The sequence below is a fragment of the Rhamphochromis longiceps genome, linkage group LG15 (genome assembly GCF_057381845.1).
Source record: "Rhamphochromis longiceps isolate RC_006_pf linkage group LG15, R_longiceps_female_GT1.1, whole genome shotgun sequence".
Lineage (NCBI taxonomy): Eukaryota > Metazoa > Chordata > Actinopteri > Cichliformes > Cichlidae > Rhamphochromis > Rhamphochromis longiceps.
The window spans coordinates 15145360-15285422 of record NC_140571.1 but is presented as its reverse complement, the minus strand read 5'-3'; the positions used below and the strand labels follow the sequence as shown (position 1 = coordinate 15285422).

Sequence of the window (140063 nt, the reverse complement as noted above, 5' to 3'; positions counted from 1 at the left end):
CAGAATTGCTATTCCAGTCATGACAGGAGTGGTTTGAAGATAAAGAGGCTGGGTGTGATGATCTGTTTTGCCTCACGCACACAGCACATTGTCTTCCCTTCCCTTTCTTGTGTACAGTAAATCAGTGTGCGCACCCATCCGCCGGGCCAGCTCCCGAAGCGCTTATCAGTGCATTAAAGTTTGAGCTGCAGCATGTCTAAACTAAGTGGCTGTTCTGTGTGACACTCACTTTGACCACTGGGTAAACTAATCTCTCGGCAGCCCTTGATGCTGGCTGAGCAGTGCAGCGCACTGCGGGAAGGAAGCCAGGATCTGGGCAGCCAGAAAAAGAAACTCCAGCAGCTTACAGCAGCGTGGGCCGCGGCGCCGCACCACTAAGGGGGGGGGAGGGAAAGTGCGTCACCTTGTTAGTGAGAGCTTTGATTAGTGTAACGGATGAACTAAGCTCCAAACAAGAGAAGAAGGGGAAGAAACAGGCTGGAAATCGACCAGAATTTTGACATGCTGCCGTTCAGATCGGGGATTTTCCAGTCCCCAGTGCTTGTTAAATTTGGTGAAACACAAAGTTCGCACATTATAAACACAGGATGAAACTTGCATTTAACAAGACTGTATGTAGAGCAGTTTTCTGCACGGAATTCGAACTCCTGCTGTGAGTTACATGAGCGGTTCCAAATTAACTCTGTGTGAGGGACCTATGTTTGTGTGCACTTTGAAAGATATACTTTTTTCCCCCCAAATGTTTGGAAATTCTTGTGTTATACATAGATCACTTCAAAAATGTTATTTGTCTTGCAGTTTTCTTGGAAAACGTTTCTTCCATGCCACAGGCTTGTTACCAGAATGTGCCACTAGCATGGTTTTTATGGTGTACGTGGGTTTAGGATGGGAACAGTTTAGCATCTAAACTTCATATAGATATTTACAGTATGTACGTTTTGGTACCCAGACAGCAAAACAAGTGAGGGTCACAAGATGAAAGAGCTACATTTGTAAAATATGATACAACAGGGCAGATTCAGAAAATAATGTCCATGACAATGGTGATAAAGTCATTAGTTGAAACCTTTCATGCACATTTTACTTATATATTATTCATCATAGCGTTCTACTCCTATGCATAAAAAGTTAGACCCCTTAGCTGTACAGTAAGGAGAAGACCATGGAACTATCAAGTGTTTGCTTTCAGATGTTAAAGTGTGAAAGAAGAACTAACCTTGTAAAGTTAGTAAATAGGATACATAATTATCCTTGAGGTCTACATTTGATATCTGTTAATTTGATAAAGGGGGATTTAACTTTCTAATTTTACTTGGATTCTTGTGACTTATTAGATGACTTAAAAGTCATGTTATAAAAGATTAAGAGGTTGATTGTCCCTATTGTGTTAAACGTTTTTAATTAGCCGTTGACAGTTTGTTCTGACTTGATGCACTGTTTATAGCTCTTGACAGAATTATTTTACTGTGGTGTGTCTCTGTTTCTCTTCAGGTACAGAAGATTCTCCAGTCCAGCCAACATAAGGAGGGTTTAGAGCTCAGAGCTCTGCTCACCAATCCTCATCTCCAGGTCAGAGATCAGCCTCCCAGCCATGACCTCTCCTTACCCGCAATTTTATTATAAGGCAGCACCATTGAGGCCGAGAAAGCTTGCAGAACCTTTTGGGCCAACTCATTTATTTAGTTAATATTCTGATAATTGCACAACTGGAAATATAATTAATGTTTTACTGGACTCTTTCCAAAAGGCTAATTGTTTTTCTTGCACCTTCCACTAGGATGTCAGAGGTCCTAGTGGAAGTATAGAATATGCCAATAAACCATAAGACTTGGCTGCCTACCAGCTCAGAGACAGTTGGACAGTTTTACATCTCTGTTGCTGTCATGTGCACTTTATTAGAAGGTGAAATAGGGCCCTTTCTCTTGAATGAAAGATATAGAGGTCAGGCTCTCCATCATTACAGCCACAGGGTTATGAAATGGATGGAATTTACTGTTTTGATCAAGGACACTTGGCCAGGGCGGATGGTTATTAAAGACCTTAAATCCTCTATGACATATTAATTCTAAAACTCTTATTTTTAGGTGTTATTCAGGTTGTGTGTGTGTCAGGCTTTTTTTCAAGATCAACTTGTTCCTCAAGCAGTTTAAATTAGCCATTTGGTGTGTTGTTCATCCACCTCCTTTAAATTAATTTTTTTAATGAAATTATTTTTTTAATAAAGGTTGTGAAAAATTAGGTTTGTTATGCTAGTTTATCTTTTACACATTTTTACTGAGCACAACCATAAGTTTTAATATAGATGTGTAGTGTTGTTGAAGCAGTAGTGTTTTGGTGAGCTTTCCTGCAAGGAGTACAAACACTGAGCTCAAGCTTTAGCACTTTATGCTCATGTGTCCAAACACTCCCTCCTCCGGTCTGTTCAAGTTGCAGAATATACCATCACTTTCTTTGACATGTCAGTCCTGCCCATCTCCACTCCCACCTGTTTTGAGCCATTCACCAACCCAGTATCCATATGTAGTCTCCAGCGGGGTATTTACTCATCAATCATATTTGCAGGGAGGGATGAGCTCAGAAATTAGATGCCAGCCTCTAACTATGTTTTGCCGCTGTAATAAATCATTTTAAACTGGAGTTGTCTCACTGAAATTAGCACTAATGATGTCAGACAAATTGAATTTGTTTAAAAAAAAAAAAAAGGACCATTCTGGCCCATGCCTACTTGTTATGGAGGGACACTTAAAATTTAAACTTAAATGTGGCAATATGACTTTAGGTATATGTAATTTGTAAATTGGTGAAATGTTATATCTGTCCTTAAATTACGCATATGTAATTTTGAGCAACCTTCTTGTCGGACTGCTTAAAGAGCTTTTTTGTCCACTGTTTGTGACATGGCTACAGTTCAACATAACGAGGTCCAACTTGTCCGTAACCCGTGTAGTAATGACCTGACAGTACACTGCCAAAGGCTGCTGCTGGCCTAGCTGACCAACTGGACAATTAAGATGCTCCTCTCTCATGTGCTGCTTTTTGCATCTTTACAGAAACATTAGCATTGCAGTAGACAAAGGCCACTCCCACAGCTCTGTTTTAAAAGAAAAACAAAATAAAAAAACATTACACGCTTCATTTTGGGTAACCCCTGCAGCATTACATTGGGAGTTTTTGTTTTAAAAAAAATTGGTGTGTCAACGTGAAAAGAACAACAGAAAATGCATTTATTTGATGTTGCGTGACACTCTGCCTTTGTCAGTTTAGACTAAAGTGACTCCTCTGTAGGAAAAAATGAAGTCACATTATCAGGCTGTCATCGTCTATTAGCGAGGCACTAAGGTGAGAAAAGACCCCAGGTGCGTTACTCTGCTATGATTTTTATGGTTGAGGGTCTTGACAGGGGAGCGCCACGGGGTCTGATGTTTGACCCAGATGACCATGTGAAGCATCGCAATCTCCCACCCCCGATGTCGGTTAACCCCTCCACTGAGTTGGAACCGTGTAGCCGGCAGGGGCAGAGTGATGAGATGTGAGTCTGCCTTGTGGCACAGAAATTGGAACAGATTATGTTTGTTTCTCTGCAGGGAGCAGAGGCTCACATGAGTCACCCTGTAGTACAGGTAAACGGCTTCATGTGAAAAACTAATAGAGACATGTGAGAGACGAGCAGGGCCCCCTCAAGTCCCCTTGTCTCCCTCTCATTGTTTTCTGGGACACCGTTTCCTCGGGAGCAGTCCAGCCAAAGGTGTTTGATGATTGATGGCCGTGCATTTTGACTCCTAAATGCAGGGGAGAGTAAGACGGATTGCGTGTATGCCAAAGCTTAGCCCGGCCTCTGCTCTCTCAGGTCCCCTCTGCTGCAGGATAGAGAAACTAATTTGGTCCGACGGTTATTAATCGTGGGGTACCGAGCGCTTGTCACATTAAATGAAGTGAAGGAGCAATATCTGTATTATTTCTGGCTTAGAGGTGGGTTTGCAGACTGGTCTTGTTAAAAAAGATTGGGTGGCAGGATGCTTCTGCTTGCAGGTGCATGTCAAAGGGGTCTGGAAACTTGTTTGGTATCACTTCGTCTTTCATCATTTTACATTAAAAAATCACAGCCGTGAAGAATTTGATTAAAACCGTATAAGATTTATGATCATTTTATTTCCCATGTCAACTGCTATAGAACGCAGCATCCTTTGTTTCTCCTCAAGTCCTCATTTATTCCTTTCACACTTTATTTTTGTTCATTACATGTTTGTATATTTCTGCATGATCATACTCTTTCTCTACAATATATGTGTGTGTTTGCATTGCAGGCACTGATGCAGGCCCATGACAGCGTGGCAGTGCAGGAAATGGCAGAGGAAAGTGTGACCCAGTACCTCGGAGAGACGGTTAAATTAGTGCGGCTGGAGAAGGCCAGAGACACTCCACTGGTGAGATGTCATCAATTTTTTTTGGTTGTATCTGCAAAGAAAGAATAAGAAACATGGTAACAAGGATAGTCAATCATAATTTATTGCAACACAACCCATAAAAATTAGCTATGTCATAAAAATGCCTCACCTGATTTCATTTTTGCTAGTGTTCCTTCAAGATTATCTCGTCGTATGTCTCTGCGCTGCTTCTTACTTTGAGTTCACTGTCTGAAAGTCTCATTCTGACCAGTTGCACATGTGCATCTGTGATTTCATCATGGATTGTAAACTGCTTACTTTCAGTAGCGTACATCAGCTTCTCTGTCAACCTGACCCTACTTCATCAGTAGAGAAGAGAACAGATACCAGACGGTAGTTTTCAGTTGAGCCTACAATACCACTCCCAAAGGTGGCTCATCATGTTAGGAATGCAAGCAAGGTATACTAATCCTTTTAATATTAAATGTAGAGTTGTACTATAACATCCTTTGGCCTCCGAGGGAGAATAGTTAGCAGAAATTACTTAAGTCATGTCTTCATGCACCAGTACATAGTCATCATTAACTACCTGCCCTAGCGCCCACATATGTTTCTCCTTTGACTCTGGTTTCCTGTGAAATGAGGATGGAATTGGAAGGGTTGTTGCATTCAAACTGTGGAGGAGAATGAATCCCTGTCAGCCTGAGTGTCCCATATCCAATGGGAATGAATTGGAAATGAAAGTGGTGGTCGCATTTCTTTGTATTCACACCCGTTCCTCTCCTTGTGTCTTCAGACTTGTGTCTTTGCTCAATGTAAGGTCTTTTTCTTGTTATGCCATCTGTACAAACTTTGTAAGTGTGTGTCTGTGCGTGGTCATCAGGGTGCAACAGTACGTAATGACATGGACAGTGTGGTGGTGAGCCGTGTTGTAAAGGGCGGAGCAGCAGAGCGGAGTGGCCTCCTCAGTGAAGGAGATGAGATCCTGGAGATCAACGGGATTTCTATCCGTGGGAAACACGTCAATGAAGTCCACGACTTGCTGGTAATTTCAAGTGCTCTTTTATTTTTCATAGCAGTTTGTTTTGTTTTAATAATGGCACAAAGTATTTCAATACGGTGACATGAAAAACTATTTGTCCCATTTCTGATTTCTTTTTTTAAATATTTGTCCCCCATAAATGTTAAATTAATCTTAAACGTCAGCTCATCAAACAGATTTTAAGATCAAAAGTTAATCCAAGTAAGGATTACTAAGTGTGGCTGAATTAAAATAATTCTGCAAAGAAGAAAAGGCAGAAATTCCTCCACAGCAATGTGACTTATTGCCAGTTATTGATTACAGTTCTTGCTGCCAAGGGTGCCGCAACCAGTTAATAAGTGGGCAGATTTTATTTCCCTTAATAAATTAAATAATCAAAAATAAAAACTGCAGTTTGTATTTCTTCAGGTTATCTTTGACTACTATTAACCCTTTAAAGCCAAGCGGATCATATTTGATACATGTGTTTTTGTGAGTTTTTGAGACTTCTACATCATCAGTGTGACTTTTTTTTACCCCAAAAGATGATAGAAATTGCATGACACACTTTTAATTACTAAATTGCGAAAATATTATTTATGTAGCAAATGTTCTTCAAATTAAAACTCACATATGCAGATTTGATATATTTTTATATATTTTGTCTAAAGATTCAACAAACACTCCATTATCAAAAAATTAAAGATTTCTGACAGGTCTCTCATGATTCAGGTTTTAAGGGGTTAAATTTGTTTGATGATCTGAAACATGTAAGTGTGACAAATATGCAAAACAAACCCTAAGAAATCAAGAAGGGGACAAATACTTTTTCATGTTGTAATGAACATTCAGATTGCTGCTGCCTGGACACTTTGTTTGTAACTTTAATGTCACAAAGGGCATCGGGATATATATATAAAACAGGTATCTTACTTGAGATGCTGGTTGCAGTAGGTTTCACTCACAGAGAATATAACTTTAAAAAATGATTATTTCTAAATTGAAATAATAAATGAATATTTCTAAAAGAGTTTTAACATATAATTCTTATTAATAGATAAAATAATGTTACTGCTAAAAAAAATGTTGTTTAGGCAAATTGAATTTCAAGCTGTCATTTAAAAAAGATATGCAAATAATAGTTGTTTGAACTAAGTGTGCTCTCAGAATATAAAATCCATCTCCTAAATTACAAGTAAATGAATAATGACTCTTCATATTCCTGTTGTGTTCAATTTTTTTGCAATTCATGTTTTCCACAGCAACAAATGCATGGCACTCTGACCTTCCTCCTCATCCCCAGCTCTCAGATTAAACCTGCCCTGCACAGACAGACTGTGGTAAGTATCTTACAGTATGTGGCCGTATGTGCGTGAGATGGCCTGTCTGCATGCGTGCAAGAGTCCTTCACAATGTAAAACCCTGCCCTCAGATGCACGTACGAGCGTACTTTGACTACGACCCGTCTGATGACCCCTTCGTGCCGTGTCGAGAGCTGGGCCTGTCCTTCCAGAAGGGAGATATACTCCATGTCATCAGCCAGGATGACTCCAACTGGTGGCAAGCCTACAGGGATGGAGATGAGGAAAACCAGCCCCTGGCTGGACTCATTCCAGGTAGAAGTCAGACCGGAGCTGAATTTCATTATGAAGTTTATTGCTTAACAAGGACAAATAATAACAGCAAGGACATAATGCTGCATAATATTTACAAATACATATAGTTGTGATGTCATACACACAGCATGGAGTAATAAAAGACATATAACTATATTAAAAAACCCCACATCGTATTATATTTTAAAATATACATGCTGTTTTTTAATACCTTTTGCAATGTACAAGGCTCAAAGGTGTAAGAGGAGGAGCAGTAAAATGTTATTTAATGTTAAGCTCCTGTTTTGGTATGAGTAGCTCTTTTTATTTATTCTTTTCTCTTTCCCCTCACACCCCAACCATCCGTGGCAGATGGCTGCCCCTCCCTGAGCCTGGTCCTGTTGGGGGTTTCTTCCTGTTAAGAGGGGGGTTTTTCCTTTCCACCATCGCAAAGTGCTTACTCATAGAGAACGTTTAATTGTTGGGGTTTTCTCCAGAATACTGTAGGGTCTTTGTCTTACAGTATAAAGCACACCGAAGCTTTGTTGTTGTTGTACTTTGGCGCTATATAAATAAAACTTAATTGAATTGTATTTATTTCTGTGGTCAGGTTAAACCGTCGGTCAGTAAGCACAAACAAAATGCTACGTGGAAATGTGTACATTAAGATATGAAATTATATAACTTGGGTAGATTTGTTGATTATTAATCATTACTAGATGTACTGAGTATCATCTATAATGGAAAAGCAACACAAAAAACTGGAGCCCGTATATGGATATATGCAAAGCGAATACTATTTGTGGGGTTACACACTTAAAATTGCCAGAAAGAATAACTGTGACACTGCCTGTAGCGTACACACATAATTAATTCACATCGTGGTAACAACTTTCCAAAATGGCATATTTCTGAGAGATGATACATGAAATAAAATCTTTAATAATTAATGCATGGGCTACATAGGAGAGCTTCTTATAAAATAATGATAAGCCAGTAATGTGCTCGACCCCTTCTAGTAACTGGAAACCCAGTCTCAGAAGAGTACTTGAAAGTGACTAATAGCTAATCTGGCACTACTACCCTGGCAGGAATCAGCATCCATCTGGCACGTCAAGCAGATTAAAGCAAACACCTGAGAATTATTTGTGATTACTTTCTGACCTAGGCCTTGTTGTGGTGGGACGAAAGAGAGGGTTAAGCACTGGAAATGGAAAGCGGGCCATCTTTTTGTCTCCCCCTCTTTAAGTAGAGAAAGAAAAACAATAGTAGGCTTGCAAAAGCTTAGGATTTGTAATATTGGTGGTTTCTGGCCACGTAGTAATCGTCCAGTCTAGGCACAAATAATGTTCCAGTATAATAGAATTTATATAAATTACTAATAACTGTCTGTACGTTCTCTTTTTTTTTAGGTAAGAGCTTCCAGCAACAGAGAGAGACATTAAAGAAAACTCTAACAGACAGAAGTCGAGAGCAGCAAGGTAAGACGAAGTTAACGTGCTCAGCGTGTTTTAACAGTCTTGTGATAATTTGCCTTTTAAAGCAAATTTCTTTGTAATAACAGGGAAGAATTGGTACCCAAAGAAGAGTAAGAAACAGAGGAAGAAGAGCACGTCACAGTCCAGCAAAAGTACAGGTAAGGCTTTCTTCTCTTGTGTCGCTCTTCAGTGGTTTGAGCAATAATCCCATTTAAAAGTGGGCTCTGGTTACAGTCTTAACCCAGTGTCGCTCTGTCTTTGTCACACGTGAAAGACCACTTCCACACCAGAGCTGACACGTCTCGTCTTTCTCACTTCAGCTTGATCAGACTTGGTGTGTCTCCGGTCAGATTAGTCCTACCCTCACAGACAGGATCAGAGGGCGCACGAACAGGTGACCAGCAGGTGCCTAAATGGCTTGGAGGAACCTGTGCTGTGATTGGCTCACACATAGAAACACAAATATTCACTAAGTAGCACACATACTGTTCTAATGAACCTGATCCACGGCTAAAAGTGGCAGACTGTGAGCCATGAGGGTCAGATATGAAGCACTATGGAAAAAAAACTTTACTCAAACACAGTAAATTTATTGAACTCTTAATCCCATGCATCTTTCTATCCTCCACAGAGAGGTCACAGGTCAGCCCAAGAGCTCAAAGTAATTTGGTATGTAGGTCAGGGATGTTTCAATAACCCCTCCCACGCTGTCTCCTCAGACTACGATGACATCCTGACCTATGAGGAGATGTCGCTCTATCACCAGCCTGCCAACCGCAAACGCCCCATAGCTCTGATCGGCCCAACAAACAGCGGTCACGATGAGCTGCGCCGGAGGCTTCTTTCCATCGAACCTGAGAAGTTTGCTGTCGCTGTTCCACGTAAGTCTCCGCTTGGTCAAAGCAACAGAGCCCAGAGCGAGGCGACGTGAAATGTTAAACACAGACCTCAGATGATGAGCGGAACGTGTTTCTGGTGTTCAGTAAAGAAGTGAAACCATTTAACTTATCACATAATGCACAACTGTTTGTCACACAGATAAATTTTAAAAAAAAATAGTAATAAAAAAAAATATATATATATATATATATATATATATATATATATATATATATATATATATATAGACAACTTAAAGCTCAGAAAATGTAAAACAGTTATATCTGTCCTTCTTAACGGCTCAGATACAACCAGGAGCCCGAGGATACATGAGCGGAATGGGCGCGAGTACCATTTTGTAACCCGTTCTGCATTTGAAGCCGACTTGGCAACGGGAAAGTTCATTGAATCGGGGGAGTACGAGAAGAACTTGTATGGCACCAGCACAGACTCCGTCCGACACGTCATCAACTCTGGACGCATCTGTCTGCTCTGCCTACACACAAGGGTAAGAGACCTCGTTACTGTCCAGACACTAACATGTTAATTACAAAGCCCGTTAGATCCTTCCTCATCTGTGATCTTAACCACTGTGGCCCTGCCAGAACATAATGACCCCCTTTCATTTCCTCAACATAAGTCTTAATCCTGTCTAAGCCTGATCAAAGCTGAAATAACACATTTGAAGACACCATATTTAATCTGTTTTTTTCCCCTTGTGTTGCTCTTTCCATTCATTTTGTTTCTTTGTGCCTTGATTTTTTTCTTCTGTCAGTCACTGCGAGTCCTGAGATCCTCCAACCTTAAGCCATATGTGATCTTCATAGCTCCTCCTTCTCAGGAGCGACTACGCACCCTGCTGGCCACAGAGGGGAAAACACCAAAGGTAAACGCTGACCAGCTCAGAAAAGAAAACATAGTTCAGGCAGAGCAGGGAATGACCATTATTTACTCACATATATTGCATAAAAACTGGTCTCTAACTCACAGAATCGCCATGAGATAGTAAAACTAGAGGCAAGATGCACACAAACCAAACAAAAGTGAAATTGTGTGTAAACACAAAGGCAGAAAGGGGCATTGTTTCATCAGTCATGGAGAGCAGTACATAGTCCTGTTTATAAATTGCATACACTGTTAGCTCAATTCCCAATCCCAGCTTTAGTCATGAATTAATCTGGGTAATTTTGCTTGTGAAAAAAGACTCTTTAGACCATAAACTCTTAGACAAAACTGTGACTGAAGAAGTAGAGAGAAGGAAAGGTGTTTGGTTTAATGGTCTCAGAAACAACCAAGCCCACACAAACACTTTGCGACTGTTTGTCTGTGAAAAGCGCTTAATTAATAAATAAATTTTACTCACTTTACTGAATAAAATGACATCATCACATCATCGGCTTTTCAAAAGTCTGTCAGCACAGCACCGGTCTTTGAAGTAGTGCTGGCCAAGATGATGATATAAAAATAAAAATAAAAAATGGATCAAAAAACAAAAACAAGATCTCATCCTTTTCATTTATGCGTTAACTTATAGAGAGAAAAGAATTTATAGCATCACCCGAAGAGAAAGGCAAATCAGTTTTATTATTTTATGAAGAACAAAAGGTGATTCCATAATAAAAAAAAATGCCTTTTTTAATTATTTTAAATTTTATCACACTATTTTTGACTTGAACTTCATAACAGACTTACTCTTAAAAAAAAATGTGTGTACACATGGTGTGAAGTACACATGACACATTCTTATAGATCGCAGTTAATATGTGGGGAAAAGTCCCAGGCACGTTTTTTATGTGTGTACACCGTTGTTTAAATGTATTGGATCCCAATTTAGATATAAAAATCAGTAAATAAACATTGCCTCTGTTCATGAAGACTGCTCTTGAGAATGAAGACACGTGATAATAAGAGTCACTACTGCAGTTTCTTGAACTGATGTCCATGTCCTGTGCACAGCCGGACATGCTGAAGGAGGTCATTGAAAAGGCCCGCGAGATGGAGCAAAATTTCAGCCACTACTTTGATGCAACCATCTTGAACGTGGATCCAGACCAGGCTTTCCACGAGCTGCGCAGGATGATAGATAAACTGGACACTGAGCCGCAGTGGGTGCCCACGTCCTGGCTGTGTTAGAGGTCACTGTGTCCCAGCACCATGAGTCGAAGGACGTAAACAGAAGACTGGAGAGTGAAAAACGAACCAGGGACGGTTGGTAAACTGTCACTGGAATTTGACTTGCACATTTTCCTCGATTGTAGAGGAGGTGATCGTTACAGGGATGGACTCAATTTTAATCTTTGATTTTGTTGTTGGTGTGCGTGTGTCTGTTGGTGATTTTTGTTTCTCTGTTGATCTCAGTTTTATGCAAAGTCATTTATCAACAAAATAGAACCATTTCTATTCTATGCTTAATAGTTATTTATAACTGTACATACATATTTTCTAGACCAAAGGATCAAGTGTTTTACTGTTACAGTTTGTGTGTGGGAGTCTTTATGTGTTGGTTTTTAATTGACTCCCTAATGAAGCAGCAGATCAGAAACTCTTTAGGTACCAAACAGAAGAGAAGCATCAGTGCTTTTTGCAGGGCACCGTCTTCCACTCAGAAGTGCAGGAGAGAGATCTGCTGTAATCTGCACAGTTTGGAGTTACTTCCATTGTCAGTATTTGATTTTGTGTCTCATTTTATGATTTTACGCTGTGATAACAAACCACTGTAGCTGGTTGTCGTTACAAACAGTAATGCTGCTAAGTACGGCCGAGTTTCTGGTTTTGTTTTTTTTTTTTGTTTTTCTATCAGTATTGATAAGAGCAGTTAGTGTGATTCCAACAAATACTGTATTGATTCTTTGCAGTTCATTTGCAAATTCATAAGCACAATTTTGTGCTCATGAATTGTTAATAAAATAAAACACATGTGAACAAGTCACATATTTTGTCTGGCTTTTATATCAAAGAGAAGGTTTTCTTTTTATCTTTTCTGTAGTTCTGAGTTTCCATTTCAGTTCAGATTCCAGGTTTGGTGGTTTGAGTTTAGCTTTTAATGTTTGAGAATTTTTAGGTTTTGTTTTCAGTGTTAGTTTTATTTTTTTATATGGTTATATTTGGGTATTTGTCAGGACAAGTTAACAATAAAAACCCTGAAAACCATCAATTTCACACCCGAGCCTCAACTCTCGCCGCCTGATACCTGTTACTAGTCTGTGGCCCTGGGGTTGGGGACTGCTGGTCTAAACCACTAGCTACTTGTCAGAGCCAAGGTATGCAGAAGAGCATCTCCGAATGCACAATTGAACCTTGAAGCAGATGGGTGACAGCAGTAGACTATCAAACCGGCTGCAGCTAAGAACAGGAAGCAATAACCATGTCCATCAAGGCCATCAGGCACGTTTACAAAACAAATTTGACCAAACTGGCAAAAGACTTATCAGCATGCTAGAGTTTTTTTTCTTTCATAAGTTTAGATTGCAGTTAAAAACATTTTTCAACACAGTGTTAATGTGTCTAAATCTACTGTGGTGCCACTCTTGCCAGAGCCACTGGGTAACTAACATAAGTTCCTTATTCAGTTTCTCCTCTCACTTAAATGGGATGTATCCAATAGTGAGAACACCTCTGAAATGGATCTCCTTTGAAAAAAGATAACATTTAATTTTGCTTAAACACAGTATAATTTGCACTTGATTAAAGGTTTTGAAGCAGTCTCTTAGCAGTCTTCACATATGGAACTTAAAATGTTTTCCCTTCAGTGGGGAAAAAAGAAATTCAATCAGTGGTTGAATATTTAGAACATCTTTATTTGGATGAAGTGTTGGGCTGTTTTGACTTGCACATCACATTTTACAACAGGGTCACATTGGGGCTTCTGGTGAAATGGTAAACAGCCTGCAGTGAGGTAACAGGAACCGCACGATATGAAGTGAGCAGCAGGACGGGTCTCCACGGCGCACACTCGCACCCTCTGAAATCCACAACCACTTTAAGCTGTACAGCATGCAATGCCTCTATATATGATAAAACTTGAATATCTACAAGGTGATCGGTCACCCGGGACGCTTCTTTATCATCACTTGCACACCATGTGTAAACATATTCATTGTAATATTTGCTTAATTTGTTAGAGACTGCTTTGGTCTCACTTGTGTATTATACCGAACAGCACTTTGATCCCTGTACACATCTGGAAACACTCAGAACTAATCATCACGACGTGGACACAAAAAAAGAAACAAACAACTTTCATCGCTGACGTAAAGACACGCAGACGTGGCCAGAGAGGCACAGAATAAATAAAAGGATTAGTGAAGTCGGTGGCCTGTAATGTTCCTCACTCAAACAGCAGATCTTCATCCGCCTCCTCTGTCAGCATGTTGGCGGGCTCAGCGATGGGTCCCAGAGCAGCTAAACGGGCGGCTATTTCCAACTCCGTCCTTTCCCTTAGCTGCTTCTTCTTCTCTTGGATCTTCTTCAGTCTGGCAAAGCAGAGAACATTCTGTGTTATAACCAAAAGTTGAGGATTGGGCAGTCTGGTTTTGGACTTAAGTTGCTGGGGTAGTGACAGAATGAATTCGGAGCTGTGGACAGCCAGTTGGAACAAGAATATCTAATAAACATGCAAAAGATGCCTCCTGATAAGTTTTTTTTTAGGTTTATGCACTAAAACCTTCACGAGGCAGACAGAAAACATCATCACCTGTAAAACTCCTCTCGCTCCCTCTCATCCAGCTCTGTGATGATGTAGGTGAGGGTGCGATCAATCCTGGGAATAATCACTGCAAAGCGGATTCAAAATTATTTTACCTGCACCAACCCTTTTTTTTTTTTTATTTAAAAAATTAATTAATAAATAAATGTATTAATAAAAGGTTGCAGTTGAATGTTAAGTGTGTTTACCGTGCTCGATGGCGTTCACACGGCGGTTGGTGATCTTTATGGCTTCATCCAGAGTGACAAAAGATGTCTGCAAACCAAAATTGAGCAATTTTTTCCACTTAAACTTCAGCTTTTCTAGAGTATAGATTACATTTTATCTGCATCTTTAATCCACACAGGCTCAGTGTACGAATGTATCCTTTGTGGTAATGTTGTAGTGATATGCCACACAGCAGGAATACACAAACTATAGCGGGAGACGCTACCCCTTTGTTTTCACGAGTTGTTTTGGTCATTTAGGATGTGAGCCTTTGATTATACACTCACATTGTGCACAGTTACATTTGAGATCATCAATACAATTTTAGTTTCAATGAGGGACGTTACATTGTGCTTTTTTCAATGATAATACCACTGGGGGGAAAAAACCCTAACTATAAAGCATGCTTTTAATATGTAACAGCGCCTCCTACCTGTAAGGAGGCCAACTCCACAAGCAGCTCCACAGCTCTGGCATAGTTCCTCTTCAACCTCGAGAGCTGCTCTCCTCCTCTCGCCAAACCGGTGAGCTCATAACCTGACAGACACAAACACATCGTGGGGTGAGCGCTCTCTGCGATTCCCTTCAAACCCGATGTAGAGTTACACCAAACTCAGACGTGTGACTGGACTTACTGTCTCCGCCTTCTTGGTAGTGTTCGAATACTGGAAGGGTGACACCTAAAAGAAGAAAAGCAGCAGATATTTTAAACAAAACAAAACAAAAAAATGATTAAAAATGAGAAAATTTTTTTGATGCTAACCTGCCACATTATCTTTCTTGGCTCTGACCTTCACCTGGGCTTTGTTAACATTCTGGATTACAGTTGTGCTGTAGGCCAAAAACAACAGATGGAAGTTGCTTGTGTATCTGCACCAGAACACAACATCACGTCGCTGACACGTTATTCTCATTCTTACCTGAAGTCTCCTGCAGCAAATTTAGCTTCAGCCAAAGAGAAGGCAGCCTCCCTCATCACCTCTCCCATCTTGGTTTTAGTCTAAAAGTATAAATAAACACACTTTTGGGAAACATGTAGCTGAAAGCCTTCAGGAAGATTTTATTTCATGAGGTTTTGATTCAGACTGGCTGTAATTTGTTAGTTTATAACAATGAAGGTACCCAATTAATTACTATAGAAACACCTCTTAGTATCAGATTAATTGAGCATTATCATGAGCTACAGCCTCCAACCAAAGATCATGATGTATGAATAAAGTATTTGTTGCATCATCGGTTCTTTTGACCACATTAGGACCAAAAACGAAGGCTCATTTTAAACTGACTTCAATAATTTTGCGAAGGATCTGACGGAAGCGCATGGAGAGGGCATCGGACTTCTTTTTGAGCAGGTTGCGGCCGGTCTGTGCTCCCTTCAGCCGAGCCTTCATGATGGTCTGAGCCCTGCAAATCCAGAGAAAACCCACATATTTTTAACACTATTTGAATCAGATGGTTAAATTAGGGGTAAAATGACACAACCAAGTTTCATTCATTTCATCTCCTTGTCATGTTTTCACTCAGACCTTAGGCCATCCCAAGGTCTCTGTCTCTCTTCTCTGGTAGTTGATACCCTCACCCCAGTTTTTTTTTTTTTTTTTTTTTTTTAAACCGGCAGATTTTCCTCTTTTCTCTCTCGACCTCTATGCTTGTTAAAGCTCTTTTTTTAAAAATGGATTTGCTTCTTATTTTCCCCATTTCATATACTGGTTCAATGGGTCATCTCTGAAGGACAGGAACAGCCTTAATAGCATTATTAAAGTCTTATACTCCAAGAGTACCAAGTCCAAAGAAACGTGTAGTTCAGAAAGAAAAGGGTCTTATTAATCAAGGTGGCCACATTCTCTCTAGTGAGTTTATTTCAATGCCCTCAGGTCAGGACTATCCTGCGCCCATGAAGCAGAAAAAAACCCACTACTGAAACTCCTCTGTTCCCTCTTCTACCAGGCTACTAAATGCTAATTGTCAAGAGTAGTAGTTTGTTCTGGAGCACCAGTGTGGTTCACTGGTTTTAGCAGGAAAACCTGTATATTATAGGGCTATAGTGTGGAGGCCTGGGTTGTAATTCATCCAGCCATTTGCTAGCTTACCTTAAAAATGAATAAGTAGTAGTATCTGTTCGTCTCTTTCATCTAGCTAATATATAAGTCCATGTGTTGTAGTTCTGGTGGGAGACCTTACAATGAGCTGCTGACAAGTTGAATTTTATCTGCTAAATGGCTAAGTAGTTGTAACTCACTTGTCATTGACTCTTCATTGACTTTTCATTTAAATTATCATGACTGATAACTTTCAATTTAAATAAAGGCTGAATAAGATTTTCCAAATCAGAATCTTTCCCCAGCTCTTTCCAGACTTGAGCAGGTGACTCATATGCTGCCTTAGGCCTGTGTTGGAATTTAACATGGCTCCATAGTGTAAAGGTTAGAGATCCCTGGAGTAAGACCAGTTAAATATGGGGATCCATCTTCTGTGGATCCCTCTTTGTGAATAAGGGAGCAGCCGAAAATATACAGCCATCAACATTCAAGCCCACTTTTGTGTCACATTACTCACAGATTGTTACATGTTAGATTGTTAACGATGTCATCCTGATCGTCTATAATATAAATTTACTTTTGTTGCTCTATGCTGTACAACATCTGCTGAATCCCTTCCCATCATGGAAGAGAGATCCCATTAATTTTCCTGAGATTTCTTCTGTTTTTCACCATTTCAGAATTTTAGAAATTTTCAAAAATTTCAGATTTTTTTTCAGGAGATCTTATCTGATCCAAGAGTCTACGGACAGAAGGTGTCACATGCTGTGATTTGTGTAATAGCGTTATTTTTAAAACAAGGTAAGGAACAACACAATCTGCACCACTCCTCTACATACATAGCTCACTGATATTTGCACCCAGGACCTGATAAAAGGGTCAAACCTCGGTGTTTTACAGTTTCAGTAGTCCTAAATGTAATATAACTGGAAGCAGGTGAAATTAGATTAAAATGAAGTCTCTCCGACTGACAGCTCACACTTGGATAATGTTAGAAATATCACATGACAGCAGCAGGATTCTTCCTCTTTTAAACGGTAACCTTGGCACAAAACAAAACGGCGATCCCTGCTTTTCAAATGCATGCAGAAAATTATCCACAACTTTCATATATAAAAGCAAATATGTCAACAAAACAGTGGTATATGAGCTTTAACGAAGCTACATTGCTTTAGCAACTAGCCATCGCACAAGCTGCTTACATTCTGGAGGGGAATATGTCGATCCTGTCTTTTCCAGACATCTTTCCGTTTTTTGTCGATTACTGAGATTTTCACTTCACTCCCGCTTCCCTAAATCAACACTACAACTTTAGCTCGAATCCTGAATTATTAATCTAGACATATAACAGCTAAAATCTTGCTCTTCGTGTAGGATTAGAAGAGCAGATCGAGTTGACGGTCGTGATCTTGTCGGCGATGATCAGCTGGCCCTCCGCGTCATGTGACCAAAGAACCAAACTCGTTCTGCACATGCGCCAGTGTGGAAGGTCCCTACGATCTTTTCCGGGTCGACAAATTAGCACACCCATGAATGTGAGCTAGCGGGCCCGAGTTACTCATTAAAAAAAAAACACCAGAAAGAAAACCGAATCTGACATTTAAACAAAGTCAGCACGGAACATTCAGGCGCGTCGTTCTGTAACCTTATGACACAGGTGAGTTTGTTTTATGAAGATGTCGTTTGGCGGGGACTGGGGAACGATCGGAACTGGCAGATAGCCGGCTAACAGCTTAGCCTGCGTGTGCCGCATGTGAGCTGGGCACCGGGTTATTAGCTGGGAAGCTAACTGATGTTGAAAGAAAGCGTTTCTGCGCTTGAATGAACATTCTTCTCGTGGTTTTAAATGTGATAACTAGGAAGTCATACAGTCGCTGGTAACACGTACTAAATATTTGGTAAGCAGCTTTTTGTGTCCATATTTTGTCGCCGATTCTGTCTTTTAAACAGTAAGTGATTTTTCTGCGATGATGATGCGTTACATCAGTCCATTCACAGCAACAGGAGAAAACGACAAATGGCAGAAGTTTGTTTCATTTCGCTGCTTTTATTTTATGTCCTGGATATTTTTACAAGCTAAACCTGGGCATTGGATTTTGTTCGGTGGGAAAACAGAGAAACACACATAAGTGGCTCCATTCAAACATCCTGAGACTTTTCGTTTAATATTGAAGGTATCTCTCTATTTTGTCCACACCTTTCTTGATAGTAGACTAAGGATTAGAGAGAAAACATCTGTATGGCCAAAGTCTTCTTATAGGTTAAAGCCTCTAAAAATGACCACAGCTAATATTTTAAAATCTGAGTAAAATAGAAAAAGTGATATTTTTCATTACAGTGTTCTTCCATAAAGGAATGTCTTTACTGGTAGCTGAGTTTACAGGCACTGCAGTGTATAGTTGAAATACTCTGATGTAGAAAGGGGTTGATGTTAATTGGCTGACTGCAGCATTTTACACCCAACAGATTGTTATTCAAACTCAGAGTACTTGTGGTTGCTGACATTGTGTCCCAATTGCCTGTCTGTGGCCTGCATAACCATGATATCACATCAAGGTGGTTATCATCTTGATGTGATATCAACTCTCAAAGAAATGGACTAGCCATATACTAGCCCAGATAGTGGGTCCTGGAAGATGAGCCAACTCTGACCCACCAAAGAGGCATGGTATTTGTAAATGGGCTGTATTTGTATAGCGCTTTACTAGTCCCTAAGGACCCCAAAGCGCTTTACACATTCAGTCATCCACCCATTCACACACATTCACACACTGGACTATCACTAGGAGATGATTTATATGTAAATGTTAAACAGAAGCAGAAGATACTAGAGTTTAAAGACAACAATCAGGAGTGATGAGATCAAAGAATGGGAAAACAACGGTGATAGGATCTAAGGGTCAAACACTCCAGGGGGTAGGCTGCTGTCCTCAGGTTACAGGGACTACAGGATGTTAAAAGCAAAAGATTTGGGGAATAGCAAGGCTGTCCCCTTATTTGTCATCTCAGTCTAGCTACAAGTGCAGTTACATGAGAGAGTTGGCATTAGCAGCATCCAATCGGTCATAAACCTGGATAAGCCTACTGCCAGCAGGGACGTTGATTTTAAAGAGGAGACAACTGTGATATTAGAAGAATATAAAGTGGTCATACACATAATACAGGCCGACAGCAGCACGGCTGCTGCAGACCAGTCAGCGGTATGAGTGTTTGTAACAGAAAAATGTTCAGGAGATCTTGAATGGAATGATGACGCTGTTTCAAGGAGAGTTTGTTTGGTCATTAGGCAGTGATTTCATACAAGCTAATCTAGAAGTTAACACGGTGATGTGCCCTGGTAACAAGGGATTTGTGCTTCTGTGTTGAAAGCCTATGTTGTAACCTGACATGTAATTAGACATCGTGTGGACGCAGCCCACAACTATTACGATTGTTCTGTATTTTTGAGTCCTCTTGTGCATTTCTGTCTACTTTTTCACAGCATAGTTTGTATTTTATTAGTGAGAGAATAATAATCATTGGCTCTATAATTTGTGGCTGACCCCACATATAAAACACTGATTCACAACCATTAAGTAATTAACACGTAATAGACCATACACAAGCATGAATGGGTCATAGGTTCTTTACTTAGGTTACGTTGTAGGTGCTGTAGGTGACTGCTCCCTTTAGGGGTCACCACACCAGATCCTCTCATTCTGTCTCTAGCATCTGCTCTGACACGTGCTCTGCATGTCTCTTTCACTACATCTAAAAGGAGGATTGTCAGAGGGATGGTGTGACAGATTATTCACAAATCACTATGATTGAGATTAAAAAAGACAAAGAAAACCAGAATGAAATAATTTATACATGGTTCTCTGCTAATTTAATGTTGAGCTTTGATTGTGTTTAGTTGTGGGACTTGTTTTTAAACAACCTTTGGTGAAAACTGAAGCAGTGGAGGCAGAGATGCTAGTTACAAGTTATTGACTATTTTTTTTATTAACTAGAATAAAAACTGTATTTATTAGTACCGAAACACCAAGTTACAGGCCGAGCAGCACTTTTCACAGTGTTTAAAACTGCAAAGTGAAGATTTGTGCCATGACTTGCAGACGTTAAGCTCCCCCTGTCTTCTTAACTGTTTCTGACCTCACAGCAATGCCGGGGCTCAGCTGTCGATTTTACCAGCACCGGTTCCCAGAGGTGGAGGATGTCGTGATGGTGAACGTGAGGTCCATCGCTGAGATGGGTGCCTACGTCAGCCTTTTGGAGTACAACAACATCGAGGGCATGATCCTCTTGAGCGAGCTGTCGCGTCGACGTATCCGCTCCATCAACAAGCTCATCCGCATAGGCCGCAACGAGTGCGTGGTCGTCATCCGAGTAGACAAAGAGAAGGGTGAGTGTAGATTAGTATAGTTGAAACTGGCGGTGTGTCGGATCTGCAGGGCAGTGGTGGAATAAAAACCATATGAAATGAGATCTTTTTGTGTGGTCCACATTTCCTTTTTTGAATTGAAGCTAGAGGTGTTATTCTGTGACATCAGGTGGACTGAGACAGGCTGTGGTTGGTAATATGATCAATAACTTGCATTATGTTATAGCATTCACCAGTTTAATGTCAGGACAGTCTCACATGACACACAGAATATCTCATTTGGAATAATTAAAGGGGACCTGATGAGGTCACCATATGTATGAGTAATTCCTGAAGCTCAGGCTTCAGGCTGCTTTTTAATGCACCGTTTCAGACCCTTCTTGTGCTTTCGGCTCTGTATGATGTCACTAGAAGGTGATATCTTTATCTGTTCAAAAGTTCTGTGGGAACTGCAGCTCCACCCACCAGCAGCAGCCCAATCAGATGCAAGTTTGCCTTAAACAGCTTGTCTGAGAGAGTGGGTGAACTGAGGCTCGTTATAAGATGAATGAAGATGATGATTTTTGAGTTTATAACACATCGGCATATTTCATACATTCAAAAAAAAAAAAAAAAAGGAAAAACAAAACTGACATGAATTAAGCATGAGCACTTTGAACTGAGTTACTGAACTGGACATTTTCTGCTAATCGCAAAATATGCAGCTCATCTGACTCGTATTACGTGGCTATTTTCTTTATATAGATAGTTGTGCAGATTTGACCTGTGATCCATGTACCGACACTCGAGTAGAGACACAGGATGGAAATGCAAAGGTGGTAATGAGGAAATAAAGACGAGCACATTTTGAAACTTAGACCAGCAAGTGGCCATCGAATCCCTGTTAGTTAATCGTATCATTCCTAATCGTAAGAAACTACTTGCTGCACTAAAACAGCTTTTTTTACATTCCTTCTGTTTTCTTCTCAGGATACATTGATTTATCAAAAAGAAGAGTTTCGCCAGAGGAGGCCATCAAGTGTGAGGATAAATTCACCAAATCTAAAACTGTAAGTTGGTCAGGTGCTTTTTATCTGTCTCGGTCATTTTGGTGCAAGTTGCCCAGCCTGGAGAGGACTTCCTTGTCTTGTGTAAAGTTAAGGTAGATGGAACTTGCCTTTGAGCCTTGTTGTGGTCAAAGTAGTGGTCATTTGGTTCAGGCGTTCATTATAATATTGTGAGACAAGTGAGACGTGTATTTGTAAGAAATTGTAAACGTCTATCTTGTTTGTTTGCGCTGAGCTGATTTTGAAAGTGCTTGCAGGTTTACAGCATCCTGCGACACGTGGCAGAGGTGTTGGAGTACAGTAAGGACGAGCAGCTAGAGAGCTTGTACCAGCGCACCGCATGGGTCTTCGACGAGAAATACAAGCGGCCAGGATACGGCGCTTATGATGTCTTCAAACAGGCTGTATCGTAAGTTCTCATTTCAGCACCTCTTATTAAAATGAAACACAGGTTGTTCAGTGTGTGCACACATTTACATGTTGATGGCTTTCTGCAGAGATCCTGCTATTCTGGATGGCCTGGATTTAACAGAGGAGGAGAGGAATGTGTTGATTGATAACATCAACAGGCGACTCACTCCACAGGCTGTCAAAATCAGAGCAGGTGACTGTTTACTCACAGTGTTTCTCAGTTGGACTTAGGAATAAATTAGAAATGTGAAGATAACCTCCTCTACCTCGTGCAGACATTGAAGTGGCGTGCTATGGTTACGAGGGGATCGACGCCGTGAAAGAAGCTCTGAGGGCTGGGCTGGGCTGCTCCACAGAGGCCATGCCCATCAAGGTAATCCTTCTCTCTTCCATCAAGAAGTAAAAAGTCTCTAGCTGTAGGCTCTACTTGGATCTGTCTCTCATGGTGTTTACCTTCTACAGATCAACCTGATCGCTCCCCCTCGCTATGTGATGACGACGACCACCCTGGAGCGCACAGAGGGCCTCTCTGTCCTCAACCAGGCCATGGCTGCTATCAAGGAGAAGATTGAAGAGAAGAGGGGCGTGTTTAATATCCAGATGGAGGTGAATGATTTCTTTCTTTCTTCTTTTTTTTTTTCATGATCATGTTTGTCTTGGCATGATCATGCAGCACGGTGGCAAGCACTGTTGCCGCACAGCAAGAAGGTCCTGAGTTCAATTCCAACATCAGGCCGGGGTCTTTCTGTGTGGAGTTTGCATGTTCTCCCCGTGTTTGCGTGGGTTCCCTCCGGGTACTCTGGCTTCCTCCCACCGTCCAAAGACATGCAGCTTGTGGGGATAGGTTAATTGGATAATCCAAATTGCCACTAGGTGTGAATGTGTGAATGAATGTGAGTGCGAATGGTTGTCTGTCCCTGTGTGTTGGCCCTGCGACAGACTGGCGACCTGTCCAGGGTGTACCCCGCCTCTCGCCCTATGACAGCTGGGATAGGCTCCAGCGCCCCCCGCGACCCTGAAAAGGAGAAGCGGAAGCGAATGGATGGATGGACATGTTTGTCTTTAGCTCATCTGCCTATACTGTAAACTTTGTCCTGCAGCCTAAGGTGGTGACGGACACGGATGAGACAGAGCTCGCCCGGCAGCTGGAGAGGTTAGAGCGCGAGAACGCCGAGGTGGATGGAGACGACGACGCTGAGGAGATGGAGGCCAAAGCAGAGGATTAAGAGTCGGTCCTCTTTGGAAAGCTGGTGGGGAGAAAAGCATCAAAGGAGGAAAGAAGAAAAATAAACGTGGACAGACCTGGCCTCAGTCACCCAGTCCAACAGATGTTAACTTTCATATTGCAACCATTAACTGGTGTTACTATTTTTATTGGCAACATCCCAGTTTGTTCAAGAGAGGTTTGTCTCAGAAGAAGGTAACTGAAACGCGGTCTTTTTAACCAGACACGGACACAAGGATGGTTAAATTACAAGTTAAACATCACTTATAGTTTTTATTTTAATAAAGTACCCCATTTGATTAAATAACTCTAAGACAAGAAAAGCTGTTTTCAAGCTGTGGCCTTTCATTTTACCTCTTGCTTTAAGAGCCCGGTGTCTTCAGTATCCATGCCGCTTTATCTCCGGCTGCTCGCTGGATGTGACTGACTGAAGGGGAAACGCATATGCTTCGTCTGTCTCTACACCGGCCAGCGGTGACTTTATGTGCTGATTCTCTTCCAGTTAAAGGGTTTTTACTGGCTCTTGTTTAGCTCCCATCGTATCAATAAAGATCTGGAAGTTTTGATCTCAATGCCTTTTTGTCAGTTTAATTAAATTGTTCCACCAACAAGAAATAACATTTATTCTCCCAAAAAGCAGCAATTATTATTGGATGAATTAAAGGTAAATCCTGTCCGTTACTCTCGCCTTTTAGTTTTGTTTTTTTCAAATAGAGAGATTGTAATGAAGCCAACTGGAGATAGGTTTGACTGTATATCAGCGTATGAATGCCAAAACCCCTCAACATTGATTTAATATTCAGAAAACTTAGATCTCAAGTCAAATGATTATAAAAATTATTTATTCAAATGTTCACCAATACAAAAACAAATGGAGAGCATCTTCACAATTTCAATTGTTTTCGTTCTTAGCTCATTTTCCTATAGTGGTTATGACGTGTGCTTTTACAGCATTGAGGATGACACAGTGCCTATGGGTCTTGTCAGTAGACACATTTTAAATGACAACTAGATGTTTTAGAGATGGTCTGAAAACAACATGCCTGTTCGTCAGGAATGTGACAAGAAATTGAGGGAGAGGGGAAGAATTTGTGTGTACTGATTACAGAAATAAAATTCAGTTGCATCCAAAAACCCTTAATAAATACCCCTGTAATTATTTTAAAAACATAGCTGTAGTCATTCATACGCTTTAGTTTGTGCCTACTTAACCAACCCACATTCAACTGTAAGCCCAATTTCACAACTCAAAAGAATAGTTTGAGAAATGGTGAACTGTTTGTAGCAAACCTGCAAACTGTTCTCACTCGGTGTGTGTTGGCATGTATATATATATAAAAAAAAAAAAAAAAAGTATGCGACTAAAGGGTCTCATCTCCAACACAGTGACCCTGGGTGGCCAGAGCTGTAGCTTCTTCATAACCAAATAATGACAAACTGTATATACACAAAAGCACATAGACACAATCAGCACCTGCAGAGTGGAGGAGGTGGATGCAGCCTGAGTATGTTTAAACAGAAGAAGGAGGGGAAAAAAAAAAAAAGACCTAACAACTGGTGCAAATGTGAGAATGAGCAGAATCTGCAGTTACAGTCTGTACTGGTATGGTCAGTCACGTCTTCTGGGGTGACATAAATTCGCTACAGTATTATACACAATGAAGGTAAAGGAGAAGAGGAATTCATCTTCAGTCAGCCAACGATTATTTTACCAGCCCAATCTTCTTTGCTTCAGTTTCATAAATGAGCAACCGCCACATCTTCACTATGAAGACCTCAGCTTCTTCATCAAGAACCTGACCCGGAACAAACGGAAAGTTAGATATCGAAAGAAACTTAGAGGACTAACCAAAACTCATGACGTGTATGTGGAAAAGGTGAATATGTTAAAATACTGACCATGAACTGCTAATTAAAATACATCTCATTTGACATGGCTCTACTTGTGCCATCGAATGAGAGACATTAAAACATTTCAAGGCCAGTTTCTTTAAAGATCTTGAACTCTTAGTCAAATGTTACAACTTCAGTTGCCTTAAAGGGTTACATTTTTATCTGGCACTCACCTTGATCGATAAGAGGTGCGCCTGAAATCTCCCCTCATAAATCTCCCCCCACACATCTTAAATCAGATGGAACTAACATACTCTTCAGTTCATTAGGTACACCGTGCTAATACCTGTTGCACTCTTTTGCCTCCAGAATTGCCTTAATTCTTGATGTCCCTGATTTACTAAAGGCGCTAGAACCACTGCGCTGAGATTTTTGCTGATATGATGTGAATCTTGCACTTTTTCACATCTCAAAAGGTGCTTTCTTAGTTTGATATCAGGTGACTGGAGGCCCATTTGTGTACAGTGAACTCACTATTATGTTCAAAAAGCCAGTTTAAAATGATACGAGCTTTGTGACACATCCTCCTGGAATCAGAAGGCGAGTACACTGTACACGGATGTTCAGCAGAAATGCACAGGTAGGCTGCATAGTTTAGGTGATGCTCAGTTGGTACTAAGGGATCTAAAACGGGTTTAGAAAATATCCCCATACACTATAACGCAACCACCATCAAGCTAAACTGTTGATATAAGGTAGGATTCTGATCCTACCATATGACTGCTGCAGCAGAACTCAAGATTCAGTAGATCACTCAATACTTTTCAATCTTCTGTTGTCTGATTTTAATGAGACGGTGTGTGATCCAAGCCTCTGTTTCCTGTTCTCAGCTGACAGGAGTGGTCTTCTGCTGCTTTTGCCCATTCAGGTTCACGGTCTGACACGGTGTAGTCATAGATACTCTTCTGCATACTTTATTTGTAACAAGTGGGAAACTTGAATTACTGTGGCCTTCATATCAGCTCGAGCAGCCTGGCAACGCTTTTGAACCCAGAGAACTGTCACTCACTGAATATTTTCTCTTTTTCAAACATTAGAGGTGGTTATATGGGAAAATCCCAGCAGATCAGCAGTTTCTGAAATATTTAGACCATGCTTGTGGCACCAAAAACTATGCTACGTCCAAAGCCATTTAAATCACCTTCCTTCCCCGTTTTGATGCTCAGTATAAATTTCAGAAGAAATACAATCACAGAGAAACCACATAAACAAGCATCTATAAACTGTGTCTTTGCTCACCATGGCAACATCGTCCAAGATAGTCTGCGGTGTACTGTGGGCCATCACCTGAAAGTACACAGAGGAAAATATCAGAAAGTTTACATTTTAATCGTTCCACTTTCTCTAAGACAGATGTCAACTAGTGACATGTCTATTACCTTGGAGCAGACAAAGTCCACTAACGTTGGCTCTTCCTCTCCGATGTACTCAATGATCTTTTTATTGATCCAGGGACGAACACGCCGTTCCATTAACGTCTGTAGGAAAAGGGATGACAAAGAGAAATATTCACCGTTTCTATATTATTTTTTAGCAATAAGCAGAAAATAAGGTTGTGAATTGACCCTCCTTGATCATTTAAATCCTGCGAGTAAAATATTCTTAGCACAGGTTTTCTTTTCTAACTTGCTTAATTATAAATGGATTAAAAATAAGACACACTCAGTGAGATGCCACAAATTGTCCCTCTTCTCCTCACCGTGTCAACCATGGACCAGTCCAGTGGGTACGAGAAGAGCTCGGGCTTTGCGGTGGGAATCTTTTCAATCAGGCTCTTGATGTGTTTGCGTTTCTCCTCAGCATTGGCTCCCTTTATGCTGGAAAGTCCAGCACCGTCCACCCCGAGGCTCTTGTCATCATCATAATCCAGGGGCACCAGCTTCCTCTTGCGCGGCTGCTCATCGGCCTCTTCGTCATCAAATTTGTCAAACACGCTGTCCACCGGAAGCTTCTTCCTCTTGCCGGCGTTGGGTTGACTGGGGCTTCCCGTGGCACCTGGCAAGGACACAGAGTTTAACTACTGTTCTGTCTGTAGTTAAGGAGCAAGAATTCTGTCTCTGCAACCCCAGAGTTATTTAAACGCCCTTAACAGCATCTGAAAATGTTGAAACAATTGAAACACCTGCCTGACATTCATATAGTTCATATCAAAGCTCATATTCAGGCACATTACCTTGCAAAAATGTACCTGATTAAAAACACTAAAAACACTGTCATAACTTCCATTTTGTTACTGTCGGATTAAAATTTCGATTCAAGAAAACATCAGATGTAAAACTGGAATTCTGCCAGATTTCATCTATTAAAGGAAAATTAGGTTTGATAAATGATGCCTGAGCAGATGACACCGATTAAAATAAGTCCCCCTCTGTTTTTCAGACGAATTTCATGATTCATATTCATATTCCTCAGTCCACTAGATGAAAATTGAGGCTCTGCTCTTTAATTATCTGTTGCCATGGTGAATATTGGTATTTGAGCTCCATTGATGATGGCTTTCTTTAAATACCCACAAACACTCAAAGTGAAGACACTGAGGTGACAGAAACAATGAAGTGGACGGGAGTCAGAGTTTGTTAAACATGCTTTCTGGAACACGGCCTGATCCATGTAGGAATCTGTGTATTATAGATTTGCTCCTATGAAGTTATTTAGCTTCAAAATAAATTAAAATATAGAAATATCCTTTCCTTCAGTCCAATTCACACTAACCAAACAGTGTAGCAGGTGCCAAATTACCTTGACTACATTCAGACAAGATCAAAACCTGAAGAAAAGCAACACATCACCTATTATTCTTTTTTTTTTTACCCTAAAACCAGTTTTAAACAATTATTTGTCTATAGAATGCAACTTAAAAAAAATGCAAAAAACTTATTTCCTTGTTATGAATTTTTTTTTATCACTTATTGAACATTTTGCTACTTTTTGCCCATCAACTAATCGATTATTGAATTCATATTTACATGGGTATGCTGTGTGTCTGTTCATTCTGTAATGAGGTAAAAGATCTTTTAGACTCACCCAGTTTCAGGCTGAGGCCAATCTTTGGCCGGTGTTCCTCTTGCGGAAGAGCCTCAGGTGGGGAGTTTTCATGGGGGATGATGATGCCACAGGGTGACTCTTCCCCGGGCGTGTTGGGAGACACATTCCCACTGGCTGATGACACAGAAGGCGCTGCTGTGATTGGTCGCATTGTGGGCTTTAGGCGTGGTTTCACGTCTGGGTTGTCTTCATCGTTGTCATAATCTTCCTCCTCACCCTCTTCCACCTCGTTGTCGGACTGGGGGGGTCGTGAGCGTGAATCTGCCCTCTCCGGCTCCTGTCGGCGCTCCCGGTGATCTCGTGAACCCCTGTGGCGCTCACGTTCCTCCTCAGGTTCTGGCTCTTGGACGATGGGAGGTTGTCTCAGACGCTCCTCCTCTTCCTCCTCCATCTGGACCAATAACAGGCAGATATGCAGAAAATAATCATCCAATCACAGCATTTTACAGAAAAGAAGGTCAACAGATAATGACAGCTAGACGTACATAATGTGCAGAGCGACTCAGACGATAAAGTGACCTTCACACAGACAACAGACAGCATGCCCCACTCAGCTCAGACAGATACAGGCAAACACACACATTTATATTACATTACAGACAAGCATACCCTGCGTAGCTCTGCGTCTGGGTCTGGATGTCCCTCGTCTAACAGCCTCTGTCTGATCTCTTCCAGCTCCTCCTTCTCCCTCTTCCTGTCACGCTCATCCGCCTCCATCTCCTTCTCTCGGTCTCTGAGACGCTTCTGCAGTGCACTGCCCCTAGGGGTCATACGGAAAATAACAGCTTTCAGAACAATGGCTGCAGTACTGCATGCGCTGCCATGAGCCACATGTGGGTCACACAGGATCTGCTGATAGTGAGGAGGCCCTATTGTGTATGCTCTGTTTTGTTTTGTGTTTTTTTATTTCTTACCCCCCAAAAAAAGGAAAAAAAAAGAAAAAAGAAAAAGAATAATAAGAAAAGAAATTGGCTTATTTAAAGTCCTACACATGCTCTAATTCTAATTAAATTTTGCACGTGTCAGGTCTACTGATAATATACACATGTTATGGGCATGTGCATGGGTGGAGCAAAATGACTCTATAGCACCGTTCTGCAAAACAGGAGCCCCGCTGCTGTGTTGTGTGTATATGTATAACATTTAATAAACATACGTAACACAGCACGGTACACACACAAAAATAAATAAATAAATAATAAAATTAAATAAATAAAAACTCTTGTAGGTAAATTGCAAAGGATTTAAGTTTTCACTGAAGAGCGCCCCTATGTTGCCATAGAAAATTTCAATCATTCCCCATGAAATTTTAATTTCCTGTAATTCACTCATTAACCAAACTTCTCATGTTTGATAAGGGTCTGCCTCTGAACATGGGCGTGGCAGTATTTAACTATAATCATAGATTAGCGGCTATGAATATGGTTACATATTGCCATCTGGAAATGTCATGTAAAACTCTTGCAGCCACTACCATAAAATTTTGAGATATGCCATCCCAACAACAGACTGTTCTCTCTGTTGAGGTCAGGAAAGCGATTCCGCTCCCTGAAGACCAACACAGAGAGACTGAGGAGGAGCTTCTTCCCGCAGGCGATACGGTCTCTCAATCACACCACCACACAGTACTGACCCACACATATAGTTCTTACACACACACTGGACATTCTGGACATTGTTTTCACTTCATCACTTAAATCACTTTAAGCATATTTGCACTGCACAAGACATAATGTGGATTGCACAACACTGGACATTATATTCTTCATTTCCAGTTAATACTTGTACAGCTGCTGTTATTGTGTATATATTTATATTTCTTCATACATTCTTATATAGTTCTATATTGTGTATTTTGTTGTACAGTTATTTTATTTTCAACTTTAATTTATATATTTTATCTTATTCTTTCCCAGTTAAATTTACCCTTCATTCTAATTTGTGTTGTACAGTTATTTCCTTTTTAACCTTAATTTATATTTTATTCCTTCCTAGTTAAATTTACCCTTTTTAATTTTTCATATTTATTTCCTATCTTATTCATAGCCTTTCCTTTTTTGTTTTCTTTAGGTCACGAGCAGTTGTCCAAGCATTTCACTACATATCGTACTGTGTACGTGACAAATAAAATTTGAATTTGAATTTTGAATTTGAATTCCTTCACTGTATGTGTCAATATTAGGTCACATTCATAGTGCTGCCTGGTGGCAACAGGAAATCGGCAGTGTATGGCAAACAACATTATATGTATAGGAAATTTGTTAGAGTGGATTTATAGTGACCTATAATTAGCCAATTAGGATCCTGCATAAGTGCATTTGTTTTTGATGACCTGGGTTAACACTCACCTGTAATACTTGGGGTCATCTCTGTCATCATCATAGTCTTCAAGAAACTCTTTTAACCGTTTGCCTTCTTTAATCTAATGAAAACAAAGGACAAAAATGAACTTCTCCACAAAAATTACTTCTAACAAATTCTACCTGTCTGAATTAGTAAACTAAATCATATGAACACAGCATGGACAACACAAGATATGAAGTGGAATTCTTTTTAACTGACAAAAATAGCAGACTTCAAACTCGTTAAATGCATCCCACAAAGACAACATTTCAACGTTTTAGCTTAAAACTGAAAAACAGACGTGTTTAGGTAGTTTTGCGGGAAAAACTGACTGCTCTGCTATAAAATATAATCAACATACCCAGGATATGACTTCCTTATCTGGCTTTAATCACACCAAGATAAAAAAAAATTAGGCTAAGCATTTACACAAAGGTGGTTATCAATTCGATAAGGCAGCCTTGGGTCTAACTATAAGTGCATTCAGATGAACAGGGTGTGTTAGTGGGTCTGTTAGTAAAGAATTCAAACTAGTAAGCAGGTTTAGCCTTCTTGCAAATCTTAAATTAAATTTGGCGAGTACAAGGCTTAGGGTGCAGACCATCTCAAAAACATACAAAGCCTCCAACTACCTGCACCCTGAGGTCCAAAGGTTTCTCCAAACAAGGCAATACCATTTCCAGAAAACTGATTAGTTTGAAGGCTGTGGCTCTGTGTGTTCATCTCTTATCTCTATTCTAACCTTTACCAGAGCAGGTTAAGTCTGCAGCGCAACATATCAATGTAGTCTGGTAATAAATAAACCACTTTAACTCTGTAACCCCAGAGTTAACCCCAAAGTTACTTTGCTATACAAATCCCAAGTTAAATAAATACAGTATGAACTTAACTTGTATAATAGTACAGAACCAGTGATCATTCAGAACCCGCTTACCATTTCTCGTCGGCGTTCATCTTCTCTCTCAGCTTCCTTAGCATAATCCCGTGCCTTCTTCCTCTCCCTCAGCTCCCAGTTTTTCAGCCGCTACAACAAATATATTGTCAGGCAAGCTGCAAACATCACACAAGAACTACCCCTAGCTAAGGTAAACGAGTAATACAAGGGCTGTTACTCTGCTAAAAATAGAAATGATGCTGAAGATTTATTGGATTTTTTTTGACGTATAAAGAATCATTTTAATTGAATTTTACTGCTTGTATTGACTTTCTCAGACAAACAGTTTGTATAGTAGGAAATAGAAGCTGTGACCTCACTGCTAGTAGGATAGCTTCAGCGCATGGCTTTTATCATTTTTAGCACAGCCAGTCCCACCTCTTGATAGGCTGCTTCCTTGTCTCGAAGTTTCCTCTCCAGTTTCCTGCGTTCATATGCTTCTTCTTCATCCTCTTGGTCTCTCTTCTTTTCTCTGTCTCTGTCTCGGCTGACCTCCCTGCAACAATGAAATCATAGATACATTTTCTTTTATTTGTGACCATATAGAAACACATGGCAAATCCAAGTACTAAGGTGTTGATCAAGCATGGTACATAGTCTTAAGGAGTTTCATCAAAATGAGATGATATGAATTTTAACATTTCAATTTAAAATTCAAGCGGTTTCAATTAAATCCTGAGAAAATCAGCTTGCAGAAACTTGTCAGAATTCAGTCACCAGCAAAGTACCTGCAAACATTTGCATGTGTTTAATTGCAACATGTGTCTTTATACATTATTCTGGGTTTTTTTTGCTTCACCTGGATCGGCTGCGGTCGGCACTCCTGTCACGGCTTCTGTCTCTCTCCCGTTCTCGCTCTCGTTCCCTTTCCCTGGTCCTGCGGTCACGGTCTTTGTCTCTGTCTCGATCTCTGTCTCTCTCACGTTCTCGTTCCCTCTCCCGTTCCCGCTCTCGCTCCTTTTCCCTCTCGCGGTCCCGCCGCTCTCTTTCCCGCTCTCGCTCTTTTTCCCGTTCCCTCCTTTCACGTTCAAACTCCAGCCGCTCCTTCTCTCGTTTATCCTTCTCTTCCTCAAGTTTCTGCAGAGTAAAATACAGACAGGTTCAGCTTATGCCACACAAGATGCAGGGAGCCCCTGCAACCAATTCACAGCTGTGCACAGATCAAGTGGTTTCCAGGTTTTGGTTTCATAGATGAACATGCTCTTTGCTAATCAGCGCAAAGCTTGTATAAGAAGCCAGAATCCTAAATGGAAAACCAGGAACAATCAAAAAGCTCTCCCCCCACAGAGAGACAGCTTCAACATTAATCTAAAACTATAGGACAAAGTTTATTGCTTGAAGCCTGCAGCATAAACTACAGCTTAGCAAGAATAGAACTGGAAACCACTTTAATGGCCTTAAAGACCCGTGGAACATATCCAACTTGAGGCATTCATAACAAAAAAAACAAAAACAAAAGAAAACGCGGGAAATGACAATGCTTTTTGTCTCCTTAAGAGTCCTCCTCTCAGAACAAGGAAAACAAAAACAGAAAACAGGCATCAGTCTTTTTTTTTTGAACTAGTTATTTGTGACTTACAGGTGTTGAACTATGGACTCAGCCCTTCGCTGCCCTTACAAGCCTTTTAAGTTAGGCCTGGGAGGAAAGCAGGTCACACGGTATACAAGGGAAAAATGTTATGGGATTCTGTCTTGCTTAAGCATCATCATTATCATCGTCATCAAACAACAACAGCCTTTCCTTCAATGAGTAACATGGCATTTGGTATTTTTGCTAAAATCAAAAAAATAAACATTATGAACATCAGTTATATTTCTGAACAGATAAATGAAATTGTAGAAACGGTCTTACCCCTGCAGAAGTCTTCAGGAGCTCTTCAGGACTGATTATTCACACACACACACACACATACACACCAAACTCTGGTTTTATGGACATCACACACAAGGCTTTAACCAGAATTCCTTTGCAGTTATACTGGCATCTGATGCAAAATAAGACTTTTAAAAACAATGATTGAATATACTGAGCCTTAATATAATACTATGTTCATCATTTTGCATTCCTCTTACATTGGCACTGTTGTATTTGAGGTTAGATGGAAAATAACTTTACAAAGTTTTCTTGTACAAGTCATATGCAGTCAGTTGGTCTTTACAATAACTAACTAATTAAAAGCCTTGGGTGTTATGCATCTCAAGAGAAAGAAACATGTGACATGACAGAGATAACATAGATGTTAATTATTTTAAAAATCTATAACGCTCCAGTTAAATTGTCTTTATATTATTTAATACCCTAGCTCTAATTAAAATCTATGATTTCACGTTAGGTGTTTTTTTCCTTTCTTTTAATTTTTTTTTTTTTTTTTACTTACCTCTGCATTGTCTGCCAAGGCTAAATAAACATGCGACCATGTAAAAAATAAATTTAATTCTATTTATTTATAGTAAGCATGTATGGGTGTATATAAGCAGTAATATTTAGGCAAACTTATAATTATAAAGAAAAATCTGGTATTATTAAAACATTTTGCAAAAATACTTTCAGCATTTAAGTGCTTCTTTTAATTTTCTTTCCCCATAAAAAGCCTGAATTCACTCCCTGCAAAGTCACTCACTAAAAACTGATTAACCACATTAAATAATCATAATGATATTGAATTAAGTATGACTTCTTTTTTTCCTCTGGGGCTAAAAATCAATCAGCCCAAATATGGTAGGTCACAACAGGCAGCAGAAATTTCTCCCTTTGTTTAAACGCTGTTTTGGCAAGATCACGATTACAGCTGGAGGACACTTCAAGCAAACCACAGTTATGCATCCAAAACCCAACTAGATTGCTACCGTCCCTGTTGTTTTAATAAAAATTAGAATTTAAACAGTTGATTGAATAAACTCACTAACTAATCGTTCATAAAAAAATAAAAACTAATGCAGAGAGAGTAAGATATTTATCAAATGGAAGAGAGAGAAGAAAGAAATTCCACAACAAAACATACAGAGAGCACGTACCTTGTTAGTCTTCAGATCATCTTACTGCTGTGGAGAGGGCGCCCCCACCCCACACTAGAATAATAAGGCTACAGCCAAAGTCACTGCAGTAGTTACTGAGTCCTTGTGCTTCAACATGAACACCATTATGACAGACCATAATTTACAGAGGACTCGCACAGGTTCACTGACTCATCAGCTTTCGAGTGAAGCACCAATGCTGTCATAAATTCAGGATGATCTAGGGAAACTGTCTTTGCGTGGTGGAAAGGTTGGCTAAATCAAGGCCAACACACACACACACAACTGAGCAGCACAGTTGCCCCAATGCAAGTCCTCAAGAGGGGGACGCCCAGTATATGTATATAGTAAATGAAGGCTGATACTTACATCCTATCCTGGCAACTTTTTCCAAAGCTCTGAGATTCATCTTGCTTTAGTCACCATATGATCACTATCATAATGGTGGGGTTTAATGAATAGATTAGCTTTTAAGTAACTTTACATCGTCTCCATGCATTTTTGTGTGATGAATGAAGATATGGATCTATAATGGTCACACCTAGATAGTTTGGCAATAGTGGCAGGTGTCAAATCACGCCTGAGAAAGGTGACAAGAATACACTAGCTGTCTGCCCACTTGTAGTGTTCAAACATTGAAAATAAAACATTTCATATAGTTTAGGGCAGAATAATATGTTTGGTGGTGTTGTTTTAGGGACCGCCAATCTATAGTAGAGTATGCATGTTACTGAGTTAGGGCAAAAAAAAAAAAAAAAAAAAAAAACTGTGTCAACTAAATGTGCAAGCTCTAGGAGTGAACTGCTGTCCAAAACCTGAAATGTCAACTACAAGATCAAAGAAGCCACTTTACCTTGTGAGTGTCACGAAATTTACTAATCTCTCTGGAAATCAGGTCCCTCTTGTCCTCCTCCATGTCAATAGTGTTTATGTCATCCTGAGGAAAAACAACGCATTGACAGGTTGAAATAACAATGCTCACTTTCAAGCTAAGGAGTAAACAAAACAGTAGCACAAGTTAACAATTAATCAAGGTTAGCACCTCTTCTTTTTTCTCCTTTTTTCTCTTTCGTCGCTGGGACTCATCATCCTGTGAAGGTGCATTAAGTTCCGCAGCATATTCCCGCATCAGTCCATCGATGGCGCCCTTGATAATCTGATCTTTCTTCTTTGTCTCCTCATCTAACACTTCTTCCTCATCCTCTCCTGCATCTTCACTCTTTTTATCCTGTCAATAAAATGAGTCAAGTTTAGCAATTTTTCACCTTCTCTAGCTGTTGCAAACATTTATTTGAATTGCTGTTACAAAATTCATACCCCATTTGCAGTCTTCTTCTTGGCCTTCCACTCATCCAGCTGTGCTTTTGTCTTGGCATCAACTTTCACAAGTAGGTTTTTATCTCCAATCTGGAGGTCGTGAAGCAGTCGTAAGGCTCGCAGTGTGGACTCTGGCTCCTTGTACTCACAGAAACCAAAAGCTGGAACAAATATTGACATATAAATAGACATAAGGGCATGATCAAATGTTTATTTATAGACTGAATTGACGGTTTGCCATGTATCTAGATATTCTTCATCTTTTAATAATAAAAATTACCTTGAAGCTTGCCAGAGGCTCCTTGTACTCTCTTCCAGCTCAAAACAATTCCACATTTCTATATAATTACAAAGAAAAAATAAAGTTGTCAACTTAAGAGGGTGTCTGCCTTTGCTGGTGTAGTTCTACAAATAGAATGGGTGTTCCCCATCTTACCGCCAGCAGCTGTCTGATCAACATGTCTGAAGCCTTTTCTGATATGTTCCCCACAAACACTGTTGTAGTGGGGCCACTGTTCTCATCACTGTCTTTGGCAATCACAGCAATGGTTTCCCTCTTAGGGACTGCAGGCTTGCTGAGCACTGGTACTGAAGAAACCATTACTGGTGTGGGGGCCATGATACCCATGTGAACTGGGATCATAGGGGCTCCTGAAACAGCCAAAGAAAACATGCAACAAGCAATTACACCATTTTCACTTAAGATCTATGACTGCAGATTAGTAAAACGATTCTCAAATATTTTCAGTAATGTAGCGAATCTCAACTACCGTGTTGTGAATATGCCTCTTAATAATGACATTGTGGTAAACCTGAAACAAAACAGATGAACGCCAAACAGAAGGGTGCTTACCTGGGGGGAAGCCTGTGTACTGAGGAGGGATGCCTGGAGGTGGCAACAGCGGCCGATTTAAATGAGGGGGGAAGGACATTGTGGAAGTGAACTGGACCAACCTGAAGAAAGAACCAAGATACCCGTTATCAGCAGCACCAGATGTGTAATTAAATCAAGTCCTCTAAACAATGTAAATTAGAACAAAGAGCCAAACTTGTAAAAAGATTAGTTTAACCCAACAACACTATAAGTGAGAAAGCACAGCGATGTTCATTGGTATCTAGTCATATGAATTTGAAGTACCCGTCGGTGACTTCTGCTGCCCAGCAGCAACAATACTTAAACTTAGCTTAGCTCAATGGGATGGCGTTTGTAGGGTGACTATTATAAAGTCCCAGGAGCCACGTATTGTTATTGTGTTACAACGAGTTAATTTGTTCACTGTTTATGCGGCCAAAAAACTAGCAGCTTAGTTAGCTAAAGCTAGCACCGAGCACGCTCCAGTGTCCCCGGCATAGACTTAGGCTAAGCTAATATTAGCGCAACCTGGCGTTACTTAACAAACAACACTCAACTATTAGCGGGCAAAGTTAAAGTTCAAGATAAATCTACACATGCCCAGGTATACATACCTTTAATCAGGCGGTGTTTAAAAGAATAAAAATATTCTCAGAAGGTTAGTAATTGTGAAAATTCCTCTAACGTTCCAAATGTTGGATTAGCACGTTGGCTAGTCGGGCCTTCAAAAAAAAAACATTTGACGCAAGCGCTTTACGAGCAACACTACATGAGCGCTTGCTTTGTACACCAAGACTTGACCACTGGACGGAGTTTACTAACGATACTAGTATCTACTGCGGCAATAACTGTACTACTATTATTACTAGCATTAGAGTATAGTTTTATACTAGTATTATAATATTAACATCCATAAGAAAAATCACTACTCTTATTATTATTAATATTTAGATAGCATTCCTAAAGGTCGTCTAGAAGGTTAATGAAACATAACGTTAGGGAGCGTTTGTCGATGTTGAAGGTTTGCTGGGTTAAAAATAGATTTCAATACTATAAGATAACTCCTGCACTTGTATGTACTACTTTGTGGAAATTTTAAGACACCGTCAATTTAGATTTTTATTTAATTACATTAATATGTAATCCAAAGACGTAGTCTATTATTTGTGCATAGGAGATCCTCCATAATGTCTTTTACGAATAAAATAATAATTTTGACATCCGACAGAATAAATATCTGAAGATTAATTATTTATTTATTGCATAAGCAGCGTTTTGGTTTTGTTTATTTGTTTTGTTTCTATGTTCGTTTTGTTTTTTGTCGGTGCCTCTCCGAGACAGCGGCTGTTATGTGAAGACTGCGACTGACATCGCGTGACGTCACTTTAGGCGGGATTTTCATGGAAAGTGCTAGAAGAAACGAAGCACACCCTGCATGTTTTTGAATATTCCTCCATCAGATTAAAAAGATCCAAAGTATTTGTTGGTCTCTCGGGAAATTAACAGTATACTTGTGAGTTTTATTGACTTTATTTGTTAGACTGATTTAAATTCTACATTGATAGCATATCGCGGCAGCTCTGGAAACTGGTATAAAATAGATCGGTTCTTACAATACTTTCGTTTTTGGTTTTAACGGCCACAAGATGGCAGCAATGATGCGCTTGTCTCAGAAATAAAACTGTAATACTGTGTTTTCCAGGAGATTAGTATAGTGTTTTTGGATTCACTTTACTAATTAATCTTGAAAAAGTCCCCTTGTGTTTGTATACCTAATATAATGGCTTTAAATCTCCAGAGATTTGTTTTCTTTAGTACACATTGCACTTCAATCCACTGAATTAATACCTGCTAAAATGTCTTAATAATATCATATTTATTTATTTAGCTATCGTATTTCCTCAAGTCTTCATTCAAACTCATCACATGGTGAATGTAGCCTTAAAACATTAACTGTAATTCACTTGATGCACTTCTCCTTACTAGATGGCGCACCGCGGATGGATACGACTGCACCGTGAAGCACGTGTATAAAGATACCGGTCTATTAAAAGGAGGCCCCTTTCCATTTCTCTGCGTCAGACAGCATAAGGGATAGCGATTTGGTTGCATTTTATTCAAGAAAAGTCAACGAAATTAACAAGGTATGTAGACGAGCGTTTTCTTGTCGGTTGCTACGTGCTTTAACCTTTGATATTTGACCTTTTATTAAACAGTCATTGAAGTATACAGCTCCTATTCTCACGAGTTACGGTTGTAACCTTAAGTAACTCTGGTCAGGGACAGCTAACATATCACAGTTATCACTGTAGTAGTCAGAATTTTGGATTTTAATTACTGTGGAGTAAGAAATGTTTACACTTGTCATGTAGACGTCGAGCAGTGTAAATGCTGCACTCTGCCGCACTGCCCCAGCCGTGTGTAGTACCAAGGCAGGTGTGGTGTGGCGAACATGACAGCGCTGTATCTGTTCATATATTGTACGACTGGTCCACATTAACAGAATAAATCCTCTTAAATGTTTATAAGAATAAAGTGAACTGGCTTGAGTCGATTTCGCTTAGTCCCCGTTGTTCACGTTGCTCTCGCGTTTCTATAAAACGCACGAGTTAGTCTCAAGTTGCCAATGCTTTCAGATTTATGCTAGTCTTAAGTGACTGGTGTTTTTAGCTGTTATTTATTCGAATTGGTGGCAGAGCAGTTTTATATGACAGTCACGTTTGCCGTCGTTAATACATGGCTTTAAGTTGCTCTTCTGGGGGAACCTATTTTGCCGCATTGCATAAGCTTTTTTTTTCGTTATTTTCATCAGTAGCTTTTCCTTAGCACGTGTTTGCGGGGTCCATTGTCTGCCGCTCGACGCCATGTTGGTTAACGGCCACTTCCGCAACATGACGGCAGTTATCCATATTATGTAACCGACTTCTGACAGGATCAAACGACGATACAATTTGCGAAACTGAAAGTAGTTGAATGTATGTAGTTTAACCGGATCTGTCTCCCCGTAATTAGCTTTATCATCCTGTTTCCATCGAAATCCACCCATTTTATTAAAGCATACACAAACTGTTTTAATGCAGATGCCTGAAGAAATGCACCAAGATGAGGAGGCTGAGACCTTTGCCTTCCAGGCTGAGATCGCTCAGCTGATGTCGCTGATCATCAACACCTTTTATTCCAACAAAGAGATCTTTCTCAGGGAGTTGATTTCCAATGCTTCTGATGTAAGTTAGCAGGCGCAGAGCTTTTCATTCAGTACTAATGCATTTATTTTTAGCCTTTTTTTGTGTTTCTGAATGCTTTAAAGAATGTTAGTTTTAATCCTGTTGTTTAAACATTTGCAGGCTCTGGACAAAATCCGCTATGAAAGCCTGACTGATCCCTCCAAGCTCGACAGTGGCAAGGATCTGAAAATTGACATCGTTCCCAATAAGGCTGAACGCACCCTGACCTTGGTCGATACTGGAATCGGTATGACCAAAGCCGACCTCATTAACAACCTGGGTACCATCGCAAAGTCTGGTACCAAGGCCTTCATGGAGGCCCTGCAGGTATGAAGGGAATGCATCATGGAACTGTAGGGACGCTTTATAAGAGGACAGCATTTTCCATGTTCGCAATTGAGCTGAAATCTAACATTAGAACTGACTGTGTTCCTCTAGGCTGGTGCTGACATCTCCATGATTGGTCAGTTTGGTGTGGGTTTTTACTCTGCCTACCTTGTTGCTGAGAAAGTGGTTGTCATCACAAAGCACAATGATGATGAGCAGTATGCCTGGGAGTCCTCTGCTGGAGGTTCCTTCACAGTCAAGGTTGACAACAGTAAGTGTCTTGATGTTACAATATCAGAACTAAACCTGTTTTTAAATATTGTGGGTACATCTAAGGATGTCCCTGATTGCGCATTAATTGGAAGCAGTTCTTACTATTAATGGTCTTGATGTTGTTAATTGTGTATTGTTTTTCATGTGTCTGAGGTTACGATGTAGCTTTAAAATATTACGAGGGTGGTTTTCATTCTTGGCGTTAAAGTTGGCATCGTCCTTTAGAGGCTTAAATATGGAGTTGAAGTATCTAAAAAATCGAATCTTGAATCCATGGACACTGTTTAGTACAAAATGTATTAAAAGCATCACAACTGTTCACAGGTGAGCCCATCGGCCGTGGAACAAAGATCATCCTGTACCTGAAGGATGATCAGACAGAGTACATCGAGGAGAAGAGGGTCAAGGAGATCGTGAAGAAGCACTCTCAATTCATTGGCTACCCAATCACCCTCTTTGTAAGTGACTTTTAGAGAGGACGTTGTTAGAATACCGTTGAAGAACAGCAAAGTAAAAATTAAAGTAATGTGACTCTGCAGGTGGAGAAGGAGCGTGACAAGGAGGTCAGTGACGACGAGGCAGAGGAAGAAAAGGCAGAAAAGGAGGAGAAAGAGGAAGGTGAGGACAAGCCAAAGATTGAGGATGTTGGCTCAGATGATGAGGAGGACTCTAAAGACAAGGACAAGAAGAAGAAAAAGAAGATCAAGGAGAAGTACATCGACCAGGAGGAGCTGAACAAGACCAAGCCCATCTGGACCAGGAATCCTGACGACATCACAAACGAAGAATACGGCGAGTTCTACAAGAGTCTGACCAATGACTGGGAGGATCACCTCGCTGTTAAGGTAAGCAGGTTAACCTGAACAGCTCTTCCATGTTTTAATTGGCCTACTGGGCTTTTAATCTAGTCATAAACTACAAATAAAGCTAAACTGAGTCATTTTCCTCTACAGCACTTCTCAGTGGAAGGCCAGCTGGAGTTCCGTGCCTTGCTCTTTATCCCCCGCCGTGCGCCTTTTGACCTCTTTGAGAACAAGAAAAAGAAGAATAACATCAAGCTCTACGTCAGGAGAGTCTTCATCATGGACAACTGTGAAGAGCTCATCCCTGAGTATCTGAGTAAGATGACTTGCTTTTTACCTTTAGTCTGAAAGTACTTTAATTTACAGCTTAGCACACAGTAAAGAATTGCTTAAAGGCAAAGGTTTAGTGTAGCATTTGTATGCTATTCCAGACTTTATCCGTGGTGTTGTGGACTCCGAGGACCTGCCCCTGAACATCTCCAGAGAAATGCTGCAGCAGAGCAAGATCCTGAAAGTCATTCGTAAAAACATCGTCAAGAAATGTCTTGAGCTTTTTGCTGAACTGGGTGAGGATAAAGAAAACTACAAGAAGTTCTACGAAGCCTTCTCAAAGAACCTCAAGGTATTTATAATATTCTAGATACTTTTCTTTTTTTCTTTGACTTTAGGAAAGTTGGCTCTTAAAATTCTCTTCGTTTCATGTCCGTGCATCTTCATGGACCTCAAAGGTTTACCTCTTTATTCTTTAATCTGGTTTGTAAAGCCCTCTTGTTCAAAGTAGTGTAGATGTTTTTGTAGTAAACAGATATTTAAAACCCAGTAGAATAGCTGTTTTGGCATTTATGTAATTCCATGCAGTCAAATCTGCATTAGGAATAGGAACTTCCTACATTTATGCTGCAGCCTGAAAACATGAATTTAATTAAAAGCCTAAAGTGACAAACTATTCATGCAGTGTGCAATGTCAGTGTGACTAGAATTCTGACATTGCTGGCAGTCCATCTCACCTGACCATACACAGGTGGGATTGACGTTTTACTTGAATCCATTAACCTACTGGTGTATGAGGTTGTTTTTGGATAAGATGATAAATCTTATTTGTTCACTTGTAGCTGGGTGTGCACGAGGACTCGCAAAACCGCAAGAAGCTGTCTGAGCTGCTGCGTTACCACAGCTCCCAGTCCGGTGACGAGACTACCTCCCTCTCGGAGTACGTGACCCGCATGAAGGAAAACCAGAAATCCATCTACTACATTACTGGTGAGTAAAATAAACCTTAAGTAGCTTCTGAAATGGTAGGAGAGAACTGCATTTACACAAGTTTTAAAAATGCAGTTTTATTCAAACTTTATCGCTTTTTGTCATTTGTAGGTGAGAGTAAGGATCAGGTGGCCAACTCTGCCTTTGTTGAACGTGTCCGTAAGCGTGGTTTTGAGGTCTTGTACATGACGGAGCCCATTGATGAGTACTGTGTCCAGCAGTTGAAGGAGTTTGATGGCAAGACCCTGGTCTCTGTCACCAAAGAGGGTCTGGAGCTGCCAGAGGATGAGGAGGAGAAGAAAAAGATGGAGGATGACAAGGCTAAATTTGAGAACCTCTGCAAGCTCATGAAGGAGATCCTTGACAAGAAAGTGGAGAAGGTCAGTAATCCTAATGAGAGCCCAACTAAGATTAACCCAAACTTCCATTCGTGCTCTAACATTTAGGGTCTCAAAGTTCACAGCTGTAGATGACAGGATTTTGTTTGGTAACAGGTAGTCTAATTGGTCCCAACTTCTACTGTGGTGAGTTCCTGCAGTCTTGGTGTGATGCGAATGATTTGTATTCTTTGCCAGATGTGGCACTGTACATGTTTGAAATCTGAACCCTAAAGTGAATGCAGTCAAACTCGTGCTTGTTGCAGTAATGTGCATCTAGTACTTACGTTTTTGCAAGGATTTGGGGAAGTAAACTAACTAGACTAGATTTAAAGTTGTAATGTGCTGGTATTATTTCTAACATGCTTGACTAACTTGACTTTGTCTCCTTAAATTATCAGATGTGTCACCTGAGCCTCTTTAAATCTTAATGTCTTCTTTCTCCTTCAGGTAACTGTGTCAAACAGACTGGTGTCATCCCCCTGCTGCATTGTGACAAGTACTTATGGCTGGACCGCCAACATGGAGAGGATCATGAAGGCCCAGGCACTCAGGGACAACTCCACCATGGGCTACATGATGGCCAAGAAGCACCTGGAGATCAACCCTGACCACCCCATCATGGAGACTCTCAGGCAGAAGGCTGAGGCTGACAAGAACGACAAGGCTGTGAAGGACCTAGTCATCCTGCTGTTCGAAACCGCACTGCTGTCGTCAGGCTTCTCCCTGGACGACCCACAGACTCACTCAAACCGCATCTACAGAATGATCAAACTTGGTCTTGGTAAGAAAACTGTGCAGATCCAGACCCTCTTTACTTTCTAGAAGTGGGTATCGATCTAGGTGAACAACTCCTTTCTTTTTTTTTGCTCTCAGGTATTGACGATGACGACATTCCCGCAGAGGAGACCACCACTACAGCAGTCCCAGATGAGATGCCTCCCCTAGAAGGCGAAGCTGAGGACGATGCTTCACGCATGGAAGAAGTGGATTAAACAAGATGGCACCCCAAATTTCAACACATAATCCTCCCTTTCCAACTGTTCATCCTTAAACTGTAAAAAAAATAGCTATTAATGTTGTGTGGTGGACCAATATTGGTGCTCTTGAGTGTGGCACCTCACACTGAAGAGCTCTTTAAGAGGCTGTCTTGATTTTTCCTGTAGAAGTACATGGTGACGCCACATTTGTTTTAATGAGAACCCTGTTGCACTGAGTTTTAAATGTCAGAGCGGTAAATGTGTGAACACAAGTACATTCCACAGTCGCATCTGGAGGGTTTGGGGAGTGCTGTTCACGTGCAACACTGCATGGAGAGAGGACTGTATGATTCCTTTGCCTGAGTTCAGGCTCGTCTGTAATTCCAAGTCTTGTTTTGCAAAAAAATTAAAGATGTGAGACCTTGTCTTGTAGTATTTTTATGCCTTAGTTTAAATTCCCTAAGTGTTTGCACACATACTTGGACCTGGCACACTTCTTCAAAATTCTTACTGGGGCAGTTGGTCAATGTATCCACTAGGTGGGGACATGCTACAGTGTGAGAGCCATTTCCAAACATCAGCATGCAAGTGGTTTAGAACCAGAAGAATGAGTTTTGTAAGTGTTACTATTGTAAATAGTAGACCCACCCTGCGCCTTGCTTAAAGCTGCATCAAAATGCCAACTACATTACATATTAACTCATTCACTGCCATTGACGTCTATAGCCGTCAATGGCAGTGAATGAGTCAATGGGTTTAACTCATTCACTGCCAATGGCTGGCAGTGAATGAGTTAATGTATGATCTGGTCAGTTTAATGTAAATCTACTTTGCCTTCTCACTAAAATCTGTAATTTCTCTTTAAGACCTCTCATACAGCTGCATAAATTCCAGTGCAGGTGTGCCTGAGAAGGGAGTAAAAAGAAACTAAGTAATCCTGTTAATCTGACAAAGAACGGCACTGAGAAATGCAGATCGTTGCATTAAAGGACAGCCATGTGCTGGAGGCACGTGTTTCTTCAAAGCGTGAGGCGGTATCAGCTGAACATTTGGGGGAAATGTAGAGCGTGTAGCTTTCCTGGAAGTCGTGTTTTGTACAAGCTTGAGTAGGTGGCAGCAGTTTTTCTACTCTTGTCAGTAAAACAGTGACGTGTGGGTGTCTGTCCCCTCACACACTAACTCACTCACACTCGCTCCAGTCAAAGTGATAGTGAGGAAACTTGAGCTCTGTCATTCAGAAACTGACTCCGCTGCTTCTTTGCCACCTCTTATCTCTATGACTTGACCACCTTCTTAAGACTTGCGCTGTGTGCGCAAATACTGACAACGTTATGTAAATGTAAAAATACGGCACAAAGTGACAGCGGGACTAACGGCATCAACCAGGCACGGTTAGTAAAGGTCATGTTAAACTTGCCATGACAGTAAGGGAAAGCTGACTGTGCAAAGTATATTACAATAAATATGTGGACACTGAACATGAAAATTAAGTTGCTACTACAGCAGTGAGCCCCTTTAATCAGGGGTGTAGCCATATAGTGAAGCTTGGGCTGACCGTGTCCCTCAGTGCCATTCTCTACCCTGTGTTGTCCTATCAGTAACACCATAATGAACCAGTCCATTTCTGTAAAAGTAAATGAGTTGGTTTTTTAAGGATATCAGTGTAAATATCACCGTATAATCAACACATCTACGTTTCTCAGCCACTTAAGAGCATTGTGTGCATTTGGAGCCTATCCCAGCCTATCCCCCACTCAAACCCCTAACAGTAGTTAATGATACAGTAGTATGTTTTTAAAATCTAAATATCTTTAAGGATTGGATAAGACCATCCCCATGACACAGTTAGGGAACTGTGTGTTCCCTTGATGTGTCTTTGAAAACCCTACTCACCTTGCAGCAGCAGTGCAAGTCTTTTTCTCTCCATGTGGTATGGTGTAGATAAAGACATGCCTGAGGTTGGTTTGGAAGGTACACCACTCGTTGCTATACCTTGTCATGTTTTCCTGGCTGATGTTTGTAGCTTTGGTTATTTGGCAGCTTAAAAACCACAATTCTAAAAACTCAGTCTCATTTTAAGCTGGGGCATATGAGCCAGTTTCCTAAATATTAGGGTCCTATTCATCATTTCTAGATACTCTTTCTGCTCTCCCAGAAGCACGTGTATATAAATATGTTGTGGAAACTCATCAAAGGATAAGGGTTAGATGAGGTAAATCAAATAACACTATAAATGTTAGTTTTTGTTATGTGTTTATATAGCTGATCTTAAAGGTTTGATCAAATGTGTGGAATATTTTAACTTGGAACTTGCCTGGACCACTGAAACTGTACTTTCTGCCAGTGTACAGAAGTTTAACTACACATTTAATCCCTGAGATATTTTATATAAAAAAATGAAGTGCTATTTTAACAGGAAGAAATCTCTCAGCACAACTCCTTGGGCTTAAATTTTAAGAAGCAAATGAGTAAAATTACAGAAATCTATAACTTAATTACTTTGGTGTAGCATGAAGGGCCAAGGAGAAGAGGAAAAGCTGTAAAACTTATGAAAGTACAATTAAAAGTCCAAAATATATGTTCTCTTCCAACCTTTTCTGCAGAGAAATCCAGTGGGCCCCACTGGAGTCTTTGCTGGGCCGATTCTGGCCCCCAGTCCTTATGTTTAACACCCCCTGGTCTAGACAGCCCTGAGAATCTCATCTTGTTTATCTGGCAAGGACATCGATATCCCCACATGTCATCATCGCCCTTGCCTTCTGAGCGTACTCCCTTTTCAAACTATTGAAGCACAACCATACATGAAATTTAAGCATGTGAGCAAATGTAAATTAATATTCTTTCACTCGTTTATTAAGAAAGATTCCACTACATCAGCAGGCTAATGCATCAAACACTGACGCTGAGCATAATCAAAACCTTTATTGCTGCGGCATGGATGCACACCAGGAGTCTGAACTTGCTTCCCAAAGGGTTCAGTGCGGCCTAGCATGGTTATGTAAAGTGTGAAAATTGCAGAGGAGGAAGAGCAGAAGGAGGAGGAGGAGAACCCATTTCTGGACTTTTCACTGCATTTTGCACCAGTAAGCACGGTGACACGAGTCTTTCAGAATGGATCACAGCACGAGAGTGGCTGAACTATTAATTTCATCTGAGCCAGAAGTCTGAATCATCACACCTTTATAGCAAACAATAAACATGACCACTGTGGATCAGTAAGCTGACTAAATGTGAAAATGCTGAGGCACATTATTCAAATTGGACCCTTTTTTAAAAAAATGTTCTTTCCCAGCTTATCATTAAAATACTAGTTTTTCAGATTGCACTTGTACTTTGCGCTAAAAAGAGACCGTTTTCAGGCACTCAGGTGTTCCAAAAAAAGGTTTACTGGTCTGGGTTTGGCCCCCATAATGCAAAATATTATCATGAATGAACTTTGGTGCCAACAAGAAAAGTATTGTGAAACAGACTTGCCTACATGCATGCACTTTATAGTATTCTTGCTATTATTACTGATTATTGGTCTGTCTATGCAGGTGTACCTAATAAAGTGGATATTTACTTATATGTATCAAATTCCTTTACTCATTCTCAGTCCTCTGTGTGATGAACTGTTGGTAGTCCACATGCTTTTAGCTGGACAACATGAAGTTTAATTCTTGCCTGTGCTGAAGAATTAGCTTTTTTTTACATGCACAAAAAAACATTTTGAACTCAAACACTAAAAAACGATGGTTGTTCTCCATTTAGAGGAAAGGCAGATTTAATTAGAAGGAAAAAGGGGAAACAGGGATAGATGCATAACTGTTTTTCCCAATAAACTGAATCTAGACTGACAAATAGGTAACCTCAAAGGGATGTTCTAATATACGGTGACATCTGTTTCCGACAGCACTAATGGAAATTTCCTTGTGAGGTTAATCAAGAGTCAGAATAGGTTTCCCTTGTAAAGTTGAAAGGTGCTTCTGATCTGACTTGTCTTTTTTCTTTTTTCAACAAAAGACATCCTGTGGAAACATAACTCCTTTCTGCAAGTCTGTTCTCAGCCCACAAATGCTGAGCGCAATAATGGAGGGGTTCCTGCTGTTTGGCAGCAGCGTCACAGTTGTGAATGCATCTTGCGACCTTTGCAGACTGCAGTCTGTCTTGCTCTGGTGCGCGATACCAGCGCAGAAATGCCAAGAAACTGGTTTAAAATGCGTCAGACTACACGGCTTTTGCTCTTGCAAAGGAGTGCTCCTGATAATTTTGGAGGACCCTGAGAAGAAATCGAAATGCTCCTCTCTCTGTGTGGCTCTGCCTATGTCATGATGACCTAAACGAGAGAGTTTGTGTGTTTGTGGCCCACTGATAACAGACCACCACGGACGTGTAGTTTTAGTATGAGTAAACAATACCTATCATATACACCGCAAATCTAACTTGACATTACAATGCTTACTGCGACCACATCACCTTGGTGTCATGTGTTAAGCGTGGCGTATTTTCGTTTCCTTGACATTTGAAATACTAAATGTCAGAAAAATCATAACTTCTACTCATGATCTGAAACATTTTTATTACACCCATAAGGCAGGGTGTTATAATTGTCATATTGACAGCAGTTAGTAAATACTATACAGGAACAGGATAAACACCCACACTAAGTAGGAAGGAAGCAAGATGAGCAGATAACAGTTTATCATGAAGAATAAAACACAAACATCGGTTTAAATGTTAACCTTTATGACTAGCTGTAAGAGGGTGGCACACGAGCTCTTTGTGTTGCTCTACAGCCCAGGGAAAACTTCTGAGAGAGTGTTTAAAGTAAAATCTGGTTTAAATTGTTACTGAGTTTTTAGGGGGAACGCTGTGGCGCCAGAGAAATGCAAATCAAGTGAGGTGCACATGTGCACACAGTTTTCAGTGGTATAAAATGAATAAAAAAGCCATTCAGTGTTTTACATTTTACACCTGTGTACACTGTTTAAATGAGGGTTAATTTTTAATTGTAATATCAGCCTTCTTATCTGTTTATGATTGCTTCATATGATAATATTGTCACTGGTTTTTTTTAATCTAACAGTTTAAAAAATGAATTTGAAATAGTATACTAGAAAACATAGCAGAGTTATTACCACCCCACCTCAACCTCAGCCTGCCAGGCCACGTGAAGCTCTTGTGACCACATGGAGAAAAGCCAGTCCCTCTTTATATTTTGCTAGTAAAATGGGAAATATATGCAGCGATTTATTGAAAGATGTGCAAGCATTTGTGGAAATTCAGGCCTTTATTCTCCAACACAGCCTGAACTCTCTTCACTAAACTTTCTTATAAATTCTTTACATAGTCGTCAGAATTGGTTCAGGCTTCTTGATGGACACTCTAATATCTTTGGATATTGGGGTCCTTTTGCTCTGTCTGTGTCGAGAGAATCCCGCACTGCTTTAATGCTTTAATTACATGAAAGTTTGTGCTACGTCTATGGGGAGGCCAATCCATGACGGATGCTGTTCCATTGTGTGTTTATCTATCCAGATATGAGTTTACTGCATTGGTACTGTGTTTGGGATCATTGTCCAACTGAAAAATAAAGCCACTGCCAATCAGATGCTTGGCAGGACTGTACTTCTCTGCGTTGTTGGTTCTATCAGTTTTAAGAAGATGTCCAACACCACTGGCTGAAATGCAGCTCCAAACCATGACAGAGCCTCCAGCGTGTTTTACAGATGACTGTAGACACTCACTGTTGTACCTCTCTTCTGATCTCCTGCATTCATATCAATCCATAAAATCTTTTTGCTACTGATTCTTGTGTAAATAACATACCCCAGCCTTTTCTCCCTGTTTTCTTTCCCTTAAGAATGGCTTCTTGACAATTGCCTGACCCATTTCAGACAAAGCTTTGGTGAACAGTCACTAGATTAACTGAAGGGCCAGATCTCAGGTCTTGGCGAGTCCACGAGTGAATGTCATAAAAATAAAACTCCCAAACTTTAAAATACCTTCAGAAACCCTGGAGTGCTATTTCTTAAGACCACTTTAAAAAGCACAAGAAAGTCTGGCTCCTTGGAAGCAAAAAGAGTAAGGAAATAAGGGTGGTTCAAGACTTTTGCATAGTACTGTATGTTGGTTTCATCATAGCTACATGTACCAAGAGAGGAAATCCAGGTTAAGGTTAAGTGAATTTCATTGGTGAAAGTTCCATGAGTCACAGAACTTTCAGCAGCATACTATGAAAATGAAAAATATTACTTGTGGTAATATATAGATTTCCTATCTAGATTTTATCTGGATTTCCGAGTACTAAGATTCAAACATAACGTCAGAGCAGAGGTCAAAAGGCAAGTAGAGAAAGTTTAGTATTTGAAACTGGACACGGCATTTCAGACTTGGTGGAAATCCAACTCAAAAAAAGCTCAGTTCCTACAAAATAAAAGAATACTTGACTCAATTGACTCACATCTAGGCCTTTGTTTGTCAAAACCCATTGGTCAAAATGTGTTTTACTCCTTTCTGGTTTCAGTTAAGAAGTTTTGGTCCAAGAACTGACCTCTCAGCATATCATGAAAACTAGAGACAGCTAATCATTTTAAGCATCTGTTTCAGATTCAGTGACCCAGAGTTAGTAAAATCTTACTGTAATTATTTCTGAAGCATTCTGGCTGCAGGTCAGTTTCTCTGGCTAATCTGGAAATCTAAACACATTCCATCTTTATGTAATTCCCCCCTAAAAATAAGATTCCAAAGAGAAATCCAGATGCTCTGATTCTTGGAATTGTAATTATATTTCGAGATCTTTGTCTTTTGGAAAATACTGCTATTAAACATGAAGTTGGAGTTTGGAGAATTACAAAAACAAGCCATGACTTCAAACCTTCATGACTTTGACCTAAAAAAATGGTGTCCCTAGTCTGTCTATGAAAGTTCCTAAATCCTTTACACTCACAAAGCAAACTACCTTTAGTCATTATCATTATATCAAGTCTTATTGAAGTCTGGTAACATCTGCATTGTTTTAAACTCTGCAAAATTCCCTCTTGATTCCTTCACAATTGTCAAACCAGTGAAGACAAATTCTTCTGTATTGTCTTTTCAGGGTAAAAATGATTTATAATTTTTATTTAATTCGACTGATTCAAATGTTTATATTACAGTACTGTGCAAATTCCTAAGCTGCCCCCCATTTCTTTAAAATTTCCTTCTATATTTAGATTTTCATTATTTGACCTTTTGAACTGTACTCTGATTCAACGAGGAAATCTATTAAAAAACTAAAAGACAAAGGTTTTTTTTGTTTTGTTTTTTTAAAAAAAAGCATATTAATATATACCGCACGTAATATTTTTCATTTTCATAATATGCTGTTGAAATGACCTATGAATCATCCAAGCATAAAAAAGACATAAGGGAATGAATCAGTGATGCATCTACACACGACAAATGGCTTCTTTTTTCTTTTTTTTTACTAGTTCTTTATCTGAATCTATGAAAAATGTCAAACATAACACAGTGTTGGTTCAACAGTATAGTATTTTTGCAGCAACAAGGTGATTCCCAAAGAGTTATTAGCCTGAGAACTTGAGAGTATCTCGCCGTTGTGTGCACTGTGTCCTTACAAAATTTGAGGAAGCTGAATTAATGGAGGGCAGAAGAGGTTACAGGCCTAAAAAACTAAGTACATCAGATGAACAGTATCTGAAAGTAAGTTGGGCCTACATTTCACATACATCACATACAAAATTGATGAAAGTATGAACACGGAAAACTACTGTCAGATTTCGATCCACCATTTATATGGAAATTATCTGATCGGCAGCTGCTTCTGCTTTATTTTTCAGCAGGACAATGACCTCAGACACACTGCCAATTCAGTAAAATTGACCTGAACTATCAGTCATGGACTGGCCTCCCCAGAGCTCGGACATCAACATTATTGAGCCAGTGTGGGATTATTTTGACAAAGAAAATAATAAAAGGCTGCCAGGATCCAAGGAAGAGCTTTGAATGTTCTCCAAGAAGCCTGGAGAACTGTTCCGGATGACTACTTAAAGAAATCAGAAGACAATTTACCTAAGAGAGTTCAGGCTATGTTGGGATTAAAGGTGATCATACCAAGTATTGACTTTCAAGCTTATATGCTGTATGGTTGCGGATGCTTCAGTAAATTGCAACACCCATTTCCCATTTTCTAAGCACTATATTTAAAACAAAACTGAAGTGGTGGCTCAAGACCTTTTGCACATTACTGCATCTGTGTCACAATATTCAAGGTTATTAATGAGCTGACATTTATCCATGTGACAACATCCCCACAGAATCTTCCCTTGGCCTCGCAAGCTGGGCTCTAAATAAAAGCAGTAAATATATTTTCTTTAGGTGTATATTACCATATGATTGTATTATCAATATCATATTATCATTTCATGTATCAAAATCCAGAAGAAATAGCACATTTTATCTCTGAAACTGCAGATTTCTGAGGCATGCTTTGTAACTGATCTTTATTCATTTCACATTTCTCTGGTGCTGCAGTGTTACCGCTAAAAAAGAAACAGCGTTTTCTATCCTATATATTGTATTCATATGTAAGCTTGCATGTTTCATTGTCCATATTCAAAATAGAAAGAAATTAGGGTGGTTTAAGACTTTTGCACAGTAGTGCAGCTTCTGTGGAAGGAAAATATTGTTTCGGGAAGCTCCCAAGTAATGGAAACAGTCAAATGTTCTTTTAATAAAGGAATAAAAAACACTCGGAATGTGTCATCCCTGCAGTCAGAGCGAGAGCTCACAGTGACTGGTCCAGTGGGGGCTGAAACCAAAGGTCAATCTGTCTGCAGCTCTTATTATACCCCACCTCTCGTTTGTTTGTTTCTTTTTAAATCTCTCTCACTGAAAAGAAGAGTGCTAAGACTGACGCAGTGACGCACTTCTACAACCCAGATGGGGTGTAGGACTTGTGAAAACGAGAGGTGTAGGGAAATTCCCCAATTGAGCCGCTTTGAGATCGATAAACCAGGGGGAAATGTTTTCTGGCACTTCACAGTCAAACCCGGTCTTCGTTTTGATGTTCAGTGAATCATAATAGTGGACTGATTAATGAATCAGTGACAAGCGCAAAGAGTACCTCAAACGTATTTCGAAAATTATATTTGCTGTCTTGTCGCTCGATGAGACAGGAGAGGGTGGAAGGGGCACGGGAGCCGTGGCATTTCGGAAAGAGAATCAAATGATTTGAACTGAACAACTTGCAGTTATGGTAAAAACTCAGGCCCCTAAAGCTTTGAAGCACAGCAGCCTCAGCACTGTGCTGCTGCTGCTATCGCTGCCAATACAGAAATATACATTCGCTTCATGAAAATCGATTGTCAGCTTTTTTTTGCAGATGACACCCACCTTTACACAGATGTAAATCCTATTCACCAAAGCCAAATTTACTCCTTTGAAATCTGTATCTCTGACATGAACAGATGGCCCAAAGTAACCTCCAAGGGACAAAAGACAAAACCGAGATTCTAGTTATTGGTTGTGAAAGAGCAGAGAGTAAAACTGTACTTTGATTTTACCATCTCGGGACCTCACACCTCCTGAAAGTGTGTTGTATGTGACTCAGACTGAACTTAGTAGCAACATAAGATTACTGAAATAATATCACCAGATTCAGACCTGCCAAGTGTGCTTTATAACCACATTGAACTTTTCATACATGTTCAGAAAAAGTCGGTAAATCAAATACCACTCATACAAAATGTGACACCAATTTTATCATAGACTAACCTTAAGACAGTCTGCTTAATATTTACACCAGTCAATCACCAGTGGGCCATTGGGCCACTGGTGATTGACTCATTATGAGCAAGATTACAGGAAAAGTAGAGTAAAGTTTCTTCCTGCTTGTGATCCTGTAACAAATCTCAGTATACTACAATGAAGGAGGTCTTCATTCCTGAAATGCAACTACAAGCAAGAAGCAATTTGCTAAATTAACTATAATCAAGGATGCACAGGTGTATTCATGCAGAAATGCATAAAACAGGCTTGATTCATGGGGCACACTGTTGGAATTTACAAATCACATCACAGAAGGAGGACCATAAGGCGCACTTAAAATCCTTTAGTTTTCTCAAAAATCGACAGTGCGCCTTATGTATGAATTCTGGTTGTGCTTACTGACCTCGAACCGATTTTATGTGGTACACAGCGCTCACAAATGTGTCAAAAAATGTTTTTGTACCACTTTGGTAAAGTACAAAGCCGCACCGATCATTAGTCAGGAGCCTCGCAGAGTGATCTGGGTCCAAAACTATGCCTGCTTCAGGTCCCAAAGTCAAATGAACACTGCAGTAGGGCTGGGCCATATCATACCGTTCACGGTAATACCGGTATAATGTCAGGCAATAATAAGAAAATGAAATATCGTGATAGAATATGGGTAAAACGTGCATGCGCAGTGGCCTTGTTTTTATACGCACATGGCGGAAAAAGCAGGGCGGCGACGGAAAATGAGAAGGGCGAAAGCGGATTGTTTAAAGCTGAACTAGAATTGGTTTGTAAAAATGGTGCAACTTCAGTGGTGTGGAACTGGTTTGGCTTTCTTCCGTCAGATACACACCAAAGCACATTTTTGGTAGAGCATGCAAGCGGGCCGTCGTTATTACCGAACTGATTTTATGTGGTACACGGTGTTCTGACAAACCATCCTACTTTGGCAAAACGTCCTACCGTCAGTAGTTTATGCACATTGCTGCTTTCACAGAGTAATTCCAGCACAAATGTAAGTTAGGTATGACCGTTTGCCACTTAACTTCGATACTGTGTAGTATCGTGATATTTTGTTTGCTAATAATGTATCGATACAGGGACAGCAGAAATCGATATTTTGTTACAAAAAAAGTTTTTGTGGACTGGAACATGCTCTGACTTCAGAGCATGTTGATCCTTTTTCTGAGCAAGAATCCTGACATTCCTTCACTGTCCAAATGTGTTTAACTATTTTTTTGCAGCAACAAACATGACAGTTTACTTATTTTAATTTAAGACATGTTTTATTTTAATTAAGTTTAAAACTTTTTTATTTAATGTAAAATTATATTTTGTTTTAATTTACTTTCAAATTCTTCAGTTGCTGAATGGGCTGCATAGTTTTCATAAATTGCATAGTTCAGAATAGCTATAATTGTACCAGACGGTTGCATTCAGTTAAGTTGGACTAGACTGTAATACAAACCGTTCAGTTTGTCAACAATAAAACTGACTGAAATGAGAGAAAGACTGAGTGTGAGACTTTGATATTAGATAAAATGAATATTGATAAAGTTTACCTTTATGTACAGAATCTGAATATCGCAAAATATTTTAAAAAATTGCAATAATATCGTATCGTGCGTTAAGTATTGTGATAATATCGTATCCTGGGATGTATGGTGATTCCCACCTCTAGTGTGTATAACCTCTTTTTAAGTTTTGTGGAAATTATACATGGTTATGCTCAGGATATGTTGGCCAATTTCCACTGGAAATGCCTTTTGGTTAAACTGTGAGCAAGGAATTTGCATTTGCACTGTTAAATTTTTATATAGCTTCAATGCACATAAAAAACAGCTGCTTGTTTAAGTGAAAATACATCAATGGGGTTTTTTTTTTTTGCACTAATAAAGTTGTGGAGATGTAAAGTATTTTGTCTCATGTCAATTATATCGTCAGTTATATTGTTATCGCAAATTTTCAAATATATATATCGTGATGAATATTTTTGGCCATATTGCCCCGCCCTACACTGCTGGATCACTGAGAGTTAAAAACGGTCTAAATTCTTTCATCTTTAATGAAGTGATCAGCGTTGCTGCTTTACCAGGTGTAACAGTTAAGTTTAACATCCAAGCATCCATGAAAACAGGATTTATTAAATTTAAATAAGTTAGAAGTTAGCAGGAAGTTAGCTCGCTAGTTACCTAAGCATGATATAGCATGTTCTGACTGAGAGATTTCTGAAAAAAATTAAAACGTACAGCTCTGCTATCACTTCCAACATAAATGAAGACAGAAAACTAAACAGCAGTGACTGTTGTAGGGTTACTGAAGTTGGACTAGCTGGTATATAATGATTTGCTATGACATCACTAGCGACACAGCTATGTTAGCATAAACACAGTGAAGCCGGAGGATGAACGCTTACTTTTTCCACTCGAAAAAAGTTAACGTGAGGGTTTCTGATGGTTAGGGATAAATGCAATCGCAACGCAGGGTGCTGTAAATGGATCAAACTTGAGTCATGAGAACAAATGAATTAATCAATCCACAATACGAGATTAGTCATTAATATACTGCAACAACATAGGAACAGAGCAGCTGCAAGAGAATTCAACATTAATGAATCAATGGTACGGAAGTGGAGAAAGCAAGAAAAATGAGTTGAGTAAAGTTTGACTTATCTGACTGTTTCATTTCGCTTAATGCGCCTTATGTATGAAAACAGTCCCATCCATCGACAGTGCACCTTATAATCTGGTGCACCTCATGGTCCGAATAATACAATGCCATTGTATTTGATTGAAAAAGGTATAACTCCATCTAGTTTCTTTTTGTATTTTTCACCTGGTTTTACCCATCCATCCATTCATCCATCCATTCGCTTCCGCTTCTCCTTTTCAGGGTCGCGGGGGGCGCTGGAGCCTATCCCAGCTGTCATAGGGCGAAAGGCGGGGTACACCCTGGACAGGTCGCCAGTCTGTCGCAGGGCTAACACATAGGGACAGACAACCACTCACACTCACACTCACTCGCACATTCACACCTAGTGACAATTTAGATTAATCAATTAACCTATCCCCACAAGCTGCATGTCTTTGGACGGTGGGAGGAAGCCGGAGTACCCGGAGAGAACCCACGCAAACACGGGGAGAACATGCAAACTCCACACAGAAAGACCCCGGCCTGATGGAGGAATTGAACTCAGGACCTTCTTGCTGTGCGGCAACAGTGCTAACCACCGTGCCACCGTGCTGGTTTTACCCAATTTGATAAAAAATGATAGCTTCAAAGAAATTGCTCATTTACACAAAAAATGGAGTGTATTAGATAAAAATGATTCAAACCATTGCAATGAACTCCCTGTAAATACCAGGTTCTAAGATTGTGGTCAATGCCATTGAATGTCGGGCTGAGGCCAAACAGGAAAAATGATAGGTGACGTCCAATAACTCTTTGGCGACATGGCTGGTTCAATTTCTCCAGATGTTACTACCGTCTTTTCAGTCTCCTCTGGTTAAATAAAAACAATGTAAACATCACTGCAAAACACTTGATAGTATTAAGTTATTTTAATATTAATCCAGTTACCAGAGGAAATAGTAGAATGATAAAAACAAGGTACCAGTTACATTGCATTTCCCTTGTATGCACTCCATTCTGCAAACTGACCCCTGGGTCTACAGTATCTTCACATCATTTGTGACAGCAATGAGGCATCAGAATCATCCATTCAGTGTTCCCCAAACATTCACATCAAAGCAGTCCTTTTACAAAAGTACACAACTGCAAGTTGGCTTGAAAAAACGGATTTAAGATATATATATATATATATATATATATATATATATATATATATATATATATATACACACACATTTTTTTTGCCCAAAGTTCAAAACATTAAGTAAAACATAGTGTGGAGAAAAAATTCTAAAACAACCCACAGCAGCATCTGATTCTTTCATTATGACCCAGAATTTTGTCTACCTGAACCCTAACTGATGCTAGCCTATGTGACATGTTAATATATTTTAAATTAAACTAAAATGTATGCAACATGTTTTGACACCATCTTAAGCCACATAAAGACCCCTGCTCTCCAACACAATAGGTTGATAGATAAACATCTGGCTGCTGCGACTGAAGGATAACCCAACAAATGGTGCCATTAGCCTGGATAAAGTTAAATAAGGGACAATATCAGTAACGCTTGGGAAATAATGCCTAGCTATTAAACTCGTACATTTTCCATGGTCATAGAAACCCTAAACTGGATGCATGGGCAACGTATGGAGGTTTAAGGAAAAAAAAAAGATAACAAAGAGCTGAAGAGGCAGTTTGCAGGCACTCAAAACTTCTCTGACCTAACGAATCACATGAACCCCTTGGGGGTACCTTGGTGTAAGAGTAAAAACTGCAGAATCCCTTTCTGTACCATTGCTAATAAAAATAAAATTAAAAAGAACTGAACGGTAAAAAAAAAAATTAATAAAAGAAAGAAAGATGCACACAAATAGACAAATAGCACCACAGAAAACGTGGTCTTAGTTCCCAGTTTGGAGCGCTACACCTTCTGTGCAAGCGGCTGCGCTCCCCGCCGACCTGACTTCATACGGCTACGTGCATACACCCGTAGGAAAAGTGCCAGGAACACTACAACGACACCAAAGCCACCTACTAAGGTAACAGTGTGACCGTAAAGGAAACACGAGAGAAGAATGGCGAAAGCTTGCCGTAAGGTCATAATGATGGTGAAGACGGCAGCACCAAACTGGCTGATAGTGTAAAAGATGAAGAGCTGACCGCATGCCGAGCACACGGACAGCAGCACGGCATGAAAGGCAAACTCGGAGTGGCGGGTCATGAAACCCAACGACTCAAAGAAGGCACCCTGCTCCAGCAGCGACCCGACGGTGAAGAGGCAGGAGAACAGGTTGACTCCAAACATCATCTGCACTGATGACATTTTGTACTTGAACAGGTTGTCCTGCCAGTTGGAGGTAAAGCTGTCGAAGACGATGTAGCCGATGAGGATGATGACCCCGCTGAAAGTGGTGACGGTGGATGGATGTTTGTCGGTTGTGCTTGAGAGCAAAAACATGCTGACGCCAACCGAGATCAGCACAGCAGTGAAGTACTCCCAGTATTCGTAGCTTTTATGGGACACGATCTTGCCCATGAGCATGACAGGAATGACTTTGGAGGCCTTGGCCAGGACTTGAGTGGGGAAACTGATGAACTTGAGGGCCTCGTACTGGCACCAACTGCTCAGGATGTTGGAGAGCGAGGCGAAGGAGTACTTGTACATGGGTGCTCCATGGCGAGGCTGCTTGAACATGACGCACCAGATGCCTGACACAGTCAGAGCAAGGATACGGTTCATGAAGACCAAGAACTGCGAGTCCTTAAATTTCTCTCCCTCCTGATCTGTAGTTGCGGCTCCGTAAGAACGAGTCATCACCCTCTCCTGGAGGACTCCCCATGTCAAATATGAAACCTAAGATAAGAAAAGAAGTTTATTCTTAACACTGAGTTAAATCACTTTATCAAATAAGAGCGTTAAAAGAGTTATTTCAGGTGGTGTGAATTCTGACCCCAGTTTCTGCCACTGTAGTATTAAAAGCAGGAATCACACTACTACTACTCAAACCCTTTACTCTTTTTACATTTAACCGTGTTACTGTCAACGGCTGAATTAAATCCATCATTTCCCCTATTATAAACTCACTGCCTGTATATTGAAAGGAAAGCAGAAGTATTCAGGCCCTTTACTGAGTACTTAGCTGAAGCTTTGAAGTTTTGTACACCTCGTTTTTGGAAATGTTTTGCCATTCTTGACTGCAGAGTATCTAAAGCGCTATCACAATGGAAGATGAGTGTCAGAAATTTGAGATCTCACCAGCGATGTATGTTTCTGTTTGAGAAGGGGGTTCAACTGTGCCGCTCAAGAGTTATCCCAAAGCCACTCCAGTGTTGTTTTAAAGTCACTCAGACAACACTGGAGTGGGCTTACGGTCACTCTGTTTTTAAACAAAGAGGAGAGCCTATCTGAGCTATCACTGGGTGAGAGGCGAGCACACCCTAAGCAGCCATCCCCGGTCGCCAGTCTAATTCAACACAAGTGAAATTTATGGTCGAGCAGGTGTGGCGTGTTTGCGATCTGCTTTAATCTGAGGATGTCCGGTCTGCCTGTAGTGAGCTCTGTTATCAATGAAGGCAGAGAACAAAGTATCCAGTACGACTGGTCTGTGACGACATTACCATCATGCCGCCTTTAAAAAAAAAAGAAAAAAAAAAAAAGAATTATACAACCTTCACTCCTTGAACAAATCTTGTAAATAACTAATTTGTCTGCATGGATCAGTACCTTTATTGCTGTACTGCACTGTGCTGGATGTTGCTCTAAATACAGTATCGACAAACAGTGGCATACTTCAACCTCCAAACATTGGGTCCTCAGAAATAGGACATAATGTGGTAGGATTAGCATATGCAATTAATGACTGAAGGTTTTGGGGGAGGATACCTGAAGTCCGGCAGCGCAAAAGATTAACTTTAACGCCTGTTTGAGTGTTGAACCTGAATCAGCCTCATTCCTGCTTGCTGCAGACGTGTCATCCAACAAGCTGGTCTTGGCCTCGTTTCCAAACACGCAGGTCTTTATGAGAGGAAAGCAAAACCCACTCCCTAAATAAACGTGAGAAAGACAAAAGCCCAAGGAGTTTTAGATCAGCAGCTTTCGTGCATTTAAAAATAAGACAGTAAAATTCTCTCAAAACCCGAACCTGTTTCTGCATAATTGGTGCGCTTGAAATAGCTAATGAGGAGGTAGCCAGGGATGATAATGGTTGAGTATCCCAGCATGTTGACGAGAAAGCGGAAGAGCCAGACATCGTGCCAGCCATCCAGCAGCGAAGGCTCTTCTGCAGTCACAGCGGAAGGGAACAGGAGCAACACAAGTGCAGGCCAAATCCTACAGGGTGACACAAAACTACCAATCAGGCTACATAACAGAAACAATATCAATGAGAGTCTGCTGGTGATTACAGCTTATACACATAAACAAGACAGCTTACATTACTTTCTATTTTAACAAGGCTGATGATAAATATTAAATGAACAATACACAAATGTTGTTTATGTCTGCTCATTTAAGCATCTAAAATTAAAGCTAATTTGTGAGCATTGCAATGATTATTCAATTTTCACGCACTTTCATTAAAATCTAATCAATCCTCTACACGGAGTAGCGATTCTTAGCAAAAATGAAAACATGCCCGTAAAATGACATATGTGACCTTGTCCCCAATCACAGTTTGGGTGAAGGTTTGATTAAACTGACGAATACTGCAGAAGAAAACACCATCACATTATGCATCTTCACAATATCTTTAATTAATTATCTTTCCCTGATCTGTCTGTCTGTAGGTGGATCTGTCTATTTACAGATCCACCTATATGACGGAACCACTACACCCTTATTCTCCAAACTGGGTTATCAAGTCCTCAAATATCTCCCTTTCTCTGAAACTAAGGGGGATTCTGCCTTCCTTCCAGACCTGAGCTCCAAAACTATGGGGCAACTTACCACTCTCTGTGCATTTAACTCTGTAGCATCCTGTAAAAAAGCAGCTTTCTCTTGAAAATAGTTATAAACTTAACTTGCTATCTTTTAAATGCAGTTTGTAGCATGTTAAAACATTTTAAAAAAAATAAATAGGGCAGTTTTTTCAGAAAACCTCCTCCAGAGCCATAAATCCCACCTTAAAACTTTTTTCCAAGCTAATAACATAATAATAAAGCATCAAGCATAGTGTAGTCTGGTTGTGGCTACAGCATGAGAGCACTGGATGATGAAATGAGCTGATGGAATCAGTTAAAACAACCAACTTGCTAACTGAGCCGTGAAGACATCAGATGTTCTTCATCACCCATTCCCACAAACAGCTTAAGTGTTACTAATGACTAAAGGACACCTGTGGTGAAACTCAGGCTTCCTGTGAAAAGGTGTGTTCCTTGCCGACAACAGCACTGAGATGTATCCCATTTGGAGTGAGGCAGGGCCTCCTCCTGTGGGGGCCTGTGAGCCCGGCTAACACAGAGCCTCTTTGTGTTGGGACTCTGCAGCGCCCTGGTCAGCCAATAGCCTACTGCAGGGAGACCTGGGCCCTGAACAAGAAGCTTATTACATGAAGGAATGCACTGCACCAGACAAGCCATCCTACATGCTGCTACGCCATAGACACACAAACAGAGAAAATGAGCACTTGTTTAGATTGACGTGTGCACATATATGTACCACTAAAACTGGAGCAACAGGTCTTCATTACAATAACGGAACTGTTTCTCCCAAGTTGCTAAAAAAAAAAAAAAAAAAAAAGGCTGGTGGGGTAGATGTAGAAAGTGTAGAGTGGAAAAACACCAATACTTGTACCAGTATTAGGTATTTTTCAATAGGTGTTGGAACCATTTATTAAACCTTTAACGAATGCACACATAACTCTTGGGCTAGTTGCAGTAAACTGACTTAGATATGAAACATATTTCAACATATTTGCCTGCAGACAGACACGCCCACTATCAAACGGCCGTAGACTGTACAGAAAAAGCGGACTCTCTCTCTCTCGCTCGCTATAAAACTAAATTAACCCATTTATGGTAAAGGCTGGCAAACGAAAGGGTGTTTAGGTCGGACCGTTAGTTGCTAAATTAGTGTAAGCTAATACCAGTTCCGTAGGCTGCTTACAGCTTCAAAAATCTGCCCCCGTAAGGCTGCATCACAGAAAGGTTCACCGTGAGCTGAATGAGCCCATACCTCAAACTCATCTTCAGCGTGACACATTTTCCCAGTTAGCTACACTTCTGTCTGAAAAATATTACCTCCGTGAGAAAGAAGGCATTTTCCCTGCACTCCGTGGCCGACACCCGGCGTAGCACACACGCCGACAGACTCAAGCGTCCCCGCTGTGACACACCATGAAGCCCCGTGGGTCAGCCAGGTGAAAAATGACTAAATAATGAGATGCTGTTTTCTTTCAGGCTAGTCGCCTTTAGATCAGAGGTCTTCGACTTTTCCTCAATAGCCGATGTGTTCACTTTAGCAGGAAAGGCCACCTCCTCTTTACTCAGCAGCATCACCACAGGATGCTGGCGAGAGATAACGGCGCCCTCCCGGCGGCCCTGACCCCTGTCGGTGTGGAGGAGGAACTGCAGAGCTGTTGGGCTATGACGTGCACAGACAGCAGGGCACTGAGTGGGCCCACCATAGCCCTGTGATCAACTATTGTGATTGGAATGCCATGAATTTTCACCATGGTGATCTTTTGTCCAGTATATCCACCATCTCTCCTGCGCACATGTCCAAACCACCTGAGCCTCGCCTCTCTTTGTCTCCAAAAGGCCCAACCTAAGCTGTCAGTCTGATCTACTCATTTCTAATCCTGTCCATCCTGGTTACGCCCATCTTCAGCTCTGCCACTTCCAGCTCAGCCTTCTTTTTATCAGTGCTGCTGTCTACATCATCGTCTTGTAAACTTTCATACTATTGCTGCTGACACTTATCCTGAGCCAATCCTCAGCCCTGACACTCATTTACACTCACTCCACCTTGCTTGCACTCTCTCCTGCACTTCTCTTGTGCATTGTCCTTTGCTTTGGATGGTTAACTCCAGAAGTAATTAAACTCACTTCCACACTCTTGCCTTTCTTTCCCCCTCTCCTCTTTGGCCAACAGTAGCACAAGTTTCTCAACCAATCTAATATTGAAATCAGAATCAGAATCAGAATACTTTATTGATCCCTGGGGGAAATCATCTTTGGGCCAAGATTTTACACCAGATGGTGGAAGCTATAGTTTGGAAGTATTCTACTCTATACTCCGTGTTATTCATTTTAAAGCTTGACATACATACTATTTGTCACATTTTAAAGTATAAATATACCATATCTATAAGATGGCACATGAGCCTGAAATAATTATCTGCTCTAGTTAAAGAAATACCTAAATTTGGACCAAAACATATCATATTTGTGGTGTAAATGTAAATGCATAACATAAGAAAATTAACAATTCAAAGATTCAGATCTTTGAAAATGAATCAAACAAACAAACAGGGGGAAAAAAGATTAAAATGTAAAGATACAGGTCTTTACTTTGATGCCAGTGCTTCCCACTGCTCAGTGTCTGAAAATCTTCATAGTCTAAACTTTTAAGCTGTTGTTGTGTTTCTTAATTTGGCTTTTCCCCCCCTGCTCATAGAGATGACTGTCTGGATGACATTCCTTATTTTTATTGATATGTAAGTAAATACAAATAAATGCAAAAGCAGCAAACAGATCTTCTCTTCTTTACATGTAATGACTCATTTCTGCCGTTTCTTGGAAACATGAAGCATCGCATATAAGACGTGACATACCGTTTTTATATGTATATATAAGAAAAAATGATTAAAATGTAAAGATATATATAGTTTTTGAAGAGTTCCAGTATAAAAGACAGTAAACAAGGCCCAGACAACCAAGACATCCACTCTATGCATCTCTGAAGAAGGTTAAGCTGTGCTGGAAAGCCTTATGCATGAGGCATTTCAAATGAATCCTACTTCATAAACACGTGCACAGTAAAGCACTTCCTTCATGCCAGTGAGTGAGCATCGAAATAGGCTGCTGTCATTGTTGCTGATAAACACATCTGAGCTGCTTCTTCAACGACGCCACAGTGCCTGCCGTACCCCTGACTCACTTCTAAAACAGGTCACCAGTAAGGAATTCCTTTTATTTTCACGCAGGGGAATGTGTGCCCTCGTTCCACTACACCTCAGTAGTAATTCCTCCAACGTGTGTCTCGTCTTTGTTTCCTTCTGACTGCAAAAGTGAAGAGAGACATTCCGTCATAAAAACAAATTCAATACAGCAGCTAATCATTAACTAAACCAAGATATTACAGCGAAACCGTATTTCAAGATATCACATAATAGCAGCTGATATATTTATCTGAATAATATCCCACGTAGGCTATGTCCACGTAGGTGGATGTCTGCAAGAATGGAAATTCCGGCATTCCATTAGAAAGAAATGTTATTTCCAGGAGTATTAGTCAGACCTGATGAGATAATTGACCTGCTGAGTGTATTACGCATACTATCATCATAGATGTTGATTGAGAAGGATCGCACAGAGCGGAATACATGACTTGAACACACCATTTTTAAAACCTTTTGCAGCACTAGCATGGTCTTTACTGTACATAACACAACAGTATCAGTTTTCCAGATTAAACTTGAATGGAGAAGTAGACTGGTATAGTTTCATAACTCTGTTCTAGCTACTGACCACAGAGGTTTGTCGGTTTGGTAGCTGTTGCCATAAGTTTTGTTTGTGCACATGTGATAATGAAAGATGAGAAAATCCCATAAAATTAACTGTTATATTCAATATAAAACTTGAGTTGTGCTTTGCAACCATACAGCTAATTTGACCAGGAAATAGATAAAGACAAATCTGCAGCTACTGCTTCTGCTGTCATGTTTACCTGGTCAAAGGAAAGTAATTTTGTAATTGCCAGGTAGTTAGTCAGGTCAATATACCTGTATGAACATGAAGTGAACCTGTTCTGCGGTGGGTAATGTGTTTATAATAGAAATCCAACCAACTGGAATTTCCACAGTTCCACCGGTCATTGTACTGTAAGACCCACAAGGAAGAAGCCACTTACAGGAAAACAAAAATAAACCATGTTTCCAGTCAGCTGATTTTTTGCTGTTAGGAGCATTCCTGTACAACATAACATTTAATCATCTCATCTTTACTTTCATTTAAGTGGAAGCTAAAATATATCTGCATCACCTGTCTCTGTGCGTATTTGAAACACCTTCTTTTGAGGCTTTCAACAACTTGGAATTGCACATGTAAGACCGTTGGTAAACCGTGTCAGGCTTGTGCACGTGCACACATTAGATAGAGATGCATGCTTGAGTAAGATAGGACACCCTCTTTCAATTCTACGGTTTTACATATGAGGAGATTAAAAAAAATCCAGTTTTTAATCAGGTTTTAAATTAGGTAAACAGCCTCAGATGAACAGCAACACGTGGCATACTGGCAGCATGTGAGAAATTCAGTATTCCCCATGATTCCATAACTTGTAGAAGCATTTTTGTTTCTATTTCACTATCACCCGCTCACATCGTTACGGAGGAATTTTGCCTCTCCCTTTTTACAACGTTGCCTCAGGAGGTCTGTGGGGATTCGTTTAGGCCCCGCCTAGGCATTTGGCAGGTTCAGGTCTGGACTTTGACTCAGCCATTGCACTCCCTTGATTCTTTTCTGTTGTAGATTTGCTGCTGCGCTTGAGATCATTGTCCTGAATAAGCTTTAAACGCTGAAAAGATGGTGTCATGTTCGGCTCTAGAATACTTTGGTAAACAGAGGATTTTACAAGTGACTCAGTGAGTGCAAAACAAACTCAAATCATGACTCCTCCACCACTGTGCTTGACAGCTGGTCTGCACAGTTGTGAAGAAATGGCTGTATAATCCTTCCCAGATTTGTCCTCCTCTGTCATCATGTTAACACACACCCTAAGGTTTCAGAGCAGCAAATTACCAAAGCTTCTATTTTCATAGAGGTGCTTACACTTGCCCGTGCTACTTGATTGGCTGCTGTTTATCTATTTAGTTCCTAAAGACGTCAGACTGTACTTAGTTTTTCCACACATAAATAATGAAACCGTGCCACATTTTGTAGTTTATCTGAAGCTGTATTCAGCTAATTTTAAGATCTGATTATTTTTTTTATTAAGTGCTGATATGTAAAACCTTCAAAATTAAACACGTACTTTACCATGACTGTTTTTGCAATTAAAAAAGACAACATTCATGAATTTCCTGTCTTTTTATTACAAAATAAATGAACTCTTAACTAGACAGGCCAGTGTAATTACACAAAGAACAGTTTCTGCTTATGAAAGCTAGGTTGAGATAAATAGTTTCACTATTCCAAGCAAAAAACAAAAACTACAAATCAAAAAGATCAAGCTGCATTTCCTGTTATATACATTACATTTTTAACCACTTGTCACTTTTTTTTTTTAGCAAAAGCAGAGATGAGAATAGTTTGTTTTTTGCAGGATTTACATTTTTTTAAATATCTGTTCACACCTCTGATTGCATTCTTCCAAAAATCTCTTTTATGCACTACAGTGAAAGGCCACATTTTCAGAGTTAAAAACAAAATTTAAAAAATGAAAACTTACTTCAATTTCAATGCAAAGTCACTGATAAAGTTTGAGAAACCGAAACTATGCATTTTGCATACTCTATTTGTAGCCACTGAAACCAGGTCAAAATGATAAAGAGGTAGATTTTTTTTGTGGGCACTGAACAGGTTTAGAGACAGTCTGGTACTCACAGTGAGGTGGGGTTTTACAGCTGAGTACAACCATCTCCAGAGGCATGCAGAAAGAAGCAAAATAACCAAGCTTGTAAAATCTTTCAATTAAGCGGTACTACTCTGTTTAATCAGAGCGAAGTGAGATTTATACTGTGCACATACTTGTCTAAGCATATGTATACTAATCAACAATGTTAGCTCAAAATATAGGTTTTTAAAATTTTTATTTATATGAGCTGCAGTGAGGCTCCAGACAATTAGAGGACTGTTGTTCAGCCCGTGACTCAGCTCAAAACTTCACGCCAACCAACGACCTTCCAGAGATCTGGATGTCATCAAAAGGAAATAGAGCCAGAATCTGAAAGACAAGAACAAGAAGCAGGTCAAACTTTACTGATCCTTAAATAATGATTAGAAAAAATACCAGAGAACAGCATTTATACAAGCGCTGCCGTACAGATGACTTATCCCTTATCTAAATGTCTTTCTAGGAAACCCAGAACTAAGCAGAGCATTTAGAGCACAAGAGGTCAAAATTGAAACCATGAATAGTGTTTGTCTGTGAGCTTCATACAAACTGGAGTAAAATAAATGAAAACAAATGAACCAAATCCACTTCTGCTGTGACTACTCTGCTTTTTAAAAGAGTACCAGGTCCCCTGCTTGTATGCTTTGGTAGGTTATTCTGAACTGGTAGGTTAGTGATGTTAAACCACTTAAAGAGTAAACGAAGAATGAGTTCAGTCAGGCAGTAGGAGGAGGCTTGACAGATTAGGTTTGTGCGTTGAGTTAGTGCACAGTTACCACTGAAAGTCTGCAAAACATACATATTGCTGGTTTTGTTTTGTGGGTTTTTTTTTTTAAAACAGGATTTAAGTCTTATTATTTAAACTATGTACAACAGTGCATTTCAACCCTTAATATTTGCTTACATCATCATTGCCGTCAGCCAAATCCAACGCCGTCTCGTCCTCCATGTTTCGCAGCATTTTGTCGGCGCCATTCTGACAGAGGATGGTGGCGATGGTGGCGTCCTGTCTCCCCACCGCAAGATGCAGGGGTGTGCAGCCATTAAACATTGCAGCGTCCACGTTGGCTCGGCTGCCGAGCAGCAGCTTCACAGATGTGATGTCATGCAGCTCCACAGCGAGGTGAAGAGGCGTTTTGCCGCTGGTTCCTTCCTACGAGGGGAGCGGACGAAGAAAAGCGATGAGAAATTCCACAAAAAGGGCAGAAATTCATTATGAAATTTAAACAGTTTCACAGTTTTATTTTTGCAATTCCACATTCTTGAAATCAGCTAGTAAAAAGGTCAAAGTACATTCTAATTAGAATAATGAATAATTCAATACATCGGACGTGAGGCAGACTGATATGTTAGGCCACTGATTTAAACTAAGAGGAATGTCTGGGGTGGTTTCGGGACTGCCACGTTCCCTACCATCAATAGAAAGTTAAGAGCGGCCGGCTAGTCTGACCTAATCATATCTCAAATCTAATTATGTCTCACTGAATCCTGCAGGAAGCCCCGAGCTCAGCTCATATCACTATCAGCATTGCACAGGTGCAGCTGATTTATGATAGGAACACAACATAAGGTCCCGATGTGGTAAACACAGTTTAAACAGGACGTATGTGATTATAAATGCAGACATATGACTGGATTAAACAAGTACGGAAAGCCCTCTTAGGGGAAAAAAATAAATAAAGACTGCAGCTTTGCTTCCACAAAAACAAACTCTTCATCCGGTCCTTCAACCTTTTCCTTTTCAGTGTTATGAGTTGAAGTCTGCAAGTGGAGCTGCACTGTTTGTGATCATTTCAGGCTGAATTACACGAGTGCAAAAAAGGCTTTCTGTTTAGTGTGAATTCTGCCTTTATGCAAAACTTAATTACACAAATACAGCTCATATGGTGCATTGACTTGGGGGGGGGGGGGGGGGGGGGGGAATCCACAGACTAACCTGTATATTCAGATCTGCGCCCTTTTTGATCAGGAGCTTCATAATTTCATGTTGCCTGTTCAGTGCAGCCAAGTGAAGACAGCCAAGACCTGAAATTACAAATGTTGTCTGAAATCTGCAATGTGGAGCTCACTTTTAGGTCAAACAGTTTTTACAAACTTCAAGCAGAATACAGACCAACACTGTATCGATACAACACAAAACATGTTCTACATCAATGCTAAATGTGGGCGTTATTTCTTCTGCTACTGTCCAAGAAAATCCTCATGTATCTTTTAGGAGGACATCAGGGAAAGACAAGCTAGTTAAATATTTCTGCGACATTAAAATGTAAAACAAAAACAACTTTTGACTTTAATGCATAAAAACTCGCATAAACAGATTTAGTAGCAGCCATGACTGTTTTCCCCTCACCTCTCCAGTTCTGGGTCTCGAGGACCGGAGCCAACTTGCTGGGAGAAACGTCTTTGGTCATCTCGGTTGCACACTCTAACTGCCCGTGCTGGCAGGCCACGTGGAGCGCCGTGTTCCCGTCCTGGTCCTGCAGCTCTATGCTGACCTGTTTCTCCATCAGACACTGCACCACCTCTCTCAGGTTTAGGTAGGTGGCGAGGTGCAAAGGGCTCTGAGGAACAAAACAAAAACTTTACCTGTGTGTCTCTGGTCAATATAAACAAAAACACGTCAGAAGTTCATATTTAAGTTGAGATGTTAAATAATCTACTAAAATGTTGAGTTGATATTAAGCAAAGACACACAAAAAAAATACTAGCTGTCCATTGATTCATCAAACATACTGACAATAACAGGTTGATGGTGGTCTTATATATTTCTTCAGCTGTTGTCCTTATACCCTGTCACTTCTCCTTCACAGCTGCAGCTTCCCTGTATTTCCAAGAATGCTCTTATCCTCATTTCTAACTCCTCATTATTATTTTTGGACTCTAGTAGAGTAGCTTAGCATGAATGATGATTCTGAGTGTTAGAGTAATCCAAAGCTTCACTAAAATTTCGGCTCATTGAGATTACCGACCTCATTATACCAAACTTTTGCCATGTTTAATGTGAGCACCCATTACTGAAGTGGTATAAATATGAGAGGAAATAGGTAAAAGTCTAATAGTTCCCTTTGAAAATACCCAGAGCGCAGGCCTGTACCTGCTGCATTCAGGTACAAGTGAGGAAAACCCTTTCCGAGAAATTGAGTTTTATCTTTAATCCACAACAAGTGATGCGGTTACTCTGCACTGTGGTTTACTGAGACTGCTGTAGGTGTAGAGTATGATAGTGCTGTCTCTCCCTCCCTTTTTTTTTTTTTATGTGTTTTGCAATTTTTTTTGTTATCAGAATTTTGCTGCGAGACTGTACTCACAGGACCACGTGTTAAAATATGGCAAAAATCCCTAATCCATTTGTTTTCCTTTTCCTTCAGAAATGAAGATGCATTTTTATTTTAAACCCCCTGGGTTGCAAACAAATTTCTTCTTGGTAATGTGTCCAAATGTGAAATCTTAGAATGACTACTAAGAGGAAATTAGGAAACCAAAAGAGCCCAGCACAGAGCTAACTGAGTCACTACGTGAAGTGCTGAGTCTCAACTTCATATGTTTCCTTTTGACAGTTCTGCAAGTTCAAGTTAAGTCTCTGGTCGGACTTCTTGAAGGACTGGAACAACTCCTCCACCCACATCCACACAAGGATACACTCCACAGCTCCCTGTGGTTCTATTTCTACATGAAGTAGAGGAGGGGAGTTTCCATTCAAAGTCCCTTATGAGTTAACACTGGAACCACCCACAGTGACGTCCCGAGTGAGGACGGACTGCAAATAAAGAGGAACAAGAGTTCTCTGGAAGTACAGAGATATAAATAAAGCCACCGCTTCCACAATCAAGGTGCAGATGAGGAAGTATTTGTGGATTAAAAAATTCCAGCAGAAGCAACTTGTAGGACCTGCTGTACCTACCTGATATAAATTATTTTGGATGTCCAGGACTTCTGTTGGGAATATCTGTATCAACTCCTTAGCAAGTGGTGATATTTCGTGGATAATTGCTAAGTGCAGGATTCTACGGGAGTGAGAAAGAAAAAGAGAAGATGAACATTAACCGTTACGTCTGGAAAAATCTGCAGCCCTACTTTATCTCAAATTGAGCAACTTACCCCCCCTCAAAAAAAAAAAAAAAGCAGTGCTGCGAATTTCAACAAATGTTGCCTAACAATTTTCCTCGGTATTCATTTCAAGAGACTACCTCGAAATGTAACACTTAGTGGGCTGAATGGCAAGACTGAGTCGTTGGGGTATTGAGCAATACAAAAAAATTCTAGACAGCACAGCAAGGTGCTGGTGGTTTTAAAAAAAAAAAAAAAAAAAAAAAAAAAAAAAATCAAACATCTGTGAGCAGATATAATCGCACAGGCTTCAGTTTAAACGCTTACAGCAAAAGACAAAACAAAACAAAAAGCACGCCACCCAAAAAAACACAGTGGGAAGTTGTAGCAAACAAATGTGTGCGCAAAGCAGGAAATGGAACTGAGCATTAGTGCTTAATTTAGACTCAACAGCAACATAGCGAGGGCCCCATCTGGAAAAGGGATCTTAACAGATTAAAATCAAAGTTTGAGGCTTCAAGTTCTTTAAACTCACTGCTGAGTCCAAATTCTGCGGACATCAGGTTTTATCTTACGGGCTTGAACCGTTGATGTTTTACTGCTGCACGATTCGCCGCAGCAGTTACTTCTCTGTTAGTTTAGCAGCGAGACGTTCTGCTTTCAGAGTAAATGTCATTTAACCCAAAGCTGGACGCCGCGGGCTGCTTCAGACGCAGACAGAGTGGGATCAAAAGTTCCCACGACGTCTCGCTGTACACTCAAGCTTTGAACACTTACAGTGCCACATGTCTAATTATACAAAGTAGTAAACAACGTGGCATTTATCGATTTGTTAAATGGTAAATGGGGTTACTTTATTTCAAAAGACCCACACCAAAGGGGGGAAAAAAGAATTCAGTTTTATTTAGTCACAAATTTAAAATATCAGCGTTTCAAAAACTAATGTGCAGCGGTAGCGATAATACAGCTGCTTTTTTAAAGTGATCAGTTATTGAAATCTATAAGGATTAATCATGCAACTGAACATTTTGTTTGCAGCTACTGACACTGAGAAACAAAGAAAAAAAAAAGATAAAGTACCTGCATAAGGTTTATTTTAAAAAGGTGACAATATTTTACGCTTATTTTTGGCACAAAACAAGGGGAAAAAAGCATTTCTTGTAGTTACTGCCATAAATACATAAAACGTATTACTACTTTACTATTATCAACACCGATTAAGCATATAAGTTGGCTTTTTTTCCCCACTGAATTAAATATCTTTGGGCTGTTTGAGAAGAAGCAATGAGGAAACAGATGTGGGGCATTTCTCACTGTGAGTAAATTAGGAAGGCTGCAGGTGACAAAGTGCATGATTCCTTGTGCATTTCTAGGAATGTAAAATTCCCAAAAACTGTAGAGAAAATGAAAATAAATGTAAAAATACAAAGCTGCTTGTGAGTGTTAATCCATCGCTCGAGTACCCCAGTAATGGTTAAGATGAGAGGATACTGCACGAGAAGCCACATTACATTTTTGTGATGCTTAAATGTCAGCTACGTCTGCAGACTGATGGAGCTGCACTGACATAAACCTGTCAGCAAATGTCTTTGTGTGAAAGGGACTTCCTGGTTTGAGTAAGACTTGAATGAATAAGAACTTTAAAAAAAAATCCCACAGGGGAAAATTAGTGTTTGCATGATTCTGTCAGTCGAAGCAATGCACTGTGGTGTGTTTCAGGTGTTTTTTTCCCCCTCCACCAGGTATCTATAGTTAGGGTGTGAGAATGAAACCATGTGGCCCCAACAATCAGCAAGCGGAAATGAAAAGAGGTCAGAGACACAACAACACTTGTGCAGTGTGATGTGACTACATCAGGATCACACCGGCTGGTCGTGGCTGCAGGATTCATTAAATCGGTCTGCTGGTTGATGACGCTGCAACTCTAGATGAGTGGGTCACATAAGAAACAAGAAGGTCTGCATGGGCTGATAAGGTTGTGTGTGTGTGTGTGGAGGTTGAGGTGTTTAGATTGTGTGCAAAAGTTTCACTGACTCAAATTGAGAAATGAAGAGCAGCGAAAAGCCGCTCAGTTGCAAATGATTTTTTTAGCTGTCTGGAAGAAGGAAGGGGGAAGAAAGTAAAAAAAAAAAAAAAAAAAAAAGCAAGGGGGAAAGAAAGAAGCCTGTGAGGAATGAAAACATGCGTACACACTGTCCTGTCCTGATCAACAAGTTTCTTGGATGAAAAGCGGGCCACACAGCTACCTCACAGCATGTGCTTTGTCTGTGCTGCATGGGGGAAGTCCAGACCTATCTGTTTCACTTCTGTTTTCTGACTGAGAGTCGACAACTCAATGGAGACCGGTCACATATGCGACAAGGACAAAGTTCATTATAAAAGTCTGCAGTATCACACTCTTATGAAATCCCCTTTAAAACCTGTATCGCCATGGGAAAAACTGTGCCTGAAATTTAATGTGATTTACAGACTCCAGCTGCAGTAGAAATGCCATTCATGACGATTTTAAGTTCATCAGCTTACAGCAGACTTAAAAAAAAAAAAAGAAGAAGAAGAAGAAGAAGAAGAAGAAGAAGAAAAAAAAAGTGAGAAGCTACTACCCTGCTCAAAATTAAACCAGCAACTATTCTGGTAACCTTTAAATTATTCTGTGCAATATTTAGAACAAATACACAAAAAGATTTCTAATTACAGGTCACCAATTATAAAAAAATATATACTTTTTTTCTTGTTTTAAATCATTTTGAATCGTACATTGTCTAATAAATCCCCATCACTACATATCAGGCAGTGATCCAATTAAAACTAATGTGGTGGCATTAATGTACAAATCACTAGATAATGGAAATGATAATCATAAAGAGCTTTGCAAACTAACTGTAGGATATTGCCAACCATATCAACTAAGGATAAAAATCACGGGTGCCAAAAAAGCTGGTGAAACCTCTAAGAGAGAAACAGTTAAAATGCAAAAAGGTTTGTATTCACCCACCAGTGTGCAGCAGCATTCCTTTCAGCAAATATTCTAGCAAGATGAGCAAGAATTTTTTATTTTTGATGGAAATTAAATGAATAACAATTAAAAACCTACGTGTCTCCATCCTCTGTAATAGTTGTAAGCAAGTTCTCCTCCTGCTCCTGCTCAGAGAGTTCAGAGCTCTGTACTTGCTGGTTGCTGCTGGAAATCGTGCAGCCCTCCACTATATCCGACAGGCTCTCTACCGTGAGAGACGAGGAACCGTAGGCTGAGTCCAGCCATTCCTCCCCGCCGGAGAACTTGTCCCTCGGCCCGCTGAGGTCATTGCTCGGCCCCCGGGGCTCCTCCGACTTCACTATGGAGCGGTACGACTCAATGCCTGAGTCTGTGCGGTTATCCTCCGGCAAGTGTTCTTTAGTACAGTCATGGCTCGCCATGGTAGTGCTGCTGTGGTGATGATGATGATGGTGGCCTCGCTGGGTTTCCCCCTCCCGCCTTCCCCGAGGATTTAAAGGCTTCCTGCGGGCGCTGTAGCCGCTCGGTGCTCGGTGATGTGACCGGACAGCCCGGTGACACCTGTGATAACCGCCGCACCGTCTTCGTGAAACCAGAGGAACGAGCCGCTGCGTATCATGCCATTAACCGACAACACTGTGCCCTCTGTGTAGGAAGAGGCGTTCACTTTTTACCGATTTAACGCGTTTTAAAAAGTTTCGAAAACATGGTGTATCGGGTTTAAAACGAGTGAAACGAGACACTAACGACTACCCGTCGACTAAATATCCGGTAAATGCGTGAGCTCCAGGCGGAGAGCATATGAGCAATGAAAGGCGAGAAGGGGAAGAGCTGACATGTGAAAGGCAAAGCTGTTTTTGTCACGCGGGGGAATCCCCAGTGGCGTGATCGAACGCACACACACAGTATGTTCCCTCGCGAACACGCGCGCGCAGAAACGCCGGAGAGTCGGGTGTGAGAGCGGAATTACTTTGTGATTATCAAAATAAAAGCACACTATCTAAGGCTTTGTGTGTATATATATATATATATATATATATATATATATATATATATATATATATATATATATATATATATATATACCCATTGATGACTTTCCATTTCGTGTCTTCTCATTTTTTTTTGTTAAGTTCATTTATTAATAATATAGCCACAAATCACAACAGCAGTCTCCTCAAGTGGTGTAGAGTAAGGTAAAGACCCTGCAATAATACAGGGTAAACCCCAAAATTAAAACAACCTCCCTGGGCAAGCACTTGATGACATTGGGAATTAAAAAAAACTCCCCTTTAAAAGAAAGAAACCAGGCTCATGGAGGAACAGTCATCTGCAACCATCTTCTGAGAGCGAGCGGAGGAAGACGGGACAAAAGACTAAATACTATGGAAGAGCGTCAGAGATTAGTAGTAACTAATGATTAAATGCAAAATGGAGTGTGAGTACATAATGAGTGAAAAAGATGAGTGAAGAAGAAATACTTAGTGTATGGGAAGCCCCCAGCAGCCTAGGACTATTGCAGCATAACTAAGGGGGGATTCAGGGTCACCTGATCCAAAAGAGTGCCTGTCTCCTGAATCCAAACTGGGAGCTGGTTCCACAGAAGTGTAGCCTGAAACCCGACGGCTCTGCCTCTCATTCTACTTTTAAATATCCTTGGAACCACAATTAAACCTGCAGTCTGAGAGCAAAGTGCTCTATTAGGATGACATGGTAACAGTTCGCAGGCTTCTGACTAACTCTTACTGGAATTTATTTTCAGGGGCATGTCCAGAGGGGGGCATAGGGTGACATCTGCCCCCCCCCTCAAAAGAAATGACTGCTTGTTAATCTTGCAGTGCTAAACATAGATAAGACCTGTTGTCTAATGTAATCATGATATCTACAATCACGAGGTCTGGGTAGTGGCTGAAAGAATGAGATTGTGGAAGAAGTTCAGTAATTTGGGAGGGATTTGGAGATCAAAGTGATAAACACATTAATAAAAAATAAGGAAACGACTAATAACTATTATTTTTAAAAATGATAATGATTCTGAAGAAGGACGATTCTGTATAATCTTCATTTTCCATTAAGTGCACTTTGATGCCTCGCTGCACAGTCACAGTGGAAAAACCCCAAAAGTCAAGGGGATAAGGAGGAGTACAATCAGTAGCTTTTCCCACACCCTCTCCTTTCCCCCCATCGGTCTTTATCTAAGAGTAAAGTTGAACTATTAAACTCCAGCTTCCCTCAAATGACTTCAGTAAGCTCATCATTCATTTCTGACTGTCGGCAGTGTCAGGAGAATCCCCGCTCATGGGTTTTTGCAAAGTTGAAATACCTTTAATGCAGATTAGTGTCTATTCACACCATCCAGTGCAAATTTCACTTTGTGGCTAACATGAATACATCTTTAGGCTAAGAAATATGAAACATGATATTCGCTTACACAAAGAGTCTGTCATATAACATCATTTATATTAGGGCATAGAGCTACACCAGCCTCAAATTGTATTTACTTCTGATCAAATATTCTGATTTCCAGCCTCCCCTCTTCCACCCAACCTGCCCTGTTATTCTTCTATCCTGTTCCACCCCATTAACGATTCCTGGAAACACCCCTGTTGCGCGATATGGCAGCCTCGCTTCTGTCAGTCTGCCCCAGGGCAGCTGTGGCTACAACCGTAGCTTGCCTCCACCAGTGTGTGAATGTGAGAGTGAATGAATAGTGGCATTGTAAAGCGCTTTGGGTGCCTTGAAAAGCGCTATATAATACCCCCCCACACACACACACACACACACACACACACACACACACACACACACTATGAAATCAACCTTGTCTAGTGTGCTAATAAAAAAACAGTAAATATATAATCAAATAAATGAACTGTGTTGGTTTGCATTTCCAATTTTTGATGTTTAAGTCTCAGTTGTTCTGAGAACCTTAGTCTTCACTGTGTACCACAGCTGCAGGGATACTGAAAGCAGCAACATCACATACAATAACGAAAAATGAAACAATAGAATCAAAAAACCAAACAACTTGTTTATGTGATTATTCCCCGCTTGAGTTGTGTGATTATTACTGCCTCTGAATGATGCATGAGCCCATGCACACTTTCATAAACAGCATTAAATGAACTGCTTTAACAAAACAATTACTCAACTGTCAATAAAACCAATTAAGTATGCAAAATCTGACCACAGAACTAAAACTTGCTAACACAATGACATGTTCCTTTAAGCCCTTTTGGAGCATATGCAGGCCTCACATCTTCACAACTTGTAATCCTGGTGACACCCTGTGCAATACGATTTACCACAGAGGCTCCAAATACTTTGGAAGGTATGCTTGTCTCTACATGGACTAATTACATCACCACAATAGCATGTGTGCAACATGCACTTATCAAACTTCACATGTGTGCAGTAGATATCAAAATAAAGTTTGACCGCGGGTGTTATCTGAAGCATAGAAAGGAAGGAAGTTCTATTATTTTTGTTTGAAAGACGCCATATAAAGTAACCTTCATCCGGTGTGCATTTACAAGATCAACACAAAGCCCATTTGTGTTTATTTATGATTTTTTTATAAATAAACCTGTTGGCCTATTCATTAGGTGAGATAGTTGAGCTTATCAGTCTGAGTCTGTCTGCGTCAAAACAATCCCTCGGAACTGTGCAAGGTGCACTCATGAAACCTTATTGATGTGTATTTGGTATCAAAACAGCGGGGGAGTTCAAAGGTGAGCGTGGTTCAGAGCACAATCACAGTAAAGTGTGATAATCTAAGTATGGGATCTAAGTCTGACTTACATAGAAGTATCAAATCTCATTAATGTACTCATTCAGAACACAACAAGCATCCCACTGTGATACTCCGTTCATCTGGCTTTTATTTTTGAAGTCCACAGCGGAAGTTTCGGTTTTCAGGCTTGTCACTGGTAGCAACAATAAACCACAAGCACATTATTATTCATTGAGCTTTAGTCCTTTTTCTAAGAAGCTGCAAAACCAGAGCTTGGTTTATAGAAAACTCATTTTGCTGGATTTAAAAGTGAGGAGACATTAAACATGAGCAGCTACTGATATGTGCTGAGGGGTCCTGTCTGTAGCAGCAGGAGCTCACAGTGTCAGTCTGTAGTTGTTTTGCATGCTTTTGGGATTGATGCAGTCAAATAAACAGAAGAAAATATTCAGAGCTTTTCTTTTTTAATCATCTGTATTTTTACTTTTACTTTTTTGAGACGCTTCCTGTGGTTTGGCCTTTAGAGGGCTCACTTACACAGCTGCTTCTGTACTTTAATGGGAGGGGGGTAGGTCCATGATGAAAACAGTCTACAACATAAAACAATGCTGACTGTTAGAGGGAAGCATTTAGTGCTGTTAAGAGTTGCCATCTGTTTTTCTCTACTGTTGTGTTTACTTTTTCCACTTTACACCAGGAGTCCAGTCCAATGTCCATACTGTGCTCTGTGATAAACACAGGCCGGTGTTCCAGGATCATACAGGAAAGTGTTCTTGTTTAAATAGGGCTGTGCACAACAAAAGCAAGGATAAATATTCAGTTTTCCCTACTTGGTCTTCTTATGGTCTCTTCTTTCACAAAAAACAATGAAATAATGACAAACGCTTTGGGGCAATTCTGTCTTTTTGCCCTCTTCTCCTTATTCACAGCATTAAGTAAACCATATCTCAGCTTAAACTTGAACTTTTGTACTCTTTTTCTTTTTGTCTGAAAGCTATATTTGGTGGAGTGATGAGATTAATTTGCTAAGAATTTAAAATACAACTTTATTGTGGAATCATCACATGTTCTTTAGGAAGTTTATTTGAAATGAAAAGTGGAATCATCCAATCACATGACAGCAACTCAGTGCATTTAGGCATGCTGACATTGTCAAGATGACCAGCTGAAAATCAAACTGAGCATCAGAATGGGGAAGAAAGGTGAATTAAGTAACCTTGAAAATTGTATGTTTGTTGGTGCCAGATGTGCTGATGTGAGTATTTCAGAAACTGCTGGGATTTTCCCATGCAACTATCTCTATGATTTACAGAGAAGAAAATGAGAAAATATGCTTTGAGCAGCAGTTCACTGGGTGGAACTGCCTTGTTGATGTCAAAGGTCAGAGGAGAATGGGGAGACTGCTTTGCACTGACAGGAAGGCAACAGTAACTCAAAAAAAATCACTCGTTATAACCAAAGTATGCAGAAGAGCATCTCTGAATCCACAGGACATAGAACCACGAAGCCGATGGTCTAGAGCAGCACAAGACCACACCGGATGCCCACTCTAGTCAGCTTAGAACAGGAAACTGAGTGTATAATTCACACAGGCTGAACAAAACCGGACAACAGAAGATTGGAAAAATTTTGGCTGCTTTGATCGATTTCTGCTGTGACACTTGGATGACAAGAACTCGACATAAACAACATGAAGGCATGGATCTATCCTGCCTTGCATATAGAGTTCAGGCTGCTAATGGCGTGGGCCACTTTTGGCCACTTGAGCGTCACTTAAACATCACAGCATGTAGCCGATTGTGTCCATCCCTTTATGACTACAGTGAAATTATTTTCTAATGGCTCCTTCCTGTGATAAAAGCTATTAAAGTCTGACCAAAGTGTCTAACTAAAACACTTTTCATCGCAAACGCTGTCTCGTGTTTCATCTTGTACAGCATGTCTTCAAACTGTGGTGGTGTCCAGGGTGGAAGAGAGGGACCCAAATGCAGCACACATAGGCAGACTAAAACGAAAGAGAGACATTTATTGACCCATATAAAGTCCAAATGGATAGATCCAGGGAATATCCAATATACACAAACAATACATAACAAAAACCCACAGAAATAAAACAGCTGCAAAAAAAGGAAACATGACCTGGGAATTATATTTGCATTATATTATCTGATGATTAGGCCCCTACTCATAAGATGTGGTTAGCTTTTGGGGAGTCCCATTTAACAAATGGCTATCTTGTCTATTATGTTGGAATTTGTACTTTTGATTGATTTGTGAATAAACTAAACTAAACTAAACTAAACTAAATTAAACCCTTTGACAAAAAGAAACAAAGCCAAACAAGCCAAAAAATCATACCATCTGAGGAGCATCACAGGTGGCTTATTTAATTTCATATATATAACGAATTTAAACCCTACGTGAGCTTTTACTATTACTGTTTTTCAAAGAACTTGCTTAAATACAGATCAGAATAAAGATCTCTGCTGAGAGGAGCCACCCCCTCCTCAGCAGCGGCAGCAGCAGCGCCCCTCTGTGCTGTTGTGAGTTACGTGGACACGTACGTGCGTGTTATTTACATCGTGGTGTCGGGCTGGCTGCTCGCATGTGCCGCTGCCCGTCTCCTTTGTCCTGCTTCGCAGCTTCACTGGGTGTCATGGGCTCTGCCTGCAGGGAGAGGAGCTTTGTCACTTCCCTCATCACACTGGATCCCTCGCCGCAGCAGTCCTCATCACCATCACCATCGCATCGCGAGAAGAGTCACAGCCTCTCAGTCTTCTTCGGAGGCACAATGACCGCGTTCCCGTAGGCTACACCATGCGAAGTGTGCCCACCTGAAACAGGCTGGGGATGCAGCATCCTTTGAGCCCTTCTGTTTGGGTTCCTGCTGCACTGGTTTCCTGCGGATGATGCGCGGAGGAGTTCGCGGCGTGTTTATGTCTCACTCTGCTTTGGAAAGCCCCCATCCCATCAGGAGATCCATGCTCCACCGGTCTTTGTGTTGTTGTTATTACCATGTCCCCAGCATCGGCTGCAACGGCAAGTGAAAGCGCCACCGCCACCACCACCGTCCCCGAGGAGGAGACGGAAAGCCCCCGGGAAGAGGTAAGAATTGTTTGCAGTAAATTAAGGCTTTTGAGTAGTGTGGCATGTTTAAGTGACAGGCTGCCTTTGTGCATGCTCACTGTAATAATCTCACGGTAATAATCATTTGGCTTTTTTTTTTTTTAGATTCTGATTTAAGTGTTTGCACAGCACTTAAAGCGCTTTATTTGCCTATTATACGAACCCATGCGCGCACTCGAGCGTGTGAACGCCATGATTACGCTCCTGTGTCCTCCGGGCAGGCTTCCAAAATTAGGTTTAAGAATCTATCACGGTCCAATCAGGTACACGAAAGTGTTAAAACAAAAAAACTTACTTTGCTCATATCTTTCCAGAAGATATTGAAAGTCACGCAGCATTTAAAAGACATCTTGACGTTACTAGGGCGGGGAGAAGTGAGATGTTGTATTAGGGGGGGGGAGTCTGTAAATTTCCCTTAAGGGAAAAACTAAAACAGATTTGGAAACATAAGGACTCAACAGCAGTTTTCCTGAATTAAACTATAACACCCAATTCCTCTCCTTCTTCTCCAGTCTTCCCCTACATGCACACATGCTGGGCAAGTTACATATCCATTACACAAGAGAGTCTTTTTATATAACCTAGCTGGTCTTATTATGTCAAGAGAAAGTGTCCATGACTGCGAGAGGCACTAAAGGCACCACGGCAGCCTCCTGAATGTGAAGACTGTACAGATTTGAACCTTCTTGAAACTGTTTTTCCTTTTAACAATAGCCACTTTCATATTAAAATCTATGACTCCTATGAGTGCAAACTGTAAAATTACATTAGGATATAAGCACGTAAGGTGGCGTGCTGAAGTGATTCTCAGTTGTTGCTTTCATGCAAAGGGAATTTTCACTAAATACAAAACAACACTGAAACCAAATATTAAAAAATGATACAAGAGCCTTCAGCTAACTGTACACAGAAGACTTTTAGAGCTGTTTCATACAATAACTGCCTTAAATATAAATGTAACTCACTACAATTAAAAATGGATTCTCCTTTCATATTTTAGGACCAGCGCAAGGTTTTTCTAACACATTTTTAATCAGATTGTAACATGCAGAGATGCATTTGCTTTGCAGGCACATAATCAGAACGATATCTCCTACTGCACAACTGTTCATCATTAACATCGAGCCTGTAAAATGTAACACTGGCCACAAAATGTGCCACGTAGTATTGATTGTAATTTTCGAACGTGGCCAGAATGCTGGTGAGCGAGCACTCCTCCTGCAGGAGGTTTATCTCAGTGGGGAATTTCACTGTTAATCCCTTTTGCTCTGTGGGGTGTAGCCTTGGGTTGGCAGTGTGCTTGAAGACCATGTGACCAAGGTCGGGAAGTTAATTATGATGCAAGAACATTGATTATTTATGCTCGTCTATCACTCGAAGAGCACAGAGCTGACATGTCGAGTTCAATAAATCAGCGCTGTGATAGAGCAGATGCTTTTTTTTTTTAAAATGTGGTGTTTAGAGGCGACCTATAGATCAAAATCTAGACATTTACAGTCTAATCTGAAGTGTTAGAAGTGAGGTCTGTCATGCAAATTTTTTTTGAATGAATTTAGTGATAATCTTCCCCTTCCTGGGACTTTTGAATCTCTGCCAGGTTTTGTGTGGCTGTGCTCCTGCAGGGTGTAACCAGCTCTCGAGCTCTTTGATGCAGCCGCTGGGGCTTGCTGTGCCCCGAGGAGATAAAGGATGACACCATCTAAATGCTGCCCAAGTCAGACTACAGCCTTTTTTTCTGCCTGTCTGCCTAAATGTTTTTGACTCTTTAAAATCATATCAGTTCTTTCAAGTCTTCAACTCTCACGTGACAACAGGATTTCTTTTACATTTTAATGGTAATAATGAAGGAATCGTCTGATTATAACATGCACAGAGCAAGAAATGAGCAGTTGGCTCTTGGCTCATGCATAAACTATGCAAAAGCACTTGCAACGAAGAATATTTCCTTAAATATTTTATACACATGAGCTGCTGCTCCTTAACTTTTTGCCTACAGGTATTTAGGTTGTGTTCATCAATGCCACATTAAAATGTGCCATTCATTTAAATCTTCAGGTATAGATTACTCCTTCTTATATTATTATGTTAATACCTGTGTTTGTAATCATTTTTTTCTCTTTTGCAGCAACAGCCTCAGAAACAGTCTCTGGCTAAGTCCTTGTGTCAGGAAACTCACTGGAAATGCCTGCTGCTGTCACTGCTGATGTACGGCTGTGTCGGGGTGATGGCCTGGTGCCAGGTGACAGAGGTCACACGCCTCACCTTCAATAGCGCCTACAAGGGAAACTCTATGATGTACCATGACAGTCCCTGCTCCAATGGCTACATCTACATCCCCCTGGCCTTCCTGGTCATGCTCTATGTGGTCTACCTGGTCGAATGCTGGCACTGCTACACCAGGAATGAGCTGCAGTACAAGGTTGATGTGGACAGCGTGATGGAGCGCATACAGCGCATGCAGCAGGCTACGCCTTGCATCTGGTGGAAGGCCATCAGCTATCACTATGTCAGGAGAACGCGACAGGTGACACGTTACCGTAATGGAGATGCCTACACCACTACACAGGTCTACCATGAGAGAGTAAACACCCACGTAGCCGAGGCGGAGTTTGACTACGGTAACTGCGGGGTTAAGGACATCTCGAAGAACCTGCTGGGCCTGGATGGTTTCCCCATCACCAAGCTGAGGTTCACCAAGTGCTTTAGCTTTGCCAATGTGGAGTCTGAAAACTCCTACCTGAACCAGCGGGCCAGGTTCTTTACAGAAAACGAGGGCCTTGATGATTACATGGAGGCACGTGAGGGGATGCACCTGAAGAATGTCGACTTTAAGGAGTATATGATTGCCTTTTCTGACCCTGATCACCTTCCATGGTATGCTTCCAACTCCACCTTCTGGGTAGCGGCTGCTTTCACCTTGTCCTGGCCTATGAGGGTGCTGACAGAGTATCGTACTTCCTGTGTGCACTACCATGTGGAGAAGCTGTTCGGCTTTGACTATGTGCCAGTAACGCCATCTGACGAGCGGGTGTATTGCAGACACATCCCACGGGTCAACACAATTGACAGCACAGAGCTCGAGTGGCACATCCGCTCCAACCAGCAGCTAGTGCCCAGCTACTCTGAGGCGGTTCTCATGGACCTGGCCCAGCTCTCAGGGAGCTGTAATAGCTACTCCTTATCCGGAGGCTACGGCAGCTACAGGCAGAACTGCGAACGCTGCCACCGTGCCATAAGCAGCTCCTCCATCTTCTCCCGAAGCGCCCTCAGCATCTGCAACACTGGGAGCCCCCGCATCCCGTTCAGCGCCAGCCGCTTCTCGCTGGGTCGGCTGTACGGCTCCAGGCGGAGCTGCCTGTGGAGGAGCAGCGGGAGCCTGAATGAGCAGTCGTGTCCCACAGAGAGCACGCGCTGTCTGTCAGGCCAGCAGGCCAGTGAGGAGAACCCTCCAGCCTATCAGGACGCGCTGTACTTCCCAGTGCTCATCGTGCATCGCAACGAAGGCTGCCTCAACCACGACCACCGCTCGCTGCACAGAAATGGCTCCTGTGTAGAAACTTCACTCTGATGACACGAGCTAAGGCCAAGGAAACTCTTCATACATGGACTCTTGTGTCTCTTTAACACAGAGATTTTAAAAAAAAAAAGAGCATTCTCTGAGTTACCACAACAAAGGATTTGTTAACATTTCTAAACATACTGTCACCTGACACAACAGCAATTACAACAAAGTATGTGTGTGGAATTTATCACTCAATACATCAGGGAAAAACAGACCCGATGAGACTGTTGTTTAAAATACAGCGAGGCTTTAAAGGATACTGCCAAAGTGTCATGTGCAGCCCTAAAGAGTCTGTTGAGATTCAGATAACCAATGAAAATCAAGGGCCATCCCATCCTAGTGTAAATGCCATATTTACAGATCTTAGTCACAGACAATTTACAAAGATATGAGAAACATTTCCCGGTATATGAAGCCTGAAATGGGCTTTGACTCAGCAGCAAATGAAAAAATTAAATGGATGCCAAACGAGAAATGGAACGCAAAGATAAGCAACCTTGTCAAAACACACTAACGAGACTAAGTAGTTTTGCTGAAACCAAACACCCTAACCCTCTCATGGCTCTTATCAAAGTGAAGTCAGTACAGTCGACAAATACAGAAATCTGCATGTTAACACATTTTGATCCTGGATGATTTAATGTCTCCATTCAAAGTTAATGCTCATGGAAATCCATTCAAAGAGAAAAAAACTGAAAATAAATGTGCGGATAAAACATTCAGTCAGCTGATATGTGCTTGGCTGCAATGACATTAAACTCCATGGCTCGCCAAATATAGCACAGGAGGAGTTTGAATAATTTAGCAGACGAGGGCTGAAGGACACGAGGATTTAAAACTGATTCATAAACACTTCTTTAAACTGTTCAAACTGTACATTTTGTAAAGCAGTAAAAAATACCCTCACTGCACTGCTGAGAAATCAGTGTCAACTCCGCCAGTTTAAAATCTTAAAGATCCATTTAGGTTCGTGTTGGGCAATATTTTCATTGAGCCTACCTCTTTATTTAAGTGCCTAGCATCAACCGTTACTGACAAGCACAAGCTGCAATGACTTCTCATCTCATCTCACTATCCTCCCATTAAAACAAGCAGAAGAACACATCAAGGTTATTGAAAACATAGGCAAAAATCCACAAGTTTGTAAGAATCAGACACAAAATGCTTTTCAGATTTCTTTTTCACATTACTCACACAGCCAGCCCTGTGCTGCTGCTGCTGATGCATATCAGAGAGACAGCTAGAGAGCTGGCCATCGAAAACACTCGAAATAGGCAGAGGCCTGGATTCACTACTGATAGTGTCAGATTTAATTATATAAAAGGATTACTTTAAAACACTAAAACCTACTTCCTCTCAGCTGAGTGCATGCGGTATCTGATGGGAAATTTACTTTTGCAGCCAAGAACCGAAGCGGTGTTTAATGCAAACAGTGACAAAAGCCACTCCCCGCAGCACAACCCATCGCTCAAAGTTTGATTTATTTCTTCCAGCACTCCTTAATATTTTTGGACAGTCATTTAGCCACTTGAAGGAATGGAGGTTAAGCATAGAGGACGTCCATAACGACGGATATACATGGATCATACTGCCATTACGGCCATCACTGAATACTATGAACCTCACCTGCGTTTAGACATTTGGTGTTGAGATTTGCCTTCCCGATAAAGTGATCAATCAGCCATACTCATTACATTCCATGTGTGTTGTTGTGTTTGGAGCTGTGGACTGAGACACAACCCCCTCATAACAGGCTGAGTCACGTTTAACTAACAATTTTAACCTGTTTTCACAACTCAAGGTCATCTATGCAACCTCACCCCAAACTCAGGATAGTATTCAGGTCAACGATTCTGCTTGCAACAACATCCCGATAATCACTCATGTTCTCATCTGCACATAAAGAAGGCGGAGGTGCAGATGCAAACATCTCCAGTCATTGAGTTTCACTTCTGCACTCGCTATTCATAAATCCATCACTTAGTCTGTGTGTAAAGGTCCGGTAAACTGCAACGTTTTAAAGTCGATTTTTGCTAAAATTGATTCCACCATGAAACACAAGAAAAATGCGGTATCTTAGCATGAAAAAGAGGTTATTACCAGAGAAATCTTCCACTAGAAAAAACATCTGCATTATCAAAGAAAACAAAACAACTCTTCAGAATAATACGTCTCATATTACCGCTCTAACAACTTAATGCGGTGGGTTATGAACAGCTTCAGGCTCCTGTATTCAAGATGCTAACACCAAAATCTCACCTGAAATCTTGAGATAGGGGGACATTTATGACAAGTGTTTGAAATAAATTAGTTTAATCACAGAAAAACTGAAGTGTACAAATGGCAAGTTATTATTTTAGGCTCTCTATACATCTTCAGTGGTTCCAGTGTGTATGTTAAACTATTCACAGAACAGATGTCAGTGATCTGAGCTAAAATGGCTGGGAATCAATTGAGCTAACAAGTTAATTTTTAGCCCATTCAGATTCTTTACTTATTTTGTAGCTGTGAAGGACTGGATCACAACCGAGCTCGTGCTGGTCAGAAGTCAGAGACTCAAGTGGACTTGCATGACTCAGAGGACAACACAAATAACAGCATGCAGTCTCCACAGGGCATTTAAATTTACCGAAATGTCTTTTTTGTTATGTTAATCAAAATATAGGAGGATGCACCGGATGTCAATGCTAAAGTCACTGTGCCACTCTGAAATCATCACAATCTCTCCTTCATCATCATCATCAAGCCTCTCAGGTGGCTTCACTGTGATATTCATACATAGTCCCATGTAAGAATAGAAAAATGTGTTTACCCGTGAAATGTTTACGCAGCAACAGAAACAAGCTATTTGACCGATTACAATCTGACTGAAAGTTTTAAAGCTATACACTTTTCCTCTATAGATGACTGTTAGAATAACATTTCTGCAAAGAAAGCAGCTATAGCCGTTATCATGTCTTATGAGGTAGATTAGGCTCGTACGATGATTTGTATTCTTTCACTCAATGATGCTTTGGGCCTCATCTTTTATACTTCCATAAATCTGTGGATTTTTAACATTGTAGAGCAGGATGGCTTTGTACTGTAAATAAATAGAGACAGGAGTGTAGAATGTCAGTCGATGTGGATATTGTGTGCACACATGCACACAAACACACACTTAACTGGAGCAGGGACAGATTTGATGTGTTGCTATTAAATGGAGAGAAGCAGAACAGTCCCCCTAAAAAGGCTGTTTTGGGATGGTTTTGTTTCCCTTTAAACACGTTTTTAATCATTTTAGAATACTTTTTTAAAAATACAAATGCTGTTGGTGTGATTTGACTGCTTTGGGATAAGGTATATCTAAGCATAAACATATGCTTAGTGATTACTAAGGATCTAAATATAATAAATCAGTATTCTGTCATAGATTTTTCTGCTTTTTGGCTAAATTAGTCCAGAATAACCTCTCTTCAAATGGCTCTGGAGACTGATTTGTGATTTTAGGTGTGACACCTGTGACATACACCTGATTCATGGCTATGACTGTAAATTACATCTGACTGATAATTTTGTTGCCGCCTAGTTCAAGAGTTACACTATTTACCAGTAGATTACAGGTAAAAATAAAACAATGCAAGTCTGTATGTATTCCAACACCATCACGACGTTGCCTTGATGTTACATAAGGACTGAATACCAAACATGTGTATCAAAGTAGAACAAAAAACTCAATAAACTGAAATGCTCACTAAAATATCTGGTCTATTTGTTTAAAAATACACAACAGACATGCCAGAAAGACTATGATCACTGATCTGAGGTCAACTGATGCAACCAGTGTTGCATGTTTGTCAGCCAAAGGAAACTTTTGATACTGTCAACAAGTGTAGTAAATAGAACAGAAGCAACAGTGTGCTGGTCCATCCCCTCGGTCCCAAGCTCATTGGTTCCTGTTGCTTCATAATCAAAACAGGACATATTTTTCACACTTACTCATTGTCTAAAAAGTCTCAGCTGGAAGATTTCTGGAAATGTTACTCGAACTGGAGTAAATGTGAGTTGTGATGTTGTGATCCCTCCCCCTGCTGGCTACGCAAAGTAGGTAGATCCCGATATAAACTTTGCTCAACTTGCAGGAGACTGTTTGAAACAACAACTAATGACAGCGCAGGATACCCATGATTGATACATGACCTGGTCTGCCAGCAACCAATCATCTGCTTCAATCATTATGAATTAAGTAGATATCAGACAACTCATTTGAGATAGTTTAAAGATCTTAATGACACATCATATCCTGCATTTTTCTTACGTTAGAATTAATGTAGGGCTCACTTACATCTGTTGTGTTTTAGACCAAATTTGGTTGAATTTTGCTGCATATTTTCGTTTATTGTGGTTTTAGATGAATACGTTCATCTATTGCAAAGACAGACGGCTGATAAAGATGGGTTTATATTATAAAAACCATCAGTTGGCATTCTCAGTATTCTTCTCTCTTGGGTTTGTTTCTTGTTTTCTAAACTGGTTGTTCCAAACCATTTGGTTAATGACGGAAACTCTCCGCTCTTCGATGTCTGTCAGGTGGATATTGCATTCTGTCACACTGGTGTTGTGAGACATCGCCTCCTCCAAAGCGTTCCCTCCAACCTGCACAAATGCAAACATACACACACCTAAAAGCTCTGCTGATGGCCTCAATAACCTTGAAAAACATCTCACTGCTAACCTTGCAGTTCGAAATACGGCACACTTTATAAGCTCCCCTTTGCTGCTGCTACCAGTCTTTTGCTGTTTTTTGTAAAACAGGCATTTCTATTTCTGAAACCAAGGTCAAAAATATTGATGGTACTGCATGTTGGATTTCTGCTATGTGGGTGATTTTTGATCCTCCGCAGTGTATTCCAGTCAGAGATACAATATGCAGTTAAAATCCGAAGAAGAGAGAGCATGAGAAGGGGGAATTCAGATCTACCTCTCTTGGGGAAACAACACTTACTCAGTTTTCCATTATTACATGTTTTCCCACACATATCTATGAATAATTGAAAATCCTAGTACTTTACAGCTGCTCTGTTGACTTCACTATGCTGTGTCTGCACAGGCGTTAGCATGCTTTGAGAGTTTTTCAAAATGAACCAGCATTCCAAAGCTGACAAATTTAACAAGAAGAAGTAATAAGTGGTTACAGTGAAACCATAACTTAAAATAACAGTTTCACTCTTCCTCTCTGTCAGTTAATTTTTGACAGTTTTTAATCTGCATGGCTTTCGGGATAACAGCAAACCTATCTATCTATCTATCTATCTATCTATCTATCTATCTATCTATCTATCTATCTATCTATCTATCTATCTATCTATTATTATTATTAATAATAATAATAATAATATCTTTGCAACTACAAATTATTTTCTTTCTTTTTTTTTAAATCAATTATCAGTTTTATTAACTTATTGATATACTGTTTATGAGCCATGTTGACTAAATTAAAATAGGTTCTTTGGTCTAAACAGCAGTCAAAACTAATTAAAGAAGAAATAATATCACAGAATAAAAAAACGCATACACTTTAGTAGCTCGGACAGATGGATGTTTTCAACGCTATCCTTAATTGTTGCTGAGTAAAGTTCTAATAAATGAATAATCAGTTAATTATCAGTTAATTATTTTACACATGAAATTACATGAAAAGATATGATGTGGTCTTTACAAGCCTACGATGGCAATAGCCTCCTACATGGCATAGAGGACCTAGAGGGCGAGATGAAGAGAAGGGCACTATGCAAATAAAATCATTTTGCATCTACTTCTAGACAATAAGAAGAAATGTATCAACTGAATGTCTGAATTTAAAGGAAACTATTCAAATGTCTTACTTCTTATGCAAAGACGCCCAATTTGTCCATAAAATGTTATGTTTGTTAATGGTCTTTTAAGGATTCACTTTCTTGGTGGCACTTGCTTCCAGATTCAAAATACAACGTAGTTAAATCAAAAGAGAAACTTGGATGTGCATGTGAAAAGAAGGAAAGTTTTGAAGTCTAACCTTGAAATTAAAGAGTGTGTCTGTCGCCTGATACACTATATTGCCAAGTCTTCAAGATATGAAGGGGCATGGTCATTCAGGACTTTGTATGTAATTTGTATGTGCGGACAAGGATTTTAAATTCACTTCTGGATTGAATTAACTAACAAGGCAGAAACACAATCTTTCTATTCCTGTTAGTGCTTTCTTGAATATAGGGCTGTAGGGTTTTAATGTAGATTTTATCTTTGTCAACGCAAATTTCATAGGATGGTTAGGGTGCGGAATTTATACATTTTGGATAAAATGTATTCTGCAGTCCGGAGGAATGCAATCCGTTTTCTTTCAATAATAAAACAGCCACATAATAAGGAATTACAATAGACTTCTTTTTCAGCATCTTTCTGAGACAGCATGTTTCTAATTTTAGCAGTTTTCCTTGCTGCGAAAAGTAGACTTATTTCTCTCTTACCTCACCCAGTGTGTTGCAGGAGAGATTGATGCTCTTCAGGGTGTTATTCTGTGCTAACATACTAGACAGGGAAAGCACAGTAAGCCAAGTTACCCCATTGGCTCCCAGTTGCAGGTGAAGTAGGGTTTTGTTGTTCAACAAGGCCTTACAAATAGCCTGACCACCCTCATCCTTCAGACGGTTCAGACATAGATTGAGGGACACAAGAGTTGTGTTCTTGGACAAGGCATGAGCTATAGCCTTGGCCCCAGGGCCGCCAATATTGTTGTCATACAGGTTAAGGATCTCCAGCTTGCTCTTTGTGAGCAATTTGCCGATGGCTCTGGCTCCACTGTCTCCAATCACGTTGTGAGAAAAATCTAGAGTGCGCAGGGAGGGGTGGTCTAAAAGGTACTTCACCAACAAACGACACTTTTTATCTTCAAGGTGGCTTAGATGGAGCCTAAAGAGCTGAGGAAACAGTAAGAACCTGTGATGGGTCTTTCCAAGCAACACACAAAAAATAACATGCTTACACATCGAAAAATTAATCAGGACACCCTCAGAATATGCTTGCCTTCATTTTTAGTGCTACAGGCTCTCAAAGTACAAAGTGGATGCTGGAAATTTGGCACTTTTTAGATCGGATTAAAATTTATTTTTTGGGGGGGATGTACCATCATAGCATTGTGTTTCTGTTGGATAAGTAGAAGAAAAACGGATGGAATAGATGTTCGGATAGACTTAAAAACTGACTATCCATACATACATCCATACATAAAAACAGTTAAAAACTATAATAAGATCAAATTTTTATCAGCTTTTTTGTTCAGCAAAATTTCTTCTATAATCAACTTTGAGCATCAGTATTGGAATATGAAATAGATAGAACTTGGTTATTCAGTCAGAAGAGTAGCAGCTCTGAGTAGAGCTGCTACTCTTCCACATTGAAAGTCCAGGTCAGGGGCTTCTGGCATCTGATTAGGATACCTAATGGATGCAGGTAAGGTATTTAGGTGTGCACTAGTAGAAGAAGGTGCCAGGGCAGACCCATTACTCACATGAGAGATTACATCTCTTGGCCTGCTTAAGAATGCCTTGGTGTCCGCCCAGATGAGCTCTGAGCGTCTCTGCTAAGACTTCTGCCCCCCGCAGCCAGAACCCAGATAAAAATTAATGGATAGATTGCAAGTATTAAAATATTACAATATTACACAAAATACATTTTTGCATTTTTTTCTGCAGAACTCTTGACATATCCTTTGATGTTGATGCTCAAAGTTGGTCACAGAAAAACAACTGCAATGAGCAACAAGTAGATTTTGACTCCTGAGTGCAACACTTGTCCTGGGTTTTAAAACTGATATTTTGCTGTAGCTTTTTGAGCTTTTTTGTTCCAAAAATATCCTGCAGCTATCCTGCAGCATCAAAATGCTGGAAAACAAAATAAGGTGCCAAATTTCAACCCAATCCCACTCCTGTTATTTGAGGGCTTGAAAAAACGTACATAGAATGGGGATTTATTTCTGCACGAAGCTTTTTTCACATAGGATATCTGGAATGGGTACTATGTAATTTAATGCAATACTTACCTTTAATGTCTTACAGGACTTAAGTGCCTTGGCAAGGGACTCACAGTCCCGGTTGGTCATCTCAAACATGCTCCATTCAAAGTTCATACCACATGATTTGACTTTGTACACCAAGTGCAGCTCTTCCAGGTTTGTAAGCTTGTCAAGCAAGATCCTAAAGTCAAAGTGGTCCATACCAGATTTATCATCATCATTTGCAAGTGTCAGCTCTGATGCTTGCTCCTCATCCTCCGTCTGCGGCTCCTTGACAGGTGGCAGAAGCTGAGCAATGTTTAGCTTCTTGATGTGGTCTTTACAAAGCGTGACCATGTCTAGAACTGTCTTTGGCTCTGTTATGCCTGGAACGAAAAGTTCAATGATGTTCTCCAGCTGCCTTTCAAAAAACATTCGTTTCCAGCTTTCGCCGTAATTAGAGACGTCACAAACTTTCCACTTCTGCTCACAGCATCGCTTCCAGTAAACGCCATCTGGGAAAACATTGGCTGCGAAATGCAGAGGCAGGGAAAGGGACACTCTGTTCTGAATGAAGTCCTTCTCACTGGATGTAAGCTCTTCATATATTGGCCTTTCTGCAACAGGTATACATTTTGCAATTAAGTTCCAGCTTTATTACAAGTGAGATTATAAACTTGTGGATAATAGCGATACTAAAAACCACCTTCAAAGTTGTTCACTATGCACTGGAGAGAGAGGTTTGACAAACTGGACACTGTAGCCAGTGACCAGTCTAGATATTCAGCAATGATCCTCCTCATGTTACTGCAATCTTCACTTTGGATAAGATTAGCCCTGGAGGATAAAGAGAGGCATTATAGTATAGAGATACGGCACTTAAGTGAAATGTATGGGGAAAATACAGTGCTGTATTTGGCCCCTTCCTTATTTCTAACTTTTTTTGCATATTTGTAACATTTACATATTTTGGAACATCAAACTAAGTTTAACATTAGACAAAGATAGCCTGAGTAAATACAAAATGTAGTTTTTAAATGATCATTTCATTTATTAAGGGAAAAAGCTATTTAAATCTATCTGGCCCATCACCTTACAAATAGCCTGGTGATGTGAAAAATCTAATACCTGGTTATGCAACCCTTGGAAGCAAGAACTATAATGAAGCATTTGCAGTAACTGGCAATGAGTCTTTCACATCAGTGTGGATAAATTTGGACCCTAATTTTGGATGAATATTTTCCCAAAAGTCTTGGGGATCATCAAGGTATTTTTTGGCAAACGCGAGACGAGCCTTTGTGTCGTTTTTGTTAGCGGGGGTTTTCTCCTTGGAACTCTTGGAATGAGTCGTCACTGTCCTCTTGGAGTAACTTTGCTATGGCGGCAACTCCTGGGAAGGTTCATCGCCATTCCGAGTTTTGTCTATTTGTGGATAATGGCTCTCACCGTGGTTTGTTGGAGTCCCAAAGCCTTAGAAACTGCTTTGTCATTGACTGATAGATCTCAATGACTTTGTTTCTCAACAGCTTTTTTCAACCGTGGCATGGTGTGTTACTTTTTGTGGTCTTTTAGTCTACTACAATGATCACTGCAGTGATCAGTCCTGGGTGTGAATAGAAAATTGAACTCAGCTTTCTGAAAATGTGGTTAAAATAATAATTTAACAAACGGGGTGGCAGGCAGGCCAGGTAGGTTCAAATAGCTTTCTCCCCTAAATAAAATAATAATTTATGAACTGCATCAGCTTAATTTAAATTCAGTTAACGAACTCACTTACTTTGATTACATTTTGCGATTACGTGCAGTTTTTATTTCCTAACAATGTTCGAATAAAGTTATTACAGTAATTTTACAAAATAAGTGCCAGAAGTGGACTAAAAAAATAAATAAATAAATAATGAATAATAAAAAAGAATAAGTCAATAAATAAATCACACATTTAAAGTTTCCTTCATAGACAGATATTATATTTTCAATTGTAGTTATATGGTGAGTCTAAGTAGCTCAGCTATTGGGCTATTGAGTTGCTTTTGAAGTTGGGCAGAAGTTGCTAGCTTCTGACCAATACGGTATCTTACATAGTTAGCTTAAGAGCATGTAGTCCCACCACTGTTATAGCTATCGAATAAAAACTTCTTCACGGAGCTATTTAATATTTGTTTTATGTCATTCAGTTAGATATACACAGCCTAATCCTTGTCGTATACATGCTAACATACCTGCAGTACTGGTTTAGGGTTCATCTGTTCCCATGGGAACGGAACGCAGTGAGTTTACTTTAACGTCTCTGGGAAATTTGAGTTTTTACTCTGAATGTTGACCGATACCTCGATGTACGTATAAACGTAATGTTTATACTGTTTACTGCTGTGTTTAGGAGACAAAAATAAATAAATACAAAATTTAGTAAGACACATGGAAATACGCATTTCACATGGAAATCATTTTCATTTTTGTGAGTCACCGGTTCGGGAAAACAAATTTCCGAGTTTCATGAAATGAAACAGTTTTTCTTAAATACACAAGACAGACAATGACAAGCTATAGTATTACTACTACCACTACTACTACTACTAATATTAATATTAATAATAATAACAATGAGCTGTAGAAAGAGAAGAAGAGTACAATCATAAGTTGCTTAATTTGGGAATCAAAGCTACCTGGAACAAATCGCATGTTTAAATAACATCCAGTATTTATACAACCACAGCTTTATTTTCACAGAGAAACGAGTGCTTTGTGTTTAGGTTTGCATCTGAGGAAGCAGTGATCATGCTGTGAAACACTCAGATGCCACCAAACTGCCAGATGGACCTTGGGTCTGGACCATGGGCCTTTTGGAAAAGAGCACACTGGAGTGGATCCATCTGTCTCACAAGCAACACAAAACAGGCGCAAGGCTACTGTGTAGGAGGTGAGAAATCTGTAAATACCACCTTAAGAGATTCATGGTTGTTATTAAGCAAAACATCATTTAAGGCCAAGTTATTTTACATGGATAGAGATGGAGTCACAAATTTTAGAGTCGGCTGTAGGAGCTAATTGCACTGAGAGAATGAGATGTTTGAATTTGACACCACTGTTATCACATAAGCCACAAATTACACTTAGAGCATTTTTTCATAGTCTGAAAAGCATTGTAGCATAGTAAAGACGGAACGAGAGTGTGTAGACTTGCTGCTTTGATGCAGTGGAAAGATGTAACACTTAATTTCATACATTTGTGTGAATCTTTGCTTTAAAGTGCCCGAATCAAATACCAAGTAGATGCAGGATAAATTTGTTCCTTGAATTAATCATCTGTGGACTTCATCAGCTTTCATCAGTTGTGTAACATTCAAGCATGGATGAAAGCAGGTACATGATGCTGCAATCCTGACTCTGCTCCCCATATGCTTGGGCAGAGAGAGCGTGACTGAGTAACAGTTAGATAGCTGTTACTGGCATCGTGAGGTTGCTTCCAGGAGTCGGATGGCGGCTCGGATGGAGGAACGAGAGGCTCCAACTGTAGCCCCAAGGCAGTCCATCACTGTCGTCCTCGTGTAACGCGGTCCGACAGACACACGCGTCCCTCGTACTCCGGCTTTAATGGACTGGCGTGACATCAGGCATCCACAGCACAGAAGGCAAACTCACTCTGTGGGCTGCTGTCCCAGTGCTCTCTGTGGAGTGAATCACAGTGTTCGAAGGGAGGGGTTGTCACTGCACCACATAAGAGGTGCACATGTTTACTGATCAAAGTGGCATCTCTGATGTTTTGGCATGAAGCAAACAAGAGAAATGGGAAAAACCAACCAGCTATTCAACCCTACTGTTTGCCAGAGGTATCGAATCAGAAGATGCAAAAGAAAGAATAACATGCCTGGGTACTTTTACTTTCTGGCAATGTAAGTATTTTATTTTTAAGATATAATAATAATTAATTTAAGAATGTGTGAATATTTACATTGGAATCTACCTTTTCCCCCCTAACAAATAGTGCAGCGCGGCAGGATATTTGCTTATACATCTTCCTGAATAATTGCTGTTTCTCAGGGATAATAAGTGATTTAGTTCAGGAGCATTAGATAGATGAAGTGATTATAGTGCAATTAAGACCTCAACCAAAGCCAGGCCATGGAGTTAACACAGGATCAAAGCTGTCTGTCTGCAGTCTGAGGACTGTGTGCATTAGCACCGGAGCAGCCGGTGCCATCTCTCTTTCATTTTCTTTCAGATCCCAAGGAGCTGTTGCATTAGTTACCAGGCAACAGAGCGTGTGTCTAATTACTAAAGGATAGAAGGATTTAGCAAAATAAAGTGCTTCTTTCCAAGATGGAAATCTATTTTTAAATGTGACGCCCACCGCTGGTAGATTTAGAAGTGTAACATTGTGAAGTAACTCATGATCTCATGATCTTTTTCAGATGACAGCTCTAATGGTCAAGGGGCATGATGACAATAAAGCCTTTTGGAAGTGGTGCCCTTTAAATATTGCCCTGTGCGCTTCAACAGCCCATGTAAACATTCTAATTTTAAAAAAAGAAACATAATCTCGGCAACTATGAATCATGCGAAGCTACTGAAAATTCCCACACTATGTTAAGACTTGAAGTCATTCAGTTGTTTGTTTATATGAGGCTGAAGCAGTGAGAGCTGAGGTAAACTGTGGAGTGCTGCCAGACTTTTCTGCAAGCCTCCCAGCTCCACAGCCTGTCTGCAAGGCAGGGCGACTCCCAGGTGACTCAGGGCATGAATTGAAGGCAGGGAGCCACAGAAAACAAATGACAGTATGTCGTTTTAAAAACATGTTGCCTTTATTTTTTCTAACACACTGAGACTTGTTAGTTTTGTTAACCTATTAAATGCAGGAGGATGTTTTCCAACTGAAGAACAAAAAGCTTAATGGATTTATGCTAGGTAACCAGCATTGATGTGCTTTTACCTCTTTTTCTTTTAATGGAAAAACAAACTGAACCAACAAAGCTGACGAAGGAGATTATGTTTGATCTCAACACTTCTATATAAGATTCAGTTTACTGGGGTTCAGTTAGCAGATCTTCTCCTGATTTCTAATCCCTGACTCACAGCCAGAAACCATGGCAGGCTATAATAAATGAGAGTAGCTCTGGAAAGTGTTACTATTACAGCATTACCACATTATAAACTGTGCTGCAGCCCATCAGCATAGAAATATTTCATCATAGGAGATTTATATCCATCCGTATATATCCATTCTCTTCCCCTTATCCAATTCAGGGTCACAGGGGGCTGGACTCTATCCCACTTGAAAGGCAGGGTCCTGATAGGTTGTCAGCCAATCCTGAGACTAACATAGAGAGACAGACCACCATTCACAGTCAGCCAATTAAGATAACATGCATTTCTTTGGACAGGGGGAAGAAGCCGGAGTACCCATAAAGAAGCCAGGCAGGCACAGAGGGACCATACAAGATGGATTTTTTTAAATAACTTAATAACTCCACAGTATTTTTTGTCATTATGTTGTGAAGTTTTTTGTTGTTTTTTTTTTAAATCTGAATGCTCCATCTGCCTATCACTTTGCTGCTGGACCACCTGAATTTCCCCAATGAGGGACAATAAGGGATATTTCTATTCTAATCTAATTAAACATCCCTTTTCCAAAGCATAAAAGAGCCACTAGATCCCCTTTTTCTGCCTTTATCTGCTTTTGATAACACAATCATTGTCTGGTCATAAGGGACTGATGTTGCAGTGGTACCAGCAATATCAGTTTAAACACATTGTTTGAACTGTGAGGCTGTTTGCGAATGTAACTTAACACCAAGGTGGCGACTTTCAAAACACAGCAGAATTTTTAGTTACCTGGGCCAGTAAATGTTAAAGAAGTAAAACGTGTATCACCAAACACACGCAGGATTTCTGTGCCACTGACAAAAGTTTGAATTCCCAGGTTTACTTGAAATATAAGGAAACAGAAATTGAACTTGAAATGCATATGAATAAACTTTATTCATTTAGTTGAAAATAAAGACAACACAAATGATTATTTTACAAAAAATAACTAAACATAAACCTCCCTGGACCAAACTTTGCATCCTCTATCCTAAATGTCCCGGGAACATTCCATGGAAAAGCGAAACTCAACAGCAGAAAAGTCTAATTCCATATTACAGCCCAGAGGAGAAAAAGGGGCTAATCCTCATCTTCATCAGAACTGTCATCAGAGTATCCGCTGTACGGAGAGCTGGACTCCAAATGGATGCTACTGTCCGTGTCCACAGACAACACGGAGCTGAGGCTGCTATCTATGGACACCATGCTGCTATCGCTGTTGCTGTTGCTGTTGCTGTTGCTGCTACTGTCATCATCGGGGATCACCATCACCTCTGCAGATTCAGCTGCTGTGAAACACAAAAAGGCAAAAAGTTGCATTTTGCAAACATTTCACGAGGGACTCTCAAGCTCTTTGTCAAACTTTAAAAAGATGAGATCAGCATTGCTCTGTCTTTCAAATTGGAAACAAATCTGATGAAAACTAAAACCACCAACATCAGGACCAGACGATGCTCATTTTCACCACCACTATACCGCACATTAATACACTAACTCAACTATACATAATGTTGTAGCTCCTTCTGTAGGAAAGCTCAATTTTTTTGCAATTTTAATACAGAGAAAATGCTTCATTGTGCTGCCATCTTGTGTTTGAAAAATCCACCTCTCCTCATCACAACCCCACCTGGTGCTATAGGGTGATGATTTGGGGTTGTTTTAGAGCTACGGGACCTGGACACCCTGCAGTCTTTGAGTCGACCATGAATCCTCCGTGTACCAAGGCAATCGAGAGTGAAATATGAAGCCATTTTTTGACAGCTAATGCTTGGCTGAAACTGAGTCATGCAACAAGCAATGATCACAAGCACAGCAGCAAACTACAACAAACTGTATCTGAAAAAGAACAATTAAGGTGCAATAGCCCAAAGTCCAAACCTAAACAACTGAAATGTTACAGTGGGACATTAAGAGAGTTTTGGATAAACAAATACCCACGAACCTCAATAAACTTAACAACACTGTAAAGAACAGTGGGTCAAAATTCCTCCACAACGTGAGAGACTTAAAGTCTTACAGAAAATGGTTACTTCAAGTTATTGCTGCTAAATGACTACAAGCTATAAGCTACTGAATCATGGGGTACACTTAGTTTTTCATAGGACTGAACAAAGTTTTATTTTTCACTATGAACTAAAATGTGACATCAGCATATAAATCCACAGACACCCACAGATGACACACTACTGAACTCCTCCCCGTTGAATAACCCGACCGACTCAACAGCATCAAAGAAACATTTCACTGCTTTCCACTGACCTGATCTGATGACTTCATGGTCAACAGCTCGCTTATCTGAAACAAGGAAAACTTACTCTGAGTGGTTTGTGTTTGTAAGTGAAAGCAGACGTCATAATGCCACACATGCATCTCTGACTGTATTTGATGTAGGACACCACTGTTAACGCACCTCTCACCTTTCCTCTCAGAGATGAGGGTCTGCCGCCTCGCCTTCATGTCCAGGCTCAGGTTTTCCACCATACGGTCGATGCAGTTGTCCAGCGCCAGACAGCGGGTCTGAGACTGGATGGCCTGCCGGCAGATGGGACACTCATCTTTCTTTTTGCGCCACTGATTGATGCAGTAACAGCAGAAGCTATGAGCGCAGTTCAGAATGACGGCCTGCAGGGGATCAACCAAGGTGATGACAGTTAGAGGCGTCTAGTATACAAATCAGCTCAAACACAAAACAACGTATAATAAGTTTCATAATAATTGCTTTTAAACTGTAATCAGCTCTACCTCAATGAAGAGCTCTGAGCAGATGATGCACTGAAGCTCATTCTCCAGCACTTCGGTCACTTGTGTAACTACTTCCTCTTTTTGGGCTCTTGCCTTTTCCTTTTCCTCCTGTAACAGATGAAATGGAGTGAAGCCTCGAAAGCAAAAGCAGGTGGAAATATGTGAAGGGAAAAAAATAAATGCATTAATTAAATATACCTTTGTCACCTCCAACTCCTTGTTTTTGGCCAAGAGAATCTCTTCAAAGCCTTGTCGGGAGAGCGCAAGTTCACCTATCACTTTCTTTTGCTAAGGATTTGTGGAAAACAAATTCACATATTAAAATGTATTCTGCTTTACCAAAATGCAAGCACTCTAAATAATAACAGCTACTGCACACAAATTAGTTTGATCCGACATACTTCTTGCAGGGCCTCTTCAAGCTGCTTTTTTAAAAGCTCCTCTTGTTGCTGCGTTTTCTGCTCCTACAAGCATAAAAGGGTGAAAGAGAATATTTTGAGTTTTGCAATTATTTATGCAAAAATTGTATTCTTTGGATTATAGGTGCAAAAGTATTGGGCCTACACTGCTTAATCTTTGGTATTTGTGAAAGAATGGACCTTTCAAGAGAGCTCACTGAATTTGAGTGTGGTGCTATTGCAACAAGTCAAGTTGGATTTATTTGTACAGCACCATTCAGACACGAGGAAATTCAGAGCACTTTGCAGAGGAATAGAAAGACACATAACCCCCCAATATGAATGCATACTCACATACAATCATGATAAAATATAATAACACTAATAACAGTGGGAAAAACATCCAAGACTAGTTTTTGTCCATCTTCTGTAGAACTGCTCATCACCATGAAACATGCTGAAAGCGTATCAGCATATCATCCCAATATCTGTGCATCTACTTTCACACAGAGGCTGTATTTACTCTCTATGTGAGCGTAGAGGCCTCTATGTTCCTCAATGGATATGCCTCCACAGACCATCATGAACGCAACACCAAATCAGTTGTGCTAAACAATGTTACAGGCAGCACAACATTTTCCAGTGTCTATCATTCGTGCTTTGGGTGAACTGCTCTCATCCGTGAAAAGGAGAGACCTACCAGTTCTGGTATTCTATAGCTAATCCCAATCGGGCACCACAGCGCAGGGCAGTGAGCACAGCCCTCAGCGGAGGACGTCAGCCCCTCAGGCCACCCTTATGAGTCTGTTTCTGACTGTTTGGTCAGAGACACTCACACCAGAGGCCTGCTGGCTGTCAAATAACTAAAATTTAATGACAGATTTGATTTAAAATAGCATCTTACAAAGCAGTGCCAATCAAGCATGAACTGTCACTTGTAGGAGCTTTAAAAAAAAAAAAAAAGTAACAACAAGACAACAAACAGAGGCTATTTTTAAAATGGGTGCTAATGAAGGAACTCCTGTACATAAAAGACACTACAACAAAACAAAAAACAACTCACCTCTAGCAGCCTTTTAGTCTCACTAAAAGACTTCTCTAATGTCTCCATCCTGTGCATTTTAGCTCTGAGTGTATCTAGTTGACCCCGCAGCTCCCTGACCTGCTCCTCTCTGAGCGGGTCAGCCTGTCGGGGCTCCCCCTCCAGGGAGGCGACCTGCCTCTGGGTGTTATCCACCTGCTCCCTTAAGAGCAGAATGTTCTGACTGTACCTGCAGACAATAAACAAGGAAAATAAAACTTCAGAGTAGTATTTTTCACTCATTCTTTTATTACTGGGTACATTTGTTTCTTATCTTGCTATTACTCTGGCTTACATTTGCAAGTTGTCAAAGTCACGGGTAGCACTGGAGCCATCTGAAGGTCGTTCTGCTTGACGGTCATCTCTGCCAGGTCTGGTTCCCTCTGGCTTTATGTGACTGAGTCGCTGCTGACCTTTTAGCGGAGATAAAGGGCAGGGCACTGCCAAGGACTTGTCTGCAGAAGAGCAGCGGTAGAGTTTGGGCTTCGAGGTAGATGGCTCCACTTCTTCCATGGTCAATTTCCTCTTGGGCTTCTTGGATATGTGGGCAGATTTTGAAGTTACTCGCTCTACCAGTTTCTTTGCCAGGAAGCGTTTAATGTCTCTGAGGGGCTTCTGGACGACGACATAGTCAAACTCTGCTTTGTTTCCAATTACAGGAACTCCGAGCTGTATGGAGTCTCCGAGCCTGACCGGATGGGCTTCATCGGAAGGCAGACGAGTTCCATTCACCCAAACACCATTAAGACTCTGAGGGAAAAAAACAGAACCAAAATAATACACTGGTACAGAAACATATTTAAAACTGAATTAACTTGAGAATTTAAATGTACTTTAAAGTCACAAATGCCCAAACCTAAGCTCAGACATATTGCCATTTGCTGGAAATAACAGGACTGTAAAAAGGCATCTATGGATAAATACAAACTCATCACACGGCTGAAAGGCCACACATGCAAATATTAAGTGACCCACTAAATTTCATGGACTTTGTAGCATCTGGTATGACCCAGAGCCGTATCCCAGCTGGGAGACAGGAGTCATTTTCATGTGGTGGCATGACAGAGGTGGTCGACAGATGTCACGAAGGTACCGTGGATTGTTTGTAGTCCATGTGTCTTGTACGGGATGTTCGCACAACAAGCCTACACTACTTAAACATCCTGTCTCCAAGACATTTACACATGGTGGAGAGTAAACTGTTTAAGGATATTTCCTCACACCGAAACAATTTCAGGAGCCGTCTCAGCAGGTGATTCCACTCCTTCGTGTCCAGGACACTGAAACTCTTTTCAAACATGCAACATTTTACAATGATGTCATTCTGCCGTTCAGACTGTAGGTCATGTCCACGTTAACGTTCCCCACCACAGCTTCATTCAGAGACACATACAAAAGGGATGGGCGACAGAGCAGTTACTAATTTTTGTACATGAGATTACCAAAGACTACATAGTTGAGTTCAGAAAGCAAAATGAAAGCAAGTATGAAAGACAGAGATTTATTCATGAACTGCACGCGGATAGGCTGAGGCTGAAATGGAACAAACCGACAGGTGTTACAACCGAGAGCTTACAGAGAGAAATTTTGGACTTTTTAAGCAGATCCCAGATAAAGACACTGAAATGAACCCATAACTGGAACTGGTATTTTTCCATTGTATTGTACACCAGGATGTGTTGCATAAGTCAGTGCTAAAAATGAACACATTACTGATGCTTGTTGCACTTTTGATTCCCTACTGCAGAGAACTTCGAGTCAGTATCAGCGCTGGATTTGAATTCTTCTCTCAAAAAGGAGAACTTTCAACACATAAGGAGGCATGCACAGAAGATGTTGGTCCTCTTTGAATCTAACTTCATACGTAAACAGACATTCTTATTAATGAAGTTTATCAAATCCCACCTTAGTGCTGACAGTGAACCGGACTTTAACACACTTGTTAAAGGCCAAAACAGACTAGATTTCATTCACGAGTAAGGAAGAAAAAGACAAAACTGCAGATGAAGAAATTTACACTACAAGTAAAATACCATAGCATGGAAAGTTTGCATAAGGATGCACACTGTCTTAACAATCTTTGGGGAAATGTTCATTAAATAGTAATGATAAAATATTGGCAGTTTAACTTAATCTATTTCACATTTTCAATGCCTAACATCTAATGTGATTTGATGTTGCTGTTGAAGGTCCTGAACCTTTGGCCTTCTGCATTTTAGTATACCTCAGAACATAAAACAGTATATGATTAGTATGGTATTGATGTTCACCTTTCATCTCATGTTTCTAGAGTTATAAGGGTTTGAAACTTTTGCTATTTGTGTATGTATAATTTGTGGTATCTGTTGCACAGTTTGACTTGTTGCAATACTTATTTTGCCGTTATTATATAAAGATGTGCGTGACAGATAAATACCACGAAAAGATTTACAGAATAACAAACTTCCTACAACACAAATGGGCAAAATTGGCATTCCCTGACATCCTTTTTTTGTGATGAACACATAAATACATAGAAAAGTTGACAATGCTGATGCTCAAGTGTATTTATGGCTTTATGTCACAGTAAACCAGACTGACTCAAAACTTCACCAAATGCCAACATAATACTGGTGGGTTTTAAAACATGAACCCATTCTTAGCTTTTAGATATTCGCACACTAATTGGGTTTGGCATAATTTAGTAATATGCGCATCATGTTTTAATTTCGTGTGGCTCTATTTATTTTATCCACGTCAGCATGCCTCCCTTAGAGAAAGTGCTGCCCATCCCTGCACAGGACTTGTACCAAAGACCTCTAGCACAGCTGTAAAATATATTTCACAATAAAGCTCGTTGTCACCTTCTTGTCTGTCACTGTCCAGTGGCCGTCTTCACTTTGCCTGAAAGTGCAGTGCAGTCTGGAGATCATTAGGGGACAGGTGGGAGACAGTAGTTGGTAGGTTACATCCACACCACGTCCAATGGTGATCTGCACAGCCAAAAATAAACATGTTAGTTAGCTCCAGTCTGCATCTCCGGTTTTATAAAAACGGACAGGGACACTCTTCAGCTTAAAACACTTCTTAATTATTAACCATAAATTGGGGGTAATGTTCCCCCAACATGTAAACTGGAATCTGCCGTGAACTTCAGCAAGCTTCATGTTAGTATAAATATAGCACGTTAGCTAACATTAGCAAGCTGCACCTCTGTGTTTTCGAACAAGCGAAGCCAGTCTGAGTTCCTCCCGACTCTCATCAGACAAAAAACCTCCGAGTCCGGATATTCATCGTCTTCAGCCGCACAGCAATCCGCCGCCGTCTCTTTATCCATCTTATCTCATTCTGTCAGCGGCCAAGTCGTCCGAAAGGACACCACTAGCTGCGCTGTTTCAGCTCCTCCGCCACATCCCGACATACTGGGAGAAACCGGAAGACATTTCGATTTCTTTCAAAATAAAGGCCACAGATGTGCTTCAACGCTTATCTTTGGACAGCCCATGAATCACTTGGATCCCTCTAAAATCATTTAGTTGTTTTTTTTTATTAATTCAAAATTTATTCAGCTTTTGCAGACCCAAAGTAGAAATATTACGGTGTCCATGAACATATTACAGTAGGGAGAAAACAAGACGTAGAGTTTTACGTGCGGGAAACGTTTCGTCACTCATTCAAGTAACTTCTATCTTAGCTGACTGCAGGTTTCATTCTAAACAGTGTATTCACATAATGCGAATATACTGTTTATAGAGTTGCTAATAAGGTCTAGGATTTCATTGCCTGCATGACTGAGCAACCATCAAGACAAATAAATAAATAAATAAATAAATGAAATAACACTTTTAAATTTTATAATAAAAGGTAATCATGTGGACCCTGTTAGTGTTGTAATAACACGTTTAACTTGAAACCTTTTAATTATTCCTACATATAATAAGTTTGTGTTCGTTAGCTTGCATTTTGTATTGCCTTAAGACACTGTAGACGTCTATGATTTCTCTTGTTTTGATCGCTTGGTAAGCACATTGAGTATAAGTGTAAAGAATGGTGCTATATAAATAAAACAGTCACAATCATATTGTATTTTATTATAAATATTATTTGGGGGGTTTTCGTTGGAGCTTGTGTTTACTGTTTTTTAAAATTCAAAACAGTGTAGTGAAAGATCCTTATACCTAAAAAGAAAAGAAAAAAATAAAATAAAAAGTGGAGAATACATAAAAAAACAAAACAACCCCAAACAGCCAAACATGAACACTGTTACTTTGCAGTATTTTAACTGTAGTACTGCTTCATAGCTGTTGCTGGTGTATACAGTTGTTAAAAATCCCTGCACCTTTAAATAAAATAGCTCTTCTTTCTCCCCGCAGCACTCAAACCTCAAACGCGCCGCGGTGCTCTTCGCCCATTCGGGCGACCCCGAGTCCCGAAACGCGCGCACCCCGAGCTCCAGGCGGGACTTCCTTTCTCCTGCGGATGCGCTGATATTAGGGTGAGCAGGCAGAAAGGGCTTGGTCGGAGTGTCACCGGTCTATCCGCGCGCCTCTGGACAGCAGATGACCTGGCCGACGACTCCGCTGCCGCTGAAGCCCCGTAGATGAATCTCCTCCTCGGCTATGCTGCCCTGAGAGCGCCGCGAGTATCCGCCCCGCCAACATGTCTGATGTCAACAAGACTATTCAGAAATGGCACGCCAGTTTTAAGAAAGGCACAGACTTTGACTCGTGGGGACAATTAGTGGAGGCTATAGATGAGTACCAAATGTAAGTTGCATTCAACATGTGTGTCCTGTGTGTCCACAGCGCTGGTTTAACCCGAACGCAGTCCGGGCGCTGTGCTTCTTCTTCTTCTTCTTCTTCTTTTTTTTTAAAAATTATTATTTTTCCCTTCTCTGGGTCGCCTGTCCCTAAAATCTGCGGGGAAACATGTAGGAGACAGTAGGTGCAAGAAGTTAGCCCGTGTGCTGTCAGTCAGCTCTCGGAGCAGTAAATAAACCCTACCATCCATGACGTGATGTGGCAGTTGTTGCAGTGGGGAGCAGATGTGTTGCCTGATGCATCCTAGCTCTGTCCACAGCAGCACTTTAGAGTTTAAGGGAGAGTCCGTCCATGTAGCCTGTCATGGAAAATCGGTCGGAGCTGCGAGCAGTCTGTTTCATTATGTGTCATGCAATGCAGAAACGGGCCAGTATTCCTCAGAGTGTTGGGAAACAGTCAGCCACACCCTCTCATTGTTATGGGTGGGTTTCATCTGCTGAGTGAGGAATGGTTTCTGCTTCTCAGACCAGATCTTTGTCTTTGCAATTTCCTTAAAATGCGCCCAGCTTCTCTCCCAGTTAATAGTTTATTTAAAACTGCACTAACAATGCAAAAATCTAGATCACTGCAGCGGCTTCTACTGTCCGCAGGGGGGCGCACAGACACACACCTTACCTTATAGGAGTCTTGCAGGGTCTTGCAGTGAATCATTAACGCGTCTAACTGTGTTTCATGTGGGTTCGTTTAGTTTGGCAAGACAACTGCAAAAAGAAGTCCAGTCAGCAAATTCATCAGACTTCACCGAAGAGCAGAAGGTAATCATTACATCCGCCTGCAGCTTCTGCACCGGAGTGCCTGTCACTTTACTTAAACTAACGAGTGTTTTTTTTTTTTTCTTTTAAAGAAAACTCTGGCAAAGATTGCAACATGTCTGGAGATGAGAAGTGCCAGTTTGCAGGTTTGTATAGGAGTCTGCGTGATTAGTAGCTACAAAAAGGAGGCCGTATCCAGGTTTTCAGAGATGCTGAGGTCATCGTTATTATATAAAAGTAAAATTTGAGCATCGGCAGTTTTACTTATGCATATAACACTTTTGAAAGTGGTCTTGAGCAATAGTTTTCCAGGCTTTCTGAAGGTCTTTCAAAGTTTGTCTTTGGACATTGGCCAATGGTCAGGTCCACTCCTTGTACCTGACCATTTCCAAAGGGAAGTTTTTCCTTGTTAAGTCACTTAACACTAACCAGTGACTCATTCAAGCATAAAAAGGCACCTAATTCAAGGGGTAAAACGGTCTTGTATCTACACATAACAGGCAACTTAGCAAATAAATGATTTAAAATGTTATCTTTAGACACTTTGAGTTTTAAAAGGCATAAAATTGTGATTGTTGGACTAAGTGATTCCCAAAGAGCTATAACTGAAAAGGTGTCCTTAAAATAAGATAAGGAAAAGTGTCAAGTATAGAAGAAAAGAAGTGAGAGGCCTAAAATACAAAACAGTACTTCAAAGCCTTAAGAAACCAGAAAAAATCCATCAAAAACCTGACACATGGACCTGAGAGATCCATCTGACCCTTCAGCTGAGCCATGTACTGTTCAACAAAGCCTCATCAGAAATGGTCTCAGTGGAAGGGTGGCTGTCAGGAAGGCGTTCTTAAGGAAAGGAAACGGGGAGGAAAGGCTGAGGGATGCCAAATTAAACAAGAACTGGACTCGAAATCAGTGCCAAAAGGTTTTATGGAGTGATGAATCCAAGTTTGACATTTTTGGTTCAAATCATCATCGGTAAGTATAGAAGGGGTCAGGAGAGAGGTGTAGCGGTGGGTGTCTACACCCATCTGTAAAACCTTGTAATGATTTGGGGCTGCGTTTCTGCCAGTGTGCATTAGGGATCTTGTTAAAATCGATGGAATAAGAACACAGAAAAGTACAATCAGATTCTGGTCCGTCCAGAAAGTGTTTGATAATGGCGTTATTTTTCTGCCCAAACACACTGCCAATGCAGGAAAAGTATTCCTGAATAGAGAAACACACAAAGAGTCACTGTCAGTCGTGGATTGACCTCCCCTGAGCCTGAACCTCAACATTAATGTGAGATAAGTGTGAGATCGTCTCACATTGAACAGAAGACGACCAACTTCCAAGAAAGAGCTGTAAATGTCATTCAAGAAGCCTGGAGAGCTGTTTCTGAAGACTACCTAAAGAAACCATAAGAAAGCTTGACTAAGAGACGTCAGTTCATGATGAATAAAAGTGATCATAAATCTTGGCTTTCAAGCTCGTTAGAGTTGTTTTTGCCTTGTATGCTGTATGTTTACACACTTTTCTATTTCCCATTATGAATAAATTAGGGGTGGCTCAAGACTTATGCACAGCGCTGCAAAAAATTACATTTTTTCCTGAGGAAAAACAAATACTGAACATATCTTTTGTCTGGGTTTCTTCAGTGCACTCAGTCAAAGGAAGAGTTCAACTTAGAAGACCTGAAGAAACTGGAAACCAGTAAGTGTATGACTGGGTTTTTTCCTGGCTCGAAATGGGCCTCTAAGGGGCGACTCTGCAGAAAAACATGATTGATGTGTGTACAGTAAAGGTGCTGAAACTGTGTGGCCTTATTTGACAGAACTCTACATGCATTTCTGGGCATTTTGCAAACAAATGTTTATTACACTTTAGTAAATGAAAGACGAATTTAAAATGTTGATCTGGTGATTTTTCTTTTTTCCTTTTGCTCTGGCCTGTGGAAACAATTTCTCTATGAAGGAAAAACACTGATGGACAATTTACTGGATATTCTGACATGTTTTAATAGTGATATAATCAACCTAACTCCTTTTTCTTCAACAGTAATTAGAAATGTACTCACCTACAACAAAGAGTTTCCATTCGATGTTCAGCCGGTGCCGTTAAGGTAAAAATCCATCACTGGTGTTATTACTGCTTTGGGCTCGTGCTGCATGTGTCATTGTCTCTCAACATTACTGGATTTACAGATTTTTGTGAATTAATACAATAAAAGAATAACTAATAGATCAACATGAGTCATGTAATCACACACAAGCGTTGATAATTTTATCTTCAGGTCTCTAAAAAAAAAAGTGTGTCTGTGAAGGGGGGCACACGCTTTAAATATTTTCCTTACAGGGATATGTAAACTTTATCAGTCCAATGAATCAGGTGTTTTGGGGGGGCGGGTTTGTGTTCCTTGCCATCAGGAAAATCTTTGCTCCAGGTGAAGAGGAGAACCTCGAGCTGGAAGAGGAGGAGGATGCCACAGCGGGAGCAGGTTCAACAGAAGCTTTTCCGCCACGGGCTCCTGGTGCGTTACACCTGTTTATCACCCGCTTGAGTTCACATGTCATTGTTACATGTTGTCGTGTTTTGGAGGATCATCTGACCGTGTGTGTTTGCTTTTTTTTTTTGTCTTTTCTGTTGGTGCCGTGCATGGCTTCACCGCTCATTCCCGCCTGCTTCATTAGCAGCTTTGCAAGGTACAGCTTATGAATGAAAGGCGTTTGAATCTGTCCTCTATTGCATGACTGTGAATAATCCTGCCTCATTCAGAGTTAATTTTAGAACTAGATGCGTATATGTGACTGGAAGGTGAAGTTAATGATTCACTCTTTCACCAACAGAAAGCTTTTCCACTGATCAAGGTAGCCTGATTCCATCAGCTTTGGCCAAACAGATTTTTTTTCAGAGCTCATTTATTAAAATCAGAAATATTTCCTTTATTAGAGTTAAGTACTTTATGGTAAATGTGATGATTTGGCTCTGAGATCATTTCTGTCCTCAGAGGATGTGTTATACCCAACCTAACATCTCCTTGTTCCATCATCATTCCAAAGTGAGGTTTCGAAAACTCTAAATATACAGTTGTGGTCAGACGTTTATACATAGTCATCATGGGCATGAATGTCATGGTAATTTTGGGCTTTTAATAATTTCTTTGACCTGTTATTTTTTCCAGGGTGGATGGATTGTACAGCATGCAGCTTTAGTGACTTTAAAAAAGCAAGATTTGCTTGCACAAATTTTTATTTATTTGGTATTTTGTCGAATCCACACAGGGTCCATGCACCTGCAATGACATTTTGTTAAATGTCCCTTAAGTTGCACCTTAAGCAGACGCTTTTGGTAACCACCAAGAAGCTTCTGGCATAATTCTAATTGGATATTTGAACACTCTTCTCAGCAGAATTAGTAGAGTTTATTTAAATTGCTTGATTTCCTGGAGGAGAGCTGGCTTTTAAGCGTAGTCCAAAAATAGGGAAGTTTATTTTAAGGGCTTAATGTTAGCCTGCTTCCCATTTTCCTAGTTTTGATTTGCATTTGGGAACATTGTCCTGTTGGAACACCCAACTGTGACAAAGTTTCAACCGTCTAGCTGCTGATTTGAGGTTAGATGGAAGGATTTGGAGGCCCTAGCGCGTGATGCTCGACAGTCGGTACAATTTTCTTTGGTTTGAAAGCCTCACCGTTACGACCCCAAACATACCTCTTGTCATTGTGGCCAAATAACTCAATCTCTGTCTCGTCTGACCATAACAGTTTTCTCCAGAAGGCATTTGGCTTGTTCATGTGGTGCAAATTTCAGTTGTGGGTTTTGGAGCAGGAGCTTCTTTCTTGGTCAGCATCGTCTCAGTCTATGATGATTGTGTCACCGTGGACAGAGATGCTGGTGTTTCAGACGTTTCCAGTTCATGTGAAGTTTGCGCCTCATTGGTTCCTGGTTTTAAGTTGTTTGATCCAGGAATCTGCAGTTGTTTAGAAATTTCTCCAAGAGACCTTCTTAACTTGATCAATCTAATGAGTCCCGTCAAACAAATCTTTGTTTTATGCCGGCAAAGATTTTCTGCTAGTTGTAGTCAATAACAACTGCTAACGAGAAGTTAGAAGGCCTCAGCCTTGCTAAGTTAAAAGACATTGTTGATTGTATGCGGATGTATGTATAGATTTGAGCCTGTTTGTATACCTTTGACCCTATGGAGATGAGAAAAAAATGCAAAATATATTAAAACTTGTGTTATTAAAGCTGTATGCTGCACTATTATTCTATCCTGGAAAAAACAGTTCACAGAAACTATTAAAAAGCCAAAAAACTACCACGGCATTCATGCCCATGATGAGTGTGTGAGAGTCATTGATGACCTTTTCTAAAAGTGTTCACATAGGATGCTGCGAAATTTGATCCAACAGAAAAGAAGCACAATAAATTCTGTGTCCAATTTAATCATAATGAAACCAAAAGTACGTGAGATTCTCGGGATGGGGGCGAATAGAGGAACCCATATTTTTGTGCTTACAATAGCTCAAACTATATATAAATGTGAGTAATGTACAAGGAGCAGCAGACTTCTTGGCTCAAATCCCAGCAATTACTTGCAGCCCTAATTTTAAATGAGCCTTAACTTTGATTTAAGTAGTCACAAGGGCTTAAAACACATGTGCAGGACTGCCAGTCAGATCCATTAAACTCCACAGTGTACGGTGGGAAACTTTGCCCCCAAATTAGGGTCAAAACGACAACATAATTTGGTCACGTGTTTCCTATTTCCACTGTTGATTGGCTCGTTGGCTGTGTTGTATTCCCTTCTGTTTTAATGTGTCTTTATCTTCTTTCAGATGATGGTTTTTGGTTCACAGCTACAGCTTTGATATTTTTTTGGTTCACTTTATTTCCTCTCGCCAGCTTTGTTTCCTGCTGTAGTTCAAACTTTATTTAGCTAAAGAGATTTAAACCTCTGTAAACTAACTTTTTACTGGCAAACTGCCTGTAGACAAAGCCCCAAAGACAGATATCCATCAGGAAGTGATAGGGACTTAAAGGAGAATGGATTAAACGCATCATTCCTATGGATTGATCAAAATGTGTAAAACTGGTTTGCCAAAATCCCCAACTTGAAACCAGTTTTTAAAACCAGTTCTAACTGCTAATATCTTCTGACCTTTGTCCTTTTATAGGTACCTTGTTACCACGGCTACCCTCAGAGCCTGGGATGACGCTACTTACAATAAGGATTGAAAAAATTGGGTTAAAGGACGCCGGACAGTGCATTGATCCTTACATGACCATCAGTGTCAAAGGTACAGATCCCACAGTGCACGCCTTCAGCAGGCTGGCCTGGAGTTGCTTTTATAACCTTCACAGCTGCTGCTTTCAGATTGGACACACCCTCTTTTCAGCTGTACTCCCACGCTCTCTGTCCCCTGTACATGAAAACCTCTCCGCCTTTTCCTGTGGCTGCAGATGTAAACGGTGTCGATCTGAACCCGGTGCAGGATACCCCCGTGGCCACCAGAAAGGAAGACACGTACATTCACTTCAGTGTGGACGTGGAGGTCCAGAGACATGTGGAGAAATTACCAAAAGGTAGTCCCCGCCACACGCTGGGTTCACAGCATGCCAAGTAATTTGTGTGATTTTTTTTTTTTTTTTTTTTTTTTTTTTTTTTTTGCTCAGCGTTCTCCGAGTAGAGGCAAGAGAGCTCCTGCGGGGAGGAGCGGACGACTAGAAAATAAACCTGCAGTGAAAATAAAGCTGTTTTTACACATAAACAAAAACTCCAGGCAGTCCTTCTCACATGTAGCAGATATAAAGAGATGTCTGTGTAGTTTGTGCAGGAGCCAGGAAAGAAGACCACTTGCTGGCTATGAATTCTCCACACTTTACTATTAGTTAATGGTTAATTATTACTGCATAGGTGGCACCTATGTGACCTATGTGGCACCTAAGTTAATTCAATTCAATTAATTTCAGTTCTATTTATATAACGCCAAATCACAACGGCGCCTAAGAGCGCTTTATATTGTAAGGTAAAGACCCCAACCATCAAACGCCCCCCTTTGAACAAGCACTTGGCGACAGTGGGAAGAAAAAACTCACTTTTAACAGGAAGAAACCTCACGCACAACCAAGCCCAGGAAGAGACAGCAACCTGCTGCAAATTTAGAAATATTGTCACCTAGGATTTTGAAATTGATACCATGGATGTATCGCTTAAAAGATCTCATGCAAGTTCTTATCTCAGTTAACTCGATCTCAAGGTCAGAGGTTATGTTTTCTGAAAATCTTGTGAATGCGATAACTTGGGAACAAGGGGAATTTGAAATTGATACAATAGGTGTATCCCTCTGGCCAGCACCAGTATTTTTCCTGATTTAATGTGACTATTAAACATATTCTCTCATATCCTCCTTTAACATTTGAGGTACGTTTACATTTTTTCCAGGAGCAGCTATCTTCTTTGAATTCAAGCACTACAAACCCAAAAAGAGGTTCACCAGCACAAAGTGTTTTGCCTTCATGGAAATGGACGAGATCAAACCCGGGCCGATCGTAATTGAGCTGTGAGTCTCACCGTCCAATGAGCGTTTTCCAGCGTGAACTGGAGAAAAATCTTCTCTCGATTGTGGAGTGAAAACTGCTCCTGTGTTTCATTTCAGGTACAAGAAGCCCACGGACTTTAAGAGGAAGAAACTGCAGCTTCTCACAAAGAAACCACTTTATCTCCATCTTCATCAGACGTTACACAAAGACAGCTAAGTCGGACCACGCTTCGAACCTTCGAAGGCCTCTCTCACATCCACATCCAGCAAAATGTGGTGTTCCCCCTCATCGCATCAAGCAATACTAAAAAAACAACAACAAAAAACCTGTGGTATTTTTTTTTTTATTTTTTCCATGAGTATTTGAAGAAAGTAAAGTGAACAGAGCTGGATTCCTGTCGCATCAGCTCACACTCAGATTTTAAAGTCTTTGATTTTGTTGTGAAGTGTAGGAAATACCAAGTTTTCCAGAATCCAGAAGTAGCATGTTCAAACCACCTCATTTCAGTCTTCCGTAGCTCACTGATTTTTTTTCTTTTTTTCCCCCCGAAAAAAAGAAAAAAAATCAGTGAGCTACGGAAGAGGCCGTGAGCATCTGCATCTGAATCCTTCAATGTTCAGTTTAGACTTTTAAGTTCGGCAAACCAAGGAAGACATGAAATAAATTAAAGACAAAACAGCGACAGCTTGTTCCATTGAGCCACAAAAGAAGTGCTTTTTGTAATCCGGGTGTATTTATGAGGTCCGGAGTGCACTACAATAATAAACTTTTATCATTTTTAGTTATGAACGGTTCATAATCACACATCTAAAACAGGTATAACAGACGCAAGAGAGACGAGTCCTGACGTTTCCTCATTTTGTCTTAAAACTAGTGAATTAACAGAAATTTAAAGGGGCACTAACCTGACAAAGAATCTGTTTACTGCCTGTCGCAGACTCTGTCTCACAGTTTTGTTTCCTGCTTTAACATTTACAGTTCCTGACATTTAGCAGCTTTGAATTAAAGGTGGCTTATTTTGCACAGATTCAGCTGCCGCCAGCTCACTAAGTAACATGTTGTAAGTTTCCCCGCTCAAAATGTCAAACTGTATCTGTTTAAACTTACACTCACTGGACACTTTATTAGGCTATATCTTCTTTTCTTTTTTTTTCAACTGCACATCCACGATGCAAATGCCTGTGAGTTGTTCCACCACATCCTAAAGGTGCTCTGCTGGATTGAGGTCTAAGGACTGGAGAGGCCATTTGAGTGCAGTAAACCTGTTGTCATGTTCGAGAAAGCAGTTTGAGATGGTTTAAGTTTTGCGATCTGGTGTGGTATCCTGCTGGAAGCAGCCATTAGTAGATGGGAACACTGGTCATAAAGGGATAGACGTGGTCAGCGACAATACTCAGGTAGGCTGTGGTGTTTAAACAATGCTCAGTTGGTACCAAGGGGCCCAAAGCATGCCATTCCATTCACCAGCATTTGAACCAGTGTACCTAACGAAGTGCAAGTCATGCAAGAATTGTGCCATTGGAAGTAAACGTGCATATCATTTGAAAAGTACATTTTTAATTTTCATTTGTAATTAAACACTAAGCAAACTCAGTCTGCACTTCATACTGGTTTAGTGAGTAGTCACATTCAGGTTTATAATGACTCAAGTGGGGCCATCACAGGTAACATCTTCAATTTAATCAATGTTTTTTTCTTTTTAAACTTGTAGCACATGTAAAGTGATACTGGTTTTAAAAAAAAAACGGTTGGGTTTTTCAGAAAAAATCACAAAGGGAGACGTTTAATGTCCCTATAAATCTGACAGTGGCCACGTGTCAGCGTGGATTTAGAAACGTAGAGGGAAAGAGATGCAGCACGGTCTGCATACTGTGGAAGTGTCTCGCCATGAAGCGGATGTTTAGCACCGGTTTCCGATACGCAGTGTTGGATCACATGCTGTCGTAACCACACAGAGGGTTTTAATCCACTGTTACGTTGCAGATTTCGTGTTGGCTCTGTGTGAATGGGATTACGTTCAGAACTGTTCTCATGCGCTTGTGCTCTTCTTTTTATTCTAGAGACCTCTTTCTTTTCTCGAGCTTTTCACATCTTTCTTTCCATTTTGACTCTATAGATGTTCTTCACTAAAACGTCTTGTAATTTTTGATTTTTAGATTTTATTTTTGTAATGTCACAAAAAAAATCTGGACTGTAAATTAACTGTAAGATACACTAACTGATGAATATACAGTAACCGTGTGTATGTGTGAAGTGCTCTGATGTGGCAGGAGTGAGAACTGTGGAGTGTTTTCGTTTTGGCAGAATGAAGGAAATTGTATCAAACATTTACGGCGTGTTTAATTTCTAATAAACTACAAATGAGGCAGTGTGTTGATTTATTTGAACTGATATTTTTCGAGTGAGGAAAAGTTTATACATTAATATACTGAAATAGAAAAGTTAATATCAAGAAGTGATGCTATTAAGTATTTCAAACTCTACGAATAAAAATGTTTAATGTGAAGATGATGTAAAGACAGAAAATTGAGTTATAATTAGCACAGATCAGCACGGACGTATGACTTTATGTAGCCGAGGTATCGTGTTTTGCTTCTTTAACATTTTGTCAGATTTACAAACCAAAAAAAAAAAAAAAAGGAAACAGGAAGGTTCCTGGTTCAAATCCCCTGCTTTGGCCAGGGTACTTTCTGTGCAGGTTACCTCTGGGTATTCCAGCTTCCTGAATATTCGGGTAAATGTGGTTTGTAAGATGGTGGTCAGTAACACCATATCCAAGAATTTCCACCAAAAAGCCAACACCACAATGTTACTACCACTGACATCAATGGCTTTAGGAGGGGCTACTTGGAGAAATCTACCACCGAGTGCCAGATCCAGCCCACAAGACACCCTAGTTTCTATCACATAGCATACAATCCTCAGAGCACAAAGGCAGAAGTGGCCCAAAGCCAGCGCTGAATCCGAGATGAAGCATGAATGAGAGTCTCCTAGGACAGTGAGAAGCAGTGTTGTGTATTTACTCCTTACACATTCTTTTGGTAGTGGAGTAAGCGGAAAAAGACTGAAAACTCACATGAACTCCCACTCGAGCATAAAAAACGTCTTGGGAAGTCTGAGAAACTTTTGTTGCACAGGTGGCCAACTTATTGACGTCATACTCAGACACACGGCGGGTCAAAGTAAATATTTGGTTAACTAAGAGACGTTTTTGATTAATGGAGCAAATTCACGTATTTCAAATAATTTTTTTCCCCTCATTTTTAATTTGAATTATGGCATTCTGTTCTAACACTTTCCCTCCACATAGAGGGACCTGGATTAGCTACAAAAGTTACATTTTAGCTGTAAACCAGAAAAAGAAACCCCAGGTAATTAAATAACAAAAACTGTCATCATCACTCTGAGCAATAAAAATGCAAACACATTGTCTCTGTACGTTTTCACATTCTGACTTAAAAGCACATTAACATGTTGGTGGAACGACTTCCCAGCTCAGCAAATCAGATTAACCGAGCAGCTTTTTTGTCCTTGTCCCACCAACAGCACAATCACTGAGCAGTAGACAGCAAATACGAAACAGCAGCTTTCGGACCAACATGTCTGTATAACAGCACAGATGTACGCCTTATTTCTTCACATATATTCTTCATCGCACACCCTACAAAAAACATCCTCAGTATTAACGTACCACACACAGCTTTTATATTCTTTATTAATAAAAGTTCTACCAACATAGTAAAATAAGTTATACATCTGGCCGTCAAATTACACATTTGCTTTGAAATTTGTACGTAAAGCAAGAGCTTTGGGAAAAATCATGGTATTCCTGAAATGCTAGAAGCTAAACCTCCCTCCTGTTTCTCAATTTTAAAAAAACAATTTCCACAGGAAATGACATTTTTAAAAAAAAAAAAAAACTGCCCCTTTAAAAATCATAGCTATATAATTTTCTTAAAGATCAACACAAATGAAAATCTGGCATAAAACGAAGTGTTATTGCACAGGCTGTTTAGAAAAGTGGCAACCCTTTCAGCTCACATTTCAGACATAACTGATCATTCTTTAATCTGCGGGCCTCGCTGTAAGAACATTTGCATCTGGACTATGAAAATAATCATGATCTTTGTTTGTACTGGATCTGGGTTGTTATTGTGACAGGTTTAGTTAACGGGGGTGTTTGAGTCCTCTGCCATAGCTGGTGGCATATTTAAGGCTTGACCATTTCTGGCCTGGCTGAGTCCTGAGGGGCCTCCTGCTTCACGTGCAGGTCTTGTCTGGGGACGCTGTGAGCGGCTACAGAGTTCTGGAGGGCATCGGGTGCAGGTGGGCCATAAGCATCACCAGGATGTGCTGGATGAGGCGGGGCACCTAGAGGCAGGTCCACAGGTTGGCCAGGGTGGTCACGTGGTAATGGGAAGCGCATGTCAGGAGGGAAGGGTGGACGAGGTCCCATGGGCCCACGGACACCTAAACAGGAAAATCGCAGGGAAATGATGGTCACACAGACAAAAAAGACCAAAGACCAGGTCTGTACTTCTTTCAGGAAATAAAGAAGCCTTTGCCTTCTTCTGCCTCAGGGTCTTCTTACACAGACTTTAGTAGCCCAAGTAGATGAACAGGGACCAGAATATATTCTGCAACTCAATTTTTTTCTTTTCATTTTTAAATCAGCACCAAATTAGCATCTGCATTTCATTTACTTGTGGACAATCCCCTCCCACCTATTCTGAAAGTTCAGCTACTGCTGACCAGCTCGCCCCGGCCCTTCCTGTTTCATGTTAGTCAGCCAGGATGAAAACCACAGCAGCAGATTATGTTATTTGCCATTTTTAGAAGGGAAGCATAAAGTTGGCATTATTTAATAAGAGATAAGCATTGTGTATGTTCATCTCGTAAGTCCAAGGAACCCCTCAGCTGCTACAAACAGAATCTAAATCTGCCAAAAGCTGAGTATTAGAAAGCCAGAATGCCACCTTAAACTAGTTAAAACCGAAGAGTTGATAAGGCGAACTATATGAATGGCTTCCCTGATCAGTTTATTATATATTTTTTAAGTCCAAGTAAGATTGGCTTGTATGACTAGAAATTAATGGTGGCAAATGTGAGAAAATGTCATGTATAAACATTAAAAAAATATATATATATATTTTTTTGTTAAAGCCGTAACTCCTCTCATCATGTGGTACACTGCACTACTTTCTGCTCATTTACCATCATGCTATTATCCGCTTTGTTTATGAATGGCTGCTCTTCATCAAATTTTAAGCATTGCAAGCGGCTACAAATGGAGTCCATTTCCGGGCTTTACCATAACACTGCCTCTACGTCAATCTATCTGGACTCACTCAACTCCACTGTGAATCATGTCTAATAGCTTGCTGCTCTTCTTCTGCATGATGAATTGGAATCTGAATCTGAAGAATACTGAAGATGATGACAACAGACTGTCTGTTGGCAGTTCAACTGATCTAAGTATGTCCCAGAGTTTGTGTTTTACTAGAAATGACAGTTTTCCAATTCTATTTTACTAGTATTAAGCAAAGTCGTATAGATGAGTTTGTCCTGTAAAGAGACTCATCCACCTCTCAAATGGCTGAAGTCATGACAGAGAGCATCTTTAGCGTGGTTTTCAACAGCTGGGGACATCATCTCAAAGATATGTCCACTGCAATCATGAATTCATGAACTGAAACATCTTGAAATGTGTTATTTTGGACTAGAAATTAAATCTTTTTGATTTAATCTTTATTTGACCTTATGGACAAAAGCCATTTTTAGTTTCCTATTTGCGCGTTATTTTTTTTTATTTATTTCATTTTTATTCTGATGGTCCTGTTGAGTAATGTTGAAAATATATTTGATTATTTTCAAATTCATGCTTCCTGGGTCATTGTAATTTGTTGAGGGAAGTGGAGATAAGAGTTATGGAAATAATTGTTGACTAATCAAAGAAAAATTGGCAGCTTAGTCGACTACATAAATAAACGTTAGTTACAGCCCTACTCAGTACAACTATAACATTTTAGTGAACTTTTCCCATTTTGGCTAAAACTAAAATGAGAAAGTCTGGCATATAAAGAGGTCCACATCAGGTTTATATGGACCTAAAAATATAGTGTTATAAATATAACAAAAAGTTGAACGTACCCTGTGGAGGAGGCATCGGTCCAAAGTGATGAGGTGGAGGGGGACGGAATTGCGGTGGGAGCGGACCCCGGGGATCAATGCCTGGGCCAGGGCCTTGCCTGGGGGGAATTGCAAGTCCATTGGGGGGTCCAAACTCTCCTCCCATTGGTCCAGGCAGGGGCATACCTGGGTGTCCATTAGCTGGTAGGGGAGGACCTTGAAGAAGAGGAGGGCCAGGTGGGAGGTGATATGGGCCAGGTCGCGGTGGTCTGTAAGCTATGGGTGGTGGCAGACGGCCAGGAGGGAGCATTGGATCATAGGGTGCAGGACCAGGTGGAGGTCCGTGGACCATGGGTCCAGGTGAGTCCCTGATTGGTGATGCTATGAAGGATCCTGGACCCTGGAAAACAAACAAACATGACAATTTGAAGTGACAACTTTCATGAGAGTATAGATGGGCTAACACTTTGTCATGCAGTGAAGTGATCCAGAAACCACACAGTGCATTTAGCCAGGGTTTAATCACATGACCACTAACCACACACCATGGTTATTTGGATTAAAAACAAGCCACTTTCATAGCATCTTGATATATGACACACATACTCTGCAATTTTTCATAACCCCAGTATTTTCAAGACACATTTTTGAGTTGCTGTTTCTTTCAGTGCAGTGAGATGAAAAACACACTAAGCCTAAAAAAATGTTTAGTCAGCCCCAGAGAAAAAGAAGAGCCTTTGATCCCCTTCCAAATCCAAATCCAGCTTAAGGGAAGAGGACGTGGAGTGCTTCCAAACACCTTCACACCAACACCTGGACTGACAGCATCTGTACTCACTGCCTCTGGATTCTCTGTGGTGACCTCAGCCTTAGTCTCTGTTTTTATCTGTGGATCTACTGCTTGCGTCTGTTTCAGATTAGGACAAACAGTGGAAATGCAGCAGGAGCTCTAAGTCTACACATGAAAGGAGAGATGGCATCACATAAAAATGGGTTTGATATGATTAAAAAGAAACTTACAGATGCATCCAAGTTGGCTGGAGATGAGCTACGTGGGCCCATCATGTCTGAAAGAGGGGAAACAGTACTGCATTAATAACAGGTTCAAAATAAACACAAAACCTTCGAAATGCACAAACTGCAGAGGACATACCCATCCCAGAGATGTGTTTTTCAGGGTAACGACCATGGGGATCTGATGGAGGGCGAGGACCTGAGGGTAGAAAAACACAAAACTATGAATAACCAAAACTCCATGGAGCCCCTTCGCAGGGAAAACACAGCCGCAACACACAGAGTGAGAGGAAACAAAGAGACTGTACACCCTAGGAAAAAAAATAAAAAAATAAATCAGAGGTACAAAAAAAAAAACAAAAGAAAAACCCCAAACCCTTGCATTTAAATGAAATCATCTTTGATTTCTAAGAATAACTTATTCACACATACACATACAAATTCAGAAAATCTTCTTCCACAATCTAATCTTGTTTTTAATGAAATAAAAGCAAAAGCACATTTCAACAGAAACAAGCAAATGATCCAACTGGAAGGGGAGGGAGGGTGAAAATAAGAGCTGGTACCCGAAGGAATCAAGATGCAATACACACTAGGAAAAAACATAAAAGGAAAACTTGAGGTGAGAGAGCTGAAAAGAAAAATAAAGTCAGGAGGGAAAGAGGAGAGAGATGAGGTTGTAACGGAGAGTGATGTTCCACTTGGGTAAAAAGGAAGTGGGGGAAGCAATCCACTTGGACTCACCAAACGGGTCAATTCTCCGTGCAACTGGGGCAGAAGGAGGACGCCTGGGACCCTCAATCATTATAGGTGGGGATGGTGCACCCCCACTCACAGGAGAGGGCCCGTATGAGTCACCTGTTACAATTGAACCGTCAATTTACCAAAAGAAAAGAACTGCAGCTGACAAAACAACACAAGTCATGCAATAAAGAGGGTCACTTCAGGGTCTCCAAGAAAAATCAAGCACATGAACAGGACAAATACACAATCAGAACACATATGAGGCAAAACTGGAGCCCCCCTGCCCCGCAACAGAAAACAGTATTATCTTCAGTGGTTCTTCGGGATGACAGCTGAGCTGATGGAAATAAAACAGAGGGTGAGATGTGCCTGCTTACCTTGGCGAGGGCCTGCAGGCTGACCAGAGTTTGGTCTGAAGAGAGGAGCGCGGCGCTCATTGAGCTGAGAGGTGAGTACAGCCAATCTGTGAATAGGAAGAAAAACAGCTCAGATGCAGTTAAACTGGGCTGTGACTAACGGCAATTTTAATTATCTGATGAAAATGTAACAGAGCCAGTGGTGACGTCATTAAATAATTTCACAGTTTGTCCAAAAAAAACAAAAACAAACAATCAATAGCCTCCAATCTATTCAGCCTGAAGTCACATTAAGCAGTAATAGGAACAGCTATGATGTGAGGTAACGACTAAACATTTTCAGGCTTTCGCAACTTCCTGTATAGAAACAGCCTCATTATGAGTAACAAACAAAATTTCTGATACTCCAGAACAACAAGGAAGCTTTAACAACTGCCAAAACTCACTTTTCACGAAGCTTCGATGATTCGAGCTTCTCTTGGTTTAGAGCTCGCTCTGCATTACGAGCGTTCACCTGCAGGCAGCACAAAGAAGCAGAGTAATGCTTTAGCTCAATACTAATCTTACGCAGACCGAATAAATTATTTATCGCATCTGTAAATAAACGGTGTGGAAACATACCCAGTTTGAGTGAGTTTTGTTCTCCTGCTCTTTGATCTAAAGAAAGAAAATCCCATTCAGCCGAGATTCAGATTGGAGTAATGTTTTTATTTTGTTGGCTAATCTGAAAACGTTAAGATAAAAAACAAACAAACACACAGTCTACCTGCTCTTTGTAGACTTCCTCAGTCTTCTTCATCTGGTCCTCCATCTCATTAATGCGCTGCCTTAAAATTTTAACCTGCTCCTCAGCTTCAACAGCTTTCCCTCCAACCTCCGACAGCAGATTCTCTTTGCTGCGCCGCTCCAGCTCCTCCTTCGTTAATTTCCTGTGTGCGCAGAGAAACACAGTAACTCCCAGTCCTTCTACAAATCACAACTGATGAGAGGTTTCACTTACTCATCATCATCATTCATGGTGTAAAGACAGCAAGTAAAATTTACAACTACAAAAATACAGAAGACTTTCAGACATTCACGACAGGAAGTAACAATTTCGAATCTGCTGAAGACTTCACTTACTGCTGCAGGGCATTTTCCTTCTGCTGATACATTTCGACCATGATTTCGTTTTTCTGCTGGAGGATCTTGAACTGGTTTTCAATGTGGCTCTTCTCACTTTTCAGGGTTGAGATTGCATGTTCAAGCTCCTGGTGTTGCTCTGTTTTAAAATAAAACAAAGAGGAGTTTAGTAGGATGCAGATACCCAACTGAATTACACAACTTCTTAACCCTTGTGTTGTCCTTGGGTCAAAAATGACCCCTAGGTGTATGGCAAACAAGTGTATGGGAATCCCGAGGACATTAAACAAATTCACAATGTACCTTCCATTGCCTTCCTGGACTTCTCTTCATTCAGTAGTTTTGTCATGAAGCGATCCCGCTCTTCTTCAACTACAGCAAGAGTGGTCTGAACCTGTAGGGAAAAATACAGGAAAATGCAATAACGTTTAGAAACCGAACAATCCTCTATAAACTAAAATATAATAAGCTTTACAACATCTGTTGATATCTCACCCTAGAAACATCCATCATCTGTTTGATTCTGTTCTTTACGGCCGTCTTCTTGTCTGTAAGAGACACTGAAAGAACAACAAAACACTATATTATTAAACAGTGGTTAATAAAACTACTCGCCGTATTTCATCCATAAATATTCTGATAAACTACAAACTTACCAGGTGCTACTTCACCATTGGCCAAAACTTTGGTGTCACCTTTTTGTAAATCACAAGCTTCCAGGTCAGACAGAAGTTCAGACAGCACCTGAAGTGGACATATTGTGCAAGAATGAGACAATTTCATAAATAAATAAATAAATAATAACAAAAATCAGGAAGAGTTATGACAGTAGTTAGTGAAAAAAAATGACCTCCACATTGTGATCTTTGAGCACCACAGAGTCCTCCAGTTCTTTCTGGGACTTCTGATAGACTTTAATCTTCTCATTAAGCTCTGTGTGTTTTTCCTCCCAGCTTTTAATGGTGACCTTCAGCTGTTAGAAGAGGCAGGGTAAAAAGCATAAATTAAATCTGATTAGGCATTCAGATTAATGACAATATAAAAGAGAAATATCCATATCTGTCTTACTGTTTTGTTCTCGTCCTTTAACGCAGCAAACTCTTTTTCAAGACATTTTTGTTGAACGTTTCGGGCATCTTCCCGAATCTTGGCTTCATCCAGGAGAACAGTAGTCTATGGATGAAAGAAAACAGTTTATGAGATAAATTAAAGCTAAAAGGTCACAGTAACACTACAGAGTTTGCAAAAAAAAATATCCCAAAAGGATTTGTACCTTAGAGAGCGCTTCCTGAATCTTTTTCCTGTTAGCTTGTAGCTTCTCGTTTAACTTCTCTAATTTCTCAATCTGTTAAAAATAAATAAATAATTGCAGCATGAATCAGTGAAAAGAACGCAAATAACAACGAGCAGAAAGCAAATGAAACACTTACTCTGGTTTCATTTTGGAGAGTGTTTGCCCGCTCTTCCTCCAGTAGCTGTGCGTATTTGTCCTTTTCCTCGGCCATCTGTTTATTCAATGTTTCAGCCTGTAAGACTTTACTCTGCAAACAGTAAAGAAAAAAAAATTAACGACAACCCTTCAACAAATAACTGAGTGTCAACAAAGATTCAACCCGGTTACGTAAGACTAAATACATATGAGAAAGACTCTTACTGCTTACCTCTAGCTCTTGCATCTTTTTCACTGTACAACTAACAGTTTCCTTTGACTGTTTTTGATTTTCTTTCAGTTGTTCAGTCTTTTACAAAAAGAAGAAAACATGAATCAGATGTGTTTTGTTTGTTTTTGTATAGGAGAAACTCAACAACATTTCTCTTTCTGGGGCTCACCTGTTTCTGGAGTTCAGCCATTTTGGCGAGAGCTTCATCCTTTTCCTTTTTGTGCACCTGGATTTGCTCTCTGAGTCTTTTTTCATCCACTTTTCCCATTACACAAAGCACACAATCAATGAGGCCGTACACATATGCATTTTGTCATGTTGTGCAAAAATTATAACTGAAAACTTACCGAGGTACTCTTTCTTCTTTATCTTTAAAAATAAAATTAAAAAAATCAATTTTAAATCTTACAGTGTATAATATCATCCAACAATGACCTAAATATGGAAGATTTTATACTGTGTATAACTCAATCCAATGGGAGTATAACCCAGGGGGATACAAAGCCTTATTAAATCAAAGCTCATACAAATAATATTGGCATTTTACAGGCACCAAATAAACAGAGCAGCAATATCACAACACTTACTGCCAGCACAGTCCTCCAGAAGAAGAGGGTGAAGGTCAATACTCCAACCAAAGCAGTGATGACAACAGCTTGCCAAGGACAGCCAAACAAAGTTTCTCCTGGCTTCCACTCTTCTGGCAGCAATGAAATCATCTGAAGAGACAAAAAAAAAAAAACAACAACCCCACAACCACAGCTTTAACTCTGGAGAACGAAATTAAACTGGAAACAGATGGTTAAACTAGCACTATGCAATTCAATTATATCGATTTCTAGTTACAAACACAGCTTTCAAAAGTGGTGAAAAGAAGATTGAAAAAGAAATTGATTGAAAATTATTTTCATAGTGATGCTCTTATTTTGTCTTATAACTTGATTGCACTTTTCCTTTCATATTCTCATTTTGCCTATCACAACATCACTTTTTCCTCTCAGTAAAAGCTTAAGTTCAGGCTATTGCATGAATACTTTGGTTTACAAAAATGTTTGTTTTTTTTATTTAGCTCAAAGACACTTAATTAAAAAGAGACAAGAGAGTTACCATGTTTCAAAATGTATCAAAATAATTATGACTATAAATCTGGCTGCAAAATAAATAAACAAAAAAGCCCAATGGAAAAACAAACTAGACAATATACAATAAAAACACTGCAGAAGCTCTGATTAAACATCAAATTAAATCTACCGTTAGACTAACACACTGTGCATACATTTACCAAACTATGACACATCAGTAAAGAGTCATCTGTAACTCAAATAAGCACTCATTACAACCAAGATTAGCAAGAAGAGCATCTCTGTCCCACAACGAATCTTAAGGCTGAAAGGCTACTGCAGCAGCAGAAGTGCCACTCTTGTAAGCTAGAACAGGAAACTAATGATATGACTGACATGGGCTCAGCAGGATTGGACAACAGAAAACTGGAAAACATTGCCAAGCCCCCAAGTATTTATCTAATAAAGTGGCAGCTGAGTGTATGTGATAAAGGACACAGGATCGATATAAAAACACAAAAAGATTAGTCTACACTCTCAGTTTAGTCACCAAAATAATTCTGTTGGTTATTTATTAACATAAAAATAACGTGTTTTTCTACATTGTTCTATACATACATTTTGAAGTGATGTAGCATTTCATACATTACTTGATTAGGGAGCAATTCATACTACAAGCTTTTCTCTTTCACAAGCTAGGTGGGTTTCACTTTATAGTTAAACTAGCTTCATTTATGCCCAGTCATACCAAACCGAGCATATTAGTCCAATCACAAAGAAACCTTTGAACTCCCCATGAGACAACAGTAGCAAACACATACATGCTCTCACTCCGTGGCTCTAATAAAATACAGGGATTACAGCTGCCTTAATACTAATGGCAAATATTAAAAGCCTCTCTTCAATTTACTGCTTTTCAGTTCTAAATGTTCAATACAAATTCAACAAAGGCTGGGCTGTAAGAAAAGTTAGATAGCAATGAAAAGGGCACAGGACAGTGAAAGGTCTTCAATCAAATATACAAGACCCGGTCGACTGCTGCTAATGCTAAAGGCAAGTTTGGTGAGTAGATTTAGGACAAGGAACCGTCCAAGTCATTATCCATCAGCCACCTGCTAATTAACACGTCATGGTTAACCTCACAGGCCGTGACAGCGTAAATAATAATATTCATATAGGTGTCAGTCTGGCTTTTTTTTTTTTTTTTTTTTTTAAATACTGTAATGAATACTTACATGTTGCAGTTCCTCCACAAAAACTACATATGTGTTCTCCGGTTCCATGACAGGCAGGGATAATGTCTCCCTCTCCATTCTCGTGTTTAAAAACAAGAACGGAACTAGCCAGATGCTAGTTTGACAGGTATCAGCTAGCTGCCTAGCACGTTAGCTATTCACAAAGTAACTGTATCGTTAAGCAAACGCTCGTTATTCAGGAGCGTTAATGTCTCCCGCGTATGAAAGACAAATAAGCGGTCGTTAGACAAATGGACAACGTAAAATAGTGGAGATAGGAGTTGGTAACAACGACTTGCTAACGGTAATTAAAGATCACCCGTCAAATCCCATTCACAGCAGTTATCGTGAAGCGACGGTCGTTAGCAGAGTTGGTGGTTCTGATTATGGATAACGACTGTAGCGACCAAAAAAGGCTACACTAACTCAACAACACATTATCTGCCTGTACATGCCACAATAAGGCCGTTAGCCCCAGCAGCCAGCTCAGCACCGGCTGTGTCGAACTTCAGCCTGTACCGCGACAGTCAACAAGGCAGGGGGAGGGCCGGAGGGGGCGTTCAGGGAAAACTGGAAATTTGAGTTCTCACATAATGCACCACACTTTCAGAGCAGTAAGACCGACGTCTATGTAGGGCGACCAGAAGTGTACCCACACGATTTTAATCCTCTGTCCCACATTTTGGCTGGCTGAACAAAAGTCTCTAAAGTCATGCAAGTCTCCAGCTCCCCAAAAACTATATGTGGGGAAAAGAGTTTATTCATGCGGAACAATGTGGGATAGTGGAATGCAACATTGCAATTTTTGGTATCTATTCAATATTATATACAGTATAAAGTATACTATTATATAAAGTATATACAGACCCAGCTTTGCCTGCGTCAGTACTTTTAAGAGCCGCATGTAATGATTTATGAGGTGAATCTGAATACGTTTTTATGACAAATAATTGTGAGTTTTGCATTAATTGGTCAACAAATCACAAGTGCACCTTTGACTGTTTTTCCCACTTTTTGTCTTTTTTTTGAAGCGCTGGAATTTAAATGTGCCCTCCTGGCAACCGCTTTCTGTCAACCCCTGTTATTTTAAATGTGCTTAATAAATAAAAATGACTTGATAGTGAACCAAAAAGGGTTCTTATACTATACTTAAATTACTTAAATATTTTCATGTTCAGGATATATTTTTTCAGTTTCAGTAAAATTTAAGTGTTAAATTGAGTGACATCAGAACCAATTACGGCAGAACTGGAAGAAGGAAGATGAGCGAAGTGTGGACAGGGCTGTGGGGATGCTTGAACAGACATGCTTACTGTTTGATGTAACTGAAGCGACATGCTCAGAGGAGATAAACTAAAGGATCAATCCTATCACACAAGTATTGATCAGATACCAGTACCAACGCCGGTATCTATATAATCAATATTTAGATCGATCCATCCCCTCCTATTTTCAGAGCAGCAAGACAACAGTCTGTGACGTCTGCCCCAAATATTGCGACAATGCCCTACATTTTGGCTGGCTCTACAAAAGTCCTCGCCAGTGATTCTTATAAAACAAACTTATAAACAAAACAGTGGATCATCTGCCTCCATTTCACCCTATTCCTTGAATTCTACTCTATCACACCAACCCTCTGATATCCTGCTGAGCATCTTGGTCACTTCCAATAAAATCTGAGCATCTTTAACTCTGTCATCTCCAGCTGAGGCTCCTGTTTTTGTTTTTTTTTATTATTAGTGATGAGCATAGATGGAAACTGAAGTTCATAATTGGTCCTATGGAACAGTTTTCTGTACATGCTTCCAACAGCTGTCATTGCAGTTGCTGTCTTTTCAGCTTTTCTGTCTGCTAATCATCTTTGGGTTTTAGCAGGGATGCATCCAAGTTCTCTTTGAGTTGTTTTATTCTGACACAAGTCCATTTTTGTAAATTAGAGTCATTTAAAATGCGGGACACTGTCTCGATATAAAAATGCTGTACAGTCTCACACTCCTGATGACACTAGTCTCACAAGAAACATTTTGGTTTAAAAATTGATGAGCTGAACTATGAATGCTTCCTTGCTGAAAGTACTTTCATGCTTTCAGCTGTTCCCTTATTTCCCAAGACGTTGCCACACAGGAGGGAACCACATGTTGATTTGTTACAGATACTACACCGGATGCCCTTCCCACTAGCTTGTGACCCCTGAGGATAGCTTTGTGTCTCCTCCCAGTCTTGAAACAGTGATCTTATGAACCATTCGCTCTTTGAATGCCTCCCAACTAAAATCCCCAAATTATTACCACAGAGATAAGAGGTGGAAATTTTAACAGTTACAGTGATGCAAACAGGAAATGCAAGACTGCACAAAGACTGCCACATAGGACCATAAAAAAAATTAAATTCCTCTTTATGTCTATTCTATAGTAATTGAGTTTAACTAAATTAGAGTAAATCAAAGTTTATTTGTGATTGACCTGATCAATGCCAAACCTGTAACCTGCACAGTATGTGTGTATTCATGTTTTAATTTAGATCAAAATCCCTCTCGGCACTGGCAACACGTCCCACAGAGTCTTCGCAAACAAACCCCTTTCATCACATTTAGTTTGCCCGGATCTGGTTACCCTAGCAACATAAAATATGGTGCGTAACTATATCAGAGAGGCCAATACTTTTCTGGACTGTGTACTGCTCATTTACGAGTAATATTTCTAAGCCACTCTAAGTTCAAATAAAATAGTAAATTTTGGTAGGGATGGGAAGCTCGAAACAGACGTTTCGACACTGTGTCAAGCCTCCGAAGCCGAGATGTTTTGAAAATCTGCTCTGAAGCGTGGTTCAAATGTTTTGGGTTTTGCTGGAGGTGCCAAGCTGTTGTTCTTCCACGTGATAACGAGGCCTCTGTATGTTAAATGAGTAAATTGTTTCTTCAGACTTCAATCATCAAATCTAATAAACCACGCCAAAAAGAGTCAATAGCAGCATACTCAAGTATAGTATGTAGTATGTCCCTATGAACTATGAGTGATGTTAGGATGTCCTGGGATAGCATTAAAAAGTATATAATAAGTTTTTTCTTTCCTACTTCCTTTAAAGAAGCCATCAAGGGAACATTTGTTTATTCATTTTTCTGTGCGGCACTCAAACCAGCAACAGATATTCAGCATACGCAGACAGAGGAGATGATAGAGAACTAATTTGTTTAACTTGTTCCTTAAAAATCTGCATGTTTGTGCTTCTTCCCTGCACATGACAGAGAAAGATCAGAAAAATCGGACATTATTTTGACGTTTTTAATTGTCAGATCATCGAGACTGATTACAGATTTAGATTCATTTGGATGTTGCTGAAATATTTCACAAATTAGATTAGTGAATTAGATTAGTGGTGAATCTAATGTATACAGGATGTGGTGTATGCAATGGTGGTACACTTACCACAGTGCTCCACTCTGCAGTTTTATTCGTGATCATTGCAAGGATGCAGCCCGTGTAAACAAGCCCTGTTGAGAATAACCCCACTTCTTCTTCGTGCACTTCGGACACTGGTTCCATGGAGTCCATAGACCCTTGTCAAACAGAATTTAACAGTTAGTAAGTCTGTTTGTTATTGCTGGATTATGTAAAGCTCTTCTATAACAGAATATAGTTAAATATCAACATAAAGGCAAAACCATATGTAACTAATATAGTGTAACTTTAATATGATAAAACCAGAGGAAGCTTAATGTGACTGATTTGCTGACCTCAAGATTATCCTATTTTATTGTAGCCAAAGTCCAAAATTCTCATAATGTGTTTACATGTTCTAAATATTTCACAAAAGCAATGATATTTTAATAATGGATTGCATTTGTATAGCGCTTTTCGAGACCCTCAAAGCGGTTTACAATTTCACTATTCATTCACTCTCACACACTGGTGGAGGCAAGCTACGGTTGTAGCCACAGCTGCCCTGGGGCAGACTGACAGAAGCAAGGCTGCCATATCGCGTCATTGGCCCCTCTGGGCATCACCAGTAGGCGGCAGGTGAAGTGTCTTGCCCAAGGACACAACGAAGAGACCGGCAACCTTCCGGTTACAAGACGAACTGACATCTCTTTGAGCCATGATCGCCCCATTTTATTAGGAATCAAACATTTATGCTCCTTTTTTGTGACCATGGCACACTAAGGTTCAAGGCACAATTTCAATGGGGAACCTGTATTACTATTTACACCACACAGCCTCTTTGTAATCTTACATATTATAACTGTTGGTGGAAACCTGCAATTTAATTCCATTACACCATTGCTCTAAAGACATTACTAACCTGAGGGTGAGTGTTCAACCTCAACACCAAGGCCCATATCGAAGGCATTTTCCAGGGTGGCTTGAGGCACCTTTTGCATCTCATCAGATGTGCTGAAGCTCAGCGGATTGTCTTTGTTTTTATTAAAGTGTCCACCATCTTCCTCCACACTAACGTCCGGTCTAACCAGCTGTTCCTCTTCAACCTCAGCTGGCTTTTCTTCAGGATCCGTTATTGTCAGGTTGTCATCGCTCTCGGCCTTTGGTATTTTGTCCAATTCTTCCTCAGCAATGTGTAGCACATCTTCTTTAACATTCAATTCCTGTTCATCTGAGATGGAAACATAGGGGAAAACCCAATAATGCTTAAATTTAAGATTAAACATTTTAAATCTAGAACTAGCCTCTAGATTGCATGACATCTGCAGAGCAAAGACAAATTCATTATCATGAAAATCCATTTTGGCTTTGTGAAAAAAGAATTATTCAAGTGAAATGCATTAGTAATATGAAATATAGTTATTTTTAACATTACAAGAAAGGGTTAGAGTTATTCTGAAATTCTAATCTCTTATGGATTTTCATAAACCCTTTCCTATGTCAACTCTCAAGATAAAGAAACACATTATGTCTCTTCACTATCAGCATGCAGCTGAGCTGTCCTTGTGGCCCACTGAAGAGCCAAAATACCCAGCGCCATCACTGGACAGTCACGTTATCAGTCTCCTAAAAGATTGACTAAGACTAATGTGTTTTCAGACCTCCTCAAATAGAAGTACATCAACAAATAGATAGGGATAACTCCAGAAAATCCACTACAGTGACCATCTGCTTGATGCTTAAGCTATACCTAAATTGGTATATTGAGTGAAAATGAAACCATCCATCCATCCATTTGCTTCCGCTTATCCTTTTCAGGGTCGCGGGGGGCGCTGGAGCCTATCCCAGCTGTCATAGGGTAAGAGACGGGGTACACCCTGGACAGGTCGCCAGTCTGTCGCAGGGCGAACACATAGACATAGACAACCATTCGCACTCACATTCACTCGCACATTTACACCTAATGGCAATTTGGATTATCCAATTAACCTATCCCCACAAGCTGCATGTCTTTGGACGGTGGGAGGAAGCCGGAGTACCCGGAGGGAACCCACGCAAACACGGGGAGAACATGCAAACTCCACACAGAAAGACTGTGGGGGAATTGAACTCAGGACCTTCTTGCTGTGCGGCAACAGTGCTAACCACCGTGCTGCCCAAAAATGAAACCATTGGTTCAGAAAAACAAAACAGTAAACAAAGTGAGAGAAAAGATAGAAAGTTTGGAATAGTTTCTCCTCTGTTATTGTTGTAAAATAGCTTTAAGAGTGTTTTTTCTGGATTGGAGTTTGAATAAAATAAGCAATTTGAGGTAAGTTCACTAAACTCTTGGGCCTTTTTGCTATTTTTTTACCTTTTAAAAAGTAATTTCTTTAATTTTCTGTAATGAAATTATGAACATTTCCTTTTAATTTAGGTCAGAGTCTTATGTCACTGTGTTCACTGATAGTCAACATATCTAAAATTTCACCTCAAAAGTTGATTTGACTAGCTGACTACACTGAAAAAACCTAGGGGGAAGTTTCTGATGTCAAAGAGAACGAGAAGAAAACATGTTTTTCTTTCCCTTTGTGACCACAATTAATTGTTGTTAGGATGGTAAGAAAAGCAGGAAATCCTATCTCAACGGCTCCATTACTGTTGGGTGTGAACTGAACTCCCTTTTAGCGTGATGATGACACTATCTATTTATCTGGAAACAAGATGCTGGATATCTGCTTCGTCACAGTATCAAATTCTGCATTCACTTTGATTATAAACTGATGCAATGAACATATTTAATAGCACAACTGTCAATGTTTAAAGCAGAATAAGCAACCACAGAGACGTGTAAGCCTTTTTGTACTCAAGATACTTCAAATAATACAGATCAAACCCACCTTTCTCAGTGTCTGATGACAGTTCTAGTGCTAAAGGCGTGCTGTCACTGGCTGTTGAATATTTTTGCCGCAGGCTGAAAGCCAGCTCCTGAAAGTCGTCCAGTATTTCTGTTTCTTCATCCAAATTACTTGGGTCCATATGGTGATCATAGTCGTGTTTAGTGTCCCGGCTATCAAGCATCTTCTCAATCTCGTCCAAGATAGTGTTCTCAGAGGCTTCCAAGATGCCTTCGAGCGCATTTTCAATGTCCTCTGTAGTACCCGTCTGTGACTGACGGGTAGCCTGAAACTCTATGTCCAGATCCATGAACATGGCCTCCAGTTTGAAGAGATTTTTTAGACCCAGAAGCTTTTGGACCTGCTCCATCTTCTCCTCTGTGAAGTGATCCCACAGCAGAGTCAATCTCATTACGCTTTCGCTGTATTCTGGCTCTGGAGGTGACACGGTAGGTGGACTTGTTTCAGGCAAGGTTTTGTCTGACTGCGAGAACAAAAGCGCGTTTTCATCTTCAAGTAATTCTTCTCTCTCTTCATCGTTCCCCTCCTCCGCATCTGGAGTCTCATCTTCTTCCATCATCTCCCTTGTATGTAGTGCATCCTGAATCTCTGGCTCATCAACAGGTGATTCTGCTCGACTGTTATTACTTCCTAAATCTGTCATTGAATCATCAGGTATCTGATTAGGCAGACTGTCATTTACTATGTTATCATCATCTCTGAGGTCTGAGTCACTGGACCTCTCATTAGCGGACAAGTCGAGGTGTTTTTCACTTTCGGTCATGTTTTCTTTTTCATCCACTGCACTGTCTAATTTCTGCTCTGCAGCAGTAATACTGTCTGGTATTGCTGCCTTATCCTCAGTGACATCTGGATCTTTGTGCACCTCCTGCTCATCTTTGTCTTTAGTGGCCTCTGAATCCTTGGGCACCTCCTGCTCGTCTTTGTCTTCAGTGGCCTCTGAATCCTTGGGCACCTCCTGCTCGTCTTTGTCTTCAGTGGCCTCTGAATCCTTGGGCACCTCCTGCTCATCTTTGTCTTCAGTAATCTCTGAATCCTTGGGCTCCTCCTGCTCGTCTTTGTCTTCAGTAATCTCTGAATCCTTGGGCTCCTCCTGCTCGTCTTTGTCTTCAGTAATCTCTGAATCGTTAGGCACCTCCTGCTCGTCTTTGTCTTCAGTAATCTCTGAATCCTTGGGAACCTCCTGCTCGTCTTTGTCTTCAGTAATCTCTGAATCCTTGGGAACCTCCTGCTCGTCTTTGTCTTCAGTGGCTTCATGTGTGGTTTTTATATGTGTTACTTCAGCCTCATGGTTGTCTAAATTATTATCTTGTGGCAGTGGCATTCTCATCCCCTCTGTTAGATGCTCTATTTGATCCTCTGCTGATTTTTTGGTTTCATCCTGAGCTTCCTTATGTCCAGTAACTTCTACATCATTTTCATTCTTATCAGACAAAACTTTCTCTGAGTCACTGGTGCCTTCATTCACATCAGAATTATCAGATGTAGAATTCAAAGAATCTTGAAGAACTGGCTCCATGTTCTCTGGGTCCTCTGGGGATTTTACCAAGAGTGATTCATCATGGGTTTTTACATCCTCTTCCTCCTCGTCTTCCTCGTCCTCATCTTCCTCTTCATTCACTTTTTTTGCTGACATGTCTACTCCAGTGACAGCTGAAAACACAGCGTCTCCGAGTGATGTCCACATATTCTTCTCCTCTGCTGTCTTTGGTCTATCCTCAGGTGTCAATGGCAGACTTTCAGGATTTCTAGGAGACTCCGGTGTTGGAGTGTTAGAGGATTCTCCTGAAAAAGACAGCAGTGGCGTTTCCTCTTTAGTATCACTATCATTTTTGGGCTGATCTTCCACATCCTCACTGTCGTCTTCTGGATTTGGTGTAACTTTCTTGGTGCTTTCTTCATCTGTTACAACAGCATCAAAAGTTGTCCCAAGAGTAGTTTTTAACTTAGAGATTGGCACTCGCTCATCATCATCTTCCTCTTCTTCTGAATTCACTTCTTGTGTGGTTATGTCTACTCCAGTGACAGCTGAAAACACAGCATCTCCGAGTGATGTCCACACGTTCTTCTCCTCTGCTGTCTTTGGTTTATCCTCAGGTGTCGCCAGTGGAGTTTCAGGCTTTTTAATAGAGTCAGATGCTGGAGTGTTGACGGATTCTTCTGAAAAACACAGCAGTGGAGTTTCCTCTTTAGTATCACTATTATTTTCGGGATGGTCTTCCACATCTTCACTGTCCTCCTCTGTATACGGGGTAACTTTCTTGGTGGTGTCTTCATCTGTGATCACAGCATCGAAAGTTGTCCCAAGGGTCGTTTTTAACTTGGGGATTTCCACAGATGGTTGAGTATTGATGGAGTCTTCTGAAAAAGAGAACAGTGGAGTTTCTTCTTTAACATTAGTGCCACTTTCTGGATGGTTTTCCACGTCTACACTCTCCTCCTCTTCTTCATAAGGGGTAATTTTCTCGGTGATTTCTTCATCGGTGACGATGGCATCAAAAGTTGAACCAATGGTAGTTTTCAACTCAGGGATTTGAACTCCTTCAGAAGATGAGACTGGTTCGCTTTCTGAAACAAAATCATCTTTGGGCACAGACTCCACTTCCGATTTTGCGGGTGTATCTTTGGTTTCACTCTTTTCTGACAAGTTTTCAGGGACAGACTCTGGTACATGTTTTTCCTTAACCTCTTCAGCTTCTGTAGCATCACGTGCAACTTCTGCATTGGACTCCATTGTGTTTTGTAAAGGTGTTTCAGCTGACTGATCAAGAACGGCTGAAGAGGCACTTTGATCATCAGGGGCTTTATGAAGCTCCTCCAAGTTATCATGATGCTCAGTTTGTTTTTCACTCTGAGCTGCTACTTCTCCTGTTTCTATTGCTTCTGCTGCTTGGACTTGGTAAGATGTTTTGTTGTTTTCGCTATCATTCTCCCCTGCTGACAAGCCAAGGAGCAAATCTACATCATAATTATCAAACTTGTCAAATCCAGTGTCAAAACAGACAAAATCTGTTTCCTGAGAAGAGATAAAAAAAAATATAAATTAAAAATTACATCTTACTATCTGTGGTATCCACAAGTGGATTATCTTCTTATATATTTCCATACCTCAGCTGGAACTTCATATTCGTTATCAGTATAAATGTGGTTAACTGCCAGAAGGTCTTTTGGGAAATAGCCAAAGTGGCTTCCAACCTATTGCGAGAAAACATGTTCAGGATTTTAACTACACAAATTAAATCCAGAGCTCAATAAATATGTGCTATAGTATACTTACACTTCCGGCCCATATGTCAGGTCTTCTTCCTGACAGCTTGTAATATACATAGATGGTTTCAGATTTCTTGAAAGACAAGAACCGACAATCAGGTCCTGAGAAATCATTCACAGCTTTCCCCCGACACAGCAGCACTGAAAAAACAAAACAAAAAACAAAGGGTAAGAATGACTTATTCAAAGATTTTATTTGTTTTGGGTGGCTGGCCTCTCCCTTAGAGATAGGGTGAGAAGTTCGGCCATCCGGGAGGGGCTCAGAGTAGAGCAGCTGCTGCTCCACATCGAAAGGAGCCAGCTGAGGTGGTTCGGGCATCTGACAAGGATGCCCCCTGGGCGCCTCCTGGGTGAGGTGTTCCAGGCATGTCCCACCGGGAGGAGGCCCCGGGGCAGACCCAGGACACGCTGGAGAGATTATATCTCTCGGCTTGCCTGGGAACGCCTTGGTATTCCCCCGGATAAGCTGGAGGAGGTGGCTGGGGAGAGGGAGGTCTGGGCCTCTTTGCTTAGGCTGCTGCCCCCGCGACCCGGCCCCGGACAAAGCGGATGAAAATGGATGGATGGATGGATATTTGTTTTGGGCTTAGTTCAAGTCACCTCACACCAAGAAGCTGAGTTTGAATCCACTGCAGGCTAAGGCCGCTGTGTGGTGCTTTCATATTGTCCGGTGAGTTTTCTAGAAACTACTTCCTGATGACAGAAACCCCCAGGTTTATTTGCATCGCAGGCTAGAATCGAATCAGCAATCTTTTGCTTGACAAGCCAACATGTAAAGCACTTGGTGATTCTATATTGGCCATAAGTGTGAATGGTTCGTCAGGCCTCCGATAGACCATCTGGAATGGACTGCACCCCAAATATGACCCTGAATTGGATATGCAGAAGAAACTAGGTGGATGGGTTCTTGGATGCACCAGATGTAAAACATCGGGCTAAAGCTGATGTTTATACAAAGCATTCGACCCTTAGCTGAAACCAGTAATTTTGGTTTGTTGTCATTTCCTACAGCCTGTTGTGTCAGAGAAACAAAGACATCTTAACATAAACAATAACTAATACTTACAGCTGAATGTGCATATCAGTCAACAAGAGGGATGATAGCATACATGGTCAGTAATTCTTGTACTTATCTGTCGGCAGTTTTCTTCTGTTATGTTGTTAGGTATTTATTCCACACATCTCACTGGACAACTACATTTTAACTACAACATACTTAACTGATGTAAAGCTAAATAACAGAAATGTATGCTGCCACTTTAACAACACGTGCATTAGAAAAATAAGCCCAAAACTGATGCACAAAAAGCAGAAAAGGTGAAGCTTTAACTATGATTCAAGTATTAGCTACTAACCACTGTCTTAAATTTTGTATTTCACTCAGACTTCTTTCTGAGTGGCTGAGTTTCAGCTCTGACTTGTGTTTTATGAGTTACAGTGTGTGATATTTACTGTTTTATGAGTCAAAATTAGCTCCCCCTGATGATAAGTCAACAATAAAAATACGTTCTTATCACCTATAGATGACTTTGCGGTTGTGGTTAACAATTGCTAAATTAATATTCTGTATTGTAAGTAAAACTGCTGCGTGTCCTTTATTAAGTCTTGCACTGAATGTAGAGGTTAAGAGTCAGGAGGCAGGGTAAAAATGTAAACTTTGCTAGCTAGAAGCGTTACAGAAGCATATTGATTTGTGGCAAAGCAGCCCAATCCCACAAATCCACATGAGAGTGAGGCAAATGTGGCTGAACACTATAAACACCGTGGCTTTAACTTCACCTATCACCTTTACCCCGAACATTAGCAGAGCGAGCCGGCCGGTGGCTAATTAGCTGCTAACCTTAGCTTCCACTATCCGGGAGCGAGGCAGGCCGAAGCTGACAGGCACCCAGCCAACATGGGCTGCATCCAAACCAGTAATCCTACCCAGCCAAATGATTAATGTTAATGTTTGCTTGTCCTGTTTTCACTGGGCATCACACAGGTAAACAGCATCACAACAATTGCAAGAGGAGATCAAGGTCGCAAATATCGACCGGCAACAGGTCAAGAGATAACGGCAGTTTATGGCTGTAGTATCGGGATGGTGCGAAGACGCATCAGAGAAGCCCCCCTGAGATAATAGTTGGAAAGCCAGCGGACTTACTGCTGCACTCCTTATCGGCGCATCTCTTAATGTCGGAGAACCTTCTCTCCAGGGCTGCGGCTGACATAAAGTTAAATAAAAGTAATAAAAAGCCCTGTCGGTAAACGTGTTTTGCTGCCATGCTGGCAGTTTCTGTTGACTGGATTGACTCCGCTGCTGCTGCTGGAGCATGAGCACTGGGCAGCAGGAGCCGACACGTCAGCACAGCAGATCCGGCTGGGTGTAGGCTCAGGATCGCTTTTCACAGGATGCATGATTGGATGTGTCTGCTTCATGTGGCCGTGGTGGGGGAAAAAAACAACACCAAAGAAAAGAAAAGAAAAAATGAAGCAGATGCAGTCATAAATTAGGCTTATCATTTAGTCTAGTGCATGTGAAAAAGGGTTTCCTTATCATGCATACTTGACTATTGGGCATATTTGACTACTACAGTGGAAAGACAACCAAAATGGTATATGAATAACTAATGCATAAATGCTTTTGATTTATCGTTTAGCACGAAATGACCGTCATAAAAAGTTAACTGATGTGTCTCAGTTAACTTTGCATATGTGCGCTTAGGAGCAGTATCTGTGCCGTGATTAATGAGGATGATCCTGCATTGCAGTTGTGCTTTACACTTTATTGCCGGCTGGGAAAATCATGTACATCACTGCTTTGTATATGCTGAATATCTCTGTAGTAGTTTTCTTTTTTTTTAAATATACAAATATATCTGCTGTGGATTGCTCCTTCATATTGGTGTCTTGATAACTTGCCCTCATCTTACTATCTTAATGGATTCCATTGTTTGCCTTTGGCAGGGATGTTTCCAAGATCTTTTAAATAGGCTGGCACAGAGAGGGTAAAAAACAAAGGCGGTGTTGCCCATTGGAAATCTATTATTTGAAAAGAAATAAATAAATAGAGTGGAGAGAACACTGGGCATGATTTTCAGGCTCATGTGAATCCCTCTGCCCTCATAAAAATGGCATCTTATTATATTTTTATTATGAGCATTTATTTAACCGATGATGGAAATTAATGAGATTAACAGCAAACCTGTGCAATGACAGGGAGAAGATGTAAACA

The 140063-nt window shown here is 40.4% G+C and overlaps 12 protein-coding genes across 16 annotated transcripts in view; 5 read left to right on the top strand and 7 right to left on the bottom strand.

Moving 5' to 3' along the window:
- Positions 1–12367, top strand: part of pals1b (protein associated with LIN7 1, MAGUK p55 family member b) — a 19163-nt gene extending 6796 nt beyond the window's left edge. Inside the window, exons 4-14 of the mRNA XM_085383306.1 lie at positions 1492–1569; positions 4305–4424; positions 5269–5430; positions 6669–6746; positions 6839–7022; positions 8414–8482; positions 8566–8637; positions 9199–9360; positions 9664–9866; positions 10134–10244; positions 11315–12367. Of these exons, the coding sequence (XP_085239432.1) occupies positions 1492–1569; positions 4305–4424; positions 5269–5430; positions 6669–6746; positions 6839–7022; positions 8414–8482; positions 8566–8637; positions 9199–9360; positions 9664–9866; positions 10134–10244; positions 11315–11491 (1416 nt within the window). The 3' untranslated portion in view covers positions 11492–12367. The remainder of the gene's footprint in view (positions 1–1491; positions 1570–4304; positions 4425–5268; positions 5431–6668; positions 6747–6838; positions 7023–8413; positions 8483–8565; positions 8638–9198; positions 9361–9663; positions 9867–10133; positions 10245–11314) is intronic.
- A 767-nt stretch (positions 12368–13134) lies between these two features.
- atp6v1d (ATPase H+ transporting V1 subunit D) lies at positions 13135–17742 on the bottom strand. The gene is made up of 9 exons (XM_085383309.1): positions 17512–17742; positions 15557–15674; positions 15191–15270; positions 15034–15101; positions 14906–14950; positions 14704–14807; positions 14252–14318; positions 14052–14130; positions 13135–13830 (listed from the first exon to the last, which is right to left on the bottom strand). The coding sequence occupies exons 1-9, from the start codon at positions 17550–17552 to the stop codon at positions 13686–13688; spliced, it is 747 nt and encodes a 248-aa protein (XP_085239435.1). The 5' UTR covers positions 17553–17742; the 3' UTR covers positions 13135–13685.
- Positions 17743–17807: 65 nt separating this feature from the next.
- On the top strand, positions 17808–23926 carry eif2s1b (eukaryotic translation initiation factor 2, subunit 1 alpha b). Of its 2 annotated transcripts, none has more exons than XM_085383307.1 (8): positions 17808–17966; positions 20451–20693; positions 21642–21721; positions 21976–22127; positions 22216–22322; positions 22405–22502; positions 22592–22735; positions 23230–23926. In XM_085383307.1, exons 2-8 carry the CDS (start codon positions 20453–20455, stop codon positions 23353–23355), a joined length of 948 nt encoding a protein of 315 aa, XP_085239433.1. In that variant the 5' UTR covers positions 17808–17966; positions 20451–20452; the 3' UTR covers positions 23356–23926. The 2 variants fall into 2 exon arrangements, with proteins under 2 accessions (XP_085239433.1, XP_085239434.1); XM_085383308.1 differs by lacking the exon at positions 17808–17966 and adding an exon at positions 18051–18207.
- Positions 23927–24174: 248 nt separating this feature from the next.
- rbm25b (RNA binding motif protein 25b) lies at positions 24175–37526 on the bottom strand. Its single transcript, XM_085383304.1, has 17 exons — positions 37369–37526; positions 36755–36855; positions 36338–36552; positions 36182–36239; positions 35902–36062; positions 35627–35812; positions 35438–35521; positions 32369–32646; positions 31948–32065; positions 31570–31659; positions 30641–30714; positions 28902–29052; positions 28272–28683; positions 26947–27242; positions 26627–26725; positions 26487–26534; positions 24175–25150 (listed from the first exon to the last, which is right to left on the bottom strand). Exons 2-17 carry the CDS (start codon positions 36831–36833, stop codon positions 25058–25060), a joined length of 2442 nt encoding a protein of 813 aa, XP_085239430.1. The 5' UTR covers positions 36834–36855; positions 37369–37526; the 3' UTR covers positions 24175–25057.
- A 2302-nt stretch (positions 37527–39828) lies between these two features.
- On the top strand, positions 39829–44422 carry hsp90ab1 (heat shock protein 90, alpha (cytosolic), class B member 1). Its single transcript, XM_085383305.1, has 11 exons — positions 39829–39978; positions 40099–40305; positions 40417–40576; positions 40903–41036; positions 41118–41423; positions 41532–41697; positions 41813–42003; positions 42494–42641; positions 42753–43021; positions 43469–43802; positions 43895–44422. Exons 1-11 carry the CDS (start codon positions 39829–39831, stop codon positions 44011–44013), a joined length of 2184 nt encoding a protein of 727 aa, XP_085239431.1. The 3' UTR covers positions 44014–44422.
- A 12859-nt stretch (positions 44423–57281) lies between these two features.
- Positions 57282–62879, bottom strand: slc35b2 (solute carrier family 35 member B2). Its single transcript, XM_085382715.1, has 4 exons — positions 62608–62879; positions 60513–60700; positions 60254–60414; positions 57282–59224 (listed from the first exon to the last, which is right to left on the bottom strand). Exons 1-4 carry the CDS (start codon positions 62625–62627, stop codon positions 58292–58294), a joined length of 1302 nt encoding a protein of 433 aa, XP_085238841.1. The 5' UTR covers positions 62628–62879; the 3' UTR covers positions 57282–58291.
- A 3724-nt stretch (positions 62880–66603) lies between these two features.
- nfkbie (nuclear factor of kappa light polypeptide gene enhancer in B-cells inhibitor, epsilon) lies at positions 66604–75077 on the bottom strand. The gene is made up of 6 exons (XM_085381735.1): positions 74283–75077; positions 71046–71148; positions 69495–69705; positions 69081–69169; positions 68049–68297; positions 66604–67474 (listed from the first exon to the last, which is right to left on the bottom strand). The coding sequence occupies exons 1-6, from the start codon at positions 74603–74605 to the stop codon at positions 67406–67408; spliced, it is 1044 nt and encodes a 347-aa protein (XP_085237861.1). The 5' UTR covers positions 74606–75077; the 3' UTR covers positions 66604–67405.
- Positions 75078–80013: 4936 nt separating this feature from the next.
- On the top strand, positions 80014–88297 carry tmem151ba (transmembrane protein 151Ba). Its single transcript, XM_085381733.1, has 2 exons — positions 80014–81021; positions 83168–88297. The coding sequence occupies exons 1-2, from the start codon at positions 80932–80934 to the stop codon at positions 84608–84610; spliced, it is 1533 nt and encodes a 510-aa protein (XP_085237859.1). The 5' UTR covers positions 80014–80931; the 3' UTR covers positions 84611–88297.
- A 762-nt stretch (positions 88298–89059) lies between these two features.
- On the bottom strand, positions 89060–94861 carry drc5 (dynein regulatory complex subunit 5). The gene is made up of 5 exons (XM_085381734.1): positions 94832–94861; positions 93319–93449; positions 92661–93229; positions 91090–91539; positions 89060–89239 (listed from the first exon to the last, which is right to left on the bottom strand). The coding sequence occupies exons 2-5, from the start codon at positions 93413–93415 to the stop codon at positions 89060–89062; spliced, it is 1296 nt and encodes a 431-aa protein (XP_085237860.1). The 5' UTR covers positions 93416–93449; positions 94832–94861.
- A 3833-nt stretch (positions 94862–98694) lies between these two features.
- On the bottom strand, positions 98695–105313 carry rnf8 (ring finger protein 8, E3 ubiquitin protein ligase). Of its 2 annotated transcripts, none has more exons than XM_085381731.1 (10): positions 105103–105313; positions 104756–104884; positions 102208–102662; positions 101895–102102; positions 100835–100897; positions 100632–100721; positions 100434–100541; positions 100109–100313; positions 99951–99986; positions 98695–98980 (listed from the first exon to the last, which is right to left on the bottom strand). In XM_085381731.1, exons 1-10 carry the CDS (start codon positions 105226–105228, stop codon positions 98772–98774), a joined length of 1629 nt encoding a protein of 542 aa, XP_085237857.1. In that variant the 5' UTR covers positions 105229–105313; the 3' UTR covers positions 98695–98771. The 2 variants fall into 2 exon arrangements, with proteins under 2 accessions (XP_085237857.1, XP_085237858.1); XM_085381732.1 differs by having other exon boundaries at positions 98871–98980; positions 100102–100313.
- A 956-nt stretch (positions 105314–106269) lies between these two features.
- aida (axin interactor, dorsalization associated) lies at positions 106270–116348 on the top strand. 2 transcript variants are annotated; one of them, XM_085381736.1, is made up of 11 exons: positions 106270–106657; positions 107400–107466; positions 107556–107609; positions 109098–109152; positions 109498–109561; positions 109866–109969; positions 110130–110141; positions 112615–112737; positions 112901–113023; positions 113883–114000; positions 114097–116348. In XM_085381736.1, exons 1-11 carry the CDS (start codon positions 106551–106553, stop codon positions 114194–114196), a joined length of 927 nt encoding a protein of 308 aa, XP_085237862.1. In that variant the 5' UTR covers positions 106270–106550; the 3' UTR covers positions 114197–116348. The 2 variants fall into 2 exon arrangements, with proteins under 2 accessions (XP_085237862.1, XP_085237863.1); XM_085381737.1 differs by lacking the exon at positions 110130–110141.
- Positions 116349–117677: 1329 nt separating this feature from the next.
- On the bottom strand, positions 117678–139187 carry mia3 (MIA SH3 domain ER export factor 3). Of its 2 annotated transcripts, XM_085381729.1 has the most exons (28): positions 138993–139187; positions 136854–136987; positions 136685–136771; positions 133559–136592; positions 131602–131910; positions 130728–130858; positions 125594–125725; positions 125354–125375; positions 125176–125264; positions 125007–125084; positions 124776–124886; positions 124619–124690; positions 124414–124518; positions 124196–124318; positions 124002–124089; positions 123841–123905; positions 123649–123739; positions 123346–123484; positions 122990–123152; positions 122845–122880; positions 122670–122737; positions 122245–122330; positions 121868–121981; positions 121263–121322; positions 121130–121176; positions 120948–121016; positions 120131–120509; positions 117678–118450 (listed from the first exon to the last, which is right to left on the bottom strand). In XM_085381729.1, the coding sequence occupies exons 1-28, from the start codon at positions 139111–139113 to the stop codon at positions 118191–118193; spliced, it is 6213 nt and encodes a 2070-aa protein (XP_085237855.1). In that variant the 5' UTR covers positions 139114–139187; the 3' UTR covers positions 117678–118190. The 2 variants fall into 2 exon arrangements, with proteins under 2 accessions (XP_085237855.1, XP_085237856.1); XM_085381730.1 differs by lacking the exon at positions 120948–121016 and having other exon boundaries at positions 138993–139186.
- Between the last annotated feature and the right edge of the window lie 876 nt (positions 139188–140063).

Bases quoted from the DNA above. Each gene is read 5' to 3' on its own strand.
- slc35b2 (XM_085382715.1), bottom strand. From the start codon at position 62,627: ATGCCTTCTTTCTCACGGAG. The intron at 60,701-62,607 runs GTAATATTTTTC...GTCACCCTGTAG, and splicing joins ATGCCTTCTTTCTCACGGAG to GATTTGGCCTGCACTTGTGT. The intron at 59,225-60,253 runs GTATCCTCCCCC...TTCTTATCTTAG, and splicing joins TTTGCGCTGCCGGACTTCAG to GTTTCATATTTGACATGGGG.
- nfkbie (XM_085381735.1), bottom strand. From the start codon at position 74,605: ATGGCGAGCCATGACTGTACTAAAGAACACTTGCCGGAGGATAACCGC. The intron at 69,170-69,494 runs GTGAGGGGAAAA...TTGTAATTTCAG, and splicing joins CGAGACCCAGAACTGGAGAG to GTCTTGGCTGTCTTCACTTG. The intron at 67,475-68,048 runs GTAAGCAAATAT...CTTGTCTTTCAG, and splicing joins TGGCTGACGGCAATGATGAT to ATTCTGGCTCTATTTCCTTT.
- rnf8 (XM_085381731.1), bottom strand. From the start codon at position 105,228: ATGGATAAAGAGACGGCGGCGGATTGCTGTGCGGCTGAAGACGATGAA. The intron at 102,663-104,755 runs GTGACAACGAGC...TTTTTCCCTCAG, and splicing joins GGACAGTGACAGACAAGAAG to AGTCTTAATGGTGTTTGGGT. The intron at 98,981-99,950 runs GTCAGTGGAAAG...TGTGTTTCACAG, and splicing joins CCATGAAGTCATCAGATCAG to CAGCTGAATCTGCAGAGGTG.
- atp6v1d (XM_085383309.1), bottom strand. From the start codon at position 17,552: ATGTCTGGAAAAGACAGGATCGACATATTCCCCTCCAGAAT. The intron at 15,271-15,556 runs GTCAGTTTAAAA...TTATACTTTTAG, and splicing joins TCCTTCGCAAAATTATTGAA to ACTAAAACCAAGATGGGAGA. The intron at 14,951-15,033 runs GTTAGCATCAAA...TTCTTCTTTTAG, and splicing joins CAAGAAAGATAATGTGGCAG to GTGTCACCCTTCCAGTATTC.
- mia3 (XM_085381729.1), bottom strand. From the start codon at position 139,113: ATGGCAGCAAAACACGTTTACCGACAGGGCTTTTTATTACTTTTATTT. The intron at 124,319-124,413 runs GTAAGACAGATA...CTCTTCTAACAG, and splicing joins TAAAGGACGAGAACAAAACA to CTGAAGGTCACCATTAAAAG. The intron at 121,017-121,129 runs GTAAGTTTCTTT...AATCTGAAACAG, and splicing joins CAGCCAACTTGGATGCATCT to ACGCAAGCAGTAGATCCACA.
- tmem151ba (XM_085381733.1), top strand. From the start codon at position 80,932: ATGTCCCCAGCATCGGCTGCAACGGCAAGTGAAAGCGCCACCGCCACC. The intron at 81,022-83,167 runs GTAAGAATTGTT...TCTCTTTTGCAG, and splicing joins CGGAAAGCCCCCGGGAAGAG to CAACAGCCTCAGAAACAGTC.
- rbm25b (XM_085383304.1), bottom strand. From the start codon at position 36,833: ATGTCCTTCCCCCCTCATTTAAATCGGCCGCTGTTGCCACCTCCAGGC. The intron at 36,240-36,337 runs GTAAGATGGGGA...GTAATTATATAG, and splicing joins TGATCAGACAGCTGCTGGCG to AAATGTGGAATTGTTTTGAG. The intron at 31,660-31,947 runs GTGGGACTGGCT...TATTTGTTGTAG, and splicing joins AGGAAGCAGCCTATCAAGAG to CGGCTGAAAAACTGGGAGCT.
- hsp90ab1 (XM_085383305.1), top strand. From the start codon at position 39,829: ATGCAGATGCCTGAAGAAATGCACCAAGATGAGGAGGCTGAGACCTTT. The intron at 40,577-40,902 runs GTAAGTGTCTTG...AACTGTTCACAG, and splicing joins CACAGTCAAGGTTGACAACA to GTGAGCCCATCGGCCGTGGA. The intron at 43,803-43,894 runs GTAAGAAAACTG...TTTTGCTCTCAG, and splicing joins AATGATCAAACTTGGTCTTG to GTATTGACGATGACGACATT.
- aida (XM_085381736.1), top strand. From the start codon at position 106,551: ATGTCTGATGTCAACAAGACTATTCAGAAATGGCACGCCAGTTTTAAG. The intron at 107,467-107,555 runs GTAATCATTACA...TTTCTTTTAAAG, and splicing joins ACTTCACCGAAGAGCAGAAG to AAAACTCTGGCAAAGATTGC. The intron at 114,001-114,096 runs GTGAGTCTCACC...GTTTCATTTCAG, and splicing joins GGGCCGATCGTAATTGAGCT to GTACAAGAAGCCCACGGACT.
- drc5 (XM_085381734.1), bottom strand. From the start codon at position 93,415: ATGAGGAGGATCATTGCTGAATATCTAGACTGGTCACTGGCTACAGTG. The intron at 93,230-93,318 runs GTGGTTTTTAGT...TACCTGTTGCAG, and splicing joins CATAGTGAACAACTTTGAAG to AAAGGCCAATATATGAAGAG. The intron at 89,240-91,089 runs GTAAGAGAGAAA...GCATTTGTGCAG, and splicing joins CCTGCAACACACTGGGTGAG to GTTGGAGGGAACGCTTTGGA.
- eif2s1b (XM_085383307.1), top strand. From the start codon at position 20,453: ATGCCGGGGCTCAGCTGTCGATTTTACCAGCACCGGTTCCCAGAGGTG. The intron at 22,323-22,404 runs GTGACTGTTTAC...TACCTCGTGCAG, and splicing joins GGCTGTCAAAATCAGAGCAG to ACATTGAAGTGGCGTGCTAT. The intron at 22,736-23,229 runs GTGAATGATTTC...TTTGTCCTGCAG, and splicing joins TGTTTAATATCCAGATGGAG to CCTAAGGTGGTGACGGACAC.